The following is a 144,179-nucleotide window of genomic DNA, read 5'->3' as shown; positions in this document are numbered from 1 at the left end:
ACAATCGTTGCATGACTGTACCTAACCATAAACACCAACGCCTTTCTTAAAATCAATACACAGAAGTATATATTTTTAAACCTGCATATTTAGCTAAAAGAAATACAGGTTAGTAGGCAATATTAACCAGGTGAAATTGTGTCACTTCTCTTGCGTTCATTGCACGCAGAGTCAGGGTATATGCAACAGTTTGGGCCGCCTGGCTCGTTGCGAACTAATTTGCCTGAATTTTACGGAATTATGACATAACATTGAAGGTTGTACAATGTAATAGCAATATTTAGACTTATGGATGCCACCCGTTAGATAAAATATGTAACGGTTCGTAATTTCACTGAAATAATAAACGTTTTGTTTTCGAAATGATAGTTTACGGATTCGACCATATTAATGACCAAAGGCTTGTATTTCTGTGTTATTATGTTATAATCAAGTCTATGATTTGATAGAGCAGTCTGACTGAGCGATGGTAGGCAGCAGCAGGCTCGTAAGCATTCATTCAAACAGCACGTTAAGGTTTTCTTCCGGTGAAGGAAAGGAGGAACAAAATGCAGCGTGGTTATTATTAAACATCTTTAATAAATATAACGAACAATACAAAAACACTAAACGTAACGTGAAAAACCAAAACAGCCCTATCTGGTGCAAACAAACACAGAGACCGGAACAATCACCCACAAAACACTCAAAGAATATGGCTGCCTAAATATGGTTCCCAATCAGAGACAACGATAAACACCTGCCTCTGATTGAGAACCACTCCAGGCAACCATAGACTTTCCTAGACTACTATACTATACCACAATCCCATAACCTACAAAAAAACCCAAGACAAAACACACCACATAAATAACCCATGTCACACCCTGGCCTGACCAAAATAATAAAGAAAACACAAAATACTAAGACCAGGGCGTGACACAGCAGCTCTTCGCTGTGCTTCAAGCATTGAACTACTTATGACTTCAAGCCTATCAACTCCCGAGATTACGCTGGTGTAACCGATGTGAAATGGCTAGCTAGTTAGCGGGGTGCGCGCTAATAGCATTTCAGACGTCACTCGCTCTGAGACTTGGAGTAGTTGTTCCCCTTGCTCTGCAAGGGCCGCGGCTTTTGTGGAGTGATGGGTAACAATGCTTCGAGGGTGGCTGTTGTCGATGTGTTCCTGGTTCGAGCCCAGGTAGGGGCGAGGAGAGGGACGGAAGCTATACTGTTACACTGGCAATACTAAAGTGCCTATGAAATACAAATCGTATAGAGATAAATAGTCATATAAATACTATATTAACCTCAACCTAAAACCTCTTACCTTGGTATATTGAAGTCTCATGTTAAAAGGAACCACCAGCTTTCTTATGTTCTGAGCAAGGAACTTAAACGTTAGCTTTTTTACATGGCACATTATTGCACTTTTACTTTCTTCTCCAACACTTTGTTTTTGCATTATTTAAACCAAATTGAACATGTTTCATTATTAATTTATTTGAGGCTAAATTTGAGGCTACATTTTTATTGATGTATTATATTAAGTTAAAATAAGGGTTCATTCAGTATTGTTGTAATTGTCATTATTACAAATAAATTAACAAAATCGTCCGATTAATCGGTATCGGCTTTTTTTGGTCCTCCAATAATCGGTATCGGCGTCGAAAAATTATAATCGGTCGACCTCTAGTTCAAAGGGAGGGGTCAGTTGGGGAGAGGCTTGTGTTGTGCTGTCCGTCAGAAAAGTTGGAAAGACTCTCGTTCAGCCAATTAATAACGTAGAACAGCGTTTTCCCCGACCAAACAGCTGCATTGGACATGCGTTTTAGTTTGAAGGCAGCCTTACTCTGTGGTTCAAGTTGTATCTCATTTCCCCCTAAGTCCTCAGCCTCTCACCCTTGACCTTCCATTGACCCAGGGCCTCCTGCCAAACCCTCTGAGTCTCTTTGATAGGGAGTTCCTCCATGAGTAGACATGTTTATGGTGCATAGGGCTTCTCCACTCCTCATATTAGTGGCATATCTTGTATACTGAAGGAAAATGTAAATGCAACAATTTAAGATTTTACTGAGTTACAGTTCGTATAAGGAAATCAGTCAATTCATTAGGGCCTAATCTATGGATTTCACATGACTGGGAATACAGCTATGCCTCTTTTGGTCATATATAGAATACCTTAAAAAAAAAGCTAGAGGCGTGGATCAGAAAACCAGTCAGTATCTTGTGTGACCCCCATTTGCCTCATGCAGCATGATCCATCTCCTGGAAGAACTGGGACATTTTCAACTTCCAGGAATTGTGCACAGATCCTTGTGTATTATCATGCTGAAACATTAGGTGTTGGAGGCAGGTGAATGGCACGACAATGGGCCTCAGGATCTCATCACGGTATCTCTGTGCATTAAAATGGCCATCGATAAATTGCAATTGTTTGTTGTCCGTAGCTTATGCCTCCCCATACCATAACCCCACCACCACCATGGGGAACTCTGTTCACAACGTTGACATCAGCAAACCGCTCGCCCACACAATGCCATCCACGCGGTCTGCCATCTTCCCGATACTGTTGAAACCGGGATTCATCTATGAAGAGCACACTTATCCAGTGACGTTCGAAGGTGACGTTCATTTTTCTACTGAAGTCAGTTATGACGCCGAACTGCAATCAGGTCATGACTCAAGGTTTGATTTTTCAAGAGGCTTTATTACTGCCACTTTAAATTAGTTTGGTACACATCCGGTGGATAGGGAGCCATTTATTATATTCAACATAGGAGGGCCAAGCACAGGAAGCAGCTCTTTCAGTAGTTTAGTTGGAATAGGGTCCAGTATGCAGCTTGAAGGTGTAGAGGCCAAGACTATTTTCATGAATGTGTCGAGATATAGTATTAAAAAACTTGAGTGTCTCCCTTGATCCTAGGTCCTGGCAGTGTTGTGCAGACTCAGGACAACCGAGTTTTGGAGAAATACGCAGATTTAAAGAGGAGTCCGTAATTTGATTTCTAATGATCATGATATTTTCGTCAAAGAATTTCATGAATTTATCACTGCTGAAGTGAAAGTTTGGGGATTGCTGCTTTTTAGTTATAGTATCAAATTTTTATGTGATAGTATCAAAAATACATTTAGGATTGTTCTTATTCTCCTCAATTAAGGATTAGGGTTAGGGCTCTAAGTACCATGCAGTATCGGTCTTTCCAAGCTAGTCGGAAGACTTCCAGTTTGGTGTAGCGCCATTTCTGTTCCATTTTTCTGGAAGCTTGCTTCAGGGCTTGGGTATTCTGTATACCAGTTTCTTATGACAAATGTTTTTTGTTTTAAGGGGTGCGACTGCATCTATGGTATTACGCAAGGTTAAATTGAGTTCCTCAGTTAGGTGGTTAACAGATTGGACTACAACAATGTCATTGGGTAGGCAGAGGGAGTCTGGAAGAGCATCAAGGAATCTTTGGGTTGTCTGAGAATTTATAGCATGACTTTTGATGATCCTTGGTTGGGGTCTGAGCAGATTATTTGTTGCGATTGCAGACGTAATAAAATGGTGGTCCGATAGACCAGGATTATGAGGATAAACATTAAGATACACAATATTTATTCCACGGGACAAAACTAGGTCCAGAGTATGACTGTGACAGTGAGTAGGTCCGGAGACATGTTGGACAAAGCCCACTGAGTCGATGATGGCTCCGAAAGCCTTTTGGAGTGGGTCTGTGGACTTTTCCATGTGAATATTAAAGTCACCAAAATATATATTTTTTATATTTGAATATGCCATGACTACAAGGTCCGATAGGAATTAAGGGAACTCAGTGAGGAACGCTGTATACGGCCCAGTAGGCCTGTAAACAGTAGCTATAAAAAGTGATTGAGTAGGCTGTATAGATTTCATGACTAGAAGCTCAAAAGATGAAAACAGACTTTTTTTTTTCTTAATTGAAATTTGCTATCGTAAATGTTAGCAACACCTCCGCATTGTGAAGGATGTGCGGGGGATATGGTCACTAGTGTAACCAGGAGGAGAGGCCTCATTTAACACTAAATTCATCAGGCTTAAGCCATGTTTCAGTCAGGCCAATCACATCAAGATTATGATCAGTGATTAGTTAATTGACTATAACTGCCTTGGTAGTGAGGGATCTAACATTTAAGTAGCCCTATTTTGAGATGTGAGATTTCACAATCTTTTTCAATAATGACAGAAATGGAGGAGGTCTTTATTCCAGTGAGATTGCTAAGGCGAACACTGCGATGTTTAGTTTTGCCCATCCTAGATCGAGGCATAGACACAGTCTCAAAGAGGATAGCTGAGCTGACTATGCTAGTGGCAGACTCTACTAGATGGCAGGGTGGCTAACAGCCTGCTGCCTGGCCTGTACCCTATCTTATTGTGGAGCTAGTTGAGTTAGACAGGGCACTACATTCATAGATAAGATGAGAGCACCCCTCCAGCTAGGATGGAGTCTGTCACTCCTCATCAAGCCAGGCTTGGTCCTGTTTGTTGGTGAAGAGTGCCAATTATCTACAAATTCTATATTGTGGGAGGGGCAGAAAAGTTTTCAACCAGCGATTGAGTTGAGACTGCTGTAGAGCTCATCACTCCCCCTAACTGGGAGGAGGCCAAAGACAATTACTCGATGCTGATCTTTCCATCTGATTTACACGCTGAAGTTATGTTGCGCTTGGTGACCTCTGACTCTTTCATCCTAACGTCATTGGTGCCAACGTGGATAACAATATCCCTATACTCTCTACACTCACCAGTTTTAGCCTTAGCCAGCACCATCTTCAGATTACCCTTAACGTCGGTAGCCCTAACCCCTGGTAAAGAGTGTATGATCGCTTGATTATTATTTTTTAAGTCTAATACTATGGGTAATGAACTAGGGTGTTCTCGGGTAATGACTAGGGTGTTCAATTTGTCAGAGCTAATGGTGGGAGGCTTCGGCGTCTCAGACCCGGTAATGGGTGGAGGAGAGACCAGAGAAGACTCGGACTCTGACTCCGACTCGTTGCTTAATGGGTTGAATGTTTCTGTCGGCTGAATGAGTGACACCGGTTGAGCATTCCTACAGTATTTCCTTCCAGAAGCCATGAGAAAATTGTCCAGCAGCGGGGACCGTGCGAGAGGATTTATGCTACCATCTGTACTTATTGGTGGCACAGACGCTGTTTCATTCCTTCCTACACTTAAATGTCCCTTTCCTACACTTAAATTACCCTTGCCTAAACGATTGCGTCTGAAGCTGGGCTTCCTCGCCATAAGGCGATCGCTCTCCTGTATATTATGAGTACAGCGACTGCATTTAGAAAGCATAATGTTAATGTTACTAGTTAGCTTCGGGTGGTGGCGGTCGTGTAGAACCATGTCCAGATAAAGTGTCCGGGGTGAAAAAGTTGAATGAAAAAAAGTTGAGCGAGGGAGAAAAATAAAAAATATTAAACGGTAATTAAAAAGTAAAAATCTTAAAGTTGGCAGGTAGCAAAGAAATGTTAGCAACAAACCGCACAGCAGCACGTAAACAAGTTTACAAGTTGTGACCGGAAATGACGATAAGGAAAATGATGTTTAAGATGGTTAAACTAGCAAATATTTTATTTGTTTTCTCCTCTCATTTAAAGCTTCCTGATTTTAAGCTAGCCAGTTGATAGTAATGCTAGGATGAATGTCATTACACTTCTTTGGACACTGTGTTATCAAACCTCCAAACAAGCTTCAATGCCATACAACACTCCTTCCGTGGCCTCCAAATGCTAGTAAAACAAAATGCATGCTCTTCAACCGATCGCTGCCCAAACCCTCCCGCCCGACTAGCATCACTACTCTGGATGGTTCTGACTTAGAATATGTGGACAACTATAAATACCTACAGTTGAAGTCGGAAGTTTACATACACCTTAGTCAAATACATTTAAACTCAGTTTTTCACAATTCCTGACATTTAATCCTTGTAAAAATTCCCTGTCTTAGGTCAGTTAGGATCACCACTTTATTTAAAAAAAATTGAAATGTCAGAATAATAGTAGAGTTATTTATTTCAGCTTTTATTACTTTCATCACATTCCCAGTTGGTCAGAAGTTGCCATACACTCAATTAGTATTTGGGTAGCCTTCCACAAACTTCCAACAATAAGTTGGGTGAATTTTGGCCCGTTCCTCCTGACAGAGCTGGTGTAACTGAGTCCGGTTTGTAGGCCTCCTTGAGTGGCACACGCTTTTTGATGGCCACTCCAATACCTTGACTTGGTTGTCCATAAGCCATTTTGCCACAACTTTGTATGCTTGGGGTCACTGTCCATTTGCGACCAAGCTTTAACCTGACGGATGTCTTGAGATGTTGCTTCAATATATCCACATAATTGTCCTTCCTCATGATGCACCAGTCCCTCCTGCAGCAAAGCACCCCCACAAAATGATGCTGCCACCCCTGTGCTTCATGGTTGGGATGGTGTTCTTCAGCTTGCAAGCATCCCCCTTTTCCCTCCAAACATAACGATGGTCATTATGGCCAAACAGTTCTATTTTTGTTTCCTCAAACCAGAGGAAATTTCTCCAAAAAGTATGATCTTTGTCCCCATGTGCAGTTGCAAACTGTAGTCTGGCTTTTTTGTGGCTGTTTTGGAGCACTCGTTTCTTCCTTGCTGAGCGGCCTTTCAGGTTATGTCGATAAAGGACTCGTTGTACTGTGGATATAGATACTTTAGTACCTGTTTCCTCTAGCATCTTCACAAGGTCCTTTGCTGTTGTTCTGGGATTCATTTGCACAGTACGTTCATCTCTAGGAGATAGAATGTGTCTCCTTCCTGATAGGTATGACGGCTGCGTGGTCCCACTGTGTTTATACTTGTGTACTATTGTTTGTACAGAAGAATGTGGTACCTTCAGGCATTTGAAAACTGCTCCCAAGGATGAACCAGACTTGTGGAGGTCTACAATATTTTTTTGGCTGATTTCTTTTGATTTTCCCATGATGTGAAGCAAAGAGGCACTGAGTTTGAAGGTAGGCCTTGAAATGCATTCACAGGTACACCTCCAATTGACTCAAACGATGTCAATCAGAACCTTCTAAAGCTGTGACATAATTTTCTGGAACCTTCCAAGCTGTTGAAAAGGCACAATCATCTTAGTGTATGTAAACTTCTGACCCACTGGTATTGTGATAGTGAATTATAAATGAATTAATCTGTCTGTAAACAATTGTTGTAAAAATGACTTGTGTCACGCACTAAGTAGATGGCCTAACCGACTTGCCAAAACTATAGTTTGTTAACAAGAAATTTGTGGAGTGGTTGAAAAACTAGTTTTAATGACTCCGACCTAAGTGTATGTAAACTTCCGACTAACTATAGGTGTCTCGCTAGACTGTAAACTTTCCTTCCAGACTCATATTAAGCATCTCCAATCCAAAATTACATCTGGAATTGGCTTCCTATTTCGCAACAAAACCTCCTTCACTCATGCTGCCAAACATACCCTCGTAAAACTGACTATCCTACTGATCCTTGACTTCGGCGATGTTATTTACAAAATTGTCTCCAACACTCTACTCAGCCAATTGGATTCATTCTATCACAGTGCCATCCGTTTTGTCACCAAAGCCCCATATACTACCCACCACTGCGACCTGTATGCTCTCGTTGGCTGGTGCTCGCTTCATATTCGTCACCAAACCCACTGGCTCCAGGTCATCTATAAGTCTTTGCTAGATAAAGCTCCGCCTTATCTCAGCTCACTGGTCACCATAGCAACACCCACCCGTAGCGCGCACTCCAGCAGGTATATTTCACTGGTCATCCCCAAAGCCAACACCTCCTTTGGCAGCCTTTCCTTCCAGTTCTCTGCTGCCAATGACTGGATTGAATTGCAAAAATCACTGAAGTTGGAGACTTATATCTCCCTCACTAACTTTAAGCATCAGCTGTCAGAGCAGCTTACCGATCACTGCAGCTGTACACAGCCCATCTGTAAATAGCCCATCCAACCAACTACCTATCTCGTCCCATATTTGTTTTTGTGCTTTTTTACACACCAGTATTTCTACTTGCACATCCTCATCTGCACATCTATCACTTCAGTGTTAATTGCTAAATTGTAATTACTTTGCCACTATGGCCTATTTATTGACTTACCTTCTTACTTCATTTGCACACACTGTATACAGATTTTTTCTATTGTGTTCTTTACTATACGTTTGTTTATCCCATGTTTAACTCTGTTGTTTTTGTTGCACTGCTTTGCTTTATCTTGGCCAGGTCGCAGTTGTAAACTGCCTAACTGGTTAATCGGGATAGCCCCCCTTTTTTTAAATTTTCGCCTAAAATTACATATTAAATCTAACTGCCTGTAGCTCAGGCCCTGTAGCAAAATATATGCATAGTCTTGGTACCATTTGAAAGGAAACACTTTGAAGTTTGTGGATTTGTGAATTGAATGTGGGAGAATATAACACAATAGATATTGTAGAATAATATACAATGAAAAAAACAACTTTTTTTTTCTTCCTACAACCATCTTTGAAACGCAACAGAAAGGTCCCAAATCTAGCCATCACTCTGGTTGTAATTCCAATGGTGTCCACAAGAGGGCAGCAGTGTATGTGCAAAGTTTCAAACTGATAACTTGAAGTAGGAGCAAGCTACTTGACATTTAGAGTGAAGTCACCCAGGTACATTTGGGCTAATCGTGAAGGCCACATTTACATTTGCATTACATTTATCTGTAAGAATGTTGTCAAATCTGTATACTTAGACTTTGATTTAGCTCTTCCATACCTTACAGTATTAATAGCCATATTGTAAGTTCAACATTAGCAAAACACCCCATTTTCAAAACTTCATAACTCTCCATATTCTTGCAATTTTTGTCTAAAAGGAAAAGGCTTGCTGTCAAAAGTCAGCAGCAACATTTTGCGACAGATACGGGGTTTCCGCATAATACCGCAAAGCCCAGCTCATTGGCTATCTAGCTAGCTTTGTTTGACCCTGATTGGTGCTTATTTGACAAAGTTAGTCAATCAAGTGAAGACCGCCTGTGTCATTAGGCGTCGCTCTCTGACCAAATTTGGTGTCCTATAGGATATACTACTCTCCTCATGATATAGTGAAGTCTGGTTACGTTCTAGGATCTCTGAGGAAAAAATAAATATGTAATTTGACTGGTTGAAACAACGTTTAGGGTAAAATTTTCAGATTCCCTTCTTTGCAAATTGAATGAGTGGAAATACAAAATCGATCGTGCATGCCATATGGACCTTTTTATGGATCTGAAAAAGGATTTTATCTAACAACTAAACTTCATGTTATTTCTGGGACCCTTGGGATGATAAATCAGAGAAAGATTTCAGAATGGAAGTACACATTTCAACTTCAGAGGTGAATTTATCAAACCTGTCGCCGTGTTGTTAGGAGCTCTCCTCAAACAATAGCATGGAATTTTTTCGCAGTAATAGCTACTCTAAATTGGATAGTGCAGTTATATTAACAAGAATTTAAGTTTTTAGCCGATATAAGACACGGACGGTCATGACAAACGGCGCTCCATGATTTACATTTGGCGGAACTCTTATCTCTAAGATGTAATAAAGGTGAAATAAAAATAAATATATATAAAAATGAGCTGCTGTCAATTTAATCTGAAATGTACCATTGTTAAACAAATTACCATTACTTTGTAGACATGACTTCTCCTCTTCAAGCTACTTCCTTAGATTTGATTGATGGAACAATCCAGCCAATGGTTGCAGCAATACTGCAAATCTTTTTATACCAACGTACAAAACTTTCTATAAGCTTATGAATCTCTTGGTAACGTGACAAGTGTGTGCAGATAAATCTGCAAGTGTGTTTTTGATTCACAGCAGAATATTAATAGTTGTAAATGGACTTCTGCAAATCTTATTGAATGTCATGTTTCAAGTTTGTGACTAGGGATGCACCGATATGATATTTTTGGCTGATACCGATATCCTCCTTGCCAAAAAAGGATAGAGATATTTTAACATTTTAGCGGCCTTTTAAGCATTCTAGTAGACTTAAATAGTTTAAACACACACGCACTCTGACCCAAAAAGTTATACGTAAATGCCAACAATTTTTGGTTACTACAAGTTTTGGTTATTACATGATTCCATATGTGTTATTTCATAGATTTGATGACTTCACTATTATTCTACAATGTAGAAAATAGTAAAAAAATAAAGAAAAACCCTGGAATAAGTAGGTGCCCAAACTTTTTACTGGTACTGTTGTTGGAAAAGTTATGATTAAATGACTGAACAAATCATTTTAAATGGAACTGTAACTAAGTAAAACTTATACTCTGTTTTATTATATCTGATTAACAATATGAGTTCATAAGAAGGGATTGTGAGACACGGACAAGGAGTAATTCAAGTTAATGAACACCATTCCAACTAGGAAGAAACGAATGGGTTGTGGACTGTGTAAACACATAAGGTCGTTAGCCTATGGTTGAACCTACGGAACTGAGCTCTGGGGTTTTTAGATAAGACAGTGAGTGCGTTTTCTGTTAATTAGAACTGTCAGCTCAGTGTTGATCGATAATGTTGAGGGGTCAAAAGTTACCTGGGAGTGTGTTAGTAAGTTAGAATGAACTTTTCACCTCACTTTGTCCCGGTCGAGAGGAGGGGATTCTGTTTAGCAATGAAATGACGTCATGATTTGTATATAAACTGTTGCTCGTGGTAAAGTGGCAGCGCGCTCCGAGAATAAATTCTGTTACCTATTATTGAAAAGACTGGTCTCCATCTATTTTATGCAAACAAGAATCTTACAAATTCTCATAAAATAGATTAAGGGTTTTCAATTAATGAAAGCACATTGGCATAATTAAATTACACTAGCAACTGTATGTAAATTTGCTTTCTGTATTACATTTTCAATAAATGGGTGAGAAAAAGATTATATTAATTCATTTGAATTCAAGCTGTAACCCGACAAAATCTAGGGGTATGAAGTCAAGAGGTATGAAACATTTCTGAATGCACTATTAAGTGTTGAGTCTAGCTTAGTCTAGTTTCACAGCATCTGTAGTCCCTGTCCAATTGATAATTGTAATCTGACTGGACACTGCTACTTTGTTGCAAAAAGCAATATAAGGCTACTGATCAAAAAGTTACTAAGAATTTAATATCATTTGGCATTAAGGTGACCCACACCATTCAATTAGCTTTAATTATATACATACCAATCATGGAGCCCATGTCTGTCTTTGCTGTAGAGCCCATGATGTATGCGCTTAGGGGTGTACTGTTGAATGAAACTGCAGGCCTTTGTCTGTCTGCAGCCTAACCCATTATGTATAAATAGAGGCAGCTTATGATCTGATGGACATGATGAGAGTGTTAATTACTGTCAGACTGACACTAATCTGTCAGGACGAGGAGATTTGAAGGCTGCAATGGGAGGAGGTAGGGAGGTAAGAGTTGGAGAGGTGTTTTGCTAAAGTGTGATGCAAGTACTTGAGATATAATATGTGTAGGATCTGTACAATAGGTTAGTCCAGTTGTATTTAAGATTGTTTGCTCTTTGATATTTTTTAAGGAATTTTTTTTCTCATTTACAACTGAGACCTGGCCAAGATAAAGCAAACCAGTGTGACACAAACATCAACACAGAGTTACGCATGGAATAAACAAACATACAGTCAAAAACACAATAGAAAAAAAGTCTATATACTGTGTGTTCAAACGGCGTGATGAGGTAAGGCAATAAATAGGCCATAGTGGCGAAGTAATTACAATTTAGTAAACTAACACTGGAGTGATAGATGTGCAGATGATGATGTGCAATTAGAAATACTGTTGTGCAAAAGAGCAAAAAAGTAAATGAGAAAAGATTGGGGATGAGGTAGGTAGATTGGATGGGCTATTTACACACCTATCAGTGTGTGGGCTTTTTATAAACATTAGCTAAAATGATTCATTCTTAAATTAAAAGTTTCTCTGTATTTCATTGCATTTTACTGCATATTGTTACATGCAAAATAAGTTAAAAAAATGTATGGTAGAACATGGTAGTACAGCCTACCATGTTCTACCATAATTTTTTTAAATTGGTGAAATGTAGACTACACATTTCCTAGCATCTAGCTTACATATCTGCCTGTGCTAAAGCCTTATTGAGAGTGTTGAGGATTCTGACTGAAAGCTGTGATCACTTTCAAATGCAAGTTACACCGATTCTTAACCGAAAGAGCTCTTTGGATTTTAAGAGTAAATTACATGTTTCCTTTACATGCACGAACTGTGCATTTTAATGGTGCCAACCCACCAAGTGGATTGAGTTTAGCTTTAGAGTGTGCTGTTAGTGCCACATCTTTGTATTTCCTGAGGTCTTCTAGACACACTTTCTCAGTGTGACTGCCAGTGTCTGTTAGCGTGCCATTCCTACCACTATCTAACTATGGAGCATAGACCCAGTGATGTCAGACTTGGGACACCCTCTTCACAGATGATTGTGGCGGCCTCTTTGCTGAACTGGTCCTGCAGATCACCGGGCCTCTGAAAGTGAAACCTTTGACCCAACGGTTGTGGAGATTGGAGCAAGATTTTCTCATTGTCTGCTCCACTAGGGCCTATGCTAAGGCAAGTGCTTACTACCGGTGTGAATCGCAGTGCAGGGGTATAAATCCTATAGCACTAACTGCTGCCGTCTGGGTTGTGTTCATTAAAGCATGCAACAGAAAGCGTTTGAAAAAGTTTTGCAATGGAAACCGAAAATTAGTTTTTCTTATTTAATTTTGTTCCTACTGAACATGGCCCTTGTGAAACAGGCATGACCCAGACAGTGAGTCAGATCCTCAGTGAGTAGTCCTAACTCTTCTGCTATCCTTCTGGGCCTGTTAGTTTCCATTCAAACTGATGGCGGTGATGATTAAATGTATTTTCGTGAGCAGTGTATTGATCTCTGCCTAGTGCTTACACAGCCTATTGACTTTTCCAGAGGCCCATGTTGGAACTTATTGAGAAATGTCTCAAGATGTTTACTTGAGTCTTTGCACGTCCGTGTGTGTGTGTGTGTGTGTGTGTGTGTGTGTGTGTGTGTGTGTGTGTGTGTGTGTGTGTGTGTGTGTGTGTGTGTGTGTGTGTGTGCTTTGGTTGAATAATGTTGGCAAGGAGGAGGCAGGTGGTCTGGCACCAAAGTCAGCAAATGTTCCACAAGGGAAAGGCATGTCTGTCCTGTATGGGCAAGGAGTGCCTTTGGACATAACCAATTACATTTATATTACTTCAGAAATGTATTTTTTGTAATTGAACATAAAAATGAAAAGCGTTTGAGCGTATGTCTAATACATACTCTGTCTCCTTTACCCAGGTGGTGCGGGCGCGGCTGGAGGAGAGGGGCGTGTCAGTACGAGACGTGCGGCTGAACGGCTCTGCAGCCAGCCACGTGCTCTACCAGGACACTGGCATGGGCTACAAGGACCTGGACCTGATCTTCGGTGTGTCTCTGAAGGACGACCAGGCTTTCCGGCTAGTCAAGGACGTGGTAATGGACTGCCTATTGGACTTCCTACCAGCGGGGGTCAGAAAGGAGCGCATCTCGCCGCTGACCCTTAAAGAGGCCTACGTGCAGAAACTGGTGAAAGTATGCAACGACACAGACCGCTGGAGCCTCATCTCACTGTCCAACAACACGGGCAAGAATGTGGAGCTCAAGTTCGTGGACTCTCTCAGGCGGCAGTTTGAATTCAGCGTGGACTCCTTCCAGATTGGCTTGGACTCGCTGCTGCTGTTTGACCACTGCTCAGAGACGGCCATGTCCGAGAGCTTCCACCCCACCGTGATTGGGGAGAGTGTGTATGGGGACTTTGAGGGTGCCATGGGTCATCTGTGTCAGCGGATCATTGCCACGCGCAGCCCCGAGGAGATCCGAGGCGGGGGGCTACTTAAGTACTGCCACTTGCTGGCGCAGGGGTTCAGGCCCATCTGTGAAACAGAGATGAAGGCTCTGCAGCGCTACATGTGCTCGCGCTTCTTCATCGACTTCTCTGACATCTGCGAGCAGCAGCGTAAGCTGGAGGCCTACCTGCAGAACCACTTTGCCGGCATGGAGCACAAGCGCTATGAGTGCCTGATGACTCTGCACCAGGTGGTGAATGAAAGCACTGTGTGTCTGATGGGCCATGAGCGGCGCCAGACGCTCAGCCTCATCTCTATGTTGGCGCTACAGGTGCTGGCTGAGCAGAACGCCATCCCCACGGTGACCAACGTCACCTGCTTCTACCAGCCCGCACCCTACGTGCGTGACATCAACTTCAGCAATTACTACATAGCACATGTGCAGCCACAGCCACCGCTAGTTCACTACAGTAACTCTCACCATACTTGGCTGCACTGTAACTGAGCTAACAAGCATGTGCAGGGCAGAGGTGGATGTGGATGTGGCATCCAATGTTTCTCTCCATTGGGTTGGAGCTGCGGAATGGCAGCATTGCTCTTTGTCTTTCAAAATAAATAAATAAACTAAGCAAATGGAAATGTGACTTGACTGAAACGATCCTTTACTGCTGTATGATTTTAGCCAATCTTCTCTCAACAATTGTATTTCTCCTCACACAACGTTTGTTAAGTTGACGGTCCTTTTCACATGTAACAAGAATGTTGAAGTAGTTCCTTAAGTGAGAAAGAAATCTTAGATTTTTTTAAAATAAGAAAATAAAAACATTTATTTTGGAAGAAACAAACTATGAAGCTTTATTTTCAGACTGCTGCTTCAGTTATTTTTTAAACAACAGTTACAGGACCAAAGATGTATTTTGTTCAGAACAGAAGGGATTATTGTGATTCCAAGTGCCTAAAATGATCTGAGCAATTTACGAAAATGCCTCTAAAGTGAGAGCTGTGTTTTTTTTTTTTAGGGGTTTGTGTTGCCTAGATTACTCCAAATCTCTTTTCAGGAACAGACATTCATCTTCATGCGATTTTAAATAAATAAAAAAATAAAAAAATCCCTATCCTCGTGTTTTTTAAATTCTGAAATATGTGTATTATAAGCATAGCCTGTGTAAATGGGAAAGAAAGGCCTTGATATTGTTGGGTTCTGAGAATATGAAATATACTTATTCATGTCACTGAGGGAGTGCTGAGGTTTAGAGTGTACACCAGAAGGGAATGGTTATAGGAGGAACGTATATAGTGTGCAATTAAGCTTGGAATGTGGCAGGCATTGGGGAGAGAGCCATGGATTAGTGATGGAGGGGGGTTCAGGTCAGGTCACATTAAGGGAGAAATAAAAGTTTACAGGATCCATAAACTAGTATCACTAGTGTCCTGCCTAGCAGTAAAGAACAATGTTTGTACCGATGTGTAGGAGTGCTTGTGTAAATATCAGTGCTTGTGTGAAAATGTTTTTGTCTAATGCAGCTGCATTGATCCTCTGGGAAGAATAAACTTGGATAAGCTTTCATAGTGTCTGAGTTTTTTAGTCTGAGAATTAGAACCTAACAATACCAAAATAGCTCCTAGTTTATGGATCCTGTCATCTGTTGTACATGCATCTTTAACTACCCATAAAGGGATAGGATTTCTACACCATAAAAACTGTGGGGACTGTAAGTTGCTCTAGATAACAACAAAAATGCAGCTGTCCACCCTTTTAAGAGGGTAATGTAGCTATGATTATCTTGATGACATACTGACAACTAAGACAACCCAGACCAGTTCCAGGAATTAGCCTGTGGAAAAACATAGTGTCTGTTGAGTGAGTGCCACTTCTTAAACTGGGCTTGTAAGATCCATTACAATCTGAGGACATGAACCATAAGAAGGCCTTTCTGAAGCACAATGGCCTCTCTCTGGTGTGATACTAAAGCTTTGACAAAGGCTGGTTTGTTCTCCCACCCATGTTGCCAGTGGAAACTGAATCCTATTTGCTTGAATAACGCCATATCCATGTTATTTTGCTTGTGTATATATCGGAATATGATTGCGTCACTGGTTGAGTGGCCAGCGTGGATTAATACATGGTAAAATGTGGCGGAGGGAGTGGATGCCCATCTGGAATTGTAATTTCCTTTCACTTGCTTGATTGATACTTGGGAGCATACATTAATGGTAACATTAAAAACTTACCGAACATTACAAATTGCAATCATAATGTGCAATCATTTAGCTTAAATGATCCAAATCCAGACATTCCCGAGAAGATGTATTCAGTTTAGCATGCATACACACATAATGGTACTCAAAATGTCAGTGCATGGAACGTGATGTAGCTTCTCTCTTGCTATGTCGCTGCCATTTTATTTTCTCTCCAACAAATCCAAAAACAACACATTGAGCTACAGTATACATGAGTAGTTTATATTGGTCTTAATGTGTACCAGTCTGCTTATACAGTGGCAAGAAAAAGTATGTGAACCCTTTGGAATTATATGGATTTCTGCATAAATTGGTCATACAATTAGATCTGATCTTCATCTAAGTCACAACAACAGACAGTCTGCTTAAAACTAAAAACACCAAAATTATTGCATTTTTCTTGTCTTTATTTAATACATAATTTAAACATTCACTGTGTAGGTTGGGAAATGTATGTGAACCCCTAGGCTAATGACTTCTCCAAAAGCTAATTGGAGTCAGGAGTCCGCTAACCTGGAGTACAATCATTGAGACGAGATTGGAGATGTTGGTTAGAGCTGCCCTGCCCTATAAAAAACACTCACAAAATTTGAGTTTGCTATTCACAAGAAGCATTGCCTGATGTGAACCATGCCTTGAACAAAAGAGATCTCAGAAGACCCAAGATGAAGAATTGTTGACTTGCATAAAGCTGGAAAGGGTTACAAAAGTATCTCTAAAAACCATGATGCTCATCAGTCCACGGTAAGACAAATTGTCTATAAATGGAGAAAGTTCAGCACTGTTTCTACTCTCATGAGGAGAGTTCTGCAAAGATGACTGCAAGAGCACAGCGCAGAATGCGCAATGAGGTCAAGAAGAATCCTAAATTGTCAGCTGAAGACTTACAGAAATCTCTGTAACATGCTAGCATCTCTGACGAGTCTACGATACGTAAAACACTAAACAAGAATGGTGTTCATGGGAGGATCTGGATGTTCCACAGCGCTACTGGCAAATATTCTGTGGAGTTGAGTTGTTTGGAAGGAACACACAACACTACAGTAGCTTGCAAAAGTATTCACCCCCTTGGCATTTTTCCTATTTTGTTGCCTTACAACCTGGAATTATAATAGATTTTTGGGGGGTTTGTATCATTTGATTTACAATACATGCCAACCACTTTGAATATTCTAAATATTTTTTTATTGTGAAACAAACAAGAAATAAGACAAAAAAACAGAACTTGAGCAATTCACGTCTGATTCTGAAATCCTTCCCTTACTCCCCCTCACATTCTCTCTCTCTGTCTGTCTGCAAGCCGTCCTCTCTCTGTCAGGGATGTTGGCTTCCAGAACATTGTCTAGATTAATGAGATCTATTTGCAATGATTCCACTTCTTTGGTTGACATTAATCTCTGATATGCAAAGATATGACCTGATTCTGGATGTTGTGCCATGGTAAAGTACTCTTGAATTTATGATAGTTATTCACCCCCAAAGTCAATACTTTGTAGAGACAACTTTTGCAGCAATTACAGCTGCAAGTCTCTTGGGATATGTCTCGATTTGTATTTATTATGGATCCCTATTAGCTGCTGCCAAAGCAGCAGCTACTCTTCTTGGGGTCCAGCAAAATTAAGGCAGTTTATACAATTTTAAAACATTACAATACATTCACAGATTTCCCTCAGGCCCCTACTCCCACCACTACCACATATCTACAATATTAAATCTCTGTCTGTCTGTGTGTGTGTGTGTGTGTGTGTGTGTGTGTGTGTGTGTGTGTGTGTGTGTGTGTGTGTGTGTGTGTGTGTGTGTGTGTGTGTGTGTGTGTGTGTGTGTGTGTGTAACTGATTTTTATACTACAAAGGGTGAGTCTAATCCTGGATGCTGGATTGGATTAGTTAAAACCGCATTCCAGCCAGTGTCTATTCCACAAGTTACCACCGGCTAAATGTATGATGTTGAAAAGCTTATTTACTCTGTTACGTCTGACTGCGCAATCCACTGTCTCATAAGCTCAGCCAGGCAATTTATATACTAGATCTACACTGTAGACATCATCTCCCATGTCTTTTAGACTAGCATTTGGTTTTCAACACTAGAGAATTGTAATAACCTTGCTGTCTCTCTCCCACATTTACAACATTGTTTCAATATTGAAATTTGACCTCTAGCTGTTCCATGGTATTTGTATTTGAATTTATTATGGATCCCCATTAGCTGCTGCCAAAGCAGCTAATATATCTACATTACTAAATCCGTGTGTGTGTGTGTGTGTGTGTGTGTGTGTGTGTGTGTATGTATGCATGTGTCTGTGCCAATGTTTGTGTTGCTTCACAGTCCCCGCTGTTCCATAAGGTGTTTTATTATCTGTTTATCTGCCACTCCTGAATACTTGTGATAAATGTGATATTCAGTTTTTAAAAAAAAGTATATACATTTGCAACATTCCACATAACAAAATGTGGAAAAAGTCCAGGGGTCTGAATAGTTTTACGAATACACCGTATGTGTGTGGTGTGTGGAGAAGAGATGACAAGGCAGAGACATGCTAATGACAGCTTGCTTTTCACACTTCCACAATTTATTATGGTCTGTAGTGTAGAAGGGTTGGTCCTGGTCGGTCCCTGGATGGGAGACCAGATGCTGCTGGAAGTGGTGTTGGGGGACCAGTAGGAGGCACTCTTTCCCCTGACCGCAAAAAAATATCCCAATGCCCCAGGGCATTGATTGGGGACATTGCCCTGTGTAGGGTGCCGTCTTTCAGATGGGACGTTGTTAAACGGGTACCCTGACTCTCTGTGGGCACTAAAGATCCCATGGCACTCATTGTAAGTGTGTCCTGGCTAAATTCATAATCTGCCCCTCATACCCTCATGGCTACCTAATCATCCCCAGCTTCCAATTGGCTCATTCATCCCCCCTCCTCTCCCCTGTAACTATTTCTCATGTCGGTGCTGTAAATGAGAATGTGTTCTCAGTCAACTTACCTGGTAAAATAAGGGTCCAATAAATACAATCTATAGTACTCATCTCCAGTAATGAAAAAGGGAATGTTCGCCAAAGGGAGGGTTCACAACCTCTTGATCCCCGTCATCTATGGGATTTGCTCCCAGGAATCTGCCCAGATTTCGTCTTCAAATTGTACGTTGTAGAACAGATTTCATTGTCTGTCAGATTGAACAGGGAATTGTGTCAGCTCTGTTGTCTATCTATGCAAAAATCGCTGAAGTTGGAGACTTTTATTTCCCTCACCAACTTTAAACATCAACTATCGGAGCAGCTAACCGATCGCTGCAGCTGTACATAGTCCATCTGTAAATAGCCCACCCAATCTACCTACCTCATCCCCATACTGTTTTTATTTTATTTACTTTTCTGCTCTTTTGCACACCAGTAGCTCTACTTGCACATCATCATCTGCTCATTTATCACTCCAGTGTTAATCTGCTAAATTGTAACTATTTGTTCCTATGGCCTATTTCATGCCTTTTGCACACACTGTATATAGACTTTCTTTTTTCTACTGTGTCATTGATTTGTTTATTATGTTATTGGCTTGTTTATTGTTTACTCCATGTGTAACTCTGTTGTTGTTGTCTGTGTCACACTGCTTTGCTTTATCTTGGCCAGGTCGCAGTTGCAAATGAGAACTTGTTCTCAACTTGCCTACCTGGTTAAATAAAGGTGAAATAAATCAAATAAATCTGCAGGGTTCAGAATGTTTCACATCACTGAATACACTGCAAGTCCATTGAGCATTGGGAGACTGGCAGGATATAGGTGTTTTTCATGAAGCTTTATAATGGTGATCACATGGCCTTTAGTGGAGTTACGTCATGCTGTAGGAGTTGAAGGGAAACACCGATGTCACCGCTGAACGGGATGATGGGCCAGAACTGATGGGCCAACTCCAGCTCAGAGACGTCTAACGATTAGCTTTGCCATGGCACCACTTTCTGTCCCCCACCATTTGGGATTTTCACTCTATCCTCAGAATAGATTGAAAGATTGAGACAGTGAGGAATATGCATCTTAATTTTGTTTATCTCTGTCTCTTCAATATAAACTCTCCTATCTCTGTAATAAACCAACAGATGCTACCGCTTTCACACAGTAACCAGACGGTTGTGCACACGTGGGTGTATGAATGCCTGTGAGTGTCTGTGCGTGTCTATCTGCATGTGTCTGTGTGTGCATGTGTGCCTGTTTGTCTTTTCTGGTTCGCTCCATTGTCTTTGCCCTCTTTCAATGTCCAAAAAGTTATTGTTCATCTTGATGTCTTGAGTTCATCATGTGAAGTCTTTGTCAGAACAAAAAATCTAACTGTCTGGTAATAATGGTCATAGAAGTTTTCACTTATTTTAGCTGTAAGCGTATATTGTTGAAGACATCAGAATGTTGATGTAAGTTCTCCAGTTGCCTCCATATGAAACTGAAAAACAGTCTACAGTCGGATCAGGTGATGGGTTAGGACCTCACTTTTCCATGGGCCCACCTACACAGCCTGGCGTCATGTGGAGCTCGTCTAAGGCCCCTCTTTGTCTCCACAGCCTGCATTCCTGGAAGCAGACGGGATGTTTGATGGAGAAGGGGTCGTCTTGCTCTTCATCATTGGTGGAGAGGTGCTTCGCAGGCCTCTCAGTGGCTGTATCAGGAGACATGGTTCGTCCCCTGGGGTTGGTGGGTTAGATGTTTAGATTATTATCCAATCAGATGTCGGTTTGTTTTAAAGTTTTCCACGTCTGATTCTGAAATCCTTCCCTCACTCCCCCTCATATTCTCTCTCTCTCTGTCAGTCTGCAAGCCGTCCTCTCTCTGTCAGGGATATTGGCTTCCAGGACATTGTCTAGATTAATGAGATCTATTTGCAATGATTCCATTTCATTGGTTGACATTAATCTCTGATATGCAAAGATATGACCTGATTCTGGATGTTGTGCCATGGTAGAGTACTCTTGAATTTATGATAGTTATTGTCCCGAAATGACATGTTCTTTAAACTGCTCCTCAGGAGTCTCAATAATCCAGACTGCAGTGTTCAATAATCCAGGCACTGGTTCACAATGCGTATGCTTTGGCCAGAGTTCTAGTTTCATCCGCAGTCTCTGGTTTTACCCAGAGCAGGTGCAGGCCTGTGTGGGATCAACAACCTATCTGTTTCGTCCAGTCATGTCAACTGGCATCACATTTACAAGCCTCCACTTGTCCAATTTTCCCTCTGAGGCCTGGTGGACCCACCCTACACACCACTTTCTCCAGATGTGTAGTCCAAATGTATTGATATTTCTCCCCTGTCTTTGGACAATGGTTCATCCTGTTCACATTGCTTTCCTCTCACTGAAGTAAGGGGTTCCAGTCAGGGATGTGATTTGTAGCAGCTATCTCACTCTTGGCTCACAGGGAGGGGAAGGGGATTAAATCAAATGTTATTTGTTACATGCTTCATAAACAACAGGTGTAGACTATCAGGTGTAGAGGTCCTAGATAGCAGGGAGCTTGGCCCAAGTGATGTACTGAGCCGTACATTTTACCATCTGTAGCCCCTTGTGGTCGGATGCCAAGCAGTTGCCATACTAAGTGGTGATGCAGCCAATCAAGATACTCTCAATGGTTCAGCTATATAACTTTTTGAGGATATGAGGGCCCATGCTGAATCTTTTTAGCCTCCTGAGGGGGAAGAGGCATTGTTGTGCCCTCTTAAAGAATGTGTTGATGTATGTGGCCAAGGATAATCCTTAGTGATGTGGACACCGAGGAACCTCTCGACCTGCTCCACTACAGCCCTGTCCATGTGGATGGGGGCTTGCTCAGCCCTCCGTTTCCTGTAGTCCACTATTAGCTGTTGGAGTCATGCGTGGCCACGCAGTCATGGCTGAACAAGGAGTACAGGAGGGGACTAAGCACACACCCCTGAGGGGCCCCCGTGTTGAGGCTCAGCGTGGTGGATGTGTTGTTGACTACCCTCCTCACCTATGGGCGGCCCCTCATGAAGTCCAGGATCCAGTTGGAGGAGGAGGTGTTTAATCCCAGGGTCCTTAGTTTAGTGATGAGTTCGGAGGGCACGAGGGTGTTGAACACGGAGTCAATGAACAGCAATGAACAGCATTCTCACATACAGTGCCTTGCGAAAGTATTCGGCCCCCTTGAACTTTGCGACCTTTTGCCACATTTCAGGCTTCAAACATAAAGATATAAAACTGTATTTTTTTGTGAAGAATCAACAACAAGTGGGACACAATCATGAAGTGGAACGACATTTATTGGATATTTCAAACTTTTTTAACAAATCAAAAACTGAAAAATTGGGCGTGCAAAATTATTCAGCCCCTTTACTTTCAGTGCAGCAAACTCTCTCCAGAATTTCAGTGAGGATCTCTGAATGATCCAATGTTGACCTAAATGACTAATGATGATAAATACAATCCACCTGTGTGTAATCAAGTCTCCGTATAAATGCACCTGCACTGTGATAGTCTCAGAGGTCCGTTAAAAAGGCAGAGAGCATCATGAAGAACAAGGAACACACCAGGCAGGTCCGAGATACTGTTGTGAATAAGTTTAAAGCCGGATTTGGATACAAAAAGATTTCCCAAGCTTTAAACATCCCAAGGAGCACTGTGCAAGCGATAATATTGAAATGGAAGGAGTATCAGACCACTGCAAATCTACCAAGACCTGGCCGTCCCGCTAAACTTTCTGCTCATACAAGGAGAAGACTGATCAGAGATGCAGCCAAGAGGCCCATGATCACTCTGGATGAACTGCAGAGATCTACAGCTGAGGTGGGAGACTCTGTCCATAGGACAACAATCAGTCGTATTTTGCACAAATCTGGCCTTTATAGAAGAGTGGCAAGAAGAAAGCCATTTCTTAAAGATATCCATAAAAAGTGTTGTTTAAAGTTTGTCACAAGCCACCTGGGAGACACACCAAACATGTGTGCTCTGGTCAGATGAAACCAAAATTGAACTTTTATGTTTTACGTTATGTTTTACGTTATGTTTGGCGTAAAAGCAACACAGCTGAACACACCATCCCCACTGTCAAACATGGTGGTGGCAGCATCATGGTTTGGGCCTGCTTTTCTTCAGCAGGGACAGGGAAGATGGTTAAAATTGATGGGAAGATGGATGGAGCCAAATACAGGACCATTCTGGAAGAAAACCTGATGGAGTCTGCAAAAGACCTGAGACGGGGACAGAGATTTGTCTTCCAACAAGACAATGATCCAAAACATAAAGCAAAATCTACAATGGAATGGTTCAAAAATAAACATATCCAGGTGTTAGAATGGCCAAGTCAAAGTCCAGACCTGAATCCAATCGAGAATCTGTGGAAAGAACTGAAAACTGCTGTTCACAAATGCTCTCCATCCAACCTCACTGAGCTCGAGCTGTTTTGCAAGGAGGAATGGGAAAAAATTCCAGTCTCACGATGTGCAAAACTGATAGAGACATACCCCAAGCGACTTACAGCTGTAATCGCAGCAAAAGGTGGCGCTACAAAGTATTAACTTAAGGGGGCTGAATAATTTTGCACACCCAATTTTTCAGTTTTTGAGTTGTTAAAAAAGTTTGAAATATCCAATAAATGTCGTTCCACTTCATGATTGTGTCCCACTTGTTGTTGATTCTTCACAAAAAAATACAGTTTTATATCTTTATGTTTGAAGCCTGAAATGTGGCAAAAGGTCGCAAAGTTCAAGGGGGCCGAATACTTTCGCAAGGCACTGTAGGTGTTCCTTTCTTGATGGTGGGAGTGTGGAGTGCAAAATGCATGGAGTGCATCATCTGTGGATTTGTTGAGGCAGTATACAAATTGGAGTGGGCCCAGGGTGTCTGGGATGATCGAGTTGATGTGAGCTATGACCAGCCTTTCAAAGCATTTTATGACTACAGATGTGAGCGCTACAAGGTGATAGTCATTTAGATAGGTTAACTTGGCATTTTTGGGCACAGAGACTATGGTGGTCAGCTTGAAACATGTAGGTATTACAGACCTGGTCAGATAGTGGTTGAAAATGTCAGTGAAGACACTTGCCACCTGGTCAGCGTATGCTCTGAGTATGCGCCCTGGTAAACTGTCTGGCCTAGGGTGGTTGCTGTGACCATATTACCGCCACACCGGCAGTTATGAGTCATGAACGCAGTAAAATTCTATGTGATGGTAATCTCCTCTTATGTACTCTGGACATGTGTTGGTACTCAATTTGCTAAAGACCATCAGGTTAATAATGGCCTGGTACTCAGGGCTCTATTGTCCCTGTAACCACACTGATATCAATGCAATCAAAAATCACATCAAACACTTACAGTTGAAGTCGGAAGTTTACATATACTTAGGTTGGAGACATTAAAACTCGTTTTTCAACCACTCCACAAATTTCATGTTAACAAACTGTAGTTTTGGCAAGTCGGTTAGGACATCTACTTTGTGCATGACAAGTCATTTTTCCAACAATCGTTTACAGACAGATTATTTCACTTATAATTCACTGTATCACAATTCAAGTGAGTCAGAAGTTTACATTCACTAAGATGACTGTGCCTTTAAACAGCTTGGAAAATTCCAGAAAATGATTTCATGGCTTTGGAAGCTTCTGATAAGCTAATAGACATCATGTGAGTCAACCTTCAAACTCAGTGCATGACATCATGGGAAAATCAAAAGAAATCAGCCAAGACCTCAGAAAAATATATTGTAGCCCTCCACAAGTCTGGTTCATCCTTGGGAGCAATTTCCAAATGCCTGAAGATTCCACGTTCAACTGTACAAGCAATAGTACGCAAGTATAAACACCATGGGACCACGCAGCCGTCATACCTATCAGGAAGGAGACGCGTTCTGTCTCCTAGAGATTAACGTACTTTGGTGCGAAAAGTGCAAATCAATCTCAGAACAACAGCAAAGGACCGTGTGAAGATGCTGGAAGAAACAGGTACAAAAGTATCTATATCCACAGTAAAACTAATCCTATATCGACATAACCTGAAAGGCCGCTCAGCAGGGAAGAAGCCACTTCTCCAAAACCGCCATAAAAAAGCCAGACTACGGTTTGCAACTGCACATGGGGACGAAGATTGTACTTTTTGGAGAAATGTCCTCTTGTCTGATGAAATGAAAATAGAACTGTTTAGCCATAGTGACCATCATTATGTTTGGAGGAAAAAGGGGGAGGCTTGCAAGCCGAAGAACACCATCCCAACCGTGAAGCACAGGGGTGGCAGCATCATGTTGTGGGGTTGCTTTGCTGCAGGAGGGACTGGTGCACTTCACAAATAGATGACATCATGAGGTAGGACAATTATCTGGATATATTGAAGCAACATCTCAAGACCTCAGTCAGGAAGTTAAAGCTTGGTCACAAATGGGTCTTCTAAATGGACAATGACCCCAAGCATACTTCCAAAGTTATGGCAAAATGGCTTAAGGGCAACAATGTCAAGGTATTGGAGTGGCCATCACAAAGCCCTGACCTCAATACTATAGAAAATTTGTGGGAAGAACTGAAAAAGCGTGTGCGAGCAAGGTGGCCTGCAAACCTTACTCAGTTACACCAGTTCTGTCAGGAGGAATGGGCCAAAATTCACCCAACTTATTGTGGGAAGCTTGTGGAAGGCTACCCAAAATGTTTGATCCAAGTTAAACAATTTAAAGTCAATGCTACCAAATACTAATTGAGTGTATGTGAACTTCTGATCCACTGGGAATGTGATGAAAGAAATAAAAGCTGAAATAAATCATTCTCTCTACTATACTTTTATACTATACTATTATACTGTATTATACTATACTACTATACTATTATACCTAAGCGGTATGACAAATGCGTGGTCTCATGGTGTTTATACTTGCGTACTATTGTTTGTACAGATGAACATGGCGCTTGGCGCTTGGAAATTGCTCCCAAGGATGAACCAGACTTGAGGAGGTCTACAATTTATTTTCTGAGGTCTTGGCTGATTTCTTTTGATTTTCCCATGATGTGAAGCAAAGAGGCATTGAGTTTGAAGGTAGGCCTTGAAATACATCCACAGGTACACCTCCAATTGACTCAAATGATGTCAATTAGCCTATCAGAAGCTTCTAAAGCCATGACATAATTTTCTGGAAATGTACAAGCTCTTTAAAGGCACAGTCAACTTAGTGTATGTAAACGTCTGACCCAGTGGAATTGTGATACAGTGAATTATACATTAAATAAACTGTCTGTAAACAATTTTTGGAAAAATGACTTGTCATGCACAAAGTAGATGTCCTAACCGACTTGCCAAAACTATAGTTTGTTAACAAGAAATGTGTGGAGTGGTTGAAAAACGAGTTTTAATGACTCCAACCTGCTTGAATGATGCCTGTGAGTATAACAGAACTCATATGGCAGGCAAAAACCTGAGAAAAATCCAACAAGGAAGTGGGACATCTGAGGTTTGTAGTTTTTCAAAGCTTGGCCTACTGAATAAACATTGAGATATGGATGAGGTTGCACTTCCTTGGGCTTCCACTAGATGTCAACCGTCTTTTGAAACTTGAAAGAGGATTCTACTATAAAGGAGGGGCTCATGAGAAATGTTTGAGTCAGTGGTCTGTCAGAGAGCCTTGGTCTCATGACGCGCGCTCCTGACAGAGTCACCTCTCGTTCAAGTGCTTTTCTTCAGGAAAACAAATTCTCCTGTTAGAACATTATTGATGTTTTATATTTAAAACATCCTAACGATTGATTCCATACATCGTTTGACATGTTTCTAAAGGACTGTAACGGAACTTTTCGAGTTTTTGTCTGGATGAAATGCTCGCGCCTCATGAAAATGGATTACTGGGCTGAACACGCTAACAACAAGTGGCTATTTGGACATAAATTATGGAATTTTATGGAACATCAGTCTGGGATTCCTGGGAGTGCCTTCTGATGAAGATCATCAAAGGTAAGTGAATATTTATGGTGTTGTTTCTAACTTTGTTGATTCCAAAATGGCTCTGAGTGCCGTTCTCAGATTATGCTTTTTCCTTAAAGTTTTTTTGAAATCTGACACAGCGGTTGCATTAAGGAGAAGTCTATCTTTAATTCTGTGAATAAGACTAGTATCTTTTATGAATGTTTATTATGAGTATTTCTGCAAAATCCCCGGATGTTTTGGAATCAAAACATTACTGCAAGTAACGCCCCAATGTAAACTGAGATTTTTGGATATAAATATGCACATTATCGAACAAAAACATACATGTATTGTGTAACATGATGTCCTATCTGATGAAGATCATCAAAGGTTAGTGATTAATTTAATTTATATTTCTGCTTTTTGTGACTCCGATCTTGACTGGAAAAATGGCTGTGTTTTTTCAACTTGGTGGTGATCTAACATAGTAATATGTTGTGCTTTAGCTGTAAAGCATTTTTGAAATCGGACACGATGGGTAGATTAACAAGATGTTTATCTTTCATTTGCTGTATTGGACTTGGTCATGGCTGTGATCCCTGTACAGGGATCAACATCAGCAGACTCAGGCCTCTGGGTGAAAACCCTGTAATAACAAATTACATTTTTTACATTATCACAAAAATGTGGATCCCCAGAATAGACCCAACACCTTAACATGCTGATGACACTACCATGGTACACCTGATCACCAGTGATCATGAGTACATGAAGGAGCTGTGGGACCTGGCATAATGGTGATAGGACAACAGCCTCAGCGTAAGCAGAACAAAGTAGATAGACTTAATGACCATTCTCCCATCTACTGTACATTGCCATGGAGATGATCAGCAGTTTCAAGTTCCTAGGCACCCTGATATCCTTTACTGCCCTTAGACACTCAACTCAAAAAGTCCCACCGGCGCTTCTCCCTAACCCTCATCAACTTGCTGCAACTACAGTGTCTGTTTTTATTGCCATAGCACATGTAAATGAAATGTCCATATTTACTTAAAGATGTATTTATGGTAACATTGCACATATTGTAACATTGTATAGTCCCTTGACATACATTACTTAACCATATTGCATAATGCTCAGTTTACCCACTCTAAGAAATCATACGTTTATTTAAATATTACTGCTGCATTATGTATTCATGTGTCCAATTGATTCTGGTTGGTTGTAATGTTTTTGAAAACTTTCACTAAACAACTTTTTTTTGCTGATGGCCGATCCTGTTGGAAACTTAATATATCAATAATTTTGGGACACATCACTGGCTGCAGTATTCCGAACTTTACTAGGTAGTCATGCAATAAACATTTAGGATTGTCACGACTTCTGCCGAAGTTGGTTCCGCTCCTTGTTCGGACGCCGGTCTTCTAGCCATCATCGATCCACTTTTCATTTTCCATTTGTTTTGTATTGTCTTCCCACACACCTGGTTTCAATCCCATCATTACATGTTGTGTATTTAACCCTCTGTTCCTCCACATGTCCTTGTCCGGAATTGTTTATTGTAAGTGCATATGCACATTTATCTGGTGTGCGACGGGTTTTGTACCCATTGATTGTTTGTTCTGTTTCCGGTGGTTTTTATTATTAAACTGCTCCGTTGTAGTAAACACAGTTTTTGCTCTCCTGTGCCTGACTTCTCTGCCGCCAGTACACAAACTTTACAGAATTCCGGAGCAGCTATATGGAGTCAGCAGGAGCAGGTACGTCCGGGAGCACGCAGCAATGCTCCACCATCTTGGCACCGCCATGGATCGCGTTGTCCAGACAATGGACTGCTGGGAGAGACAGGGAGTTCTACCAGTGCCTCCACCAGCACAACCGGGGTCTCCACAACTCCCCCTTCCTAGGATAAGGCGCTTGTTGATTCAGGCGAGGCTGGGAATTTTATAGATAGATTGTTTGCCCATAGTTTAGGGACCGCCATTGTTCCCGTGGCTGTGCCCTTCCCCGTTCACGCCTTAGATGGTGGACCATTAGGGTCAGGGTTGATTAGGGAGGCCACCGCTCCTCTGGGTATGGTGATTGCAGGGGGTTCACAAGGAGAGAATTAGTCTCTTCCTCATTGACTCTCCTGCGTTTCCCGTGGAGCTAGGCTTACCCTGGTTAGCTTGTCATGACCCCACTGTTTCTTGGCAACGGGGGGCTCTCACGGGGTGGACACGAGAGTACACAGGGAGGTGTTTAGGGGTTTCCGTTAGAGCTACCGCAGTGGAAAGTCTCTACCGTGCGCATTCCCCCTGAATATGCCGATTTGGCTCTCGCCTTCTCTAAGAAGAATGTGACTCAATTACCACCTCATCGACAGGGGGATTGTGCGATAAATCTCCTAGTAGACGCCGCACTTCCTTGGAGTCACGTGCATCCTCTGTCACAAGCGGAGACGGTGGCTATGGAAACATATGTCTCCGAATCCCTGCATCAGGGGTACATTCGGTCCTCCACATCACCCGCCTCCTCGAGTTTCTTTTTTTTTTATTCAGCCCCTTTACTTTCAGTGCAGCAAACTCTCTCCAGAATTTCAGTGAGGATCTCTGAATGATCCAATGTTGACCTAAATGACTAATGATGATAAATACAATCCACCTGTGTGTAATCAAGTCTCCGTATAAATGCACCTGCACTGTGATAGTCTCAGAGGTCCGTTAAAAAGGCAGAGAGCATCATGAAGAACAAGGAACACACCAGGCAGGTCCGAGATACTGTTGTGAATAAGTTTAAAGCCGGATTTGGATACAAAAAGATTTCCCAAGCTTTAAACATCCCAAGGAGCACTGTGCAAGCGATAATATTGAAATGGAAGGAGTATCAGACCACTGCAAATCTACCAAGACCTGGCCGTCCCGCTAAACTTTCTGCTCATACAAGGAGAAGACTGATCAGAGATGCAGCCAAGAGGCCCATGATCACTCTGGATGAACTGCAGAGATCTACAGCTGAGGTGGGAGACTCTGTCCATAGGACAACAATCAGTCGTATTTTGCACAAATCTGGCCTTTATAGAAGAGTGGCAAGAAGAAAGCCATTTCTTAAAGATATCCATAAAAAGTGTTGTTTAAAGTTTGTCACAAGCCACCTGGGAGACACACCAAACATGTGTGCTCTGGTCAGATGAAACCAAAATTGAACTTTTATGTTTTACGTTATGTTTTACGTTATGTTTGGCGTAAAAGCAACACAGCTGAACACACCATCCCCACTGTCAAACATGGTGGTGGCAGCATCATGGTTTGGGCCTGCTTTTCTTCAGCAGGGACAGGGAAGATGGTTAAAATTGATGGGAAGATGGATGGAGCCAAATACAGGACCATTCTGGAAGAAAACCTGATGGAGTCTGCAAAAGACCTGAGACGGGGACAGAGATTTGTCTTCCAACAAGACAATGATCCAAAACATAAATGGAATGGCCAAGTCAAAGTCCAGACCTGAATCCAATCGAGAATCTGTGGAAAGAACTGAAAACTGCTGTTCACAAATGCTCTCCATCCAACCTCACTGAGCTCGAGCTGTTTTGCAAGGAGGAATGGGAAAAAATTCCAGTCTCACGATGTGCAAAACTGATAGAGACATACCCCAAGCGACTTACAGCTGTAATCGCAGCAAAAGGTGGCGCTACAAAGTATTAACTTAAGGGGGCTGAATAATTTTGCACACCCAATTTTTCAGTTTTTGAGTTGTTAAAAAAGTTTGAAATATCCAATAAATGTCGTTCCACTTCATGATTGTGTCCCACTTGTTGTTGATTCTTCACAAAAAAATACAGTTTTATATCTTTATGTTTGAAGCCTGAAATGTGGCAAAAGGTTGCAAAGTTCAAGGGGGCCGAATACTTTCGCAAGGCACTGTAGGTGTTCCTTTCTTGATGGTGGGAGTGTGGAGTGCAAAATGCATGGAGTGCATCATCTGTGGATTTGTTGAGGCAGTATACAAATTGGAGTGGGCCCAGGGTGTCTGGGATGATCGAGTTGATGTGAGCTATGACCAGCCTTTCAAAGCATTTTATGACTACAGATGTGAGCGCTACAAGGTGATAGTCATTTAGATAGGTTAACTTGGCATTTTTGGGCACAGAGACTATGGTGGTCAGCTTGAAACATGTAGGTATTACAGACCTGGTCAGATAGTGGTTGAAAATGTCAGTGAAGACACTTGCCACCTGGTCAGCGTATGCTCTGAGTATGCGCCCTGGTAAACTGTCTGGCCTAGGGTGGTTGCTGTGACCATATTACCGCCACACCGGCAGTTATGAGTCATGAACGCAGTAAAATTCTATGTGATGGTAATCTCCTCTTATGTACTCTGGACATGTGTTGGTACTCAATTTGCTAAAGACCATCAGGTTAATAATGGCCTGGTACTCAGGGCTCTATTGTCCCTGTAACCACACTGATATCAATGCAATCAAAAATCACATCAAACACTTACAGTTGAAGTCGGAAGTTTACATATACTTAGGTTGGAGACATTAAAACTCGTTTTTCAACCACTCCACAAATTTCATGTTAACAAACTGTAGTTTTGGCAAGTCGGTTAGGACATCTACTTTGTGCATGACAAGTCATTTTTCCAACAATCGTTTACAGACAGATTATTTCACTTATAATTCACTGTATCACAATTCAAGTGAGTCAGAAGTTTACATTCACTAAGATGACTGTGCCTTTAAACAGCTTGGAAAATTCCAGAAAATGATTTCATGGCTTTGGAAGCTTCTGATAAGCTAATAGACATCATGTGAGTCAACCTTCAAACTCAGTGCATGACATCATGGGAAAATCAAAAGAAATCAGCCAAGACCTCAGAAAAATATATTGTAGCCCTCCACAAGTCTGGTTCATCCTTGGGAGCAATTTCCAAATGCCTGAAGATTCCACGTTCAACTGTACAAGCAATAGTACGCAAGTATAAACACCATGGGACCACGCAGCCGTCATACCTATCAGGAAGGAGACGCGTTCTGTCTCCTAGAGATTAACGTACTTTGGTGCGAAAAGTGCAAATCAATCTCAGAACAACAGCAAAGGACCGTGTGAAGATGCTGGAAGAAACAGGTACAAAAGTATCTATATCCACAGTAAAACTAATCCTATATCGACATAACCTGAAAGGCCGCTCAGCAGGGAAGAAGCCACTTCTCCAAAACCGCCATAAAAAAGCCAGACTACGGTTTGCAACTGCACATGGGGACGAAGATTGTACTTTTTGGAGAAATGTCCTCTTGTCTGATGAAATGAAAATAGAACTGTTTAGCCATAGTGACCATCATTATGTTTGGAGGAAAAAGGGGGAGGCTTGCAAGCCGAAGAACACCATCCCAACCGTGAAGCACAGGGGTGGCAGCATCATGTTGTGGGGTTGCTTTGCTGCAGGAGGGACTGGTGCACTTCACAAATAGATGACATCATGAGGTAGGACAATTATCTGGATATATTGAAGCAACATCTCAAGACCTCAGTCAGGAAGTTAAAGCTTGGTCACAAATGGGTCTTCTAAATGGACAATGACCCCAAGCATACTTCCAAAGTTATGGCAAAATGGCTTAAGGGCAACAATGTCAAGGTATTGGAGTGGCCATCACAAAGCCCTGACCTCAATACTATAGAAAATTTGTGGGAAGAACTGAAAAAGCGTGTGCGAGCAAGGTGGCCTGCAAACCTTACTCAGTTACACCAGTTCTGTCAGGAGGAATGGGCCAAAATTCACCCAACTTATTGTGGGAAGCTTGTGGAAGGCTACCCAAAATGTTTGATCCAAGTTAAACAATTTAAAGTCAATGCTACCAAATACTAATTGAGTGTATGTGAACTTCTGATCCACTGGGAATGTGATGAAAGAAATAAAAGCTGAAATAAATCATTCTCTCTACTATACTTTTATACTATACTATTATACTGTATTATACTATACTACTATACTATTATACCTAAGCGGTATGACAAATGCGTGGTCTCATGGTGTTTATACTTGCGTACTATTGTTTGTACAGATGAACATGGCGCTTGGCGCTTGGAAATTGCTCCCAAGGATGAACCAGACTTGAGGAGGTCTACAATTTATTTTCTGAGGTCTTGGCTGATTTCTTTTGATTTTCCCATGATGTGAAGCAAAGAGGCATTGAGTTTGAAGGTAGGCCTTGAAATACATCCACAGGTACACCTCCAATTGACTCAAATGATGTCAATTAGCCTATCAGAAGCTTCTAAAGCCATGACATAATTTTCTGGAAATGTACAAGCTCTTTAAAGGCACAGTCAACTTAGTGTATGTAAACGTCTGACCCAGTGGAATTGTGATACAGTGAATTATACATTAAATAAACTGTCTGTAAACAATTTTTGGAAAAATGACTTGTCATGCACAAAGTAGATGTCCTAACCGACTTGCCAAAACTATAGTTTGTTAACAAGAAATGTGTGGAGTGGTTGAAAAACGAGTTTTAATGACTCCAACCTGCTTGAATGATGCCTGTGAGTATAACAGAACTCATATGGCAGGCAAAAACCTGAGAAAAATCCAACAAGGAAGTGGGACATCTGAGGTTTGTAGTTTTTCAAAGCTTGGCCTACTGAATAAACATTGAGATATGGATGAGGTTGCACTTCCTTGGGCTTCCACTAGATGTCAACCGTCTTTTGAAACTTGAAAGAGGATTCTACTATAAAGGAGGGGCTCATGAGAAATGTTTGAGTCAGTGGTCTGTCAGAGAGCCTTGGTCTCATGACGCGCGCTCCTGACAGAGTCACCTCTCGTTCAAGTGCTTTTCTTCAGGAAAACAAATTCTCCTGTTAGAACATTATTGATGTTTTATATTTAAAACATCCTAACGATTGATTCCATACATCGTTTGACATGTTTCTAAAGGACTGTAACGGAACTTTTCGAGTTTTTGTCTGGATGAAATGCTCGCGCCTCATGAAAATGGATTACTGGGCTGAACACGCTAACAACAAGTGGCTATTTGGACATAAATTATGGAATTTTATGGAACATCAGTCTGGGATTCCTGGGAGTGCCTTCTGATGAAGATCATCAAAGGTAAGTGAATATTTATGGTGTTGTTTCTAACTTTGTTGATTCCAAAATGGCTCTGAGTGCCGTTCTCAGATTATGCTTTTTCCTTAAAGTTTTTTTGAAATCTGACACAGCGGTTGCATTAAGGAGAAGTCTATCTTTAATTCTGTGAATAAGACTAGTATCTTTTATGAATGTTTATTATGAGTATTTCTGCAAAATCCCCGGATGTTTTGGAATCAAAACATTACTGCAAGTAACGCCCCAATGTAAACTGAGATTTTTGGATATAAATATGCACATTATCGAACAAAAACATACATGTATTGTGTAACATGATGTCCTATCTGATGAAGATCATCAAAGGTTAGTGATTAATTTAATTTATATTTCTGCTTTTTGTGACTCCGATCTTGACTGGAAAAATGGCTGTGTTTTTTCAACTTGGTGGTGATCTAACATAGTAATATGTTGTGCTTTAGCTGTAAAGCATTTTTGAAATCGGACACGATGGGTAGATTAACAAGATGTTTATCTTTCATTTGCTGTATTGGACTTGGTCATGGCTGTGATCCCTGTACAGGGATCAACATCAGCAGACTCAGGCCTCTGGGTGAAAACCCTGTAATAACAAATTACATTTTTTACATTATCACAAAAATGTGGATCCCCAGAATAGACCCAACACCTTAACATGCTGATGACACTACCATGGTACACCTGATCACCAGTGATCATGAGTACATGAAGGAGCTGTGGGACCTGGCATAATGGTGATAGGACAACAGCCTCAGCGTAAGCAGAACAAAGTAGATAGACTTAATGACCATTCTCCCATCTACTGTACATTGCCATGGAGATGATCAGCAGTTTCAAGTTCCTAGGCACCCTGATATCCTTTACTGCCCTTAGACACTCAACTCAAAAAGTCCCACCGGCGCTTCTCCCTAACCCTCATCAACTTGCTGCAACTACAGTGTCTGTTTTTATTGCCATAGCACATGTAAATGAAATGTCCATATTTACTTAAAGATGTATTTATGGTAACATTGCACATATTGTAACATTGTATAGTCCCTTGACATACATTACTTAACCATATTGCATAATGCTCAGTTTACCCACTCTAAGAAATCATACGTTTATTTAAATATTACTGCTGCATTATGTATTCATGTGTCCAATTGATTCTGGTTGGTTGTAATGTTTTTGAAAACTTTCACTAAACAACTTTTTTTTGCTGATGGCCGATCCTGTTGGAAACTTAATATATCAATAATTTTGGGACACATCACTGGCTGCAGTATTCCGAACTTTACTAGGTAGTCATGCAATAAACATTTAGGATTGTCACGACTTCTGCCGAAGTTGGTTCCGCTCCTTGTTCGGACGCCGGTCTTCTAGCCATCATCGATCCACTTTTCATTTTCCATTTGTTTTGTATTGTCTTCCCACACACCTGGTTTCAATCCCATCATTACATGTTGTGTATTTAACCCTCTGTTCCTCCACATGTCCTTGTCCGGAATTGTTTATTGTAAGTGCATATGCACATTTATCTGGTGTGCGACGGGTTTTGTACCCATTGATTGTTTGTTCTGTTTCCGGTGGTTTTTATTATTAAACTGCTCCGTTGTAGTAAACACAGTTTTTGCTCTCCTGTGCCTGACTTCTCTGCCGCCAGTACACAAACTTTACAGAATTCCGGAGCAGCTATATGGAGTCAGCAGGAGCAGGTACGTCCGGGAGCACGCAGCAATGCTCCACCATCTTGGCACCGCCATGGATCGCGTTGTCCAGACAATGGACTGCTGGGAGAGACAGGGAGTTCTACCAGTGCCTCCACCAGCACAACCGGGGTCTCCACAACTCCCCCTTCCTAGGATAAGGCGCTTGTTGATTCAGGCGAGGCTGGGAATTTTATAGATAGATTGTTTGCCCATAGTTTAGGGACCGCCATTGTTCCCGTGGCTGTGCCCTTCCCCGTTCACGCCTTAGATGGTGGACCATTAGGGTCAGGGTTGATTAGGGAGGCCACCGCTCCTCTGGGTATGGTGATTGCAGGGGGTTCACAAGGAGAGAATTAGTCTCTTCCTCATTGACTCTCCTGCGTTTCCCGTGGAGCTAGGCTTACCCTGGTTAGCTTGTCATGACCCCACTGTTTCTTGGCAACGGGGGGCTCTCACGGGGTGGACACGAGAGTACACAGGGAGATGTTTAGGGGTTTCCGTTAGAGCTACCGCAGTGGAAAGTCTCTACCGTGCGCATTCCCCCTGAATATGCCGATTTGGCTCTCGCCTTCTCTAAGAAGAATGTGACTCAATTACCACCTCATCGACAGGGGGATTGTGCGATAAATCTCCTAGTAGACGCCGCACTTCCTTGGAGTCACGTGCATCCTCTGTCACAAGCGGAGACGGTGGCTATGGAAACATATGTCTCCGAATCCCTGCATCAGGGGTACATTCGGTCCTCCACATCACCCGCCTCCTCGAGTTTCTTTTTTTTTTATTCAGCCCCTTTACTTTCAGTGCAGCAAACTCTCTCCAGAATTTCAGTGAGGATCTCTGAATGATCCAATGTTGACCTAAATGACTAATGATGATAAATACAATCCACCTGTGTGTAATCAAGTCTCCGTATAAATGCACCTGCACTGTGATAGTCTCAGAGGTCCGTTAAAAAGGCAGAGAGCATCATGAAGAACAAGGAACACACCAGGCAGGTCCGAGATACTGTTGTGAATAAGTTTAAAGCCGGATTTGGATACAAAAAGATTTCCCAAGCTTTAAACATCCCAAGGAGCACTGTGCAAGCGATAATATTGAAATGGAAGGAGTATCAGACCACTGCAAATCTACCAAGACCTGGCCGTCCCGCTAAACTTTCTGCTCATACAAGGAGAAGACTGATCAGAGATGCAGCCAAGAGGCCCATGATCACTCTGGATGAACTGCAGAGATCTACAGCTGAGGTGGGAGACTCTGTCCATAGGACAACAATCAGTCGTATTTTGCACAAATCTGGCCTTTATAGAAGAGTGGCAAGAAGAAAGCCATTTCTTAAAGATATCCATAAAAAGTGTTGTTTAAAGTTTGTCACAAGCCACCTGGGAGACACACCAAACATGTGTGCTCTGGTCAGATGAAACCAAAATTGAACTTTTATGTTTTACGTTATGTTTTACGTTATGTTTGGCGTAAAAGCAACACAGCTGAACACACCATCCCCACTGTCAAACATGGTGGTGGCAGCATCATGGTTTGGGCCTGCTTTTCTTCAGCAGGGACAGGGAAGATGGTTAAAATTGATGGGAAGATGGATGGAGCCAAATACAGGACCATTCTGGAAGAAAACCTGATGGAGTCTGCAAAAGACCTGAGACGGGGACAGAGATTTGTCTTCCAACAAGACAATGATCCAAAACATAAATGGAATGGCCAAGTCAAAGTCCAGACCTGAATCCAATCGAGAATCTGTGGAAAGAACTGAAAACTGCTGTTCACAAATGCTCTCCATCCAACCTCACTGAGCTCGAGCTGTTTTGCAAGGAGGAATGGGAAAAAATTCCAGTCTCACGATGTGCAAAACTGATAGAGACATACCCCAAGCGACTTACAGCTGTAATCGCAGCAAAAGGTGGCGCTACAAAGTATTAACTTAAGGGGGCTGAATAATTTTGCACACCCAATTTTTCAGTTTTTGAGTTGTTAAAAAAGTTTGAAATATCCAATAAATGTCGTTCCACTTCATGATTGTGTCCCACTTGTTGTTGATTCTTCACAAAAAAATACAGTTTTATATCTTTATGTTTGAAGCCTGAAATGTGGCAAAAGGTTGCAAAGTTCAAGGGGGCCGAATACTTTCGCAAGGCACTGTAGGTGTTCCTTTCTTGATGGTGGGAGTGTGGAGTGCAAAATGCATGGAGTGCATCATCTGTGGATTTGTTGAGGCAGTATACAAATTGGAGTGGGCCCAGGGTGTCTGGGATGATCGAGTTGATGTGAGCTATGACCAGCCTTTCAAAGCATTTTATGACTACAGATGTGAGCGCTACAAGGTGATAGTCATTTAGATAGGTTAACTTGGCATTTTTGGGCACAGAGACTATGGTGGTCAGCTTGAAACATGTAGGTATTACAGACCTGGTCAGATAGTGGTTGAAAATGTCAGTGAAGACACTTGCCACCTGGTCAGCGTATGCTCTGAGTATGCGCCCTGGTAAACTGTCTGGCCTAGGGTGGTTGCTGTGACCATATTACCGCCACACCGGCAGTTATGAGTCATGAACGCAGTAAAATTCTATGTGATGGTAATCTCCTCTTATGTACTCTGGACATGTGTTGGTACTCAATTTGCTAAAGACCATCAGGTTAATAATGGCCTGGTACTCAGGGCTCTATTGTCCCTGTAACCACACTGATATCAATGCAATCAAAAATCACATCAAACACTTACAGTTGAAGTCGGAAGTTTACATATACTTAGGTTGGAGACATTAAAACTCGTTTTTCAACCACTCCACAAATTTCATGTTAACAAACTGTAGTTTTGGCAAGTCGGTTAGGACATCTACTTTGTGCATGACAAGTCATTTTTCCAACAATCGTTTACAGACAGATTATTTCACTTATAATTCACTGTATCACAATTCAAGTGAGTCAGAAGTTTACATTCACTAAGATGACTGTGCCTTTAAACAGCTTGGAAAATTCCAGAAAATGATTTCATGGCTTTGGAAGCTTCTGATAAGCTAATAGACATCATGTGAGTCAACCTTCAAACTCAGTGCATGACATCATGGGAAAATCAAAAGAAATCAGCCAAGACCTCAGAAAAATATATTGTAGCCCTCCACAAGTCTGGTTCATCCTTGGGAGCAATTTCCAAATGCCTGAAGATTCCACGTTCAACTGTACAAGCAATAGTACGCAAGTATAAACACCATGGGACCACGCAGCCGTCATACCTATCAGGAAGGAGACGCGTTCTGTCTCCTAGAGATTAACGTACTTTGGTGCGAAAAGTGCAAATCAATCTCAGAACAACAGCAAAGGACCGTGTGAAGATGCTGGAAGAAACAGGTACAAAAGTATCTATATCCACAGTAAAACTAATCCTATATCGACATAACCTGAAAGGCCGCTCAGCAGGGAAGAAGCCACTTCTCCAAAACCGCCATAAAAAAGCCAGACTACGGTTTGCAACTGCACATGGGGACGAAGATTGTACTTTTTGGAGAAATGTCCTCTTGTCTGATGAAATGAAAATAGAACTGTTTAGCCATAGTGACCATCATTATGTTTGGAGGAAAAAGGGGGAGGCTTGCAAGCCGAAGAACACCATCCCAACCGTGAAGCACAGGGGTGGCAGCATCATGTTGTGGGGTTGCTTTGCTGCAGGAGGGACTGGTGCACTTCACAAATAGATGACATCATGAGGTAGGACAATTATCTGGATATATTGAAGCAACATCTCAAGACCTCAGTCAGGAAGTTAAAGCTTGGTCACAAATGGGTCTTCTAAATGGACAATGACCCCAAGCATACTTCCAAAGTTATGGCAAAATGGCTTAAGGGCAACAATGTCAAGGTATTGGAGTGGCCATCACAAAGCCCTGACCTCAATACTATAGAAAATTTGTGGGAAGAACTGAAAAAGCGTGTGCGAGCAAGGTGGCCTGCAAACCTTACTCAGTTACACCAGTTCTGTCAGGAGGAATGGGCCAAAATTCACCCAACTTATTGTGGGAAGCTTGTGGAAGGCTACCCAAAATGTTTGATCCAAGTTAAACAATTTATAGTCAATGCTACCAAATACTAATTGAGTGTATGTGAACTTCTGATCCACTGGGAATGTGATGAAAGAAATAAAAGCTGAAATAAATCATTCTCTCTACTATACTTTTATACTATACTATTATACTGTATTATACTATACTACTATACTATTATACCTAAGCGGTATGACAAATGCGTGGTCTCATGGTGTTTATACTTGCGTACTATTGTTTGTACAGATGAACATGGCGCTTGGCGCTTGGAAATTGCTCCCAAGGATGAACCAGACTTGAGGAGGTCTACAATTTATTTTCTGAGGTCTTGGCTGATTTCTTTTGATTTTCCCATGATGTGAAGCAAAGAGGCATTGAGTTTGAAGGTAGGCCTTGAAATACATCCACAGGTACACCTCCAATTGACTCAAATGATGTCAATTAGCCTATCAGAAGCTTCTAAAGCCATGACATAATTTTCTGGAAATGTACAAGCTCTTTAAAGGCACAGTCAACTTAGTGTATGTAAACGTCTGACCCAGTGGAATTGTGATACAGTGAATTATACATTAAATAAACTGTCTGTAAACAATTTTTGGAAAAATGACTTGTCATGCACAAAGTAGATGTCCTAACCGACTTGCCAAAACTATAGTTTGTTAACAAGAAATGTGTGGAGTGGTTGAAAAACGAGTTTTAATGACTCCAACCTGCTTGAATGATGCCTGTGAGTATAACAGAACTCATATGGCAGGCAAAAACCTGAGAAAAATCCAACAAGGAAGTGGGACATCTGAGGTTTGTAGTTTTTCAAAGCTTGGCCTACTGAATAAACATTGAGATATGGATGAGGTTGCACTTCCTTGGGCTTCCACTAGATGTCAACCGTCTTTTGAAACTTGAAAGAGGATTCTACTATAAAGGAGGGGCTCATGAGAAATGTTTGAGTCAGTGGTCTGTCAGAGAGCCTTGGTCTCATGACGCGCGCTCCTGACAGAGTCACCTCTCGTTCAAGTGCTTTTCTTCAGGAAAACAAATTCTCCTGTTAGAACATTATTGATGTTTTATATTTAAAACATCCTAACGATTGATTCCATACATCGTTTGACATGTTTCTAAAGGACTGTAACGGAACTTTTCGAGTTTTTGTCTGGATGAAATGCTCGCGCCTCATGAAAATGGATTACTGGGCTGAACACGCTAACAACAAGTGGCTATTTGGACATAAATTATGGAATTTTATGGAACATCAGTCTGGGATTCCTGGGAGTGCCTTCTGATGAAGATCATCAAAGGTAAGTGAATATTTATGGTGTTGTTTCTAACTTTGTTGATTCCAAAATGGCTCTGAGTGCCGTTCTCAGATTATGCTTTTTCCTTAAAGTTTTTTTGAAATCTGACACAGCGGTTGCATTAAGGAGAAGTCTATCTTTAATTCTGTGAATAAGACTAGTATCTTTTATGAATGTTTATTATGAGTATTTCTGCAAAATCCCCGGATGTTTTGGAATCAAAACATTACTGCAAGTAACGCCCCAATGTAAACTGAGATTTTTGGATATAAATATGCACATTATCGAACAAAAACATACATGTATTGTGTAACATGATGTCCTATCTGATGAAGATCATCAAAGGTTAGTGATTAATTTAATTTATATTTCTGCTTTTTGTGACTCCGATCTTGACTGGAAAAATGGCTGTGTTTTTTCAACTTGGTGGTGATCTAACATAGTAATATGTTGTGCTTTAGCTGTAAAGCATTTTTGAAATCGGACACGATGGGTAGATTAACAAGATGTTTATCTTTCATTTGCTGTATTGGACTTGGTCATGGCTGTGATCCCTGTACAGGGATCAACATCAGCAGACTCAGGCCTCTGGGTGAAAACCCTGTAATAACAAATTACATTTTTTACATTATCACAAAAATGTGGATCCCCAGAATAGACCCAACACCTTAACATGCTGATGACACTACCATGGTACACCTGATCACCAGTGATCATGAGTACATGAAGGAGCTGTGGGACCTGGCATAATGGTGATAGGACAACAGCCTCAGCGTAAGCAGAACAAAGTAGATAGACTTAATGACCATTCTCCCATCTACTGTACATTGCCATGGAGATGATCAGCAGTTTCAAGTTCCTAGGCACCCTGATATCCTTTACTGCCCTTAGACACTCAACTCAAAAAGTCCCACCGGCGCTTCTCCCTAACCCTCATCAACTTGCTGCAACTACAGTGTCTGTTTTTATTGCCATAGCACATGTAAATGAAATGTCCATATTTACTTAAAGATGTATTTATGGTAACATTGCACATATTGTAACATTGTATAGTCCCTTGACATACATTACTTAACCATATTGCATAATGCTCAGTTTACCCACTCTAAGAAATCATACGTTTATTTAAATATTACTGCTGCATTATGTATTCATGTGTCCAATTGATTCTGGTTGGTTGTAATGTTTTTGAAAACTTTCACTAAACAACTTTTTTTTGCTGATGGCCGATCCTGTTGGAAACTTAATATATCAATAATTTTGGGACACATCACTGGCTGCAGTATTCCGAACTTTACTAGGTAGTCATGCAATAAACATTTAGGATTGTCACGACTTCTGCCGAAGTTGGTTCCGCTCCTTGTTCGGACGCCGGTCTTCTAGCCATCATCGATCCACTTTTCATTTTCCATTTGTTTTGTATTGTCTTCCCACACACCTGGTTTCAATCCCATCATTACATGTTGTGTATTTAACCCTCTGTTCCTCCACATGTCCTTGTCCGGAATTGTTTATTGTAAGTGCATATGCACATTTATCTGGTGTGCGACGGGTTTTGTACCCATTGATTGTTTGTTCTGTTTCCGGTGGTTTTTATTATTAAACTGCTCCGTTGTAGTAAACACAGTTTTTGCTCTCCTGTGCCTGACTTCTCTGCCGCCAGTACACAAACTTTACAGAATTCCGGAGCAGCTATATGGAGTCAGCAGGAGCAGGTACGTCCGGGAGCACGCAGCAATGCTCCACCATCTTGGCACCGCCATGGATCGCGTTGTCCAGACAATGGACTGCTGGGAGAGACAGGGAGTTCTACCAGTGCCTCCACCAGCACAACCGGGGTCTCCACAACTCCCCCTTCCTAGGATAAGGCGCTTGTTGATTCAGGCGAGGCTGGGAATTTTATAGATAGATTGTTTGCCCATAGTTTAGGGACCGCCATTGTTCCCGTGGCTGTGCCCTTCCCCGTTCACGCCTTAGATGGTGGACCATTAGGGTCAGGGTTGATTAGGGAGGCCACCGCTCCTCTGGGTATGGTGATTGCAGGGGGTTCACAAGGAGAGAATTAGTCTCTTCCTCATTGACTCTCCTGCGTTTCCCGTGGAGCTAGGCTTACCCTGGTTAGCTTGTCATGACCCCACTGTTTCTTGGCAACGGGGGGCTCTCACGGGGTGGACACGAGAGTACACAGGGAGGTGTTTAGGGGTTTCCGTTAGAGCTACCGCAGTGGAAAGTCTCTACCGTGCGCATTCCCCCTGAATATGCCGATTTGGCTCTCGCCTTCTCTAAGAAGAATGTGACTCAATTACCACCTCATCGACAGGGGGATTGTGCGATAAATCTCCTAGTAGACGCCGCACTTCCTTGGAGTCACGTGCATCCTCTGTCACAAGCGGAGACGGTGGCTATGGAAACATATGTCTCCGAATCCCTGCATCAGGGGTACATTCGGTCCTCCACATCACCCGCCTCCTCGAGTTTCTTTTTTTTTTGAAGAAGGATGGAGGTCTGCGCTCGTGTATTGACTATCGAGGTCTAAATCAGATCACTGTGAGGTACAGTTACCCGCTCCTCTCATCGCCACACGCTTCTTCACCAAACTAGATCTCAGGAGTGCTTACAACCTGGTGCGTATCCGGGAGGGAGACGAGTGGAAGGCGACATTCAGTACCACCTCAGGGCATTATGAGTACCTCGTCATGCCGTACGGGTTAATGAATGCTCCATCAGTCGTCCCAGCCTTTGTAGACAAGATTTCCAGGGATCTGCACGGGCAGGGTGTAGTGGTGTATATGGATGACATTCTGATATACTCCGCTACACATGTGGAGCATGTGTCCCTAGTGCGCAGGGTGCTTGGACAATTGTTGGAACTTGACCTGAATGTCAAGGCTGAGAAGTGCCTGTTCTTCCAACAGACTGTCTCCTTCCTAGGGTACCGCATTTCCACCTCAGTGGTGGAGATGGAGAATGACCACATTGTACCCGTGCGTAATTGGCCGACTCCCACCACGGTAAAGGAGGTTCAGCGGTTTCTTGGGTCTGCCAATTACCTCCGGGGTTTTGGTCAGGTAGAGGCTGAAGGGGGCCTGGTGAGTTTGCAGTGGTCAGCTGAGGCGGACAGGGCTTTTGGTCACCTAAGGGCTCTGTTTACCTCTGCTCCCGTGCTGGCCCATCCGGATCCCTCTTTGGCATTCATAGTGGAGGTGGATGCGTCCGAGGCTGGGATAGGAGCTGTGCTCTCTTAGCGCTCGGGTACACCACCGAAGCTCCACCCTTGTGCCTTCTTCTCGAAGAAGCTCAGCCTGGTGGAGCGAAAATATGACCTGGGGGACCGGGAGCTGTCGGCTGTCGTAAAGGCTCTGAAGGCGTGGAGACATTGGCTTGAGGGGCTAAACACCCTTTTCACATCTGGACTGACCACCGCAATCTGTACATCCGGGCAGCGAGGAGACTGAACCCTCGCCAGGCAAGGTGGGCCATGTTTTTCACCCGATTTGTGTTCACCCTTTCCTACAGACCAGGCTCCCAGAACGTGAAGGCAGATACATTGCCCTGGCTGTATGACACAGAGGAGCGGCCCATGGATCCAACACCCATATTCCCAGCCTCCTGCCTGGTGGTGCCGGTAGTGTGGGAGCTGGACGCGGATATTGAGCAGGCGTAAGTGCAGAGCCAGCTCCCGTCCAGTGTCCCACTGGGCGTCTGTGCATACCGACTGCTGTCCGTGACCGGTTGATCTATTGGGCCCACACGTCACCCTCCTCCAAAAAAATAATGCAGACCGTCATCACAGTGAAGCCCCGGTGTTCGCACCGGGGGACCGGGTCTGGCTCTCAACCTGAAACCTTCCCCTCCGCCTGCCCTGCCGGAAGCTGGGTCCTCGGTTTGTGGGGCCATTCAAAGTCCTGTAGAGAGTGAACAAGGTTTGTTATAGGTTACAGCTTTCCCCCGATTACCGTATTAACCCCTCGTTCCATGTGCCTCTCCTCAGGTGGCTGGACCGCTCCAGGAGTCTGAGGTGCGGGAGGTTCCTCCGCCCCCTCTGGACATCGAGGGGGCCCCAGCGTACTCCGTTCGCTCCATACTGGATTAGAGGCATCGGGCGAGGGGCCTTCAGTATCTCGTGGAGTGGGAGTGGTACGGAGGAGAAGTGCTGGGTTCCGTTCGAGGACGTGTTGGACCCTTCAATGCTGTTCCACTGTCTCCGTCCAGATCGCCCTGCACCTTGCCCTCCGGGTAGTCCGAGGCCGGTGTCAGTGCGCTGCTGGAGCCGCGCGTCAAGTCGGGGGTACTGTTACGACTTCCGCCAAAGTTGGTTCCTCTCCTTGTTCAGGCAGCGTTCGGTGTCGCCGGTCTTCTAGCCATCATCAATCCACTTTTCATTTTCCATTTGTTTTGTCTTGTCTTCCCACACACCTGATTTCAATTCCATCATTACATGATGTGTATTTAACCCTTGGTTAAATCTGGTGTGCAACGGGTTTTGTACCCATTGATTGTTTGTTCTGTTTCCGGTGTTTTTTATTATTAAACTGCTCCGTTGTACACAGTTTTTGCTCTCCCTCACCTGACTTCTCTGCCGCCAGTACGCACCCCTTACAAGGATAATTCCCCTTAAATGAATTCCCTTTAACCTTTCTAGCGCAGAGGTTCCGCTAGCGGAAAAGGCAGCGCCCCCCTGAAAAGGCAGCGCGCGAAATTCAAAAATGTTTTTCCGAAATATGTAACACATTAATTTATGTCATTTCCAAGTTTAAGTAAGTTGAACAGCAGGGGGGACTGTTGGGTTCTGAGAATATGAAATATACTTATTCATGTCAGGATATGTTATTGTTAGCCATCAGGGATCCTATGGGAGGGATGCTCTGGGAGGAGAAGAGGCACAATCTCGTACCAGACACCATGACAGCCATGAGTTGGGGTGTGTCAGTCTCAGGGGTTCGGCGGAGGTCAAGACACACATCCGACTCATATGATTCGTGATGACACACCCCGCTTGGCCATCATTGGCAGCAGGTGATCACGCTACATAGCTTGGCCTATCTGTGCTGCAGGGAATTTGGTGCCCTCAGTAGTCGACTTGTGACTGTCGTGATGTCTTGTGATTTCTTTCTTAATATTTTAATCCCTTCATACTTACTTCAAGCAAAAAAAGAAAGTGGTCGGACGAATATGTACAATATGGATTCACGTGTATAACGGAACGTGATGGGAGTCAGCGTCCTACCTGCATGATTTGCAATGCCAAGTTGAGCAATTCTAGTCTAGCACCGGCAAAACTAAGAGAACACTTCCTTAAGCTGCATGGAGATGGAAAATACAAGAACACAACGCTCGCTGAATTCAAGGTGAAGAGAGACAGATTCGATGAAAAGGCTACTCTGCCTGTACTCGGCTTTGTACCCATCAACAAACCGATCCTCACAGCATCGTACGAAGTTGCTTACCTGATCGCAAAGCAGGGGCAAACCACACACCATTGGTGAAACACTCATAAAACCAGCTGTGTTGAAGATGGCGAATATCATGCTGGGAAAAGAGGCTGAAGTTAAGTTATCCCAAATTCCTCTTTCAAATGACACCATCAGCGACAGAATAGAGGACATGAGCAAAGACATCTTGGCTCAAGTAGTTGCAGATCTGATTTCAAGCCCGGCAAAATTCAGCCTTCAACTCGACGAGACCACAGACGTTTCCAATCTAAGCCAGCTTGCTGTATTCGTGCCCTATGTGAAAGACGACGTGATAAAGGAAGATTTTTTATTTTGTAAGCCTCTTACAACAACAACTAAGGCAGCCGATGTAAAGAAACTTGTGGATGACTTCTTCAAAGACAACAATCTTTCGTGGGATATGGTTTCTGCAGTTTGTTCGGACTGAGCTCCAGTCATGCTGGGAAGAAAGTCTAGTTTTGGTGTGCTAGTGAAAGCCGATGCACCACACATCATTGTTACGCATTGTATTCTGCACAGGCATGCGTTGGCAACAAAAACCTTGCCTCCAAAACTGGCAGAAGTATTAAAAATTGTAGTGGAATGCATGAACTATCTGCAAACTAGTGCTCTGAGGCACCGCATCTTCAGTGAGCTGTGTAAAGAAATGGGCTCTGAATTCGAGGTACTTCTGTACCATTCTAACGTTCAGTGGTTATCCCGGGGACAGGTGCTGAATCGTATTTTTGCCGTGCGTATGGAATTAGCCCTGTTTTTGCAAGAGCACCAACATGCAGATTGCTTCAAAAATTCTGAGTTCATTCTCATTTTAGCATACATGGCTGATATCTTTGCAGCTCTCAATTATCTCAATCAAAAGATGCAGGACGGTGGAGTCAACATCATCGAAGCGGAGGAAAACCTGAAGGCTTTTCAAAAAGAGCTACCGTTATGGAAACGACAAACAGAGAACGATAACTTCGCAAACTTTCCCCTGCTGGACGACTGTGTAAGTAAGATCGAAGATGTATCTGGAATCGGAGACATTTCTGTACCCGCGGAACTGAAGCAAGCAATTGCCACGCACTTAGATGAGCTTGCAAAGTCTCTCGACGGATACTTCCCTACAAGAGAGTCATATGCAGCATGGGTGAGGCAGCCATTCACATTTAGTGTTGAGACAACAGATGTCAATGATGAATACCTCGATGAAATCATTGAAATTCAGCAGAGCCAGGTTAAACAGCAACTCTTCAGAACAACAACGCTTTCAACGTTTTGGTGTCAACAAATAATTGCTAAGAAAGCTCTGGAGATTTTCATACCGTTTGTTACAACATATCTTTGCGAGCAATCCTTTTCGAGGATGCTGGACATAAAAACGAAGAAAAGGAACAGACTTTGTTATGAAAATGACATGAGAGTGGCACTTGCCAAGGTGAAGCCGCGCATTTCTGAACTGGTCTCTGAAAGGCAACAGCAGAAGTCACACTGATTTGCAGTAAATATTCATTATTATGTTTTTGTGTGAAAATCATGTTTTGATGATTTTGTTCTTTGAACACAGTGATGTTGATGCACGGTTCATTTTGTGCACCAGTAAAATATATACCTATGTTTTGAATTTGAAAAAAATCAAATTTTATTTTTCCAATTAAGAAGGGTTCGGTGAATGCGCATATGAAACTGGTGGGGTTCAGTATCTCCAACAAGGTTAAGAACCACTGGCCTAGGAGGAAGTGTTAAACGTGTTTATGTATTTGTTAAAGGTATATTTGACATGTTATCAGTTTAGAGTCAGTTTAGAAGTTATATATGATAAGAGATTAAGTAATGTGACATAAACGGTCATATTTATGGAAAGTACATTTTTATCTTTAACGACCATTTTCTCAAAATGGCATGTTCCCCGTGCGCCAAAACATTTTTCTCAGTTTTCAAAGGACGTATATTCACATTATTCCACACACAGGTTCTTAGGTCTTACAGTCAGACTAATGCAGAGGCTTTTTTGATATCTTCTGTTGTTTTGATTTTGTGTCATTTTATCAGTAAATACAGTGCCTTCAGAAAGTATTCAGACCCCTTGACCTTTTCCACATTTTGTTACGTTACAGCCTTATTCTAAAATTGATTGAATAAAAAAAAACATCCTCAGCAATCTACACACAATACCCCATAATGACAAAGCAAAAACAAGTTTTTTTTAAATGTTTAATAATTAAAAAACAGAAATACATTATTTGCATAAGTATTTAGACCCTTTGCTATGACATTGGAAATGGAGCTCAGGTGCATCTTGTTTCCATTGATCATCCTTGAGATGTTTCTACAACGTGATTGGAGTCCACCTGTGGAACATTTAATTGTTTGGCCATGATTTGGAAAGGCACACACCTCTGAGAGAGCATTGTGTCTAGGCACAGATCTGGGGAAGGGTACCAAAAATGTATGCAGCATTGAAGGTCCCCAAGAACACAGTGGCCTCCATCATTCTTAAATGGAATTACTTGGACCAACCAAGACTTATCCTAGAGCTGGCCGCCCGGCCAAACTGAGAAATCGAGGCAAAAGGGCCTTGGTCAGGGAGTTGGCCAAGCTCCCAATGGTCACTCTGACAGAGCTCTAGAGTTCCTCTGTGGAGATGGGAGAACGTTCCAGAGGGACAACCATCTGTGCAGCACTCCACCAATCAGGCCTTTATGGTAGAGTGGCCAGACGGAAGCCACTGCTCAGTAAAAGGCACATGACAGCTCGCTTGGAGTTTGCCAAAAGGCACCTAAAGACTCTCAGACCATGAGAAACAAGATTATCTGGTCTGGTTAAACCAAGATTGATCTCTTTGGCCTGAATGCCAAGTGTCACGTCTGTATGGAGCTAAGACGCGGGACAGGGTAAGTTAAGCACATAGAAATTTCTGTACTGAATGAAATATTACCACTGCATTTTTACTTGCCATCACCTCAACTTACCCCAAGGCAAACATTTAGACTATATTAGCCCATACTTTCATGCTAGGTTTAGGACCTCATATTGAAGCTTATAGAGACCCCAACTTTTTATTTAACTAGGCAAGTCAGTTAAGAAAACAGTCATATTTACAATGAAAGCTTAACCAAGTTTATTCTCCCAGAGGGTCAATACAGCTGCATCAGACAACGACATTTCACACAGGCACTGATATTTAAATAAGGGACAGGCATAGCTGATTAATGTTCTGCGCATTTCAACAGCCATACAAAAAGCCTTGTATGGATGTGACAAATTGGGCAAAGTGATATGCGAATTTGCTCCAAACTGCATATTTATTCAACAAAGCATATGCTCTATTGCTTGAAACAAATGTATTAAGGCCCTCTTTGAGTTGTTTCTGGTGCCGATTTACTTTATTGACTGTGTCATGGGACCTGCGCCTACGCTTGGCACACTTCATTGAAGCAGCATCAGCTCTCACAACACGCCTCGCATCCACCTCTCTGATTGCTTCCAGTGTCACTAAAGTGCTGTCAATCCACAATTTGTCTATCACATTTGAAATAGCAGTGATCGTTGAACCCATACTAGCTGCTGCGTCAATGCGGCTTTTGCCCACAAAAGACCGTTTTGGGGCATTGCAGCGAGACATTCATTTGCATTCTGGGTTCCTCTGTGCTACATTCTTTTGAGGTTATCATTTGACATCATATGATATACAGGTACCATTTTCTTTGCAACCTCTCTATTCAAAAATGTATGGCCTTCGAGGTTTTTGTGACTGGGTGGATCTTCATCATTTTCTAGGGCTCGCTAGTACCAGAACCAATGCACACACCTATCCCGTAGTTGGAAGTGAATCCTCTCTTGTGCCATTTGCCATCAAAGGATATATGAATGTCTATCATGGCATCCTCATCCTCCTTCAGCATCTCTGCTATGTCTGGGTCTATATATGCGTATGCTCTTCTAATTAGCTTTGCAGCACTCTCCATTGACTGTAGCCCTCTCTGAATCTCTGCAACATAGTGCTCATGTCTGTTGTCTTTTGACATGTCAGTCATAACTGCAGGACTAAATATCAGCATGTTACCTTATGTAAATATTAGCAATTTCTCAGTAATCACAGTAGGCTACAGCCCTATGACACTACACTCTTGGCCTATGTGTGTCACGTCTACTCCCGCTTCTCTCTGGCGCTTGTTGTTGCCAGTTGTCTAATCATTGCGCACACCTGCCACCATCGTTACGCGCACCTGCGCCTCATGACACTCACCTGGACTCCATCACTCTCTTTATTACCTCCCCTATATCTGTCACTCCCCTTGGTTCTTTCCTCAGGTGTTGTCATGTCTGTACAAGTTTTCCTGGTTTGTACCATGGTCTGGTTCTTTATTCAATGATTCACTCCCTGTACTTGCTTTCCGACTCCCAGCGTACAGGTTACAGTGTGACAGTCTCATTGTACAATTATGCTTTCCAATCACTGTTTATTCACTTTGAATACATTTGCTGGAACAAGGAAATAATTATTTATACACAGCAAGTCACCTGACAATGGGCTACTCTCCTTTTTATTTACCTGTCACTCTCCTGTCATGTCTCTGATATGAGCTGAGACGCAAGGAAAGAATCCCTAGGACTTTCTGTGGAGCTGCATAATTAGCCAAGTCCAAGTTTGTGGGCTAGAAGAACCATCCTCACATTTATAGCAAATGCCACCACTCCTGGACCACTCCTGCAGCCTGGAGGAAGAGTAAACACTCCTCCTAAATGTATCACGATCACCTTCACAGTGTGCACATTCTATCATCACAGAATTACGGAGTCCCTGGTTGGTGGGGTCTTTGGTGATTTTCTGTCCAGTTTTTAGACACAAGTCATATCATGTACAAGTTGGTTTATATGTGACATATGGAATAAAAGCCACTGTTGGCTGGCTGGCTGTCTGGCTGCTGTATGGTTGATCGCTGCTAGCTGTCATCTTCATCTCGACTAATGTGCATCTCGACGCGTTGCTGCCGGCTACCTCCTTATCCTCCTCTACCTGTACCTCCACTGCCTCAATCGGCTGATCAGGCTAATTTTTTCATTCATTCACTGCTTTCCTCGCATTGGCTAACTGAGATTGCTTATTTTTATTCACATACTGTAGGTATATTCTTTGTGATTTTCTCATATTTCAGCACAAAGCACTATGTAGCCATGTATGGACTAGCTAACGATATGCTCTAGAAAACAAGATTTTGAATTATATGATTTTTTTAAAAATCTGAAAATGGACAGAAATCCCATTTTTTTTTGTTGATGGGCAATACAGATTGCCATTATGGTTGTCAAGCATGCTATAGTGCCTGTTGCTATCTTAAGCAAATACACATATCTTGTTTTACCCTGGCGTGAAAACTTGCAGACACTCACCGTAAACCACAATGACCCCGTTGTGGCATTGTTAATTCTCAAATTTGACCTGACATAAAAACAAGATATATGCTCTGAAAATAATTCCAAAAAGGTTTTCCCAGGGGATTCATGCGTGAAATGTTTGCTATTAGAAAGCGTCTCTTCACTTAATATGACAGGTTTAATTTAAGGCCTTGTTTTCCTGACTGTCTCAAGTCTGAAGGGCTCAGAGCTTTGTGTTTGTCAGCAGAGCGCAGGGGCATGAGCACAGATGAAGGGAGCTCCGAGATCAAATTGCTGCCTTGTGAAAAGGGATATTTTTTCAGATATGCTATAGAAATTACTCCATGTCTGTCAAGCATGCCAGTGTGTGGTTGTGGAAAGGTTGTAATGCAACTTTACATATGCCTTTTCAGCTTTCCTGCCTTTTTTGGTATCTATGATGTATGGAGCTCCACTCAGTGGAATTTACTAAGAGCTTCTCTGATTCTTGTCTTTGCTCTTCTCTCCGAAGCTGTGTTCGAATACTCATACTAACTTTACTATTTGTGACGTGAATTGAGTTTATAGTATCCTTACTGGTCATAGTATGGATATAGTTAGTATGCCAAAAGTTCCGGGATGTTGTAATAAATTCACCAGAGGACACTATTTTTGTACTTTTATGGCTCATAATGCAATTATTCAGAAAATGGGCGTGGCTTCACAACGTTTTCAGATTTGAAAAACATTTTGGAAAATATGCCCCCGAAGTCCGATGAGAGCGAATACAAATCCATTGAACTAACTAATGACAAATGTTAAGAAAATGTTGAGCAATGTAATAAAGTAATGACTTTCAAATAAATTACGTTACATGTTATGTTTGCTGACAATTTGTTACTCTATCCTAGCATTACAGCAGTATGTACCGTATGTATGTATGTTAGCTAGTTACCTAACGTCAGTTGGATACTAATACATCAAACTTGCCAAGCAGTATATTAACACACTGCTATCTAACTAACTGACCAAATGTATTGATTGACTTGATTATTTACATCATTCTTAGCTAATTGCTATGCATTTCAATGGACATTGTTAATTCTGACAATCTACTCTGATTTCAGAGCACTCTCATGCACCTTTGAATATGCCGGTGTCAGTAAACATTGGCAAAAAAAAAGCGGAAAAAATTTAAGCCAGCAGCACAGTTACAGTCACCAACACTCTGGATAACATGACACCATGAAAACCAGCTCTGCTATGGCGAGTAAAATGGTCAGAGTGATGTGTTCTCTCATTTGTGTCTCGAAGTAGCTAGCCAACGTTAGCCAGTTTAGCTTGGGTGTTTGACTGCAGTTGAAAGCTCAGATCAACCCTACTCCTCGGCCAGAGTGTCCAGTGCGCGCTCTGAACGCTCCAAGAGTGAAACGCTCTGAATTTACAATCTGACAACACTCTGGATTTACGAACCCCCAGAGCGCACTGCAGATTGCAGATTGAATTTATTAACACACCCTAAATCGTAAAATGTTTAGATACTCATTTGTTATGTTAACAAGCTAGCAAGAGGTTCATAGCAACAGCATCAACTTCTGGTAGACAGGCGAAGTGCTAGTATGCTCAACTGAAATGATACCGTTTGTTTACATTATACTAAGATGCACTAATAGTAGTATATACTCATTAAGTATGTAGTATACAGTATGATAGTATGGGTAATCAAACACAGCCCATGTATTGTGGTTAAGATCCAATATCTTAAGTGGTGTAAAAAGTACCCAATTGTCATACTTGAGTAAAAGTAAAGATACCTTGATAGAAAATGACTCAAGTAAAAGTGAAAGTCACCCAGTAAAATACTACTTGAGTAAAAGTCAAAGTATTTGGTTTTAAATATACTTAAGTATCAAGGTAAAAGTAATTCAAAATCCAAAAGGCACTCTGTCATCAAAGTAAAAGTATAAATAATTTCCCATTTCTTATATTAAGCAAACCAGACAGAACAATTTTTTTTTTTTTTATGGATTGCCAGGGGAACTTTCCAAAACAGACATAATTGACAAACGAAGCATTCGTGTTCAATGAGTCCGCCAGATCAGAGGCAGTTGAGATAACCAGGGATGTTCTCTTGATAAGTGTGTGAATTGGACCATTTTCCTGTCCTGCTAAGCATTCAACATGTAACGAGTACTTTTGGGTGTCAGGGGAAATGTTTGGAGTAAAAAGTACATTATTTTCTTTAGGAATGTAGTGAAGTAAACATTGTCAAAAATTTATAGTAAAGTAAACTACAGATGACCCAAAAAACTAGTACTTTAAATAATTTTTTCTTAAGTACTTTACACCACTGAATGCATGTATGTAGATGTAGTAGTGACCAACCATAGAGATGTGAGAGCCAGAGGATATTCAGGGTAGGGCTGTGGTGGTCATGACATTTTGTTAGCAGATTATTGTAGTACAAATGACTGCCGGTCTCATGGTAATTGACTGTTAATCACATAAACACGTTTAGCCTACACGCATACAATCTGAATATGCATGTCTTTGGAACATCTACATTTAAAAAAAGTCTAATAAACCAATTGAAACGTACACTATTACAATACACCCATTATTTATTTTAGTTTAGGTCTAAAGAAACATTATGATATGAAGAAAATGCATTTCAGGTGCAGAATGAGTGGGCCTACTGAATGAAGGCCTATGTTATCTGGCTATGCGCCATGATCCTTCCGCAGGTTCACCTACGGAAACCTTGTTAAGACTTTTACTTCATCTAGATAGTCAAGTTTGATCGTCAAGTCAGGCTGTAGGCTTGTTCATTTAGCGGACAAGATATGCTTATAAGTCCTGTGCCATTATTTTATATGATTTTATAGTGAGAAGAATATAATTGAACTGCACTTTTCTTGGATTTTTTTCCACTAGATGTTGGAACATTGCTGAAGGGACTTGCTTCCATTCAGCCACAAGAGCATTAGTGAGGTTGGGCACTGATGTTGGGTGATTAGGCCTGGCTCGCTGTCGGCGGTAGTATTAACATTACTTTAAATTATAGGTATGTACAATCCTGTTACTCTGGTTGTGTAAGATGCTGTTGTGACCTAACTATCTTTCTAAATCCACCACGGCTGTGCACATCTCTTGTTCTTACCCCCACCCCCTGTAAGTCTGAAACTTGCATGTTCGGAACGAGGTCTCTCTATTCCGAACAAGTCTTTCGTTATCCTCTATTCTAAGAACAAACAGTTCTTAGTATGAGAACACAGAAGTCTATGGTTGGTTTGACACATTGAGACAGTTGTGGTGGATTTAGAAAATGTAACAAGGTTGTACTATATAAGGCAAGCCCAACTCAGAAACATTGAGCTCTCACTATATCCACTCGGTGTGCATGTTGTGATGACTCCCTTATTAATAAGTACAATACATATTTTTGATTAAGTATAACCTAATTGGTGATTGAGTTTGTCTCTCCTCATTTGGTAACTTAGAATATCCACGTGTGCAACAGCCCTATTTCAGTAGATGTTGGGGTTGGGAGGTAGGTTTGAGTTGAAGCAGAGCGGTGAAGCTGAGCATGTGAGTTATATTTTTTGAATTTATTTAACTAGGTGTAACAGTACTCTTCTTGCGTTGTCTACAATCAGTCATCGACACGGAACTCCAACGTGTAGCACCAGTCATCTAGATTTATTCTGATAGGAACAGCACAAAATTGCACGTCATGCAATGTACAGCTCACCATCCAACTCTGCACTCACGCATGCTGGTTTGGTGCTTGTTCACTGGGCTAGTTACCAAAATAATACAATTACAATATACAATATAATATCTTTAACAATGTACCTGATAGGAACAGCTCAAAATTGCACGTCATGCAATGTACAGCTCACCATCCAACTCTGCACTCACGCACTGTACAAAATATATGAACCCCCCCAACCAGACACAGTAAGTTGCTAGCTAGTACTGGCGGGAATTCTTTACAACAAAATGCACAACAAATATTCTCCAAAAACCGCTGCATCTTATGTGTGATTTTCGAATAACATTTACAAACAATTTGATATAAATTGTACATTTAAATCATCACTTGAGAGTATAAAAATCACATTTGATGTACAGTGCTTTGCAACCAACAACTTACCGCTGGTTTGGTGCTTGTTCACTGGGACGATTCTAACTGGAACATCCCCCCTCGTAAGCAAGCTACGCAAACCAGCCAATAAGATGCCATGTTGAGTAGGTGAAGGCAAGACAAAACTCAAACCAAAAACCCATTGGCTTAACAATAAAGTGGCAAGGGGAATCACCAATATAACCCTGTTACATAGGCAAGTCATTAAGAATAAATTCTTATTTTCAATGACGGCCTAGGAACAGTGGGTTAACTGCCTTGTTCTGGGGCAGAACGACATATTATTACCTTGTCAGCTTGGGGATTCAATCTTGCAACCTTCCAGTTACTAGTCCAATGCTCTAACCACTAGGCTACCTGCTGCCCCAGTTGGGGGCATTACGAAGTTAACCCATACTGCAGTGCAGTAAAAATAAATTACATGGGATTATTGTTAGATGATTTCTAATGACCTTCGCACCTGATGTCACCCTATGAAACAGTTTGAAAATGTTACTGTGTTGCAGCAAAGGCACTTGAAAAAGTAACTTCTTATTAATGCCCTCAACAGTAAATATTAACTATGTATTTAGGCTTGGCCCCTGAGAATGGTGCCAGTTAGTGATGCAGGGGGGAGGGTTTCATACCCCATGAAATGAAATGAATGAAAGTCCTAAATCTGGAGAGATTTAACTACATCTGGTTCCTGATTCACTGAATTTATACTCTCTACTCCCTGTGGTGTATGTTATCATCTGTAAGAAGAGTTGGATGGCAGTCCACTGTAGTAGTTTACATGTTTGTCTATTATAGTTTAGCATGACTGCCCAGCAGCAATCTCAAAGAGTAAGGAGTGACATTCTGTACTGCCCTGGTATGGCCGAGACCAGAAACACAAATGTTTACAAACAATGGTTTTCTGGCAGCAGGATACCTCATTGGAAAATAATGTGATATAATAGTCATCTCATCATGGGGTGTGTGGAAAGTATGAAATCCATTACATTAATAATCAAACTTTTTCAAAATCGCAGTTTTCGCACATGCACACACAGTAATATCCAGCGGCAGTCAGTCATGGAAGACCAAAAAGTGCAAAAAAGATATATACATGTATATACACTGAGTGTACAAAACATTAGGAAGACCTTCTCTTTCCATGACATAGACTGACTAGATGAATCCAGGTGAAAGCTATGATCCCTTATTGATGTCACTTGTTAAATCCACTTCAATCAGTGTAGATGAAGGGGAGGAGACAGGTTAAATAAGGATTTAAAAGCCTTGAGACAATTGAGACATGGATTGTGTATGTGTGCCATTCAGAGGGTGAGTGGGCAAGACAAAATATTTAAGTGCCTTTGACTGGGGTATGGTAGTAGGTGCCAGGTGCACCGGTTTCCTGTATGTATCAAGAATGGTCCAACACCCAAAGCACATCCAGCCAACTTGACACAACTGTGAGAAGCATCCCTGTGGAACACTTTTGACACCGTGTAGAGTCCATGACCTGACAAATTGATGCTGTTCTGAGAGATACTCAATATTATGTTTTGTGCACTCAGTGTATATAGATTTTTAAAATGAATTTTCAGGATAGAACATTTATTTTTGTGTAAACTTAATCGACTAAAACCAGATATAAAGTATGTAGAAAAGATAATGGACCTTTATATTTTTGAGAAATAACAATTAGAGCCCTGAGCATGAAATTTAAGCACAAGCCCTACCCATGCCTGTAACATTCAGCCCTACCCAGGCCCGATTGCTTCCGCCAAATTTAAAGCCCTGCCCGAAACCCAAAATAACTTACTTCATTGGTAAATCCATTAGCTGCTCCTCTCTATCTGTAACTCACTCAATTCCATGGTTCTTCCATGGAATTGCTCAGCTTTGTTACTGTTTGTAATAAAGTCTAATTGAATTTACAAGTTCCGGTATCTGTGAAATATTTTGATTCAATATTCCACAACATAAATGGCGAGCTTGCCAGGAGTGGCTACAGGGACCAGTGGATGATGACGCTTTTTGTAGCTGACAATGGCAGTCTCAGAAACGGGTGGCACCCAACAATTACAGGTAAGCTTGTTCTGTTGAATGTTTGTGTGATTTGCTTCGGAAGTCCTGTCTCGGCGATAGGATCACCACGTCGGTCTCTCCAAATTTCTAAACGAACCAAGTAATACAGAGCTTTTGAATTCAATAACTGCATGCATGCTTAAGCTTTGGGGGGTTTAAAAGTAGTTATTTATGTGCATTTGTGTGGATTTGGTGAATGGGGAGTTGTGTGCTTTGCTGGTGTTGGGTGGTCGGTAGGATGGGGCTTTCACTTGCTCTGGTCGGACTGCCTAACGGACCCGCATGGGTGGCCTGTTTGTGTAGGGATTGTCCTGTCTTCTACTCGGCCGGGCACATCTGTTTCAGGACCTGATTTGGGCTTGTGCGCAAACACAACCCAATCAGCTTGATCAGGTGGTTCGTGTTGGGTGTGTGATTCAGGTTGTCCCTCTCACAGGACCGTTCATCTGGGGAACTTGTCTGGTCTCGTTGGTGCGTTTGTTTGCCCTAACCGGCTGACCCGCTTGGCTCGGTGTGGGACCACAGCTGCCTAGGTCCGGTCCACACATACGGTACTCCTTACAGCATCTGCAATGGTAAAGATCGTCATGTCTCTCTTCGGTGGGTGCATAATTCTCACAAAAAATAAGGTCCAGCTGCATAATGGGTGAGCTTGAAAGCACCATGACAGAGGAAGTGGAGCTAAAGAGAGAGAGAGACTCTTTAGCTCTGCTTCCTATAGCTTATCACATTGCATACATGCAGATGGATTAAGTCTAGGAGCTACTTGTTCTATTGGTCAATGCATCACACGAAGAGGATAGATGTTGGGGTAATTGTACTCTAAACAACATGTTGAAGGCATCAATGTTAAAGCATATACAGTGCTGAGTTACCTCAAGAGGATGTAATGATAATTAGGGAAACACACTTGCATATCAGGTGACTTGCCTATAAGTTGAAATGGAGGATATGGGGAACAAAGTGAAAATGACATGACTTGGGAACACCTCTCGGAACCTGGGGCCGAAAGGGGAAGACTGGGCGAAAGCATGAGGAAGCTTCTTTAGGGCTTTTATTTTTGTGGAACCCAACAGAAAAGTATCCTGGAGGCAGAGTCAGGTGAAGAGAGAGTGGGAATTGTCATGGTCTCAAACTTTGGTATTCAGGCATATATAATTATGCATAGCTTATCACATTGTTAATAATGATATGTTTTATGTTTCTCGTTGCTTTGCAAGTCTTATGCTATCACTCTCTTAGGAACCAGAAGGAGAGGAAGTTGCCAGCTTCAGCTGGAATGTCATTTTGTTATGTGATGAGAGATGGAAATAAGATGGTGTATGGTGTAATCATAGAGCAGAGGCCATAAGTCTCTGAGTTTGAAAACCTCACGGAAAGAAGGAAAAAGAAGGAGGCGACCACTGAGCCATGAAGATGCAGAGGATGCTGATAAACCAGGCGGGTGTCCGTACGGAACGGGAGCAGAGGTCAGTGTGCCAGGCAGGAGCCAAGATGTTAATGTGCCAGGAAGAAGCCGAAGGAGAGGCGGATCAAGAAGCATCTTCTAACAGCCATCAGATGCTCTCGCCTGAATATCCAGAGAATCCAGGGATGGGGAGGAGTGACATGCCTGTTGCTTCTGATGACACACCTGTTCTGCAGATACCCCTGACAGAGGCGCTGTCTAAGGGGAAGGAGAAACAACGACAGGAGAATGGAAAGGAGACTTTCTTACCATCAACTTCTCTGCCCTCATATGGTCTTCATACCAGACAGTGGTAACCAAGACAGATGAAGAACGGTAGAATGACCTTGAAAGTAACAGCGGCAAACCTAGAAGAAATTGTAAAATCACCTCCTACTAGCACTAGTACACAAATCAAATCAAATGTATTTATATAGCCCTTCGTACATCAGCTGATATCTCAAAGTGCTGTACAGAAACCCAGCCTAAAACCCCAAACAGCAAGCAATGCAGGTGTAGAGGCACGGTGGCTAGGAAAAACTCCCTAGAAAGGCCAAAACCTAGGAAGAAACCTAGAGAGGAACCAGGCAATGTGGGGTGGCCAGTCCTCTTCTGGCTGTGCCGGGTGGAGATTATAACAGAACATGGCCAAGATGTTCAAATCTTCATAAATGACCAGCATGGTCAAATAATAATAATCACAGGCAGAACAGCTGAAACTGGAGCAGCAGCACGGCCAGGTGGACTGGGGACAGCAAGGAGTCATCATGTCAGGTAGTCCTGAGGCATGGTCCTAGGGCTCAGGTCCTCCGAGAGAGAGAAAGAAAGAGAGAAAGAGAGAATTAGAGAGAGCATTCTTAAATTCACACAGGACACCGGATAGGAGAGCTACTCCAGATATAACAAACTGACCCTAGCCCCCCGACACATAAACTACTGCAGCATAAATACTGAAGGCTGAGACAGGAGGGGTCAGGAGACACTGTGGCCCCATCCGATGACACCCCCGGACAGGGCCAAACAGGAAGGATATAACCCCACCCACTTTGCCAAAGCACAGCCCCCACCAGTGACTCAGCCCCTGTAATAGGGTTATAGGCAGATAATCCCAGTGGAAAGAGGGGAACCGGCCAGGCTGAAGAGATGAGTCTTCAGTAAAGACATAAAGGTTGAGACCGAGTTTGCGTCTCTCACATGGGTAGGCAGACAATTCCATAAAAATGGAGCTGTATAGGAGAAAGCCCTGCTTCCAGCTGTTTGCTTAGAAATTCTAGGGACAATTAGGAGGCCTGCGTCTTGTGACCGTAGCGTACGTGTAGGTATGTACGGCAGGACCAAATCAGAGAGATAGGTAGGAGCAAGCCCACGTAATGCTTTGTAGGTTAGCAGTAAAACCTTGAAATTAGCCCTTGCCTTGACAGGAAGCCAGTGTAGGGAGGCTAGCACTGGAGTAATATGATCAAATTCTTTGGTTCTAGTCAGGATTCTAGCAGCCGTATTTAGCACTAACTGAAGTTTACTCAGTGCTCTATCCGGGTAGCCGGAAAGCAGAGCATTGCAGTAGTCAACCTAGAAGTGACAAAAGCATGGATTAATTTATTTTTCTGCATCATTTTTGGACAGAAAGTTTCAGATTTTTGTAATGTTACGTAGATGGAAAAAATCTGTCCTTGAAACAGTCTTGATATGTTCTTCAAAAGGCAGATCAGGGTCCAGAGTAACGCCGAGGTCCTTCACAGTTTTATTTGAGACCACTGTACAACCATTAAGATTAATTGTCAGATTCAACAGAAGATCTCTTTGTTTCTTGGGACCTAGAACAAGCATCTCTGTTTTGTCCGAGTTTAAAAGTAGGACGTTTGCAGCCATCCACTTCCTTATGTCTGAAACACATGCTTCTAGCGAGGGCAATTTTGGGGCTTCACCATGTTTCATTGAAATGTACATCTGTGTGTCATCCGCATAGCAGTGAAAGTTAACATTATGTTTTCGAATGACATCCCCAAGAGGTAAAATATATAGTGAAAACAATAGTGGTCCTAAAACGGAACCTTGTGGAACACCGAAATTTACAGTTGATTTGTCAGAGGACAAACCATTCAGAGACAAACTGATATCTTTCCGACAGATAAGATCTAAACCAGGCCAGAACTTGTCTGTGTAGACCAATTTGGGTTTCCAATCTCTCCAAAAGAATGTGGTGATCGATGGTATCAAAAGCAGCACTAAGGCCTAGGAGCACGAGGACAGATGCAGGTTAAAAGGTAATTTACCATCTTCACAAGTGCAGTCTCACTGCTATGATGGGGCCTAAAACCAGACTGAAGCATTTCGTATACATTGTTTGTCTTCAGGAAGGCAGTGAGTTGCTGCGCAACAGCCTTTTCTAAAATGTTTGAGAGGAATGGAAGATTCGATATAGGCCGAGAGTTTTTTATATTTTCTGGGTCAAGGTTTGGCTTTTTCAAGAGAGGCTTTATTACTGCCACTTTTAGTGAGTTTGGTACACATCTGGTGGATAGAGAGACGTTTATTATGTTCAACATAGGAGGTTCAAGCACAGGAAGCAGCTCTTTCAGTAGTTTAGTTGGAATAGGGTCCAGTATGCAGCTTGAAGGTTTAGAGGCCATGATTATTTTCATCATTGTGTCAAGAGATATAGTACTAAAACACTTGAGTGTCTCTCTTGATCCTAGGTACTGGCAGAGTTGTGCAGACTCAGGACAACTGAGCTTTGAAGGAATATGCAGATTTAAAGAGGAGTCCGTAATTTGCTTTCTAATAATCATGATATTTTCCTCAAAGAAGTTCATGAATTTATTACTGCTGAAGTGAAAGCCATCCTCTCTTGGGGAATGCTGCTTTTTAGTTAGCTTTGCGACAGTATCAAAAAGGAATTTCGGATTGTTCTTATTTTCCTCAATTAAGCTAGAAACATAGGATGATCGAGCAGCAGTAAGGGCTATTCGATACTGCATGGTACTGTCTTTCCAAGCTAGCCGGAAGACTTCCAGTTTGGTGTGGCGCCATTTCCGTTCCAATTTTCTGGAAGCTTGCTTCAGAGCTCGGGTATTTTCTGTATACCAGGGAGCTAGTTTCTTATGAGAAATGTTTTTAGTTTTTAGGGGTGCAACTGCATCTAAGGTATTGCTCAAGGTTAAATTGAGTTCCTCAGTTAGGTGGTTAACTGATTTTTGTCCTCTGGCGTCCTTTGGTAGACAGAGGGAGTCTGGAGGGACATCAAGGAATCTTTGTGTTGTCTGTGAATTTATAGCACGACTTTTGATGTTCCTTGGTTGGGGTCTGAGCAGATTATTTGTTGCAATTGCAAACGTAATAAAATGGTGGTCCGATAGTCCAGGATTATGAGGAAAAACATTAAGATCCACAACATTTATTCCATGGGACAAAACTAGGTCCAGAGTATGACTGTGACAGTGAGTAGGTCCAGAGACATGTTGGACAATACCCACTGAGTCGATGATGGCCCCGAAAGCCTTTTGGAGTGGGTCTGTGGACTTTTCCATGTGAATATTAAAGTCACCAAAGATTAGAATATTATCTGCTATGACTACAAGGTCCGATAGGAATTCAGGGAACTCAATGAGAAACGCTGTATATGGCCCAGGAGGCCTGTAAACAGTAGCTATAAAAAGTGATTGAGTAGGCTGCATAGATTTCATGACTAGAAGCTCAAAAGATGAAAATGTATTTTTTTTTTTGTAAATTGAATTTTGCTATTGTTAATGTTAGCAACACCTCTGCCTTTGTGGGATGCACAGGGGATATGGTCACTAGTGTAGCCAGGAGGTGAGGCCTCATTTAACACAGTAAATTCATCAGGCTTATGCCATGTTTCAGTCAGGCCAATCACATCAAGATTATGATCAGTGATTAGTTCATTGACTATAATTGCCTTTGAAGTAAGGGATCTAACATTAAGTAGCCCTATTTTGAGATGTGAGGTATCATGATCTCTTTCAATAATGACAGGAATGGAGGAGGTCTTTATCCTAGTGAGATTGCTAAGGCGAACACCGCCATGTTAAGTTTTGCCCAACATAGGTCGAGGCACAGACACGGTCTCAATGGGGATAGCTGAGCTGACTACACTGACTGTGCTAGTGGCAGACTCCACTATGCTGGCAGGCTGGCTAACAGCCTGCTGCCTGACCTGCACCCTATTTCATTGTGGAGCTAGAGGAGTTAGAGTCCTGTCTATGTTGGTAGATAAGATGAGAGCACCCCTCCAGCTAGGATGGAGTCCGTCACTCCTCAGCTAGTCAGGCTTGGTCCTGTTTGTGGGTGAGTCCCAGAAAGAGGGCCAATTATCTACAAATTCTATCTTTTGGGAGGGGCAGAAAACAGTTTTCAACCAGCGATTGAGTTGTGATTCAGTTTTCAACCTAAATGACAGTGATCAACACTTTGTGTGAAGCGGTTTAGAGAGTGGCATCTCTTTAACAAAGCAACTTGGAGGTTAAAGTGAAGACAAATATTCTTAAAATGGTCTGAGGCCGGGGTAATCCAATCTAAGTTAAAATCCTCTAAAACTAATAATTTGGATGACAGAAAAGGTTTGTAAAGAACACTAAAGTTGTAAAGGATACTGTAAAGACACAACCCCATCTCACACAACTTTGTCAAAATAGTCCTCATGATAAGAAGCCCAACACCAAAGTGACATCTTCTGCACAATAACGGGACTCCAACTTTCCTCCATAGTAAATTCATGGGAACACGAGAAAACACTCCAACTTGTGTGTACACTTGTGTACTACCTACAAGTTATTTTTTTGCAGCTGTCAGAGCTGTGTAGATTGTTAAAGTGGAGGTGTGTCACCACATGACCAGCACCCTGTTCAATGATGTGTATAAACACTGGATTGCTATTGACCAATAAGAGGCTTTGAAGCCATTAGTTGGCTATATTGACACTCCCCAGAAACAATCCTCTATAGGAATTAATGTAATTTTACAGTATTTCAATTAAATGTTTTAAGGACAAAATTACCGGAATTTAAGTATTTTTCTTGTTGTAGTGGGGACAGTAACAGTAAAACTTTCTATCTAAAAATTACACTTTAAGGAAAATGTTTGATTTATATATTTTGTATTTGTATGTTAGCTCACGTAATATAATTAAAAATAATGCATTAAGGTGTATAATAGAATAAACGTGGCGAAAACAAATGTAGACATTAATAAATGCATTTCTAAAGCTTCCAAAATATTTTTTACAATGTTGGGGATTGCCAAGATGGAGGAGCGGTGGCTTTAAAACAGCGCCCCCCTTTTTTGTCATCAAGTGCATATATAAATGATTGGCCATATTTCACTGTATTAATCAAACATTAACTTCTGACCTTGTATTAGGCTACATGGTTTACTACTAAGGTATATCATATAACAATTATTCATTATATCTTCAAACTAAAGTGTAGACCCAAAGAGTGGGATATTTTAGTGTGTGGTTGGATACGCAACTATAGAGAGCAATAGTAATGGGAAAATTAATATTTGTTTTGGGATAAACGCCAGAAAAAGGTATTTGATTAACACAGGCTTAATGTTTTGTTCTATGGGATAAAGCACATAAAGGCTTCGCTTCAAAATTCACAAGAACAAAACGTATATGATCACTTCTTGTGAATTTTGAAGCGAAGCCTTTATGTGCTTTATCCCACAGAACAAAACATATAAAATGTGTTAACCTCAAACATTATTTATGTTGTTTATCCCAAAACGTCATTCTTTCCCCATTAATCTCCCCTATAAGAATTGCTTAACGAACCAGAGTAACTCATTTCCAGTTTTTAGGACTACGAACTAGCAGGCTCTATTGAGCAAGGCTCATTGGCATTGGGGTTCTCTCCAAAGTCCTCTGAAAAAGTTTGCATGGCCCACTGTATTAAAGTAAGTTTTGAAGTTATTCAATATTTTTCATATAAAGACGTTATTAGTGTCAGACCCATAGCAACGTCTATATTTAGTTGTTGCCATGTGTCTCATGGGCATTTTGACCAATTGGTCAGACGATCCGACAACTGTCCTTCTGCCTGTAATTTAAGGACACGCCCCTTCGCCGAATGGAATGGACCGCGCCATGACGTAAAGTCATATCTACGTAGGATGAACATTTACATTTTTAATTATATATAATTTTACATAACATATATTATTGTACGTTTAATCCATGCCATAAACTATGACGCGAGAAAAGGAGTTAATTCGGATTGCAAAAAAACTGGACAAGATGGTGTCTAGAAATAACACGGTGAGAGTGTATTTTGACACCTTGTTTTATGTCGTATGTTTTTCTGTCACCTCGTGCAGTCAAATGTATGAAATCATGTGTAGATAATGCTTTATTTTGAATTTGCAATGAGTTATTCCATTGTATAGTTATCTACATTAATACAAAGTTTTACATTTTGAGGTTGTGCTTTAAAAAGTTGTGCAGGTGTTTGGCACAGAATTGTCCAGCTTTTGCCTATTAATAAGCAAGACCGTGCGATATATACACACACACACTAAATAAAACTACTAATGCAAAAGTGTGAGACTTAAAGCATGCTGGTATTCTACAACAACTCCGTGAATGGAACCCAAAGTAAACAACGCAAGTTCGTGACAGTGGCGTGCTATGGGGCTGTATTTTGTTAGTATGGGCCAATTGTCCAGTGCTGTTTTGGTGGATTGTAGAATGCAAGTCGTTCACTGATACATTTAATGAATTTCCTTATTAACATAGCGCCTGCTGTAGACTACATAAACACAACTATTTTGACTATTAGGCTACATTAATATTACAAGATTTGTACATAGTTATTATAATATTACAGTTTGTTATTGATTGTAATTTTGATTAATACCATTGATTAATGACGAGTTTGGAGGGTACTATGGTGTTAAATGCTGAGTTGTAGTCAATGAACAGCATTTTTACATAGGTATTCCTCTTGTCCAGATGGGATAAGGCAGTGTGCGTGCAGTGTGATGGCGATTTGCATCGTCAGTGGACCTATTGGGGTGGTAAGAAAATTGGAGTGGGTCTGGAAGTGATATGATCCTTGACTAGCATCTCAAAGCACTTCATGATGACAGAAGTGAGTGCAACGGGCGATAGTCATTTAGTTCAGTTACCTTAGCTTTCTTGGGAACAGGAACAATGGTGGCCATCTTGAAGCATGTGGGGACAACATACTGGGATAGGGATTGATTGAATATGTCCGTAAACACACCAGCCAGCTGGTCTGCGCATGCTCTGAGGACGCGGCTAGTGATGCCGTCTGGGCCGGCAGCCTTGCGAAGGTTAACACGTTCAAATGTTTTACTCATGTTGGCCACGGAGTAGGAGAGCCCACAGGCTTTGGTAGCAGGCTGTGTCAGTGGCACTGTACTGTCCTCAAAGTGAGCAAAGAATTTGTTGAATTTGTCTGGGAGCAAGACGTTGCTGGGCTGGTTTTCTTTTTGTAATCCGTGATTGACTGTAGACCCTGCCACATACGTCTCGTGTTTGAGCCGTTGAATTGCGACTCTACTTTGTCTCTATACTGACGCTTTGCTTGTTTGATTGCCTTGCGGAAGGAATAGCTGTACTGTTTGCATTCAGTCACATTTCCAGTCGCCTTGCCATGATTAAAAGAAGTGGTTCACACTTTCAGTTTTGTGCATCAATCCACAGTTTCTGGTTTTAATAGTCACAGTGGATACGACATCTCCGATGCACTTGCTAATAAACTCGCTCACCGAGTCAACGTATACATCAATGTTATTGTCTGAGGCTATTCGGAACACATCCCAGTCCATGTGATCAAAAAAAATCTTGAAGCATGGAATCTGATTGGTGAGACCAGCATTGTATAGACCTGAGCATGGGCGTTTCCTGTTTTAGTTTCTGTCTATAGGCTGAGAGCAACAAAATGGATTTGTGGTCAGATTTGCCGCAGGCTGGGCGGGGGAGGCCTTTGTATGCATTGCGGAAGTTAGAGTAGCAATGATCCAGAATGCTACCAGCTTGTGTCGCGCATTTGATATGCTGATAGAATTTAGGAAGTCTTGTTCTCAGGTTAGCTTTGTTAAAATCCCCATATGCAATAAATGAAGCATCAGGACGTATGGTTTCCAGTTTACATAGAGTCCAGTGAAGTTTTTTCAGGGCCGAAGAGGTATCTGCTTGGGGGGATATACATGGCTGTTACTATAATCGAAGAGAATAATCTTGGAAGATAATGCGGTCGGCATTTGTTTGTAAGGAATTCTAGGTCAGGTGAACAAAAGGACTTGAGTTCCTGTATTACCAGAGAGATGTTTGTTTCTGTCGGCGCGAAGCATGAAGAAACCGGGTGGCTGTACCGACTCTGACAACATATCCCGAGTGAGCCATGTTTCCGTGAAACAGAGAATGTTACAATCTCTGATGTCTCTCTGGAAGGCAACTCATGCCCTAATTTCGTCCACCTTGTTATCTAGAGATTAGACATTGGCGAGTAATATACTCGGAAGCGGTGGATGGTGTGCTCGCCTTCTGAGTCTGACCGGTAGGCCACTCCATCTGCCTCTCAATAACAAAAGTTTATCTCAATACTTTGTTATATACCCTTTGTTGGCAATGACAGAGGTCAAACGTTTTCTGTAAGTATTCACCAGGTTTTCACACACTGTTGCTGGTATTTTGGCCCATTCCTCCATGCAGATCTCCTCTAGAGCAGTGATGTTTTGGGGCTGTTGTTGGGCAACACGGACTTTCAACTCCCTCCAAAGATTTTCTATGGGGTTGAGATCTGGAGACTGGCTAGGCCACTCCAGGACCTTGAAATGCTTCTTATGAAGCCACTCCTTCGTTGCCCGGGCGGTGTATTTGGGATCATTGTCATGCTGAAAGACCCAGCCACGTTTCATCTTCAATGCCCTTGCTGATGGAAGGAGGTTTTCACTCAAAATCTCATGATACATGGCTCCATTCATTCTTTCCTTTACACGGATCAGTCGTCCTGGTCCCTTTGCAGAAAAACAGCCCCAAAGCATGATGTTTTCACCCCCATGCTTCACAGTAGGTATGGTGTTCTTTGGATGCAACTCAGCATTCGGTGTCCTCCAAACACGACGAGTTGAGTTTTTACCAAAAAGTTCTATTTTGGTTTCATCTGACCATATGACATTCTCCCAATCTTCTTCTGGATCATCCAAATGCTCTCTAGCAAACTTCAGACGGGCCTGGACATGTACTGGCTTAAGCAGGGGGACACATCTGGCACTGCAGGATTTGAGTCCCTGGCGGCATAGTCTGTTACTGATGGTAGGCTTTGTTACTTTGGTCCCAGCTCTCTGCAGGCCATTCACTAGGTCCCCCCGTGTGGTTCTGGGATTTTTGCTCACCGTTCTTGTGATCATTTTGACCCCACGGTGTGAGATCTTGCGTGGAGCCCCAGATCGAGGGAGATTATCAGTGGTCTTGTATGTCTTCCATTTCCAAATAATTGCTCCCACAGTTGATTTCTTCAAACCAATTGCAGATTCAGTCTTCACAGCCTGGTGCAAGTCTACAATTTTGTTTCTGGTGTCCTTTGACAGCTCTTTGGTCTTGGCCATAGTGGAGTTTGGAGTGTGACTGTTTGAGGTTGTGGACAGGTGTCTTTTATACTGATAACAAGTTCAAACAGGTGCCATTAATACAGGTAACGAGTGGAGGACAGAGGAGCCTCTTAAAGAAGAAGTTACAGGTCTGTGAGAGCCAGAAATCTTGCTTGTTTGTAGGTGACCAAATACTTATTTTCCACCATAATTTGCAAATAAATTCATTAAAAATCCTACAATGTGATTTTCTGTATTTTTTTTCTCATTTTGTCAGTCATAGTTGAAGTGTACCTATGATGAAAATTTACAGGCCTCTCTCATCTTTTGAAGTAGGAGAACTTGCACAATTGGTGGCTGACTAAATAATTTTTTGCCCCACTGTATATATATATTTTTTTGGGGGGGGGGGGGGGGGGGTGTCCAAAGTAGGTCAATTTGTTCCTTTTGTAATTATTACATATTTTTTTCATCTGAAAAAGTTCACTTCAGCGCCTAGTCTTCCCTGGTTGTCTGACTGTGCTGAGATCCCTCTCACCATTTGATTACCTTGGTGTACATTTATACATTATATTATCCAAGAATAGAATCAACGATTCAATCATTTAAATTACCCTTATTCCCAGATCCCAGACTGTAGACTACCCATGAACTCAAGATGGAACTTTGTATCCATTCACTGATTGTTATAATATACTGCAAAATACACCTGACCTCAGTAGACTGGTCTTCCCTGGCTGTCTGACCCTGCTGGGACCCCTGTCACCATCTGATCCTGCTAAGTCATGATGAGAATAGTGTTGTGTACTGACTGTGCTTCAACTTCTGTTGAAACAAGACAAAACATTTTCATACACACACCAGCTGTTAGATACAGATACCTGACAGATTGCTGGCTGAACTGGCTGTGGTAGCTACTAGCTAGCTAGATAGCTAGCTAAGTTAGTTCATTCATTTCAGACAGAACTTCAGTCGAGAGGGGATGAAACATTAGCTAACGTTACATGTCAGTTACACTACTAGCTCAGCTCTGGGAATATATATTTTTTCTTTCTGTTAAGTCAAACAGCAGTTACCATACCAGCTACATCAGTCAAATAAAGAGTAGCCAGTTTCTGCCCTACTTGCTTTTACAACTTAGAAAAAAGCACAACACACACATATAACAGCTGCCTCTGTTCGCATGCTCTGTCGTCTCCGGACGTCCTATATCCAGCCGGTTGAAACCACCAAACAGCCAACCCGACCACTCTGAGTTGTCCGCATGGTCCTAAAGCACACGCCTCTTTTTTTTATAATCACAATGCAATGATAAAACTGGGGGGTGACAAAAATGCAATTCCAGAATGTGTGTGTGTGTGTGTGTGTGGGGGGGGGGGGGGGGGGGGTCATGAGGGATGGGCCGTCCGTCCCCAGTGAAAGTTGCACCCGTGGTACTACATATGTAATTAAAATAAATAATTCTGCTGCTCTCCCTGTTGGCTACAACTTCCAATACCATCATCTCCATCTTTGTGTACATAGGAGGGTGCCCTGGACCTGCTGCATGAACTGAAGAGCTTCAACATGACGCTGAAACTTCTGCAGGTAGAGGACCTTCAACAGGAAAATCCCACTCACCTGTTATGTATTATTTAGGTGTACAGAAGTTAGACTACTTCTGCGTTCAACATTAAAAATGATCAAATGCATGGGGAATACAGTGCAGTCAATTTCCCCACAAACAGGGAATGGATTATATAGTTATGCCTACTCCAAACAAAACATTCATTCCTCTGGATAGGAAACGAGGATCGGCATGTCTGTGAATGGAATCAGGAAGCACTGCGCAGACGACGTGGTTGTTTCCCTGTCCAAGATCCTCATCAAGGACTGGAAGAGACTGCTGGGTAGGATTGTTGGAGACTGTCTTTTAGAACGTGGAGCTGTCTGGAGTTGCGTTTTACAGTTTACACAGTACGTAGGGACAACATTTTACGCTCTTTGCCCCTTAGATGCTGCACGTACTCAGTGTACTGAGAGGCCCAATGAGATGAAGAATGGGGTTGACTCCAACAAATCCACAGGGTCCCCAGTCCCACAGGGTCCCCCTTAGAGAAAGACACCAGGTAGGTGCATACACACATACTCAAACCATTGCCTGCGTGTGAAGGCAAAAATGTAAACATAGAAAAGGGGAAGATACGGTATCTGGTGTGGCCTGTGTTTTTTTGCTGCTATAGTCACAAGAGGCTGGATGTTTCTGATTCAGATCCTGAATCTGAAAAGGAAGAATACTCTGACAAACAGCGAAAAGAGAAGCACAATGTTGAACACAAAAAAGACGAGAGAGTTGTTGACCTTAAAAAAAGAGTGATATACAGAGGCATTCAAAAACGAACAGCATGCAGAACAATCCAAAAATGTAAAATGTATAGAAGATGCCAGAAAAGAAAGAACTGTAGAACACTCCAAAAAAGAACAACACTTAGAAGAACCCAAGAACCGAAGAATCCAGAAAAGAAAGGCATGTACCTGTACATGACACAAAAAATGAAAGATGTGCAAGAAACAAAGAAGGAAAGATATTTTGAAGAACCCAAGAAAGACATTACTGAATGAGTGGTTTGTATGGATATAAGGCTACAAAAAAGATGTTTGAGATGTTTATATTGGAAGCCCTTGAGATGGATTGCACACCAACCTTGTTGTTTCACTGACTTGTTCATACAGCATACCACTGGGCACAACATGCCATTTCAACGTAGAAATTTGGGTAATATTTGGTTGACATGTTGATCAATGAGATTTCAACCTTTATTCACACACTCAAAAAGCCAGCCGGAAGTTTGGTGAATTATAAATGTGTTATCACTGTGCTTGCAACCATCTAAAAGCATATCTAAATTCCAATGGGAAAACAATGTCAGATTATTGGTTTAGTTCTCATCTAAATGTGTTAGCAGTGTACTGTCAACCATTTTAAAAGCACAACAAAGTTGAAAAGGGAATACAATGTCAGATATTTAGTATTTATACCTAAACATAATGTTTTATCAATATGCTTCTTCTAATTGCGCTACCAAATTACCTGGATTGCAGTTGAGATTACATTAAAAGTACATAGTGCAAGTGTTCAATGCTGTAGATATTCATCACAGATTATTATAGCAATTGTGAAGATCTCCATAGAACGGCAAACTTTGCACTCTATCTTGAACATGCACACTTTCTATGATTACATAAGAAGACATTTATAGTTACAGTAGGCTAACTTCAATGTGGCCGTAGATGTGTTACTCATTGTAGCCCTTTCCTGCAGTCAAATGACCTAGTGGCCACATGGGTGGAATATTATTCATAATTTCATAATTAATAAACAAATAAAATAATGTATCCGGTGTTTCAATGTCAAACGGGTTTGTTATAGTTCAGTTGTCTGTGATATATAAAGTGTAATATTGGGATGCAAACTAAACATTTTATACATCTCTATATATCTGATATGGTACATGTCTTCTTCTTTTAAGCCCATAACCATCCAAGTAGATTTGAAACACTCTGTGTGACCCTGTTTAGCCCACTGCAGTAAAAAGTTAAGGTTGAAGAAATACTGTTACTTTAGTTTGTAAAATAGCCTTAACTTTATGCGATTTACTGTATTCCAAAAGTCATATTCAATTGTGTTTGGTTGTCAACACAATCAAATATCAACATTTAAAGGATACATAATGTTTGGATAATTTCATCTGTGTCACGTTCTGACCTTAGTTCCTTTGTTTTGTCTTTTTGTTTTAGTATGGTCAGGGCGTGAGTTGGGTGGGTTGTCTACGTTAGTTTTCTATGATTTGCCATTTCTGTGTTTGGCCTGGTATGGTTCTCAATCAGAGGCAGCTGTCAATCGTTGTCCATGATTGAGAACCATATTTAGGGAGCATGGTTTCTATTGTGTTTTGTGGGTGGTTATTTTCTGTCTAGTGTGTTTTGTCACCTTACAGAACTGTTTCGGTTTTGTTTCTTTCTCTTTGTTATTTTGTTAAGTGTTCTGAGTTTAAATAAATATCATCATGAACATATACCACGCTGAGCTTTGGTCCTCACCTCATTCCAACGATGATCGTTACAATCTGAGCCACTGGCCTAATCCTATTCTTTAATGTTTTTTATTTAGTTGGAGATGTGAATACAACATCATTTCTTAACTTGACGACACGTTATTATGCAAGTTATTGTATTGCAAAAGTGATATTGAATTGTGTTTGTCAACTCAACCAAATATCAATATTTGAACATCAACATGTGTCTTTTGTGCCATTGACTTAGTCTGGCTTTAATTCCAGTTTGTTTACAAATTAATAATGTATATGTTGGATTCATTTCTCCATTTCAAAGTTAAAGATTGCGACTAAATCCGTTTGTGCCCAGTGGGTAGTGACCTTGTGATCATGATCAATGCATGCTTTCCTTAATCATTCGATTTGTGCTAGTTGTATTAGTTCTGGAAAGCATGGTTTTACTCAGATTCCATTTGGAATTTTTCAATTTCCATTCAGGAGAGATTCTTCAGACACTCTGTCTCCTTTTCATCCTCGTCCCACCCCTCTGTCCAGATGTCTCTCAGTGAAGGTGAAGAAGGAGAGGTCAGAGGGCATGCTGTTTGTGAATAGACTGAGTTGTCTATTATGGTCCATAGTTTGTTATAGATCATCATCTACCTCTGTTTTATCAGACACAGTGAAATGTGCCCTGACATCACTGTTTTACCATTTGTTTTGTTGTCATAGGTAGTACTTTATACAGCACAGCAAAGTCAAAATCATTGCATCAATGAACATGTTCCTCCTTTTTTGATGATAAACTGTCAGCGATACACAGAAAATGACAAAAGTGCCTCCCGCCACCAGAGACTCTGGGTTCGCGCCCAGGCTCTGTCATAACCGGCCGCGTCCATGGGGCGACGCACAATTGGCCTAGCATCATTAGGGAGGGTTTGGCCGGTAGGGAAATCCTTGTCTCATCGCGCACCAGCGACTCCTGTGGTGGCCCGGGTGCAGTGCACGCTAACCAAGGTTTCCAGGTGCACGGTGTTTCCTCCGACACATTGGTGCGGCTGGCTTCCGGTTTGGATGGCGCTGTGTTAAGAAGCAGTGCGGCTTGGTTGGGTTGTGTATCGGAGGACGCATGACTTTCAACCTTCGTCTCTCCCGAGCCCGTACGGGAGTTGTAGCGATGCGACAAGATAGTAGCTACTAAACATTTGGATACCACGAAATTGGGGAGAAAAAGGGGTACAATTTAAAAAATAATCATTTTTAAATGACAAACGTTTTCAGGCGTTCTCTTCTGTCAAACTATATTTATTTCACAAGACATATTGGACAACAGTATAAATTGTCCTTCCTGTATTATACTTATGCAAAAATGTGTATTCTATTCTACTGAGCCATTTACTTTATGTTCGTTCGTATTCTTATCTTTTATTACTTCTTATAGTTGTTGCATTGTCGAGGAGCAACCTGCAAGCAGTGATGGCAAAAGTCCGGAATTGTCATACTTGTGTAAAAGTAAAGATACCGTAATAGAAAATGACTCAAGTGAAAGTCACCCAGTAAAATACTACTTGAGTAAACGTCAAAGTATTTGGTTTTAAATATACTTAAGTATCAAAAGTAAATGTAATTGCTAAAATATACTTAATTATATTTTCTTGAGGCGGCAGGTAGCCTAGTGGTTAGAGCATTGGGCCAGTAACCGAAAGGTTACAGAAAATGGGTGTCAAGGAAAATGTATGGAGTAAAAATATATCATTTTCTTTAGGAATGTAGTAAAGTAAAAGTTGTCAAAAATATAAATTGTAAAGTACAGATACCGCAATAAACTACTTAAATAGTGTATTTTTACTTAAGTACACCACTGCCTGCAAGTAAGCTTTTCGTTGGATGGTGCATGTGTATCCCCTATACACGACTATTAAAACTTTAAACATGAGTGTGCTACTATACTATCGATAGCAATGATGAATAGTAGTGATGATTGAAAATAATATTTTACATTTAGAAAAGAGCCTTCGTGGATTTCTGTGGTTAGAAAAGAGACTCCAGACCCCAATGCTCCTTTTGCACCTCTCCATCTCCATCCTCCCCCTCCTATGAAGCGCCCGTCAGTGGAAGTCAAAAAGGAGAGGTCACTGTGATGTTGCATGGTTGTTTTTTTGTGTGGTTACTTTTGAGTGTTAGCAATGTTTGTTCTCTGTGACATTGTTGAACTGCTCCTATTGATAGATATGCTAAATGGATTATATTAATTCCGACACAACGCATTTTTGTTGCTTTTACTTGTGAAGTTTCAAACATCACTTTCTTTGCTGTTTGCTACCCAGAGAGGAGTTGTCAGATTACAAACCCGTTTCTCTGAAGGTTATGTCATCTGACCATGTGAAAAAGGATGGGTCTGGGATCTGTAAATCATACTACCTCATTCATGTTAAGTTTGCTCAATTGTGTTTAGCCTTTTCAGTACATGTTCCTAATGTCATGATAAATATAGTATCCAACAGTAATTTAATAGTTCCTGTTATATAGTGCCTTCGGAAAGTACCTTGACCTTTTCCACATTTTGTTAGGTTCTCTGGGTTGTACATTACCCCATAATGACTAAGAAAAAACTAGTTTAGAAATTATCGCTAATTTATTAAGAATAAAAACAAAAAAATATCAGTATTCAGACCCTTTGTTGAAGCACCTTTGGCAGTGATTACAGCCTCGAGTCTTCTTGGGTATGACACTACAAGCTTAGCACACCTGTATTTGGGGAGTTTCTCCAAGTCTTCTCTGCAGAGCCTCTCAAACTCTGTCAGGTTCGATGGGGAGCGTCGCTGCACAGCTATTTTCATGTCTCTAGAGATTTTTGATTGGGTTCAAGTCCGGGCTCTAGCTGGGCCAGCCAATCAAGGACATTCAGAGACTTGTCTCGAAGCCACTCCTGCGTTGTCTTGGCTGTGTGCTTTGGGTCGTTGTCCTGTTGGAAGGTGAACCCCAGTCTGAGGGCCTGACTAGTCTCCCTGTCCCTGCGCTGAAAAACAACCCCACAGAATGATGCTGCCACTACCATGCTTCAACGTAGGGATGGTGCCAGATTTCCTCCAGACGTGACGCTTGGCATTCAGGCCAAAGAGTTCAATTTTGGTTTCATCAGACCAGAGAATCTTGTTTTCCCATGGTCTGAGAATCTTTAGGTGCCTTTTGGCAAACTCCAAGTGGGCTGTCATGTGCCTTTTTTGTTACTGAGGAGTGGCTTCCGTCTGGCCTCTCTACCATAAAAACCTTATGGTGGAGTGCTGCAGAGATGGTTGTCTTTCTGGAAGGTTCTCCCATCTCCACAGAGGAACTCTAGAGCTCTGTCAGAGTGACCATTGAGTTCTTGGTCACCTCCCTTGACCAAGGCCCTTCTCTCCCGATTGCTGAGTTTGGCCGGGTGGACAGCTCTAGGAATAGTCTTGGTGGTTCCAAACTTCTTCCATTTAACAATGATGGAAGCCACTGTGTTCTTAGGGACCTTCAATGCTGCAGAAATGTTTTGGTAGCCTGTCCCAGATCTGTGCCTCGACACAATCCTGTCTCGGAGCTGTACGGACAATTCCTTCGACCTCATGGCTTGGTTTTTGTTCTGACATGCACTGTCCACTGTGGGACATTATATAGACAGGTGTGTGCCTTTCCAAATCATGTCCAATCAATTGAATTTACCACAGGTGGACTCCAAGTTGTAGAAACATCTTAAGGATGATCAATAGAAACAGGATGTACCTGAGCTCAATTTAGAGTCTCATAAGCAAAGAGTCTGAATACTTATGTAAATAAGGTATTTTTTGTTTTGCAAACATTTCTAAAAACCTGTTTTCGCTTTGCCATTATGGGGTGTTCTGTGTAGATGGTTGAGGAAATTGTTTTATTTGATCCATTTTAGAATAGGGCTGTAACAAAACACAATTTGGAAAAAGTCGAAGGGTCTGAATACTTTCATGACATTCTCTAAATGTGGATGATGATATAATTTTGTTAAATTAGATGAAGATTATTATGACAACAGTTGCAAAGCACTGCTAACCGTTCTCCTTTTGCAGAAAATACTCCGATAGCAAAGTGCCCAAAGGACCATCTGTTGATGCCAAGGAAGAAAGGTTGGCAGGCCATAGTGCACAGATGCATGCATAATTATACACTGCATGTGGGCCTATGTGCTTGTTTAAGTTGAATCCCACTGACATGAGTTGTGGTTGTATTATTTGGTGCTATTAGAGAGTTGTGTTAACCCCTTCATTGGTGCAGAGGTCTTCATAGGGAAATACTGTATGTGTGCATATTTATCTGTGCTTCGCCACCTTGTCATGTTGTCTGCCCTCTGCTGGTGAAGCTGTTTGATCAAGCATGCCTGCTCCCTGAATGCTGTGTGCTTTTTTCCAATCAGCAATGGCTGCAATACATGCAAATGTTACGTACAAATGTTTCCTGTTTCAGAAACGATTTGTCAGATTCCAAACCAAAACCTGCTAAAAGTCCTAGTCTGGATGGCAAGAAAGACAGGTCTGCATAAGCAGGATCATATTATTTTTATTTATTTAACCTTTATTTAACTAGGCAAGTCAGTTAAGAACAAATTCTTATTTTCAGTGACGGCCTAGGAACAGTGGGTTAACTGCCTGTTCAGGGACATAACGACAGATTTGTACCTTGTCAGCTCAGGGGTTTGAACTTGCAACCTTCCGGTTACTAGTCCAACGCTCTAACCACTAGGCTACCAATTATTGGTGGATGTACAGTCATGGCCAAAAGTTTTGAGAATGACACAAATACTAATTTCCACAAAGTTTGCTGCTTCATTGTCTTTAGATACTTTTGTCAGATGTTACTATGGAATATAGTATAATTACAAGTATTTCATAAGTGTCAAAGGATTTTATTGACAATTACATGAAGTTAATGCAAAGAGTCAATATTTGCAGTGTTGACCCTTCTTTTTCAAGACCTCTGCAATCCGCTCTGACATGCTGTCAATTAACTTCTGGGCCGCATCCTGACTGATGGCAGCCCATTCTTGCATAATCAATGCTTGGAGTTTGTCAGAATTTGTGGGGTTTTGTTTGTCTACCCGCCTCTTGAGGATTGACCATAAATCAATGGGATTAAGATCTGGGGAGTTTCCTGGCCATGGACCCAAAATATCGATGTTTTGTTCCCCGAGCCACTTAGTTATCACTTTTGCCTTATGGCAAGGTGCTCCATCATCCTGGAAAAAGCATTGTTCGTCACCAAACTGTACTTGGATGGTTGGGAGGAGTTGCTCTCGGAGGCTGTGTTCTTAGACAAAATTGTGAGTGAGCCCACTCCCTTGGCTGAGAAGCAACCCCACACATGAATGGTCTCAGAATGCTTTACTGTTGGCATGACACCGGACTGATGGTAGCGCATTCTTGTCTTCTCCGGACAAGCTTTTTTTCCGGATGCCCCAAACAATCGGAAAGGGGATTCATCAGAGAAAATGATTTTACCCCAGTCCTCAGCAGTCCAATCCCTGTACCTTTTGCAGAATATCAGTCTGTCCCTGATGTTTTTCCTGGAGAGAAGTGTCTTCTTTGCTGACGTTTTTGACACCAGACCATCCTCCAAAAGTCTTCGCATCACTGTGCGTGCAGATGCACTCACACCTGCCTGCTGCCATTCCTGAGCAAGCTCTGTACTGGTGGTGCCCCGATCCCGCAGCTGAATCAACTTTAGGAGATGGTCCTGGCTCTTGCTGAACTTTCTTGGGCAGCCTGAAGTCTTCTTCACAACAATTGAACCGCTTTCCTTGAAGTTCTTGATGATCAGATAAATGGTATATTTAGGTGCCTGTGAAGCCCTTTTTGTGCAACGCAATGATGACGGCACGTGTTTCCTTGCAGGTAACCATGGTTGACAGAGGAAGAATAATGATTCCCAGCACCACCTTCCTTTTGAAGCTTCCAGTCTGTTATTTGAACTCAATCAGCATGACAGAGTGATCTCCAGCCTTGTCCTCGTCAACACTCACACCTGTGTTAACAAGAGAATCACTAACATTATGTCAGCTGGTCCTTTTGTGGCAGGGTTGAAATGCAGTGGAAATGTTTTGGGGGATTCAGTTCATTTCCATGGTAAAGAGGGACTTTGCAATAAATTGCAATTCATCTGATCACTCTTCATAATATTCTGGAGAAAATGCAAATTGCCATCATACAAACTGAGGCAGCAGACTTTGTGAAAATTAATATTTGTGTCATTCTCAAAACTTTTGGCCACGACTGTACTAAACTTCACTCTAAAAACACTTATTGACCTCACTTTTAAAACTATATGAAGTGAACTTTGAAGGAAAATAATTAAATCAAGAAATATTGTAATTTGTAAAGCTCTTTTCTCACACCCAAGGCACTGATTTGTTTTATATAATAATAAAAGCAGACAACAATCAATGCTATATACAGGTGTTGTCCAATCCGTTGAATATAATTAACATTGGTCATTGAAAGCTTTTCTGAACAGCTCAGTCATTTAGCTTTGCCTTAAGTAAGGCCAGAGACTCTACAGCCCTGACAGTGACTTTAAGTGCGTTCCACAGCCTAGGAGCTGCACAACTGAAAGCCCTGTCACCCATAGTTTTTTGTCTGCTCTGGGACTGCTGAAGGGAGATGGACTTGTAGGAGTGAACGGAGTGTACGACGAAGTCAGACAGATACTTGGGTCCAGAGTTGTGGATAGCTTGGTAGGTGTGAAGTCAATGTGTGAGCATGTGGGGAGCCAGTGGAGGTTGAACAGAGTTGGAGTGATGTACTCATTGGGGAAGTGTGGTTGAGGACACATGCAGCACAGTTCTGGACATATTGTAGCCTTCTTAGGCACTTGTCATATTTGTCAACCAACACGGTATTACAATAGTCCAAACGGGATAAGATAAACATGTGGATGAGTTGCTCAGCTGAAGGCTGTAAAAGTGTAGGTTACATAGGTCGTAACCTGGCAATGCTCCATAGATAGAAACATTTAACTTTGGTAACACTTCTGATGTGGGCCTCAAACGAGAGCTGACTGTCAAATATCACACCCAGATTGCGGACCTCACTGGAGGGGAGGACCTTGACACCATCAATATTGAGGCTGTAGCTGCTGATTTAGTCCATGATGCGAGTGCCAATCAGGAAGACCTCTGTCTTTTTGCAGTTTAACTGCAGGAAACTCAGCTGTATCCACGCTTTGCTGTCCTGCAGGCAACTGACCAGGAATGCAGTGGCATTGGCAGTGTTTGTGGAGATATACAGCTGAGTGTCTTCAGCATAAAAGTTAAAGCCCAGTCCATGTTTCCCAGTGGCAGCATGTAGATCCAAAACAGTAGCTGCCCGAGCCTTGAGGGACCCCCTGGCGGATCAGTGAGATAGGACCTGAACCAGTCCTGGACAGTGTCTGACAGGCCCGGTAGCTTCACCTTGCGGTCCAGCAGAATGGCATCGCTGAATGCTGCATTGAGGTCCAGCAGTATGAGGATGCTGGCAGCCCCAGAGTCTGCATTCATGAGGAGGTCATTGGTGACCCTTACCAAAGCAGTCTCTGTGTCTGAAACCAGACGGGAAGGGCTCAAGTAGGTTGTGAGTGGCAAGATGTTGTTGGACTTGGCTAGACATATCATGTTTGAGGAGCTTACTCAGCAAGGTCAGGTTGGAGATAGGCCTGTAGTTCTGGAGGTTGTCAGGGTCAGATCCAGGCTTTTTAAGTACTGGTGTGACTGCGGCGAGTTTGAGCTGTGGAGGGACACATCCAGTGGTTCATGATTTCTGTGAAGAAAAGGCTCCAGAACAGATAACTAGGACTTGACAAGTGAGGTGGGGATAGGGTCAAGTGAGCAAGTTGTGGGCCTCAATGTTCTAACCAGCTTGGTTACATCAGCTGCAGTGACTGTGGTGAACATGGAGAACCTTGACCCAGGGAGCATAGGACTGTGTAGATCAACTACAGGGTCTGGAGAGGACAGGAAGATGTTATTGAGATTTTCAATTTTGCTTTGGAAGAAACAAAGGTATTGATTGCACCGTTCTGGGGAGGCTGAGGTAGCAGAGTTGTTCACAGGCTGAAGGAGCTTGCTCACAGTAGAGAACAGCACCTGGGAGTAACCACTGCTGTTGCTGATCAGTTGGGAGTAGTAGTAGTAACATGGTCAAATGAAAGTAAAAAAAACAGAATCTAGCACTCACTAAGATGAACAGCAGTGTCACAAGGTGACAGGTTTTCCTCTCTCTCTCTCGTTGTTGTAGAAAGGACTCCACTGACTCCAAGCACAGCCTTTCTGTGAAACGTCATTCGACTGACTCCAAATCCGACAGGTAGGTAGGTACTGGCTCTCATTCAGATTCATTACTATGACTGACACTTCTCTGGTCATTACTGCTAATATCCTTAATAAGGCAGAACAGTTGAAACTGGAGCAGCAGCACGGCCAGGTGGACTGGGGACAGCAAGGAGTCATCATGTCAGGTAGTCCTGAGGCATAGTCCTAGGGCTCAGGTTCTCCGAGAGAGAGAAAGAAAGAGAGAAAGAGAGAATTAGAGAGAGCACACTTACATTCACACAGGACACCGAATAGGACAGGAGAAGTACTCCAGATATAACAAACTGACCCCAGCCCCCCGACACATAAACTATTTCAGCATTAATACTGGAGGCTGAGACATGAGGGGTCAGGAGACACTGTGGCCCCATCCGAGGACACCCCAGGTGCCAAACAGGAAGGATATAACCCCACCCAGTTTGCCAAAGCACAGCCCCCACACCACTAGAGGGATATCTTCAACCACCAACTTACCATCCTGGGACAAGGCCGAGTATAGCCCACAAAGATCTCCGCCACGGCACAACCCGGGGGGGGGGGGGCGAACCCAGGCAGGAAGATCACATCAGTGACTCAACCCACTCAAGTGACGCACCCCCCCAGGGACGGTATGAAAGAGCCCCAGTAAGCCAGTGACTCAGCCCCTGTAATAGGGTTAGAGGCAGAGAATCCCAGTGGAAAGAGGGGAGAACCGGCCAGGCAGAGACAGCAAGGGCGGTTCGTTGCTCCAGAGCCTTTCCGTTCACCTTCCCACTCCTGGGCCAGACTACACTCAATCATATGACCCACTGAAGAGATGAGTCTTCAGTAAAGACTTAAAGGTTGAGACCGAGTTTGCCTACATGGGTAGGCAGACCATTCCATAAAAATGGAGCTCTATAGGAGAAAGCCCTGCCTCCAGCTGTTTGCTTAGAAATTCTAGGGACAAGTAGTAGGCCTGCGTCTTGTGACCGTAGCGTACGTGTAGGTATGTACGGCAGGACCAAATCAGAGAGATAGGTAGGAGAAAGCCCATGTAATGCTTTGTAGGTTAGCAGTAAAACCCATGACCCACCCCTGCCTCTAACATATTCCTAAGATGTTGTATTAATGAGAGAGAGAGTCAAGAAAGTCAAGCACCTACCAAAACATTTGAGTAGACACATTTCCCTCAGAGATTTCATCCATCTATCTATCTATCTATCTATCTATCTATCTGATGACTAGTGATGAGCTGAAGCAGCTGAGGAACAATCTGACTAAGGAGGCCATTAGGGAACACCAGCTGTCCAAAACCAGCGGTACCATTTCTGATCTGTTTCAGTGCAGCAAAAATAACTGCATCTACAACCAGGTAAACATACCATATTCTGCATATTACAAGGTATATACTATATTTTACTTAAACAGATACACACTGCTCACTGCACTGTAAACATACATATGCTCTACATACTGACCCAATATCAGTTTTATATTGTACGCTCTACCAGTTCCAGTTACATTTTACACAGTGAGATACAGTGGAGACAGCTTGTGCTGTTGAATGAAAGCTGCCTTCGTATTAACTGTGTGTGTTTGTGTGTGTGTGTGTGTGTGTGTGTGTGTGTGTGTGTGTGTGTGTGTGTGTGTGTGTGTGTGTGTGTGTGTGTGTGTGTGTGTGTGTGTGTGTGTGTGTGTGTGTGTGTGTGTGTGTGTGTGTGTGTAGATGCAGACCCGCAGCGCTGACGAGCCTATGACCACTTTTGTTCTTTGTAACGAGTGTGGGAACCGCTGGAAGGTGAGACATTTCCCTCACCAGTTCAGATAAAGCCCATTAAAATACATAAAGCTAGCCCAGCACATACAGTGGTGTCTGAGGCATAACAATCAAATCAAATCAAATTTATTTATATAGCCCTTCGTACATCAGCTGATATCTCAAAGTGCTGTACAGAAACCCAGCCTAAAACCCCAAACAGCAAGCAATGCAGGTGTAGAAGCACGGTGGCTAGGAAAAACTCCCTAGAATGGCCAAAACCTAGGAAGAAACCTAGAGAGGAACCAGGCTATGTGGGGTGGCCAGTCCTTTTCTGGCTGTGCCGGTGGAGATTATAACAGAACATGGTCAAGATGTTCAAATGTTCATAAATGACCAGCATGGTCGAATAATAATAAGGCAGGACAGTTGAAACTGGAGCAGCAGCACAGTCAGGTGGACTGGGGACAGCAAGGAGTCATCATGTCAGGTATTCCTGGGGCATGGTCCTAGGGCTCAGGTCCTCCGAGAGAGAGAAAGAAAGAGAGAATTAGAGAGAGCATATGTGGGATGGCCAGTCCTCTTCTGGCTGTGCCGGGTGGAGATTATAACAGAACAATGGTCCACAGACATAAATAATCTATTAATTTACTAATATTAATTTGTTTTCTATTCCAGTTCTGCTGATGTGGCCCACCTCCAATGATGATGTTGCAGACCACATTTTTCTATGAGGGGTTATAATGTTTAGCAATGAGTAATTTTACAAAAACAAAAATGAATACTTACAATTTATAATTGACTTTTTAAGATGGGCTCCCGAGTGGCGCAGCGGTCTAAGGCACTGCATCTCAGTGCAAGAGGCATCACTACAGTCTCTGGTTCAATTCCAGGCTGTATCATCTGGCCGTGATTGGGAGTCCCATAGGGCAGGGCACAATTGGCCCAGCGTCGTCCGGGTTTGGCCGGGGTAGGCCGTCATTGTAAATAAGAATTTGTTCTTAATTAACTGACTTATTTTAAATGTAACCTTTATTTAACTATGGTGATTTTAATGGGGTTTGAAACATTTTTGTAAGATGCAGGGGTTGAGACAGTCTCCAGATTGATGGCAGTGTCATTTAATCTGTCCTGGTTGGACACAGGTAATTCAATGGTGCTGAGGAGATGCAGCAGCCTTTTATGAATTTCACTGACATCAAAATTGTTTTTTTCCATCGTTAAAAAAAGTAATTATAGTCTTTAAATCCGCAAAGACCACAGATCAAATCAGAAATCAAGTATGAAAGCTTATCATGCAACCCGTTTCAATTAAAACATCTTTATTGTTAAAATCTCAAGCCCAAACTTCTGAGGTTTTATTGTCACTGTTTGGGCTTCAGTTAGGGAATAATATGATTCATTTTTCTAGATATAGTAAAGACCAAAAAACGGTATTTATGTAATTTGTGGGTTTCGCTCTGTGAAATTTTAAAAGAGCAGCTAAAATGTATATACATATTTATGAATAAGTGGAGTTGATTATTTTCATATGTACTGTATAATATATGAAATAGTAATAAGTCTCCTACATATTGCTTTGCATCATAATTGAATGAGTAAACAGTATTGAAATTATGCTAATTAATACAAAATAATGTCATTGTCAAATTGTGTTTGAACTACCGGTGAAATGGAAAAGTCAATATACAGTACCACTAAGGGCAGCCACAAGATGGCGAGGAAGAGTAATTTATACTGTAAGAGCTCCCACTTGCAAATGACGTATCATTTAGGGACTGAATGTTATTTACAGTACCAGTCAAAAGTTTGTACACACCTACTCATTCAAGGGTTTTTCTTTATGTTTACTGTTTTCTACATTGTATAATAATAGTGAAGACATCAAAACTATGAAATAACATATATGGAATCATGCAGTAACCAGCATTTATTTTTAAACAAATCAAAATATATTTGAGGTTCTTCAAAGTAGCCACCCTTTGCCTTGATGAAAGCTTTGTACACTCTTAGCATTCTCTAAACCAGCTTCATGAGGTAGTCAGTCACCTGGAATGCATTTAAATTAACAGGTGTGCCTTGTTAAAAGTTAATTTGTGGAATTTCTTTCCTTAATGAGTTTGAGCCAATCAGTTATGTTGTGACAAGATAGGGGTGGTATACAGAAGATAGACCTATTTGGTAAAAGACCAAGTCCATATTATGGCAAGAGCAGCTCAAATAAGTTCATTAGAGTTAACTGCACCTCAGATTGCAGCCCAAATAAATGCTTCAGAGTTTATGTAACAAACACATCTCAACATCAACTGTTCAGAGGAGACTGACTGCATTAATCAGGCCTTCATGGTCGATTTGCTGTGAAGAAACAACTACTAAAGGACACCAATAAGAAGAAGAGACTTGCTTGGGCCAAGAAACATGAGCAATGGACATTAGACTGGTGGAAATCTGTCCTTTGGTCTGATGAGTCAATTTTTAGATTTTTGGTTCCAAACGCAGAGTAGGTGAACAGATGATCTCTGCATGTGTGGTTCCCACCATGAAGCATGGAGGAGGAGGTGTGAGGGTGCTTTGCTGGTGACACTGTCTGATTTATTTAGAATTCAAGGCACACTTAACCAGCATGGCTACCACAGCATTCTGCAGCGATGCGCCATCCCACCTGGTTTTCCCTTCCCCTGGGTTTCCCTTCCCCTATCATTTGTTTTTCAACAGGACAATGACCCAACACACCTTCAGGCTGTTTGACAAAAAAGGAGAGTGATGACCTGCTGCATCAGATGATGACCTGGCAATCACCCGACCTCAACCCAATTGAGATGGTTTGGAATGAGTTGGACCGCAGAGTTAAGGAAAAGCATCCAATAAGTGCTCAGCATATGTGGGAACTCCTTCAAGACTGTTGGAAAAGCATTATAGGTGAAGCTGGTTGAGAGAATGTCTAGAGTGAGCGAAGCTGTCCTCAAGGCAAAGGGTGGCTATTTTAACGATTGTAAAATATGAAATATATTTTGATTTGTTAACACTTTTTTCTGGTTGCTACATGATTCCATATGTGTTATTTTATAGTTTTGATGTCTTCACTGTTATTCTACATTGTAGAAAATTAAGAAAAACCCTTCAATGAGTAGGTGTGTCAAAACTATTGACTGGTACTGTATAATGAGGGTTACATGGAGAAAAATGTACCTCTGAAATGAAAATGGATAGCCCTTCAGCAAAATATATTTTACCTAACGCATTTTACCTACCGCTGAAAAAAACAAGTGACGCTTCGCTATACCCAAAATAATAATTGCGCTGGCATGTGTTGTGAAATATGTTATGAATGTATTGTAATGTTTTTAAAATGGTATAACTGCCTTTATTTTGCTGGATCCCAGGAAGAGGAGCTGCTGCCTTGGATCCATAATAAATACAAATACCGTGTCATATTCCATTGCTCCATCAGTTGGCCAAGTCTTTTCACATTTGAAGTCTGATATTCAAGCACTGCAGGTGTCACTATTGGATCTAAAGTTGGTGGTAAATCCAAACAAAACGCATACTTCTTTGTAGGTCCCATAACCCATATTTAAATGAATTTGTAATGATTAGTTTGCATGGTACACAAATTGAGTGAGTTCCTTCCTGCAAACATCTTAGTATCTGGCTTGATGACAAACATGTCACTGAGCTGGTGAAAAAGTTTAAGTTTAAGGTTGGTTTCTTTTACAGAAACAAAGCATGTCTCACTTGTAATTAGAAAGGAAATTGTCCAGGACATTTTTATGTAATTTTTTGTTTACGGGGATATCAGAAAGTATTTAAACCCCTTGACCTTTTCCACATTTTGTTGTATTACAGCCTGAATTTAAAATGGATTAAATTGAGAAAAAAATTGTGACTGGCCAACACACAATACACCATAATATGTTGTTCAAAATACTGCAAAATATGTGACAAAGCAATTCACTTTTTGTTCTGAATACAAAGTATTATGTTTGGGGAAAATCCAATGCAACACATTACGTTACTGAGTACCAATCTCCATATTTTCAAGCATAGTAGTGGCTGCATCATGTTATGGGTTTGCTTGTAATTTTTAAGGACTGGGGAGTTTTTCAGGATAGAAAAAATAGACGGAATAGAGCTAAGAACAGGCAAAATCCTAGAGGAAGCCCTGGTTTAGTCTGCTTTCCACCAGACAGTAGGAGATGAATTCACCTTTCAGCAGGACAATACCCTATAATACATGGCCAAATCTACACTGGAGGTGCTTACCAAGAAGACAGTGAATGTTTCTGAGTGGCCAAGTTACAGTTGACATAATCTATGGCAAGACCTGAAAATGGTTGTCTAGCAATGATCAACAACCAATTTGAGCTTGAAATATTGTGAAACGAAAAATGGGCAAATGTACAATCCAGGTGTGAAAAGCTCAGACTTACCCAGAAAGACTGTAATCACAGCTGTAATTGCTGTCAAAGGTGCCTCTACATAGTATTGACTCAATACATCAATAAGCTGATCCCAAACAATTTAAACCAGCATCAGGAAATTGAGTCTATCATAGTTCACGTGGGATTCAATGACATTATGAAGGGCAGCTCAGAACAGCTGAAGATGGATTTTAAAGAACTGATTGGGTCACTATTTGACACCAACCAACGCCAATAATATATGTCCTCCTGCCCTCCCTAAATCGTGACATTTAACAGTTCAGCAGACTTTAAACCCTCTATACCTGGCTACGTTACTATTGCAGCTCTGTGGGTGTAACATTTATTCAACATTTTGATATCTTCTGGAAACAAAGCTCCTATTATAAAAAGATGGGATACATCCAAGTCATTTGGGTTCCTGGATCCTTTCACAGCATTTTGTGCCTAAACTTGGTGTAAGGACAAGCCTGTGGTAAAAAGGGTCACATCGAGCGAGCCTGCAGAAACAAAGAGAGCTCAGAGAAAACGTCAAAGACTGAAAACAAAGAAAAAGACAGTACCAATGAAGGATAAAGAGATGCTCACGCATTTGAGCAAGAAAACAGAGATGAGTGACTCATCAGAAGAGGAAGTCACACTGGTTATACTGACTGTTGCTGGATGGCTACACGGCTACTATATGTCTCTCCCTTACTAGAGGGGCAGTCGTTGCGCAGGGAGAGTGACACGGGCAGCTGTCCCTGGTGTCAGACACAGTCTACAAAAAGACACTAAAACACCTTCCACTTCAGCCAGCACACATGGTGTTAAAGACGTACACAGGTGAATCTCTCGCTGTGAGAGGCATTACTGATGTCGCAGTTCAGTTAAACAGACAAACTGAAAAGCTGCCACTCTATGTCGTGAAAGGAGACTTATCCAGCACTACTGGGACCATCGTGGCTGGAGAAAATAAAACTGGACTGGCCATCAGTGCATACAATGACACATGGAGAGACAGGCCTACCTGCCACCTACCTGCCAAACATTACAGAGGAGTATTTCATGGAGATCATGAAATACATTACAATGAAACTTAGCATTAAACCAGAGAGTAAATCAAAGTTTCTGAAAGCACCTTATGATACCTTATGCTATCAGACCAAAAGTCAAGGCTGACTTGGACTCTTTAGTCAAGAACAAAGTACTGGAGCCGGTCAGTGTGGTTGAATGGCCAACACCCATCATACCAGTCCTTAAGAAGGATGGTGGAATCATGAGTGTATAGACATGTCATGTGTATAGACTTTAAAGTTACAGTTAACCTTGTGTTGTCCGCTGTGCAGTATCCACTACCACACATCTGCAACTTTTTTGCCGGCTTAGCTGGCGGTCAAAAGTTCAGCTAAATCTACCTTTTTGAAGCCTACCTGCAGCTGCACATGGAAGAATAGTCACTGTGACACTGTGTTAACAACCCTCCAGGCAAGCTTCAATGCCATACAACTCTCCTTCCGTGGCCTCCAATTGCTCTTAAATACAAGTAAAACTAAATGCATGCTCTTCAACCGATCGCTACCTGCACCTACCCGCCTGTCCAACATCACTACTCTGGACGGCTCTGACTTAGAATACATGGACAACTACAAATACTTAGGTGTCTGGTTAGACTGTGAACTCTCCTTCCAGACCCATATCAAACATCTCCAATCCAAAGTTAAATCTAGAATTGGCGTCCTATTTCGCAACAAAGCATCCTTCACTCATGCTGCCAAACATACCCTTGTAAAACTGACCATCCTACCAATCCTCGACTTTGGCGATGTCATTTACAAAATAGCCTCCAATACCCTACTCAACCAATTGGATGCAGTCTATCACAGTGCAATCCGTTTTGTCACCAAAGCCCCATATACTACCCACCATTGCGACCTGTACGCTCTCGTTGGCTGGCCCTCGCTTCATACTCGTCGCCAAACCCACTGGCTCCATGTCATCTACAAGACCCTGCTAGGTAAAGTCCCCCCTTATCTCAGCTCGCTGGTCACCATAGCATCTCCCATCTGTAGCACACGCTCCCGCAGGTATATCTCTCTAGTCACCCCAAAACCAATTCTTTCTTTGGCCTGGAACGAACTACAAAAATCTCTGAAACTGGAAACACTTATCTCCCTCACTAGCTTTAAGCACCAACTGTCAGAGCAGCTCACAGATTACTGCACCTGTACATAGCCCACCTATAATTTAGCCCAAACAACTACCTCTTTCCCTACTGTATTTAATTAATTTATTTATTTTGCTCCTTTGCACCCCATTCTTTTTATTTATACCTTGCACATTCTTCCATTGCAAATCTACCATTCCAGTGTTTTACTTGCTATATTGTATTTACTTTGCCACCATGGCCTTTTTTTGCCTTTACCTCCCTTATCTCACCTCATTTGCTCACATCGTATATAGACTTGTTTATACTGTATTATTGACTATGTTTGTTTTACTCCATGTGTAACTCTGTGTCGTTGTATGTGTCGAACTGCTTTGTTTTATCTTGGCCAGATCACAATTGTAAATGAGAACTTTTTCTCAACTTGCCTACCTGGTTAAATAAAGGTGAAATAAAAAATAAATAAAAAATAGTCAAAGGTGCTTCTGACCACACAAGGGACTCTTCAGGTACTGTCGTCTACCGTTTGGAATCACAAGTGCGCCAGTACCTTTCTAGAAGGCAATGGACTAGATTTTGAGTATTGCCAGGAGTACAATGCTAAATGGATGACATCCTCGTTACTGGGAAGGACGAAGTGGACTTTTCCAGAATTTGAATCCAACCTTAGAGACTGAAGGACTACAAGTTTGTAAGGACAAATGTGCATTCTTCCAATCTTCGGTTGAATACCTCAGACATGTCATTGATGCTACAGGCCTTCACAGGGCTCCGTCCAACGTCAAGGCAATCATGGCTGCCCCAGCTTCTCAGAACGTGAGCCATTTACGTTCTTTCCTAGGGTTACTGAATTACTACGGACACTTTATCCCGAGCTTAACAATTAAGCTGAAGCCGCTGCCTCGAATGCTTTGTCAAAACAAAACATGAAAATGTACTGAGAAACCATTCGTGAACTACTGAAATCTGAGGTACTGACACACTTTGAACCATTATTGCCCATCGAACTAACTTGTGATTCTAGTCCATATGTTGTGGGAGCAGTCGTGTCCTATATCATGCCTTCCGGTGCATCGAGGACATTGAACAAAGTAGAAAGTAACTAAGCACAGATAGAACGAAAAGCCCTAGGCATCTTTTTTGGAGTGCATAAATGTCAACATTATCTGTACGGGAGGAAGTGCACGGTGATCTTACAGATCATCGTTTGTGGCGAGCATCTTTGGACCGCATACTGGAAATCCGTCACTTGCTGCAAGCAGAATGCAAAGGTGGGCATTGTTGTTGTCAGCACACACCTACAACATCAAATACCGCAAGACAGAACTGCACTGCAATGCAGCTGGACTTTCCCAGTTAACACTATAATAATACCTGTGGTCAAGCCAGATTCACGGCAAGTTGACATCTACTTCAGACAAGTGGAAAATGAAAACACACCAGTCACTTCAACAAAAGTGAGAGTCAACCCGGTGGTATCAAGTGATGGACATTATCATCAAAGGTAAAGCCTCTAGAGATCCTTCAGAACTGAAACCTTTTGGAGAACTGAGTTGTCAGCACAGTGCGGTTGTCTGCTGTGGGGGAAGAGAGTTGTCATTCCGCCTTCGCTGAGGAAAGAAGTGTTGCAATAGCTACACTCAGGTCATTGTGGGAGGGTTTGTGTTAAGGAAATTGCACAAACCTACTTCTGGTGGCCTGGATTGGATGGAAGCATTGAGGAGAAAGCGTCTCGGAGTTAAGGGACACTGCACCAATGCTTGAACAGCTTCCTGCTATCCTATAGGAACACACCACACAAAACCACCAAGGCTTTACCTGTATCCCTAATCATGAAGAGAGCACTACAAACAAGTTTAGACCTACTCAAACTGCAGAATGCAAAGGAGATGTCAACAGGAGAATCAAGTCAAACATTGTGAACTGAGAGCAAAGGACAGAACTTTCAGTCCTGGTGAAACTATTTTAGCTAGGAAGTACTCAAAGGACCAAAGTGGGTTGTTGCCACAGTCATTGCTCAGGCTGATCTTGTCCTACACTGTCCACACGGCAGAGGACGTCATCTGGAAAAGGCACATAGATCAGTTACTGTTGAGTAAAGTCACATCAAAAGAACTGTTACTAGGTGACACACTGACCCAGCAGTCAACACCTAGGGCCTCACAGTCACCTTCACTTTCTCAGGACACAGACTCAGCCGCACCCGCACAAATGTGTTACAAGACTGTGACACAGGCAACTCACATGCTTACACCTGTGTCATCTCCAAAGTCTGGCCAATGTTAGTAGAAAGAGGAGGAAGGGAAGCACTACTAAGGTACACAATAGTAAATTATGGTAGATAGAAGGTGCTCTTTGGTAAAAGGGGTAAATTGGTCATCAAAAAGAAAGGAGGACCAAGGCGCTCTTCATATAATTGATTAAAATGCCTTTATTAGTATGGCATGTTCAATAGAAACATATATATATATATATATATTATTTTTATTTTTTTTAAACCGACACGTTTCGGCTGCATGGCCTTCGCCAGGGAGTACAAAAAAAAGGAATACAAAGTCCTCTTTTTAACAGCTTTTCAATTAGCCCTAATTGGAAGAGGGAGTGGTTACACAATTGATTGGACACACTTAGTAAGCAACACTATACACATTAAAAGGTGAAATACTGTAGCTATGTTATCATAAAAATACAACTCCAAACTAGAAGTATCAGAACACTAAAAGGTAGTTCTAACCTTAAATATGACTGGGAGAAGTGTCAAGAATAAAAAAGCTATATATTCCATAGTACACTAGAACACAGCAAAACATGAACAACAACAGTCTAACCATAGCTGAGGGCAGTTGAGCAAAATGTCCACTAGATGACAGAAAATGGACCCATCACGACCCTACAGGAAGGGTGAGAAATCCATATCTTCATTTATACCAGGGTATTTAGTGGTCCGTAGTTTGTAAATCCAAAAACTTTCCCTTTGGTTTAACTGTTTAAGATGGTACCCTTTTCTAATAGAGGCCGGAATATGATCAATACCCATAGCTTGTAGGGAGGCAGGGTTGACATGGTGGACTTGTAGTGCCTTGCCATGGGGTAGTCTTCATTGCCTACCCGTATGGCATACTTGTGTTCCGCTAAGCGGTCTTGAAGGTGTCTCTTTGTCCGTCCAATGTAGAACACCTTGTACTGTGGACATTCCAATCTATAGATGACATGAGTGGTTTTGCAGTTAATGAAATGCTTGACGTAATACTCCATTTTGGAAGCTTTGTCAACAAAATACTTATTCTTACTGCAATGGTTGCAATGGTTACATTTAAAAGAGCCCTTGGGTTTGTGGTCAAGCCAAGTTCTTTTGAGAGTCACCCGGAAGATAACTGTGGACTAAATTGTCATTTATAGGGTAGGACATCTCTTAATGCTTATGAGTGGTGGCTCAGGAAAGACTTGGCGTAGTAGCGTATCACTTTGGATGATTCTCCAATTATTTTTAATGATTATTTTAATGCTCTCTGCTTCAGTGCTGTATTTTGTAACAAAATACACTCTCTCCGATGTATCACGAGGCACTCCCCTTAGCAACAAGTTCTCTCTGCCAAGTAAATCCAGCCCTTATACCAGCATCTTTCAGGACCTGAACGCTGTAGCCCCGATTCAAGAAGCGATTCTCCAATCCGATTCTCCATGGAGAATAAGAGCACCTCCTCCCAGCTGCCCACTGCACTGAGGCTAGGAAACACTGTCACCACCGATAAATCCACTATAATTTATAATTTCAATAAGCATTTCTCTTCGGCTGGCCATGCTTTCCACCTGCCACCCCCCACAGAAACTTGCCCAAACCTCCCCCATTTCTCCTTCACCCAAATTCAGATTGTTGATGTTCTGAAAGAGTTGCAAAATCTGGACCCCTACAAATCAGCTGGGCTAGACAATCTGGACCCTCTCTTTCTAAAATGATCTGCCGCAATTGTTGCAACCCCTATTACTAGCCTGTTCAATCTCTCTTTCGTAATCATCTGAGATCTCTAAAGATTGGAAAGCTGCCACGGTCATCCCCCTCTTCAAAGGGGGAGACACTCGAGACCCAAACTATTATAGACCTATAGCCATCCTGCCCTGCCTTTCTAAAGACTTCGAAAGCCAAGTTAACAAACAGATCACCGACCATTTCGAATCCCACCGTACTTTCTCCCCTATGCAATATGGTTTCTGAGCTGGTCATGGGTGCACCTCAGCCACGCTTAAGGTCCTAAACGATATCATAACCGCCATCGATAAAAGACAATACTGTACAGCCGTATTCATCGACCTGACCAATGCTTTCGACCCTGTCAATCACCACATTCTTATCGGCAAACTCAACAACTTTGGTTTCTCAAATGACTGCCTCGCCTGGTTCACCAACTACTTCTCAGACAGAGTTCAGTGTGCAAATTGGATGTAGTCTATCACAGTGCCACCCGTTTTGTCACCAAAACCCCATATACTACCCACCCCTGCGACCTGTATGCTCTCGTTGGCTGGCCCTCGCTTCATATTCGTCCCCAAACCCATTGGCTCCAGGTCATCTATAAGTATTTGCTAGGTAAAGCCCCGCCTTAACTCAGCTCACTGGTCACCATAGCAGCATCCACCTGTAGCATGCACTCCAGCAGGCATATTTCACTGGTCACCCCCAAAGCCTATTCCTCTTTGGCCGCCTTTCCTTCCAGTTCTCTGCTGCCAATGACTGGAATTAATTGCAAAATTCACTGAAGCTGGAGACTCATATCTCCCTCACTAACTTTAAACATCAGCTCTCAGAGCAGCTCACAGATCATTGCACCTGTACATAGCCCATCTGTAAATAGCCCATCCAACTATATCAACCCCATATTGTTATTTGTTTTTTTGCTCCTTTGCACCCCAGTATCTCTACTTGCACATTCATTTTCTGCACATCTATCACTCCAGTGTTTAATTGCTAATTGTAATTACTTCGCCACTACAGCATATTTATTGCCTTACCTCCCTAATCTTACCTCATTTGCACACATTGTATATAGATTTTTTTCTATTGTGTTATTGACTGTACGTTTGTTTATTCCATGTGTAACTCTGTGTTGTTATTTGTGTCGCACTGCTTTGCTTTATCTTGGCCAGGTCGCAGTTGTAAATGAGAACTTGTTCTCAACTGGCCTACCTGGTTAAATAAAGGTGAAATAATATATATTTTTTAATTGTAAATTAGAATGTGTTCTTAAATGACTCGACTAGTTAAATAATGGTTAAATAAAACTAAATAAATACAAATTCAATGTGATCATGCTTTGTCAAGTTTGCTTTTTGTTGCTTCCCGCATCAGGTTCCAAAGAAATGTCCAGACGAATACTGCAAGAAACATGATCCTAACACTATCCAATAAGTAGTTTAATCATAAGCAGGTGGGCTTCTTTCCCTTTCCCTTTCAATGACTTCAAATTGGCCTCAATGCGTGTAGAAATGTCTCCTCCTCTCCCATTATACAAACAGGGCGTCATACTCGATGAAAGGCGGCCTACTGTCTGCTCTCCATCCTCCGTCACATCATAACCAACCGCTCATTAGTGAGCGCCATTAAAAATACATCATCCATCTGGGAGGTTCCTGTGTGCCCACACTGCCCTGGTCTCCTGGTGTGTCTATTCACAGCATGCCAAGAGGAAGGCTAACTCTCTCTTTAATGTGGAAGTGATGACTCAAAATTAAGTGCCATCACAGTATGGGGGTGTCACAACCATCCCTAAATGAGATGGCTTGCAGTGGTAACTATGGCGTGGTGACAATACTGCTACTGCTGCTACTTCCTCCTCCACATCCTCTCTCAACAATAGAGATCAGAGATCAGATGACGTTAGTGGGGTGCTGTTTCCAGACAAAGAGGGAGGCAGATATGTTTGAAGGTGGATTACAGCTACAGTACTGTGACATCAGTGAAACATGGCTGCTTCCTCTTTCCTTTCTCTATTGCGAATAAACCTTGGCAGGAGAAAAGGGAGTTTGACTAAGTGAAGGCTGCTGTGCCCCTAGGGTTGGGTTGCTTCCCCCAGGGGTATTAATGCTTTGACGTCATCCCAGCCATGGCTAATGGTACCCTTTCTCCCCATAAGGGCTTATTAAGGGTACTGGTCCATAGCCCGCCCGCCCTCCTACTCTATTTGTGTTTAATGAAAAATAGGAAGCCTGGGCTGCAATTGGTAATTTTTCTCCAATGTACAATGCTCTTCTTCATGCTAATCTTGCTATTAATGTCTCACATAGCCACCAATGACGTCTATTAAGCTCTAATATTGACATTGAGGCTTCTTGGAACCTGCTATGGGCTGTCCATTAGGTGTTAATACCCATCCTATAAGCCACTTTGCTCCTCCATAGCTTCCTGTCACCAAGGTCCTCGGCACAGTAGCTCCTCCGTAATGGCATTCATTAGGCCTGTACACTCACTCCATCCTAACCTGCGTATAGGGCAGCTTTGGAGACGTTGTAATTGGCATACTGATGTTGTCTGGACCAGATCCCATATTCTCAAGTCAGAAGTGTTCATAATAACTGGTTGAAGTATTGAAGACAGCTAATGCTCGATCAGGGACAAAGGCAGTGTTTGAGAACTTAGCCTACTGGAAGACAGAGAGCAAGCTGCAGACAGAGGCTATTCCATGGGAGAACAATTTGATCTGAGTATCAGTACTAGAGAATTACATTTGGGATCAGAGGGTGGCCATTGAGCTAAGAGATTGACCTTTCTAAATTGGCATTAGCAGGCCTGGCGATACTCTCTAAAGTCTCAGAAAACTGACCTTTCCTCTTTGTGCACCTTGGTCCGAGTGGGACTTAGTGGGGTACCTTCTCCATGGCTGTGCAGTTAATTGTCTGGGCTACAGTAATAGAGAGCCCATTGTTCCACTTGAAAGGTGCTGTGGCCTTTGGGTAAGTGGGCTCAAATGTCAGCATGGGTGCTTTCAGAACCACAACTAACACTGGCGCTGTCATCAAAGGACATAATAAAAAGTCAGGGACGGAGGCTCCAAACATGAGCAGAATCAGACCCTCCTGGCATTTTGCACTCAATGAAAAGTCATTAAATAGATGTTCTCTTTCTCTCCCCACGGCTTACAACCACCTCCTACAGAGCTCTTTCTCTCCATCTAGCTCTCTCCCTCATGTTTCTACTCCAGCACCTTCTTGGTGTCCTTCCATGCTGCTAGCACTGTCTGCTTGGTTTCTCGCGCCCAGTCAGCCCAGGCAGTGCCTTGCTCCAGCTCCTTCTCTCATTACTTTGGTTTCACTCAGTGATGGGAGTGAGAAGAGAGACGTGGTACTCTTTCCCACACCCCGGGGGCCCAATCCTTCTCTTTATTCACACCTAGGGCCAGCTCAATCAGCCACACACGTGTGGGCACCTGTCTTCCCAGGAACAGACTCTGAAGAAGGGCTAGATAGTTTATTTGGTCATTGTCATTAGACTTTGCTATTTAATTTATTTTTAGACCGAAGTTATTAAAATCTTTAGTGCAGAACATTTTAATATTTTTTTAAATAATTTTCTGCACTAAGGATTTGATTAAGTATATTATACTTATTCACATTGGCTCTTTTGCGGAGCTAGGAAAAGGAGAGGAGTTTGAATGGGTTTACTTTTACAGAAACACAAAGAGGACACAATTAATTAAATGTGAACACTGTGCTGGTATCTCTATAATGCATTTGGGTGATGCTGTGTGTTTGACAGTGCAGGACCCATCGCAATGAAGATAATTAATTACACACTGGAGGAGCTTTAACTGTGTTTGTTCCTGTAGTAATTGGATTGGTGACAGAGTAAAGTTAATAGCAACATACCTGTACCTCTTTATTCACAATCGATGTGAACCATTGTCTCACAAGAGGTCACACTCTCACAAGATGTAGCCAATTAATTAATCATACAGGGAATCAGGTTTTGTAAGTGTGCTGTGATGCTGTTGGTTGGTGGTGTTGGGGAAGTGTTGGGTTCTATGATACTGATCTAGCAAGTTTAGTGTGGTACTGATTAATAACATCTTTGCAAAGCATTTTGGTTGTGTCTATGGTATAATGTATGATGACAATGTTGTTGGCTAATTGTCTTGCAATCAAAAAACAAATTCTACCAAGCTTTTTGCTGTCTGACCTCATAAGTTTAATGGCCAAGCAAACTTTTCTATAAGGTTCATTATATTTCTTAAGAACTCATGGAGTGGTTAATAACCTATTTCAAGCACTGATTTCCTCTATCACCCCCACTACCCCCCTACTTCCAAACCCACCACCTCCAGTTTGATGAGCCACCATATGTCCGGTGCCAATGTGTGGTCTCTCTTTCTCTCCCTCGCAACCTCCTAATCTTTCTTTCTCCTTCCCCATCTCTCTTTCTCCCTCTCAATCTCTGTCTTTCTCCTCGCCATCTTTCTTTCTCCCTCCCCCTTTCCATCCTCCCCATCTCGCACTCTTCCTCTCCCAGTTGCCTCTCCAGCAGAGCTCTGGGTCGATGGGTTCAGTGAGGTGTTGGCACCTTGTGCACTCTCCTCATTACAGACTTGCTCTGCTCACTCTCCTGTCAGACCATGGAGACACTGACACCACACCTCCATCCTTCTCTAGTGCTTAGCAGTATCAATGTCTGATGTCTCTCACCAACCTTATCCAACCAGATTTAAAGCTTAATTCAATCCGTATGGCTGTAAGTTCTGTTCTAATAGTGCGATTTACATTTAAAGTTAATTTTCAATTGTGCCTACATATGCAGCGTTTACCATGAATGCAGTCTCCGCGAATGTGGCAACATTGCCTTTATATTTCAATCGTGCTATAGCGCTGACGTTTTTAATCGAGACCCAAGTCTGGCTGGATGAGGGTGGTAATAGGCGTCGGAAGCTTACATTTACAGACCTACATATGCTGAACGTCAGCCATATTGATTGAATAGGGCCCTTACAGCACTGTGTCTACTTAAAGACACCATACTCTTGGAAAGGATCTTTGGACAGGATCTCTGGACATGTTCCAATCCTTGGAGAGAGGAAATAGTTAACGAATCGCTTGGGGATTTTTCAGTGGACAGAGCAGAGTCCATTTGTACACTTTTCAGCAGGTTTCTCTTTCACAGCAGGGTAAAGCATGTGTTGGCGATCCACTGCCACTCTAAACAGCATGGCCCTTTTCTACTTTCTCAGAGTCAGATGTACACGTCGATACCATTTGTATGTCTCTGTGTCCAATAATAAGGCAGTTAGAGGTAGTTTTGTGAGCTAATGCTAACTACTGGAGCGTTGGCACAATGACTGGAAGTCTATAGTATTTGATCATTGCGCAAATGCTAGTTAGAAAATTCCTTCAAACTGCATGCAGACACATAAAAATGGTATCCACAAGTTCATCTGACCCGAAGTATGCCTTTAACTCTGGTTTGTGCATCTCTGCAGTGTTATAATAAGCACATATTTTGTGTCCTCTTATGCATGTAACAGTGCCTAACTGTCTGTTTAGTTGCATGTGTGTCTGTGTGTGTGTGTGCTTGTTTGTGTGCTTGTGTGTGTTTGTGTACGTGTACTGTATGAGTCAGTGGGCAAGGCTGCTCCTTTTTAGTACGCTCTAGTCCAGTTTCCAATCTTTCTCCTTTTACACCTTTGTGACACCTACCAAAATCCAGCGGTGTCAACACACATTACCACAGACACCCAGCTACCCCACAGAAGCCTCATCTGGGATGATGATTAACACCAATGAGGAGAGTTACGTCAGTAGGATAGTTAGTGAGCCAGAGAGTGTGGGGGAGTGGGGCAGAGAGAACTGTGTAAAAGCCATGTACCATTCTAATCTCTGAACAAATATGACTGGTCGTGAAGTCCTTGGATGATGAAGAAAAGACTGGCTAGTCTGTATTGTGTTTGTGTGTGTGTGTGTGTGTGTGTGTGTGTGTGTGTGTGTGTGTGTGTGTGTGTGTGTGTGTGTGTGTGTGTGTGTGTGTGTGTGTGTGTGTGTGTGAGGATAATCAAGTTACCCTAATCCTTTAAAATCATAGGCAATGAATCATTGCCTTCAGGCCGCCAGGAGAGGGATGGGTTGGATACAGAGTCGTCCTCTCAGTATCTTCAAACTTGGATACTTGAAGAAGGACTTCAGATGCACTACTGGCCTTTCCAGTCAAAAAAGACTTTCAGCCACACTATACCTCCAGCAAAATATAGGCTTCAATATTTATGTGTACTTAGATTGTAGGAAGAGTGTGTCCAGAGACAAACATGTTTAACAAGATACCCAGATGAGAGTTTATTCATATCACAGCATATTCATATGTGCTCATAAACATTGATGAAACAGTATTTGTAAGAATACAAATCTCCATGGTAAATGAATAATGTACACTTCTCGCATTCTATCGTTCTTCTTTTTCCCATTCCCTCTCTCTCTTTGTCTGTCAAACAGAAACACACACACCACCACTGTTCTTTTGTAGCTAGTTATGACTCACTGTTAGTGTCCTTGACGGTAAGCTACGTAAACAATAGAGCTCTCTCGCTCTGCGCAGGTCAAGGTCTATGGCTCTGCCATCATACAGAACCACCAGTGGATGACAACAATGACTAACAGCCCCTAGTCAACAAAACAGGAAAACCTTGAGTTTTAGTTTTAGACAGGGCCTTGTTGTGCATCCATTCTGAAGGCCAGCCTCACTCCTCCTCATCCACTCTTCAAATGTGGTCTATGGAAAGAGCAGAAAGGAACTAGGCGTTCACTCCATTTGCTGTTTTGTCTGGTCCATGGCATTAGTGATGATCTCTCCATTATTGGTCCTTCTTCATGATCTGCCTTCCATAATAATGCCCACAGAGCCGGACATGACACAGTGCTCACATCTTACAGCTCTCCTGTCTCTGGCGGGAGTGAGCAGGCAACCAAAGCCACATATTGCCGTTGTGCCCTTGAGTAAGGCACTTAACCCCTAACCTGCTCCAGCACAGTTGACCCTTTCATCCTCTCGGGTGAGTGTGTGGTGTATGGAAGTATCCTTTTCTATTATGTCTTACCACTATTTCAATAATACTCTGCTTTGCTGTGTCAGTAAAACTGCTGTAATCACTTTAGGCTCATTGAGTAACTAACTTTCATTACACTGTCCCCGTATCACTGAATCTTAGCAGCCTACTCTGCCTGTTAGAACAAAACTGTGTAGAAGGAAAAAACTCAGCCATATGGAAATCAGGAAACTAATCAGGTGCTAGACTGAGATAACTCACTGTTGCAAAACTAATTGTCACTATTTAAAGGAGCAAAACCTTTTGCCATTGCGATGTGGGAGAATGTGGGCTCTATTTTGGCCTGACGCTAGGAGGCGCAAGTATCAAACACACGTTAGTTTGCAATTTTGTCAGGTAAAACCTGTCAACCAGGCAATTTCTGGCCTTAACGCCAGGTTCGACAGCCACCAATATATCATGAGTTAGAATATTATGAATATTATTATATGAAGTTAAGAGCATTATAAATCACAATCAGTAAAACAATGATCAAGCTATCTAACTACCAGATTTACATTAGTCATAAACATCAATGATCAGCTGATAGCCTACCCTCTTTTCCTGATCCCTCAAAACACACAACCTGTTTATTCATCGAAACCCAGCCCTTTTGCGCCACCGCCAGCTACTGCGCCCATAATTCCGGCTGTGAAAATAACAAAAATATTTCAGAAACCCCCCCCAACCTAGAACCTGTAATGCTCCTGCCAACGCCAAGGTTTGTTCAAATAAAGCCCTGTGTGTAGTACTCATTAACAGGATAAATTATACATGTAAATATGAGACAATGTCTAAGAATTTAGAACTATTGGTAAAACAATTAAGGTATTACAAGATTTACTTGGATTTCAAGCACCTTTCAATGGAACTGACAAACAATCTTCTAAATAACCTAAGATGTCTGAAATAAAACAAAGATGGATACAGATGAATATTTTCTTGCAGGCCAAAGGCAGTGAAAATTAACCAATATATAATTGTTTAATGCCAGTTGATTCTACTGGAGCTAGACATGTTACAGGTGCTTGTTTCAGAATGGCATTATTTTCTTAATTATTCTGTTGTCAGAGCTCCCATCCTACAGTCATTGGTTGTAAAGGGCAGACTGTAGCAGAACACAAATTAGAGGTCCATTTCTTATTGCTGGCTGCACTCTTCTTTGGGGACACTGTCAGTTAACTCCACACAAATAATGTCCCCACTCGGCTCCCTCTGTGTGACTGGGCTGTTGTGACAGGCCCGTCTGTAATATACTGAGTAATAACGACCTACAGCCCTAATCCTGCTAGTCCCCACTGTAACAACTGACAACTGTTGGCTAATCAAAAAACAATGAAGTGTGGGAGAGCAAACAAAACAAATAGCATTGAGACGCTGGAATGTAATTGAAATGTCCTTTGAGATCTTCTCCAAATGGGTTCTTCTGCTGTAATGAGGAGATAAGGGGGGGAATACCATCTGTTCTCTCTCTGCTGTGTGAATCCCCCCGCATCAACATTATTTGACCAATCAGCTAGTCCGAAACACCCTAACACAGGCTGGAGGCATGAAATTAACAGACCGGAGAAAGTGGTTGTGGTTCCTTTTCTTTTGCATTGTCCCTAAACGTGTTTTCTTTCGCCCGACAAAATAAGTCCTGTACAAGGTAGGGTCCAAAGCTGAAACAGCGTAAAAAAACAAAGAAACATACACTTAGTAGCTGACCAAAAGGCCGTGGTCAAAAAGGGAACACAAAACAACAAACGGCTTCCCTTGTCTTTAGACTATCATCTACATATCAATATTTACAGGGAGAACGCTTCCCTCTATCTATAGACTGCCTTGTTTAACATAGAGTCACGGTGCATCAGATGAAGAAGTGTTTTCTGAGGTAGGACAGTCCAACGTCCTCACAGGTCCCAATCCCCCCGAGCTCTTTTCCTGGCACACCTATATAGAGGGCGACACCAAGCCAATTAGTGGGCCCTGGTGTGTACTAATTGGCTTTACACTAAGGAGGGTGCTGTCGTGCCATCTTCCTTCGGCTGGTCACGAACCCTCACAATTATTACTATCAATAATTGCAATCAGTCATATATAAATGCCTGTACTTGAAGTCATATAAACATTGTTTCAGAATGAACATTTGAATCTTATTATAATGTGTCAAATTTTAGATGATTAACATGTGCCTCAAGAAGAATTCCTCATGTACAGTATATTCAAGGTATGGAGAGAAATTAAGATGCCATGAATGTACTATGCAGTACTGGTCCTGTGTAAGAAGCAGAGAAATTAGATACCTTTAGGTTGAGAGTTAGGATGAAAATATGCATGAATGTGTTTCTGTACAAAGTAGCATAACAAATGAAGGTGTGAGGGAGGAACCTAATGGTATGAGTGGGTGAGCATGGTATGGTGTCAAAAATTTGACCTGTCACATACAATATTACATTTCCGATCAAAACAGGGGGAAATAAAATGGTCTCCTGTAACAACCTGTGCTGGGAGGCAGATAACAGTGTAACATGATCAAAATAATGAGTTATTAGCTGTTATGTATGTAAGAAACATCCAGAGGAAATAGAAACTATAGCCTTGTGTTTAAAAGCACTCCTCGCTCTTGTTTGTCGGTAATGTTCCCCACCCACAGTCTGCAGATAAATAATTGTTTGCGGAGAGAGTGAGATTGCTTCTCTCTTATTTCATAAAGACCAAACAGACGAGATTCTGTATTACTCTTAAATAGGATTTGAATTTATTGCATGGACGTCCAAAATTAATCAGGCTGCTTGCTGCATGATGCATAAAAACAGGCTTTAACAAGGAATGGATGTCACGTTCTGACCTTTATTTCCTTTGTTTTGTCTTTATTTAGTATGATCAGGGCGTGAGTTGGGGTGGGCAGTCTATGTGTGTTTTTCTATGTTGGGGTTTTGAGTTCAGCCTAGTATGGTTCAGAGGCAGGTGTCGTTAGTTGTCTCTGATTGAGAATCATACTTAGGTAGCCTGGGTTTCACTTTTGAGTTGTGGGTGTTTGTTTTCCGTGTGTGTGTTTGTTGCCACACGATACTGTTTCGGTTTCGTTCATTGCACGTTTATTGTTTTGTAGTGTTCAGTTTATGTTCTAAGATTTTACTCAGTTACAGTTCATATAAGGAAACCAGTCAATTGATATAAATTCAAATCTATGGATCTATGGATTTCACATGACTGGGAATACAGATATGCATCTGTTGGTCACAGATACCTTTAAAAAAAAAGGTAGGCATGTGGATGAGAAAACCAGTCAGTATCTGGTGTGACCACCATTTGCCCCATGCAGCGCGACACGTCTCCTTTGCATAGAGTTGATCAGGCTGTTGATTGTGGCCTGTGGAATGTTGTCCCGCTGCTCTTCAATGACTGTCCGAAGTTGCTGGATATTGGCGGGAACTGGAACACACTGTTGTACACATCGAGCCAGAGCATCATTTTCTGGGACATTTTCAGCTTCTAGGAATTGTGTACAAATCGTTGCGACATGGGTCCGTACATTATCATGCTGAAACATGAGGTGATAGCGGCAGATGAATGGCACGACAATGGGCCTCAAGCTAATATTTTCCGTCTCAAGCTAATATTTTTTTATGTTCAGAGCTTTCTCTGTGCACTACTGTATCAGTTCTGCCCCACATTTTGATGTAATTAAGATCTCGTCACGCTATCTCTCTGCATTGAAATTGCCATAAATAAAATGCAACTGTATTCGTTGTCTGTAACGTATGCCTGCCCATACTATAACCCCACTGGCCATCATGGGGCACTCTGTTCACAACGTTGACATCAGCAAACCGCAAGCCCACACGATGCCATCTGCCCGGCACAGTTGAAAACGGGCTTAATCTGTGAATAGCACACTTTCCAGCATGCCAGTGACCATCGAAGGTGAATATTTGCCCACTGAAGTCAATTACAATACCGAACTGCAGTCAGGTCAAGACCCTGGTGAGGACAACGAGTGCGCAGAAGGTTTCTGATAGTTTGTGCAAACCAACAGTTTCATCAGCTGTCTGGGTGACTGGTCTCAGACGATCCCGCAGGTGAAGAAGCCAGATGTGGAAGTCCTGGGCTGGCGTGGTTACATGTGGTCTGCGGTTGTGAGGATGGTTGGACTTACTGCCAAATTCTCTAAAACAACATTGGAGGTGGCTTATGGTAGAGAAATTAGCATTCAATTGTCTGGCTACAGCTCTGGTGGGCATTCTTGCAGTCAGTATGCCAATTGCACGCTCCCTCAACTTGAGAAATGTGAAATTGTGTTTGGTGACAAAACTGCACATTCTAGAGTGGCCTTTTATTGTCCCCAGCACAAGATGCACCTGTGTAATAATCATGCTGTTTAATCAGCTTCTTGATATGCCACACCTGTCAGGTGGATGAATTATCTTGGCAAAGAAGAAATGCTCACTGACAGGGATGTAACAAATTTGTGCACAACGTTTTAGAGAAATAAGCTTTTTGGAAAATTTCTGGGATCTTTTATATTTTCTCAGACGACCCCGCAGGTGAAGAAGTCAGATGTGGAAGTCCTGGGCTGGTGTGGTTACATGTGGTCTGCGGTTGTGAGGAAAATTTCATGAAACGTAGGAGCAACACTTTACATGTTGCATTTATATTTTTCATCAGTATACAATTAGTCCCCTATCTGTGACTGAGATGTAAAAAAAAAACAAGACGTTAAAATGCAAAATCCAATTAACCCAATGAAAACAATGTAACAATGAGGTGATGAGCGAGATTTGGTTCATTTCAAGCAACATAAACTATTTTTTAATAAATTGACACCCTCATTCTCCCTTGGAAGCCCAATGTGTAGATTTAACATGGTTCTTTATGGGAAAGGATATAAAGCAGTTATCTAAAATGTATAAAGACAATATATTGAAGCCATTCTAAAACAACTATAATAAATATGACTGTTTTATGCTGATGAGTTAGATTGGTTAGAGTAATGACCAGAGTAATCACAAGTCTCTAGTAATGACCCTATAACACTTCAGACCTTGTTCTCTGTGGATCTTCATTATCCTGCATCAAGCTGTCAACATCAGCTCAATATACCTTTTGAATTAACATAATGTATAGCATCAATCAATGCCTATGATTTATGGGGTGGATTGAAATGCATAGTGCATATTTTAGTATCCACAAGCTTGACAAACTTAAATGGACAGTTTGTAAAGGTTTCAGTCACTGTATAGAGAGAAATCAACTATTCTTGTTTCTCTGCTGCAACAGCTAAAAGCTGTTGACTGGCCAGTAGGGTTGAAAAGGGTAGTAGTGCATATGTGGCATTGCATGTCCAGCTATTGCTGGACATGGATCTGTTGTGACAACCAACAGAGGGCTAATTCTCCAGAGACACCTCAAACTGGCAGCCATGCAGCCAACACCTAGCTGTTTGAACCTCAGCATTTGTTTACTAAGCCACCACAGTCCTCCTCAAATTAAGCACAATCTGCAAACACAGATGTTGGCTTTGCACAATGCAAGTAATGGAAAATGTCCCCAAAATAATCTGGATTTCTTTGACCTTTGAAAGGTATTAAACATAGCAACACTTCTTAGAAACCAATATACAGGTAGGCAAAGAAAGCTGAATGTACTGTGCATAATGTACTGTTATTTCATATACAATGCAGTTCCTAACAGAACAGATGTTCATAATACCACCTAACTTATATAAAGTATGGCCGTCTACTTCAAGACAAGGTAAGGAGGACATTAAAACCAATTGGAATGCAGGCATTCTATTAGCATCCCATTGTATCTAGAGGGTGCAGTGCTTCATTTCTTATTACATCATCCTAAACTCGCATTTGCCTCAGATAGATGGCTATACTGTATGAAGGTAATTGAGACAATACCAACATGAACGTCATCCCCACCCTACCCCTCCACCTCAAACAAAACCAATAAACAAACCAAAACCATCCCTGTCTGTTGCTACGTGTATGATATGTTTAGGGGTGGTTAATGCATCCCAAGGTTTCCATTGGGTAGATGAGTGATGACTGCAATCAGACTGGCTGTAGCGACTAATCATGACGGATTCTCCTCTGGGGTGTGCACAGCGAACAATACTCAGCTCACTGTTTAGGCCAACCAGACAACGGTAAGTTCCCTTTTCCTAAAAGAGTGACATATTACAGTTTTCAGATGACAAAAAAGGGACAAAAACCGCCCAATCTTGTGGCAGAGGGATAAAATGACAGCGGATTAGAGAAAAGCATCTTATTCTCCTGAAGGCACTCAGCTCACACAGTTACAATTATTTCACTCATGCAAAACATTTTCACAAGCTGTCTGTAGCTGCTTTCGAGCTACTTTCTTCTACCTAGCTTCCAAAAATAGTATTCTCTGACCTTTATTTTTGATTGACTCTGCCCTAGCTTAGCCTTTTGCTCTTTGCTTTCCTGCTTCATCCAACCCAGACAGGAAGATCACGTCAGTGACTCAACACACTCAAGTGACACACCCCTCCTAGGGACAGCATGGAAGAGCACCAGTAAGCCAGTGACTCAGCCCCTGGAATAGGCAGAGAATCCCAGTGGAGAGAGGCTTTATTACTGCCACTTTTAGTGAGTTTGGTACACATCCGGTGGATAGAGAGCCATTTATTATGTTCAACATAGGAGGTTCAAGCACAGGAAGCAGCTCTTTCAGTAGTTTAGTTGGAATAGGGTCCAGTATGCAGCTTGAAGGTTTAGAGGCCATGATTATTTTCATCATTGTGTCAAGAGATATAGTACTAAAACACTTGAGTGTCTCTCTTGATCCTAGGTCCTGGCAGAGTTGTGCAGACTCAGGAATACGTAGATTTAAGAGGAGTCCGTAATTTGCTTTCTAATGATCATGATCTTTTCCTCAAAGAAGTTCATGAATTTATTACTGCTGAAGTGAAAGCCATCCTCTCTTGGGGAATGCTGCTTTTTAGTTAGCTTTGCGACAGTATCAAAAATAAATTTCTTATTTATCTTATATTCCTCAATTAAATTGGAAAAATAGGATGATCGAGCAGCAGTCAGGGTTCTTCGATACTGTCTTTCCAAGCTAGTCGGAAGACTTCCAGTTTGGTGTGGTGCCATTTCCGTTCCAATTTTCTGGAAGCTTGCTTCAGAGCTCGGGTATTTTCTGTATACCAGGGAGCTAATTTCTTGTGACAAATGTTTTTAGTTTTTAGGGGTGCAACTGCATCTAGGGTATTGCGCAAGGTTAAATAGATGTTTGTCTTCTGACATCATAGGGTAGGCAGAGGGAGTCTGGAAGGGCATCAAGGAATCTTTGGGTTGTCTGAGAATTTCTAGCACAACTTTTGATGAACCTTGTTTGGGGTCTGAGCAGATTATTTGTTGCGATAGCAAACGTATTAAAATGGTGGTCCGATAGTCCAGGATTATGAGGAAAAACATTAAGATCCACAACATTTATTCCATGGGACAAAACTAGGTCCAGAGTATGACTGTCGCAGTGAGTAGAACCAGAGACAAGTTGGACAAAACCCACTGAGTCGATGATGGCCCCGAAAGACTTTTGGAGTGGGTCTGTGGACTTATCCATGTGAATATTAAAATCACCAAAATTAGAATATTATCTGCTATGACTACAAGGTCCGATAGGAATTCAGGCAACACAGTGAGGAACGCTGTATATGGCCCAGGAGGCCTGTAAACAGTAGCTATAAAAAGTGATTGAGTAGGCTGCATAGATTTCATGACTAGAAGCTCAAAATACGAAAACGTCATTTTTTTGGGGGAAATTGAATTTTGCTATCGTTAATGTTAGCAACACCTCCGCCTTTGCAGGATGCACGGGGGATATGGTCACTAGTGTATTCAGGAGGCAAGGCCTCATTTAAAACAGTAAATTCATCAGGCTTAAGCCATGATTCAGTCAGGACAATCACATCAAGAATATGATCAGTGATTAGTTCATTGACTATAACTGCCTTGGAAGTGAGGGATCTAACATTAAGTAGCTCTATTTTGAGATGTGAGGTATCACGATCTCTTTCAATAATGGCAGGAATGGAGGAGGTCATTATTCTAGTGAGATTGCTAAGGCAAACACCGCCATGTTTAGTTTTGCCCAACCTAGGTCACAGACATGGTCTCAATGAGGAGAGTGGGGACATTGGCTGATGTCACAGCCAATGTCAATATGGGGAACTGAGTATCCAATGATGGAATGTTATAAACTGACTTACATGGGCTTTGGTTGCTATCATGCATCAGCTCAAGCCCTCTACATGATTTTAAAACCGAGGGGCTATTCAAGTTTATGGCATTCACATTTGAAATTAAAGTACAGGCGGAGATACAGCCCGGCAGGATTTCTTTAGCCTCCTGAGGTTGAAGAGGTGCTGTTGCGCCTTCTACACCACACTGGCTGTGTGAAGGGACAATTTAAGGTTGACACACCTGACTCGTATCTAGAGTCTTTGATGAGATATATGGTTAGAATTTAAATCTTGTAAACTAAGCAGTGCTACAGATCCTCAATAGGTGTGTTATGTGGGAGTGATGGAGACTCCAGAAAGGTTAAGCAAGAACAGTTAGTGACAGTGTTACAGATACATTCTGAAAGTTCTCTCTGATACTTCACTTCAGAGTGAGCTTAAAGGCTAATGCAACCGAATGCAACTTGGTTTCTTGGGTTTCAATCAATTGTTCCTTGACAGTCAATTATTTTACATTCAGCAGCCCTACACCTCTGAGGTTAGAACCTAGGTGGAAGACAAGAGGCTGTCTGAACTAATGCATTCAGTTGGGTGACCCTTTGGTTCAGGAAAGGAAAAGTCGAGAGAGGGGTTTAGTTTTCAATTGATTAACTTTGCAGCTATACATCTGGCTGTTATATAGTATGTTATCATACCCACCTTAAATATTTGATTAGACCTCTGCTACCCCCAGCCTTCATTAACTGCATTACCGCTATGGCCCGGTGAGGTAATTTCATTGTGGTGAAGGCCTAGGGAGTTCACTGATGGAAGGCTAAAGGCCACAGGGAGAAGGGGATATATTGGGCTCCCGAGTGGCGCAGCGGTCTAAGGCATTGCATCTCAGTGCTAGAGGTGACACTACAGACCCTGGTTCGATCCTGGGCTGTATCAGAACCAGATGTGATAGGGCGGTGCACAATTGGCCCAGCATCACCCAGGTTAGGGGAGGGATTGGTCTGAGTAGCCCGTCATTGCTGTGGAATGTAGCATTTACTGTAAGGGTCAAGGACAAACTTAGTTATACAAATAAAAATAGAAAACTTAGAAATTAATATGTCTTATTCTGATAAAATGAGTAACAGGGTTGTGTTGGTTAGAGTGATACACTCAATCAAGACTGAAAATATTGGAAAAATATGAAAAATAGAAGAGAGGACTTACCTTTGGTCTACCCATGGTGTTAGCAAATGGTTTGAGGATGTCATTTCATGTGTCATGTGTCTCATTGTTTTTTCTCTTGCTCTGCCAGGCTAAATAGGTTTAGGGACACAACTTCAGTGCATAATTGATATCATTAAACAAATTCTTTGAACAACTACAAGAGACATAAATCAACAAAATCATACCAACATTTTTTGGATTTGAACTGTTATATTTGATGTGCAAGTTGGTCATCAAGAAGGTGGGACAATAGAAAAATGCCATTTTAGGGGAACCATTTTTTGTCTACAACTATATTTACATTTTGTCACAGGACAAGTATAATATACACAACAAGTGCATGTTTTAGTATTTTGGGCATGGATTATTTGAAATTTCATGGGTGGGACAGAAAATGTCCTCCAATTCTGGAATGACCAATGGGAGTAAAAAGTACATATTTCCTTTATGAATGTAGTGGAGTATAAGTTTAAAAAAATATATATATATCAATATTAAATGTTATTGCTGTCATAAGTGCCTCGAAGAAATTGTTGTAGAAACCAAGCCATTAATTTTTTTGAAAACTGGGTGGACCTGAAAAGAATATGTAATGTTTTACTGCATTATTTTCATTTTAGCAACCAGCCTAATAGACATTAGCCATTAGGGTAGGCTATCATGCAGGATGTCGTCTCGATGCCCATTAACTTGCGCATTAGGCTAATGTCAATTACAAAATTAGAGAGCAATTTAAGAGCAAAGCACGCACACCTACCCTTGTCTTGCTTCGCACCAGTGTGTCCTCGCCAAGGGAAGTAGATTGCACTTGCCCCCGCCGTCACCACCCCGTTGCATTGCGCGTACCTCGTACAGGGATAGGATCGGATACCTGTCTTTCAGAACATCTTTCCATACCTTCGCCAGAGCCTGAGATGTCAGTGATCACAATTGAATGAGGTCTGATCAGTGCTTTCACACGTCCCTCGTCTGCTCTCGTGCGCTCAACAAAATCTGTATTTGGGGAGTCTGCAAGCATCTGCACTACAGGAAAGGAAAAGGCATCACTGACCTTGAATATAACAAAGTTTTATCTACTAGGCTAATATTGCACCTGAATATGATGGAGTTTCCTACCCTGTCTGCGGCTGATTTAGCCAACCTGTATTCTGTGATCCCTTTCAATGCCACATTGCCTGAGGATTCTACAGGGCTGCCATCAAGAGGCAATGACACCGAGAAGGGTTCTTCGAAGGACACCACAAGTATTATAATCGCAGTATCTATAACTGCTCTCTACTCTATTATATGCATTGTTGGACTGCTTGGAAACATCCTCGTTATGTATGGAGTGGTGAGGTAAGAAAGCCTATCTACTGTAGCTCTTTTGGTGACCCTAATGGAAATAACTAATACAAGCACTCTTATGTCCATTTTCTACTGTGAAGTGATTGCATTTTAATGTTGAATATCACCACAAGTGAACTGATATAGTTTATTATATAATCAGAGGCATTTGCATCCTCCAGCTAACTCACATTATTTCGGATAGGCTATGTAGTGCCACAGGTGCATAGTGAGAAAAGGAGACAACAAACCCACCCCACTCATGCCCTACCATCCACCAAGCTCTAGCATGAAGCAGTTAAATTGCAGTAGTGGAAAAAGTACTCAATTGTCATATTTGAATAAAGTAAAGATACCTTAATTGAAAATGACTTAAGTGAAAGTGAAAGTACCCAGTAATACTACTTAAGTAAAAGTCTAAAAGTATCATTTTTTTATTTACTTAAAGTACAGTGGTGGAAAAAGTACTGAATTGTCATACTGGTTAATAAGTAGCAAGTACAAATAAATGTGGTACATCAAATTCCTTATATTAAGCAAACCAGATGCAACAATTCACTTATTTACATTTATGGACAGCCAGGGGCACACTCAGACATAATTTACAGCGCCCCTCTGTCTCAGTATGTGTAGCTTATACACTGCTCAAAATAATAAAGGGAACACTTAAACAACACAATGTAAATCCAAGTCAATCACACTTCTGTGAAATCAAACTGTCCACTTAGGAAGCAACACTGATTGACAATAAATTGCACATGCTGTTGTGCAAATGGAATAGACAACAGGTGGAAATTATAGGCAATTAGCAAGACACCCCCAATAAAGGAGTGGTTCTGCAGGTGGTGACCACAGACCACTTCTCAGTTCCTATGCTTCCTGGCTGATGTTTTGGTCACTTTTGAATGCTGGCGGTGCTTTCACTCTAGTGGTAGCATGAGACGGAGTCTACAACCCACACAAGTGGCTCAGGTAGTGCAGCTCATCCAGGATTGCACATCAATGCGAGCTGTGGCAAGAAGGTTTGCTGTGTCTGTCAGCGTAGTGTCCAGAGCATGGAGGCGCTACCAGGAGACGGGCCAGTACATCAGGAGATGTGGCGGAGGCCGTAGGAGGCCAACAACCCAGCAGCAGGACCGCTACCTCCGCCTTTGTGCAAGGATGAGCAGGAGGAGCACTGCCAGAGCCCTGCAAAAGACCTCCAGCAGGTCACAAATGTGCATGTGTCTGCTCAAACGGTCAGAAACAGACTCCATGAGGGTGGTATGAGGGTCCGACGTCCACAGGTGGGGGTTGTGCTTACAGCCCAACACCGTGTAGGACGTTTTTCATTTGCCAGAGAACACCAAGATTGGCAAATTCGCCACTGGCGCCCTGTGCTCTTCACAGATGAAAGCGGGTTCACACTGAGCACATGTGACAGACATGACAGTCTGGAGACGCCGTGGAGAACGTTCTGCTGCCTGCAACATCCTCCAGCATAACCGGTTTGGCAGTGGGTCAGACATGGTCTGGGGTGGCATTTCTTTGGGGGCCGCATACCTCCATGTGCTCGCCAGAGGTAGCCTGACTGCCATTAGGTACCGAGATGAGATCCTCAGACCTCTTGTGAGACCATATGCTGGTGCGGTTGGCCCTGGGTTCCTCCTAATGCAAGACAATGCTAGACCTCATGTGGCTGGAGTGTGTCAGCAGGTCTTGCAAGAGGAAGGCATTGATGCTATGGACTGGCCCTCCCGTTCCCCAGACCTGAATCCAATTGAGCACATCTGGGACATCATGTCTCGCTCCATCCACCAACGCCACGTTGCACCACAGACTGTCCAGTAGTTGGTGGATGCTTTAGTCCAGGTTTGGGAGGAGATCCCTCAGGAGATCATCCACCACCTCATCAGGAGCATGCCCAGGCGTTGTAGGGAGGTCATACAGGCACGTGGAGGCCACACACACACTACTGAGCCTCATTTTGACTTGTTTTAAGGACATTACATCAAGTTGGATCAGCCTGTAGTGTGGTTTTCTACTTTAATTTTGAGTGTGACTCCAAATCCAGACCTCAATGGGTTGATAAATTTGATTTCCATTGATAATTTTTGTGATTTTGTTGTTAGCACATTCAACTATGCAAAGAAAAAAGTATTTAATAAGAATATTTAATTCATTCAGATCTAGGATGTGTTATTTTAGTGTTCCCTTTATTTTTTTGAGCAGTGTATATCAGATGCTGTCTGGTCAGAAAGCATCTGACATTGTTGCTGCCCGTAATATTGACTGCAATGGAAGGCAGCAAGCATTTGGCCTAACTTGATAAAAAAAATATATATAAAAAAATAGCAACTCAGCATTGAGCTAAACAGAGTAACCTCAGTTGTGAATTGTCCTGGCGCACCAAATAAAAGTGTAAGGGGAGCCAGTTTGGATTTGGCTTCAGACCAATCATCAGAGTACGCAGCTGAACACTGTATGCTGGCAACACTCAGTTTGTTATTTTAACTAAAACATAACCTGTAATGAACACGATGGGAGACAGAGAGCTGGTTTCAATCGCAGGTCGCAGTAGGTGTTTATTTGTCAGGGACCACAGGAGGAGGCAGGTAGTTGGGTCCAGGGGCAGGCAAAAGGTCATACACATGTGGTCCAAAAAGGCAACAGTACAGGCAGGGAAAAGGCTAGTAACGTAGGTAAATGCTTGAGCTTATCGGTAGGTAGTTGGTGAGGGCTCTTTGCCAATGCACAGACGGGACAGGAATCCAGACACAGGAGGCAGGTGGTTAGTCCAAGATGTTTATTAACTTCTTGACGCTACCAATCCCTGTAGCGGGATAATTTCCGTCTGCAACCGCTGAATAGCATAGCGCAACAGTCAAATAATATTACTAGAAAATATTCATATTCATGAAATCACAAGTGCAATATTTTGAAACACAGCTTAGCCTTTTGTTAACCACCCTGTTGTCTCAGATTTTGAAATTATGCTTTACAGCGAAAGCAGTCCAAGCGTTTGTGTAAGTTTATCAATAGCCTAAGCATAGCATTATGTACACTTAGCATCAGGAAGCTTGGTCACGAAAATCAGAAAAGCAATCAAATTAACCGTTTACCTTTGATGACCTTAGGATGTTTTCACCCACGAGACTCCCAGTTACACAGCAAATGTTCCTTTTGTTCCATAAAGATTATTTTATACCCAAAATACCGACGTTTGTTGTGTTATGTTCAGAAATCCACAGGAAAGAGCGGTCACGACAACGCAGACGGAAATTCCAAATAGTCTTCATAATGTCCACAGAAACATGTCAAACGTTTTTTATAATCATTCCTCAGGTAGTTTTTAAAATATATATTTGATAATATATCAACCGAGTGTGTAGCTTTTTCCATAACAGCGGGAGGAACAATGGCCGGTTTACTCAATTGCGCACCAACTCACTCTGAGAGCCCCCACCTCTCCACTTACGCAATGTGATCCTTCACACTCATTTTTCAAAATAAAAGCCTGAAACTATGTCTAAAGACTGTTGACACCTTAGGGAAGCCACAGAAAAAGGAATCTGGTTGATATCCCTTTAAATGGAGGACAGGCACGCATAGGAACACAGACATTTCAAAAGAATAATCCTGATTGGATTATCCTCAGGCTTTCGCCTGCAATATCAGTTCTGTTATACCCACAGACAATATTTTTACAGTTTTGGAAACTTTAGAGTGTTATCATAATCTGTCAATTATATGCATATTCTAGCAACTGGTCATGAGAAACATAACATAAAAATAGTGCCCCCTTGCTTCAAGAGGTTAACAATCCAAAAGGGATAGGTAAGAAGATGGGAGTCCAGAAAAACAGGCAAAGGTCAAAACTGGGAGGACCAGTAAAGAGAATAGAACAGCAGGAGCACAGGAAAAACATGCTGGTTGACTTGAACATACAAGATGAATTGGCACAGAGAGACGAATAAATACACTGTGGAAAATAAGTGACACCTGGAGGGGGTGGAGACAATCAAAAGGACAGGTGAAACAGATCAGGGTGTGATGGAACTTGCGTGTCAGTAGCTCTGTAGTCTGGGTGATCCCAGGATGGCTAGAACTCAGCGAGGTATGGCACTATTGCATTTAGTTGGGGTCTGACGGACGCCGGAATGTAGGTCTTGCCTGCAGGGGTGTCGGGAGGTGCTGGGTCGTGGCGTAGGGCCTCTTGGACGGCTGATTGGATTTCCCACTGTATGGGTCCCACAAGACCGAGGCAGGATGGGCTTGGGAGCTGGGTTAGAGGAAGGGGAGTCAAATAGACGGGATAAGGAATCAGCCTTCACATTGTTTTTTGCCAGGCAGATTGGTGAAGTTGAAATTGGGTGAAGAAGACTGCCCAGCGTGCCTGTCTGGGGTTGAGCCTCTTAGCACTTAAGTACTCCAAATTGCATTGGTCGGTAAGGACAAGGAATGGGTGATGAGCTCCCTCTAACTAGTGGTGACACTCTTCAATAGCCAGCTTAATGGCAAGGAACTCTCGGTTCCCGACATCATAGTTCCTCTCAGTGGGTGACAGTTTCTTGGAAAAGAGCCACATCGGTGTAATTTGGGAGGTGTACCTACCCGCTGAGAGAGAAGCGCTCCGAGGCCGACTTCAGATGCATCAACCTCCAGAACAAAATGAAGGGTAGGATCTGGCTGCCTAAGGATGGGTGCAGAGGTGAAGAGGCGTTTCAAGGTCTCAAATGCCGTAAGGGCGGTGTCGGTCCATTGGAGGTTATGGGTGAGAGCTGAGAGAGGAGCGGTTGTGCTGCTGCAGTTTCGGATGAACCGGCAGTAGTTGGAAAATCATAGGAAACGTTGTAGTTCCTTTACGGTGGTGGGTTTGGGCCAGTTAAGCACGGCCGTGACTTTGCCTTCGTCCATGTTGACCCCTCCTAGGAAGGTTACCGTAGTAACGTGAAATGCGCTCTTCTTAGCATTGACATAAAGATGATGGTCCTGTAGCCGTTGGAGGACCTGTTGCACATGCTGTATGTGTTCTGCAATCGAGTGAGAGTAGATCAAGATGTCGCCAATGTACACGATGAGGAACTGGTTGATCAAGTCCTGGAAAACTTAATTCATGAAGGACTGGAAGACTGCGGGATCATTGGTGAGACCGTAGGCCATAACCAGGTATTCGTAGTGACCCCTAGAGGTGATGAATGTCATCTTCCACTCATCCCCACTTCTGATATGGACCAGGTTGTAAGCACTACGTAGGTCCAGTTTGGAGTAGATGGTAGCCTGTCCAACTTGTTTTAGTGGGGCTGAAATCAGAGGGAAGCGATTCTTGATGGTAATTTCATTGAGGGGTTGGTAATCTGTGCAGGGACTGGATGCAGTGGATGGACGGATGAATCCCATGTTGAGGGCCTCTTCTATATAGGTGTCCATTGCCTCATTCTCTGGGATGGACAAGGGGTTGATCTGACCCTTAGGGAGCGATGCCCCAGGAAGGAGGTTGATTGTGCAGTCCTCCGGGCAAGGAGGGGGCAGAATGGATGACTTTCTTGCTGAAGACACTCAGGAACTGGGCATATACAGGTGGGATGTGGGTTGGAATGGCAGACTCCAATCCTTCTATAGAGATGGCTCGACAGGTTAGATTGAAGCAGTTCTTAAACAGGTGGGAGACCATGACAGCAGTTCCACTTGCCACCAGGAGATGACAGGGTTGTGAAGGCTTAGCAAGGGGTGACCGAGGATGAGGGGGTTCTTTAGGTGAAGACAACACCACTAACTGAATGACCTCAGAGTGAAGGAGGCCAATCTGAAGTGTGATAGTGTCGGTCATGCGAGTCACAAGACCAGTTCTGAGAGGTTGTCCGTCCAGCGCATTAATCCTAAAGGGAGGATTAACAGGGATTAGTTTGACTCTTAACTGTTGTGCCAATTGTTTGTCAATAAAATGACCTGCAGCCCCCCCGAGTCCACTAGTCCCTCCACAAACTGAGTGACCCCATTAGCAGAAAGAAGAGCAGGGATAGCAAACTGCCTTTTGGTAATATTCAAAAACGTAGAGGTGCTTACCTGTGCGGAAGTGGAGTGGTTGTGGGCGAACCGGACAGCTATTGAGTACATGGTTATTCTCTCCACAATAGAGACACAGGTATTCACATAACCTCCAATGTCTTGCATGGGTTTGGGGCTTTTAGACCATGGTGGACGAGAGAAGGGAGTAGAAGACTCGCAGGCCATGGATGACTGTATATGTCTGCGGTCCACCAGTAGGTTGCCAATGGATTTGGACATCCGGATGTATTGGTTTAGGTCCATTAAATCTCCTCTGCAGGCCAGTTCGGTCTGTGACTACCGATTAAGAGTTCTCCGGTAGACTGTAAGGAGAGCTGGTTCATTCCATCCAGTGCTGGCAGCCATGGTGCGGAACGCAAGGGCATACTCAGTGATGGAGCGACGGCCCTGTCGCAGCTCACATAACAGGTCCCCGATGTGACGACCTGAAACTGAATGGTCGAACACCAAGAGAGCGTGGAAACGTGATTCAGACAGATCAGAACTTTGAGCGGCCCACAGGGCTGCGACCCAATCCAGAGCTTTGCCTGTGAGTAGGGAGATGACGAAGTCCACCCTGTCTTTGTCAGAGGTGGAGTCAGCGGGGTGATGGCGGATGTACAGGTTACATTGCATGAGAAATCCTTGACATTTCCTTAGGGAGCTGACGTATTTATAAGGCATGGATATGGGGAGATGAACGAGAGGAGGCTGTGGCACCTGATATTGATGAGGCAGGAATGGACTGGCGAAGGAGGTTGCAGAGTTCATCGATTCGTTCCTCCTGTCAGCTGCAGCGCCGCTGAATCCATCTGTCGTTTTTGGGTGAGGTATTCTGTAATGAACAATATGGGAGATAGAGAGCTGGTTTCAAGCCCAGGGCGCAGCAGGGGTTTATTTGTCAAGGACCACGGGAGGAGGCAGGTAGCTGGGTCCAGGGGCAGGCAGAAGGTCATACACAGGGAGTCCAAAAAGGCAACAGTACAGGCAGGGAAAAGGCTAGTAACGTCGTCCGGGAAATCAGGCAATAGGTTGATAACAGGAAATCCGATAGGCTAAAGAACAGACAGGGAATAGGCGTCATTAGTGAGGCATGCAAAAAAAAAAAAAATAAATAAATAAATAAATAAATAAAAACATACACGGGAGGGGGAACCCAGCACTCCGAATAGTAGTTTGTCACAAAACAAACAATACCTCACAATGATGGGGTGCAAAGAACTGAAATAAGTAGTGTGTGATAATGACATACAGGTGTTTGAACAGGTGATCAGAATTCAGGTGATTGGAATCTGGAGAGGGGGATCTATGTGTTTGAGAGTGTGAGCTGGAAAGTGGGCTGGAAAGTGAGCTGCGTTCGGGGGATCTACGTGTTTGAGAGTGTGAGTTGGAAGCAGAAGTTACATAACCAATCTTTGTTAAACATAAATACCAAACTTGTTTTTGCATGGATTCTGTGAAGCGTTTAGATTTTAACAGCTAGGACTGTTATTTCTTGTCTCAGAATCCTGCTTAACTGACAGGTTAAAGTCTGCTTGAAAGAGCTAACCTAACTAATTGCTTGAAATGTGAGAGTGGGAGGATATCCTTGTCTTTCTCACTAGCCGTGAGAAATGTGACTGTTCCTGTTGCAAAAACAATGTCCTATCCCGGAGCTGGAGTAAATGACATTACTAAGCTGCTCCTGAATGTACTACGCCAGGACATGGACATCGATTCTATCGAAGTCCATGTGGGTTCTAACGTATAAAAGGCAGCTCTGAACAGTTGAATTTGGATTTCAAAGAGCTGATTGACTTTCTGCTAGACACTAATAAAAGATCCATCATATCTGGCCCTGTGCCCTCTGAATTGTGGTATTGAAGGGTTTAGCAGGATTCTTTCTCTTCACAACTGGCTATGTGATTATTGCAGCTCATCAATGGGTGTAACTTTTGTTGACAATTTCGATACCTTTTGGAAACAAAACATGTTTTACAAGGAGGATGGGATCCACCCAAATAATTTGGGTTCCTGGGTCCGTTCACAGCATTATAAGCCTGTGTTGAGACAATGACTTGATAGCTCAGTTAATCCATACCATTGTGTTGCTGAGTCATCATAATGCTTTAGCAAATGTACATTATACCAGGGGCATTGATAGACACAATCAAAGTAACCTAATTTATGTCCCTCTAACTGCCCTGAATGCCTTTGCTGATCCTATATCTATTGTATGCAGCAATCATGTGCATATGAACCAGATTTATGCTATTAGCACTGAGGCAGTGTGCCCTAGTAGGAAGTCCACTGTGTGCAGCTCACCCTCCACTAACATAAATAACATGAGAATAACTACTTCTGCTAAGCTTCCCTGTGCTCTAAATGGCCCACGCTAACATATGTAGCTTAAGAAACCAGGTTCATGAAATTAATAACTTGCTAGTAACAGATGACATTCATATTCTGACTTATCTCTGAAACTCACTTCGACAATACCTTGATAAAATGGTAGCAATTCAAGTTTCTAACATTTACAGAAAAGACAAATGCCAGGTGTTGCTGTTTATATTCAGAACCACATTCCTGTAAAGATTAGAGGGGATCTCATGTTAAATACTGTTGAAGTAATATGGCTACAGGTTCATCTGCCTCACCTAAAGCACATTCTGGTGGGAAGCTGCTATAGATCACCAAGTGTTAGTATCTGGATAGCATGTGTGAAATGCTTGATAATGTATGTAATATCTGTCACGCCTGCTCCCTCTCCCCTCGAGCGCCAGGCTCCCAAGCAATGCGCACTCCTGACACCATCATTACCACACCAGCCACCCCCCCCCCCCCCCCATCACGCGCATCAGCGATTATTGGACTCACCTGGACTCAATCATCTCTGTCATTACCTTCGCTATATCTCTGTGGTTCCCTGCTCTGTTTCCTGTTTCTGCATTAATGTTCTTATGTCTTTGTATACCTGTGTACTGACGCTGGTCCTGTTACCTGTATGTTCCCCATTACATTTTAAACTCCCGGACCTGCTTCTCATCTCCAGCATCGGTCCTTACATTATCAACAGAGAGGTATACTTTCTGGGTGATTTAAATATTAAAAGACTTTCATCAAACGGCCTCTCAAGAAAAAGCTGAAAACTGTAAGTAGTGCCTGCAATCTGGTTCAGGCTATCAGTCAATCTACCAGGGTCGTTAAAAATAGCACAGGAATGAAATCATCAACATGTATTGATCACATCTTTACTAATTCTGTAGAAATGTGCTTGAAAGCAGTATCCAGATCCATTGGATGTAGTGATCACAATATAATAGACATATTTAGGAAAACCAAAGTTCAAAAGGTTGGGTCTAATATAGTGTATAATAAAAAAAATCTAAATTCAACCTTTATTTAACTAGACAAGTCAGTTAAGAATAAATTCTTATTTACAATGATGGCCTACTCCTGCCAAACCCAGACAACGCTGGGACAATTTATGCCACCCAATCACTGCTGGATGTGACGCAGCCTGGATTTGAACCAGGGACTGCAGGGACTCGAGACCCCAAAAAGTTGTTGATGTAAAGCATATTTGTTGGTCCATGGTGTGAGATGAGGACCAAACCGAAGTGGCACTTGACACATTTATGAAATTGCTTATCCCAGTTACTAATAAGCATGCACCCATTTAAGAAAATGACTGTAAAACTGTTACATCCCCATGGATTGATGAGGAATTTAGAAATGGTGAGGGATGAGGCAAAAGGAATGGCAAATAAGTCTGGCTGCACAACTGGTTGGCAAACGTACTGCAAATTGAGAAATCATGTGACTAAACTGAATAAAAAGAAGAAACTACACCATGAAACAAAGACAAATGACATAAAGCATGATAGTAAAAAGCTTTGGAGCACCTTCAATGACATTTTGGGGAAAAAGGTACACTCCATCATTCATTGAATCAGATGGCTCATTCGTCACAAAAGCCACTGCCAACTACTGTAATGATTTTTTTCATTTGCAAGATTAGCAAACTTAGGCGTGACATGCCAGCATGTCAATACACATCCAAGTATATCTGACCAAATTATGAAAGACAAGCATTGTCATTTTGAATTCCGTAAAAGTGCGTGTGGTAAAGGTAGAAAAATTATGGTTGTCTATCAACCATGACAAGCCACTGACAACTTGGATGGAAAATTACTGAGGATAATAGAGGACAATATTGCCACTCCTATTTGCCATATCTTCAATTTAAGCCTACCAGAAAGAAAGTGTGTGCCCTCAGGCCTGGAGGGAAGCAAAAGTTATTCTGCTACGTAAGAATAGTAAAGCCCCCTTTCCTGGCCCAAATAGCTGACCAATCAGCCTTTTACCAACCCTTAGTAAACTTTTGGGAAAAAATGTGTTTGACCAGATACACTGACATTTAAAAGTACAGCACGTACGGCAGTTTTATTGTTCTTTGAACTCACAACGAAACAAGAGAGTGCTCTATTATCCAATATCTGGATCAATTGTGCTATTTTGTTCGTTTTTTTGTTTTGTGTAACTTATTTCTTAACATACTGTGTACATAATGTTGCTGCTACCGCCTCTTATGATTGAAAATAACTTCTGGACATCAGAACAGCAATTACTCACCGCGGACAGGAAGACACTTTTTCCTTTAACGAGTCCGACAAGAAGAATATCCTGCTTTCACGGGAACAGGCCCAGAGCCTCGCCTTTTGAATTAAGAAAAGGCACAGGAAAAGGTGCTGCAGATCAGGCAGCCTTCTGAGAATCCGTAGGCGAACGAGAACTCCCACTGCCATCCGTTCTTCTTGCTAACGTGCAATCATTGGAAAATAAAATTGATGATCTATGATTAAGATTATCCTACAAACGGGACATTAAGACATAGCTGAATGACAATACGGACAATATAGAGCTAGCGGGATTTTCCATGCACTGGCAGAACAGAGACGCTACCTCTGGTAAGACGATATTTGTCTATTTGTCAATAACAGCTGGTGCTCAATGTCTAATATTAAAGAAGTCTTGAGGTATTGCTCACCTGAGGTAGAGTACCTTAAGATAAGCTGTAGACCACACTATCTACCAAGAGAGTTCTCATCTATATTATTCATAGCAGTCTATTTACCACCACAGAGCGAAGCTGGCACTAAGACTGCTCTCAACCAACTCTATAAGGCCATAAGCACAGAAGAAAATGCTCACCCAGAAGTGGCGCTCCTAGCGGCCGGGGACTTTAATGCAGTCAAACATAAATCAGTTTTACCTCATTTTACCAGCATGTCACTTGCAACCAGAGAAAAAAATCCTAGATGACCTTTACTTCACACACAGAGATGCATACAAAGCTCTCCCCGGCTCTCCATTTGTCAAATATGACCATAATTCTGTCCTCCTGATTCCTGCTTACAAGCAAGAACTAAAGCAGGAGGTACCCGTGACTCGCTCAATACGGAAGTGGTAAGATGACGCAGATGCTACACTACAGGACTGTTTTGCTAGCACAGACTGGAATGTGTTCCGGGATTCATCCAAGGGCATTGAGGAGTACACCACCTCAGTCATCGGCTTCATCAATAAGTGCATCGACAACGTCGTCCCCACAGTGACTGTACGTACAGTTGTGTCATACTGCAGCACACCTTGTGTGCTGCCGTAGCATTCTGTGGAACGTCATTTAATTGTCAGCCATTTTTTCTGTTACTGCAAGTTATTGCTAGTTTGACCACCAGACGGCATCTTTGAGAAGCATTTGATAGTATTCCGTATTGGCATTACCTGAGAATTGAAAACCTTTTTTGTAATAACATTAATATATGGGATTGATTTTAAGAAATTTGGCTTAATTAATTTGATTAATATTATGGTGTTTCTATTCAGAGAAAAATGAAAAAATTTAACTCTCAGGGTTTCCGTTAGGATGAAATTACTGTACAACATGACTGTTGGGAGTAGGCTACAGGATTGGAGGATTCTAAATTGTTTGCCTTATCTAGACAACTTTGTTCCAATATTTCTGTAAATCAGTGATATTTATTTCCATAGTAATTCATTATGGATCCATAACTAAATCAACATCTGCATTTTGAAATAGTATTTTTTTTATCATTATTTTATTAACAAAATGTGTTTATTTGTTTATTAGGCTACTGTGCAGTCTACAATACATACTGTAGTAACATGGGAAAGTCCCTAATTCCTTACATAAGGGAGAGCAGGCCATGTTTGTACTACAGAATGTAGAGCACGCGGGAGACTGGTTTCAAAACCCCGTTGGGGAGGAAGGAGTGGGCTAACCTTGTAAATAAGAATTTGTTCTTAACTGATTCCATATGTGTTATTTCATAGTTGTGATGTCTTCACTATTATTCTACAATGTAAAAAATACTAAAAATATTGAAAAATCCTGGAATGAGTAGGTGTGTCCAAACTTTTGACTGGTACTTGCTGGAACGGAAAATTTGTCGCTGTACAACGTGGCAGTCGGCAGTACAGTACTGGGCTATTTAGCTAAAGAATCCCTGTGTCATGCGAATGAGAGACCATAGTTCAAATTCCCATATGGGGGGGAAAGAGTAGGCTTGTCTCAGAGTACCCATGCTTGTCTCAGAGCAGTGCAAAATGGTGCTAAAATAGTTGTAGGCTTTTGCTTCTAAATACAATATGCTCTTTACATAAATAAGACCTACACCATTTTTAACAGTATATCTACAAATATTTTTTTCAATGACATGACTCTCCGCAAATAATTACATTAGAGGATTGGGGGACTGTATTAATATCTAAGGGGCATTTATATAATTCTAAATGAATCAAAAAAAATTTAAAGTAATGATATTTTGGAGATTTCATTTTCATTTAACCTAGAGTGAGTGAGAAAAAGGCAATTCTTGAACATGGGGTGAGACATTCTCACTAATTTGTAAATAGTCAGTTTGATATTTTAGAATTATTTATTTCAGGAGAAAACTAACTTAATTATTTAGCAGACATCACTTGCTTATATTCAGTCAACACATATCTTAAGAATACCATGGAACATTTGAACATTTTCATTTCTCCATGCTTGTCTTGCTTGCTTGCTGAAATAGACGTCCGCAGTGGGAAAGCTATGTATTCTGTGCCAACTTCGTGGTATCTCTTCGGTTACACATCCTTGGAATAGCAGAACAGCATAACGGTCTGAGCGGCACTTGCTGTGCCTGGTGAGCAGTTGGTCATGTTCTGTTGTCAGAAGAGGAATGGAAATGTCAGGGTGAACCTGCCACGTATGTTGACTCTGCCTGTCAGAGATGGAGTTCCAGAGCTCACAGGTGTGCCTGGCATGGACTGTGACTCCATCTCATTCCTCGCCCTTTTCAACGAGTGAGTGAGTCAATGATTCTAATGATTAGTCTGACAAACAAAGAACTTTGCATCCTGCAGGCCCAGGCATGGATTAAAGCTGGCGAGACATTCAATAACGTCATCTTCACAGATGAATCAACCATGGCCCTTGAGCAATTTGCTCAAAATTGCTACAGAAAAAAAGTTAGAAGATTAACGAAAGCATAAAGATGTTGATGAAGAAATGCTGTTTTGAGTTAGACATGTAACACTTTAGACTACTTAAGCATCGAATAAATTGAAAGTTGCGCCGCAGTTGCCGCCGGTTGTTGTTTTTTTACATGTTAAATAAAGGTTCAAAGGCAAGTCAGGTAAGAACAAATTCATATTTATAATGAATGCCTATCCCGGATGACGTTGGGCCAATTGTGTGCCGCCCTATGTGCCATAGGGCGGCACACAATTGGCCCAATTGGGAGTTATGGCTCCCGAGTGCCTCCCAATCACGGTCAGATTTGATACAGCCTGAATTCGAACCAGGGACTGTAGACCGCTGCACCACTCGGGAGCCATAACTTACACACATATATATATACATATAAAAAACATTTTCAGAACATTAACCGTGTGTAGGTAGATAGAGACAAATTGTTTGTTGCAAGTTGCGGGGGGGGGGGTAAAGGTTGAATAGTCTATTGTTCAGCTAATAGCCCATCCTGCTACACTTGTGAAAAACAAATAATAATACTTTTCAATATGTTAAAGATTCCAATTAATAAAGTGTTTTTAGTCACAATCGGCCCAAACCCAATTGATACATTTGGGCACAGTCGATAGCGTGCTGGACTTCGGGCTAGAATGTTGAGGGTTTGAAACCTGCTCCCTGCTTGTTTCATTACATTATTACGCTGGTCTCTGAGCAAATAGCCTGGATTGTTACTCCCATCTCGTTCCTCGCTCTCTTCCACACGTCATTCAGCACGCTTGTTGGCGTGCTGACAGGATGTACTGTTTTTTATTTTGTATATATGAATTACAAATCAACCTTTAAACAGGTCAACAAAGCCGCTGGGACAGACAGATTACCAGGACATGTACTCAAAGCATCCGCTGACCAACTGTCAAGTGTTTTCACTAACATTTTCAAACTCTCCCTGACCGAGTCTGTCTTACCTACATGTTTCAAGCAGACCACCACACTAAGGTCACCTGCCTTAATGACTACTGACCCATAGCACTCACATCTGTAGCCATGAAGTGCTTTGAAAGGCTGGTCATGGCTCACATCAACAGCATCCTCCCAGACACACTAGACCCACTCCAATTTGCATACCGCCCCAACAGATCCACAGATGACGCAATCTCAATCACACTCCACACTGCCCTTTCTCAGACAAAAGGAACACCTATGTGAGAATGCTGTTCATTGACTACAGCTCAGCGTTCAACACCATAGTGCCCACAAAGCTCATCACTAAGCTAAGGACTCTGAGACTAAACACCTCCCTCTATATAACTGGATCCGGGACTTCCTGACGGGCTGCCCCCAGGTGGTAAGAGTAGGCAACAGCAAGTCTGCCACGCTGATCCTTAACACTGGGGCCCCTCAGGCATGTGTACGACTGCGTGGCCAAACACGACTCCAACACCATCATTAAGTTTGCTGATGACACAACAGTGGTAGGCCTGATCACCGACAACGATGAGACGCCCTAAAGAGAGGTCAGAGACCTGGCAGTGTGGTGCCAGGACAACAACCTCTTCCTCGATGTGAGCAAGACAAAGGAGCTGATCGTGGACTACAGGAAAAGCTCGGCCGAACACACCCCCATTAACAGCGACGGTGCTGTAGCGGAGCAGGTCGAGTTTCCTTGGTTTCCACATCACCAACGAACTATCATGGTCCAAACATACAAGGACAGTCGTGAAGAGGGCACGACAAAACCTTCCTCAGGAGACTGAGGGAGAAATGGGTGCCCAGATCCTCAAAAGGTTATACAGCTGCACCATCGAGAGCATCCTGACCGGTTGCATCACCACCTGGTATGGAAGCTGCTGAACATCTGACCGTAAGGCACAACAGAGGATAGTGCGAATGGCCCAGTTCATCACTGGGACCAAGCTTTCCGCCATCCACGACCTATATAATAGGAGGTGTCAGAGGAAAGCCCATAAAATTGTCAGACTCCAGTCACCCAAGTAATTTTCTCTACAGCACAGCAAGCGGTACCGTAGCGTACCAAAAGGCTAGGACCAAAAGGCTCCTCAACAGCTACTACCCCCAATCCATAAGACTGCTGAACAATTAATAAAATCGCCACCAGACAATTTACATTGAGCCCCCCCCTCCCTGTTGTACACTGCTGCAACTCGCTGTTTATTATCAATGCATAGTCACTTCACCCCCACGTACATGTACAAATTTACCTCAACTAAACTGTACCCTCGCACACTGACTCAGTACCGGTGCCCCCTGTGTATAGCCTCGTTATTCTTATTGTGTTACTTTTATTATTACTTTTTATTTTAGTCTACTTGGTAAATATTTTCTTAACTCTTCTTGAGTTAACTCCCTTGGTTAAGGGTTTGTAAGTAAGCATTTCACTGTAAAGTCTACACTTGTTGCATTCGGCGCATGTGACAAATAAAATTTGATTTTAATTACACCTCCGTGCAATACAGATACCTTGCCTTCTGAGATCTGTAGTATTTGACAAGCTAATAAACAGCATTGACCTCTCTCTGTCCAGATACACCAAAATGAAGACAGCCACTAACATCTACATCTTCAACTTGGCCCTGGCCGATGCTTTGGCTACCAGCACTCTGCCCTTCCAGAGTGCCAAGTACCTGATGAACACCTGGCCCTTCGGTGAGTTCCTGTGTAAAGTGATCCTCGCCATTGACTACTACAACATGTTCACCAGTATCTTCACCCTGACCATGATGAGCGTGGACCGCTACATCGCTGTGTGCCACCCGGTCAGGGCCCTGGACTTTAGAACACCTGCCAAGGCCAAGATGATCAACGTGTGCATCTGGATCCTCTCCTCTGCCATCGGAGTGCCCATCATGGTCATGGCGGTTACCAAGGTGACAGACAAAGGTGAACAGTCCATATGAGCTGTACCGTATGTGCTCCAGACACCAACATCCACATATCCATATGCTAACCATTTGATTGTTTATCCCTCAGGCAATACAGGCTGCATGCTACAGTTTCCTCAGCCAGACTGGTGCTGGGACACGGTGACTAAGATTTGTGTGTTCATATTTGCCTTCGTGGTGCCAACCCTAGTCATCACCATCGGTGGCGGTTTTCATAATTTGCTGGACGCCCATCCACATCTTTATCATCCTCAGGACCATGGTGCAGATCAACAGCACGAACCCCTATGTGATCGCCAGCTGGCACCTGTGCATCGCGCTGGGCTACATGAACAGCAGCCTCAACCCCCTGCTCTATGCCTTCCTGGACGAGAACTTCAAGAGGTGCTTTAGTGATTTCTGCCTGCCTTTCCGCTCCAAAAAAGGACCAGAGCAGCTTCTCCAGAGCCCGCAACTCCACGCGAGAGCCTACCACCGTGTGTCCGCCTAGAGTGTTGGTGAGGAAGCCTGTATGACTAGGCATGGAGCAGTGTCCTGGAGACTCCCGCTCACGGACAGTCCAGGCAGACTTACAGACTGATGTCACACAGTTCTCCACAGATTCCTGACAGTAGCTCTGGCTTTAGGCCTACAGCACAAAACCAACTGCAACATTTGCATAGAGTGTGATGTTAAATTTTTTGGCCTATCCAGACAAACTAGATTTACTCTTCCTCTAGCCTAACATAGCAAGCATAAATTCCCCCATCCGGGTTTCAGTGGAAAGGAATCTACAGTGGCTTGCGAAAGTATTCATCCCCCTTGGCATTTTTCCTGTTTTTTTGCCTTACAAACTGGAATTTAAATAGATTTTTGGAGGGTTTGTATCATTTGATTTACACAACATGCCTACCACTTTGAAGATGCAAAATATTTGTTATTGTGAAACAAACTAGAAGTAAGACAAAAAAACAGAACTTGAGCGTGCATAACTATTCACCCTCCCAAAGTCGATACTTTGTAGAGCGACCTTTTGCAGCAATTACAGCTGCAAGTCTCTTGGGGTATGTCTCTATAAGCTTGGCACATCTAGCCACTGGGATTTTTCCCCATTCTTCAAGGCAAAACTGCTACAGCTCCTTCAAGTTGGATAGTTTCTGCTGGTGTACAGCAATCTTTAAGTCATACCACAGATTCTAAATTAGATTGAGGTCTGGGCTTTGACTAGGCCATTCTAAGACATTTAAATGTTTCCCCTTAAACCACTCGAGTGTTGCTTTAGCAGTATGCTTAGGGTCATTGTCCTGCTGGGAGGTGAACCTCCGTCCCAGTCACAAAAAAACAGAAACAGGTTTCCCTCAAGAATTTCCCTGTATTTAGCGCCATCCGTCATTCCTTCAATTCTGACCAGTTTCCCAGTCCCTGCCGATGAAAAACATCCTACCGCATGAGGCTGCTACCACCATGCTGGAGTTCTCGAGGTGATGAGAGGTGTTGGGTTTGCGCCAGACATAGTGTTTTCCTTGATGGCCAAAAAGCTCAATTTATGTTTGGGGAGTCTCCCACATGCCTTTTGGCGAACACCAAATGTGCTTGCTTATTTTTTTCTTCAAGCAATGGCTTTTTTCTGGCCACTCTTCCATAAGCCCAGCTCTGTGGAGTGAACGGCTTAAAGTGGTCCTATGGCCAGATACTCCAATCTCCGCTATGGAGCTTTGCAGCTCCTTCAGGATTATCTTTGGTCTCTTTGTTGCCTCTGATAAATGCCCTCCTTGCCTGGACTGTGAGTTTTGGTGGGCGGCCCTCTCTTGGCAGGTTTTTGTGGTGCCATAATCTTTCCATTTATTAAGAATGTATTTAATGGTGCTCCATGGGATGTTCAAAGTTTCATGTATTTTTTTATAACCCAGCCCTGATCTGTACTTCTCCACAATGTTATCCCAGACCTGTTTGGAGAGCTCCTTGGTCTTTATGGTGCCGCTTGCTTGGTGGTGCCGCTTGCTTAGTAGCGTTGCAGACCCTGGGGCCTTTCAGAACAGGTCTGTGTATATAAATACTGAGATCATGTAACACTTAGATTGCACACAGGTGGACTTTATTTAACTAATTATGTGACTTCTCAAGGTAATTGGTTGCACCAGATCTTATTTAGGGGCTTCATAGTAAAGGGGGCGAATACATATGCATGCACCATTTTTCGGTTTAACATTTTTTTTAAAATTTTTAAACAAGTAATTTTTTTCATTTCACTTTACCAATTTGGACTATTTTGTGTATGTCCATTGCCAGAAATCCAAATAGAATTCCATTTAAATTACAGGTTGTAATGCAACAAAATAGGAAAAATGCCAAGGGGGATGAATACTTTTGCAAGGCACTGTAAGTTGAAATAGCTGTATCCCTGAAAACCAGATACATCCGGTTGTTGCATCGGCCAGGGCCAAAAATCTGGCATTCTGCCCCTGAGCAAGGCAGTTAACCCACTGTTTCCCGGGTGTCGAAGACATGGATGTTAATTAATGGTGATTCAGAGGGGTTGGGTTGAATGCGGAAGACACATTTCAGTTGAAGGCCTTCAGTTGTACAACTGACTAGATATCTCCCTTTCCCTGGTGTTGTTGCATAATGACCAATACGCTACCACTCACTGGGCACAGACATCAGTTCAATCCCTGGTGTAGCATACCTCCTGAGGTCGGGCCCCCCAGATAGCATTTGAACACTTCATAAGCCATGATTTTATTCATTTTTTATTACAGGAAATTAGCTTAAAACTGCAAAGTGTTCTCTGCCGATAATGGCCCTCTGTGACTTTAAAGAATATTTATCTCAAAACTTTGCTTTCTAAATGATGTGTCCAGAGATTTGGTTAACTTCGTAAGATTTGTGAAAATCCTAAATTAATCAGGAATGAGCATGGTCAGCTATAACATATTCATGTCCTCATTACTAGTGCAACAAAACCACTCATGGTCTGTAAAGTTCTCTACTTTTTATAGATTTAACAAACAATATTGGAATCACCATGGTCACAATCATAAACTGTCAACTCCATCTGCCTGATAGATTAAAATATAACATGAATTTTAGTTTAAATATGTTACATGTAATTGGGTTTTAGAGACAAAACAACTGAGGAAAAACTAAATTGCTGCTGTGTATACCACTTGAATGAAGAAGAAAAATGTAATCTTTGTAAAACATCAACTCTGTCAGATTGCTGAAAGATCTGATAGAATGAGTATGTTTGTATTGGGGATTTTCAAATGAATCATTTTCCATATCTTACAAATGTTTGTATTTTACTTTTAGAGTCAAAAATATGTCTGTTTTTGAGAATCTGTTGTCAACTCCGTCATTGGCTTGCCACCTCTGTCACTGATGGCTAAGCCCCTTAAGATCAATATTTTTGTCAATATTCTGAACAAATATTGTAGTCACTGTTATGCAACATATGGCTAAAAATATTGAAGTATTTGCTCTGCTATGTTTGCTTTCTAATCCTAGAAAAACCTAGCTCTGGAGCATTTAATAGTGCTATAAAGCAAAACAAAAAGACCTTTTGGAAATTTGTATTAAATATTTGAATAATCTAATATTAGAATTAAATAATTAAGGTCTTTAAACACTTGTTACTATCATTGTAAAAAGTAAATACCTTTTATGGTGTCAGACAGAGTTGAAATTAATCCAGTTAGTTGCATTATATGAAATATTTTTTTTAAATCAGGTTGTTCCATTAGATGGTGTGATAGCTGATACTTTGGTCTATAAAAAATACAGTGCCTTCGGAAAGAATTCAGACCCCTTGACTTTTTCCACATTTTGTTATGTTACAGCCTTATTCTAAAATGTATTAAATATAAGTTTATATCGCAGTGATCTACACACAATACCCCATAATGACAAAGTGAAAACAGGTTTTCAGAAATTCTAGCAAATGTATTTACATAAGTATTCAAAACGTTTGCTAAGAGACTCGACATTAAACTCAGGTGCATCCTGTTTCCATTGATCATCCTTGAGATGTTTCAACAACTTGATTGGAGTCCACTTGTGGTAAATTCAATTGATTGGACATGATTTGGAAAGGCACCTGTCTATATAAGGTCTCACAGTTGACATTGCATGTCAGAGGAAAAACCAAGCCATGAGGTCAAAGGAATTGTCCGAAGAGCACAGATCTGGGGAAGGGTACCAAAAAATGTCTGCAGCATTGAAGGTCCCCAAGAACACAGTGGCCGGTGTCATTCATCATTCCTAAATGGAAGAAGTTTGGAACCACCAAGACTCTTCCTAGAGCTGGCCGTCCTGCGAAACTGATCAATCGGGGGAGAAGGGCCTTGGTCAGGGAGGTGACCAAGAACCTGATGGTCACTCTGACAGAGCTCGATAGTTCCTCTGTGGAGATGGGAGAACCTTCCAGAAGGACAACCATCTCTGCAGTACTCCATCAATCAGGCCTTTATGGTAGAGTGGTCAGACGGAAGCCACTCCTCAGTAAAAGGCACAAGACAGCCCGCTTGGAGTTTGCCAAAAGGCACCTAAACAACAAGATTCTCTGCTCTGATGAAACAAAGATTCAACTCTGGCACCATCCCTACAGTGAAGCATGGTGGGGTCAGCATCATACTGTGTGGGTGTTTTTCAGGGGCAGGGACTAGGAGGCTAGTCAGGATTGAGGCAAAGATGAATGGAGGAAAGCACAGAGAGATCCTTGATGAAAACCTGCTCCAGAGTGCTCAGGAACTCAGACTTCCCACAGGACAACGACCCTAAGCACACAGCCAAGACAGTGCAGGAGTGGCTTCTGGACAAGACTCTGAATGTCCTTGAGTGGCCCAGCCAGAGCCCTGACCTGAACCCGTTCTAATATCTCTGGAGAGACCTAAAAATAGCTCTGCAGCAACGCTCCCCATCTAACCTGACAGCGCTTGAGATGATCTGCAGAGAAGAATGGGAGAAACTCTCCAAGTACAGGTGTGCCAAGCCTGTAGCGTCATACCCAAGAAGACTCGAGGCTATAATTGCTGCCAAAGGTGCTTCAACAAAGTACTGAGTAAAAGGCCTGAATACTTATGTAAATGTGATATTTGTATGTAAATTAGCAACAATTCTAAAAACCTGTTTTTGCTTTGTCATTATGGGGTATTGTGTGTAGATCCACTAGGGAAAAAAACGATTTATTCAATGTAAGAATAAGGCTGTAACCTAACAACATTTGGAAAAATCAAGGTGTCTGAATAGTTTCCAACGGCACTGTATATATATTTCAAATATTGCTAATATTAAAACAAATAGTTGTGGATTGTCCCGTATTTCAAGAATCCCTGACCTCTAAAACAGCAACAACAACAAAAACATCTCTGCCACATGGAAAAATCCTAAAAGAAAATATTTTGGGGGGTTATTTTTTGCGGTTGTTGGGCCTTGCTCGAACCTTGTGGGACGCCCAGCGATATGTGTCCTACGCCACTTAGTTAAATGTAGTTTTCAAATAAAGTGAATTCAACAAAAAATCATATGTAATTAGATGACTTCTTGCAAATCCAGTTTTCCATGTTGATTCAACGTCATCACATAGATCTTTGGGGGTTGAAATGATGTGGAAACAATATTGATTCAACCAGTTTTTTTCCAGTGGGCAGTCTGTAGCAAGTCTTGCTGTTTAATTAAATATTGTAACATTATTGCCTTACTATGTATAAATCTTGTCAGTTGCTTTTGGCAGCAAATGAGGCAGCAAACAAAAAAAAACAATTTATTTTACCTAATTTAAAATTACACATTTCTTTGTTGTGTTTTAAGGAATACATCTGGATTTATATTTCTTTGCTGTAGTAGATGCTCAGCTAATTTAACAATGGGAAGCATTAACATAAATACATATCTGCATTGTGTTTTAGAAGTACTGAATGTGTGTGATGCATACAGTATACGTTATGTGCCTTTATTTATTGGTTTCTTCCATTTATGAGTTTCTTGAAGCATGCATGTGAGGATTTTGTGATGGTGTATTGTACAATTTCACTGAAGTGAGAGGTTGGAGTATATATAAAAAATGTCAGCACACAAGACATTTTATAAAACTTTGTTTTGCAGGAGTTGGCAGGGCTGAATCCTAACATTTATATAATTTCTGTGGAAATAACCAACTAACATGCAAATCAATCATTAAATTATATGTATTTATAAAGCCCTTTTTACATCAGAAACCCAGACTAAAACCCCAATGTAGATGTAAAAGCACAGTGGCTAGGAAAAACTACTAGAGAGGAACCGGCTCTGAGGGGTGGCCAGTACTCTTTTGGCTGTGCCTGGTGGAGAATATAAGATTATTTGTATTCTGATATACTATGGATCCTGATTAGCTGCTGCATTGGGGTCCAGCAAAATGAAGGCAGTTATATAATTTTTTTAAAAGCATTATACCCTCAGGCCCTGACTCGACTACCACATATCTACAACACAAAATCCATGTATACATGTGTGTATAGTGCATATTTTATCGTGTGTGTGTATGCATGTGTCTGTGCCTATGTGTGTTGTTTCACAGTTCCCGGTGTTCCATAAGGTGTATTTGTATCTGGGTTTTTTTATCTAATTTTACTGCTTGCATGAATTCATTGATGTGGAATAGTACTGTATCTAACACTGTATGCTTCCCATAGTCTGTTCTGGACTTGGGGCCTGAAAAGAGACCTCTGGTGGCATGTCTTGTGGCGTATGCATGGGTGTCCGCGCTGTGTGCAAGTAGTTCAAAAAGACAGCTTGGTGCATTCAAGATGTCAATACCTCTCACAAATTTAAGTAGTGATGAAGTCAATCTCTCCTCCGCTTTGAGCCAAGAGAGATTGACAGTAATATTATTAATGTTAGCTCTCTGTGTACATCCAAGGGCCAGCCGTGCTGCCCTGTTCTGAGCCAATTGCAACTGACCATATGACTGAACAGTAGTCCAGCTGCGACAAAACCTAGGGCCTGTAGGACCTGCCTGGTTGATAGTGATGTTAAGGCAGAGTGACGCTTTATTGTGGACAGACTTTATTAGGACTAACTCATTCCTTGCCACCCATTCTGAAACTAACTGCAGCTCTTTGTTAAGTGTTGCAGTCATTTCAGTTGCTGTAGTAGCTGACATGCATAGTGTTGAGTTATCCGCAAACATAGACACACTGGCTTTACTTAAAGCATTTACTTAAGGCATGTCGTTAATAAAACATTTTAAAAGTAAGGGACCTAGACAGCTGCCCTGTGGGATTCCTGATTCTACCTGGACTACGTTGGAAAGACTTATATTGAAGAACACCCTCTGTGTTCTGTTAGACAGGTAGCTCTTTATCTAAAATGTAGCAGGGGGAGTAAACTCTTAAAACCTGTTAAAGATAGGGCTGACTACTGCCCCCTTTGGAGGAATTGCGTGCCCATAGTAAACAGAAAAAAAATCTGTCAAATTTCTAATATATGCATATAATAATTATTATTGAATAGAAAACACTCTAAAGCTTCTAAAACCGTTCAAATTATGTCTGTATGTAAAGCAGAACTCTCAGGGCAGCCATTCTCCCAAACTCTCTCTTGTCATCATGAAAGTTGGGCCAACTTTGACGTCATCGCCCACACCCTTCCCAACCAGCTACAGATCTGGGAACAGTTTCTATCTGTTCAGCGCGGTGTCTCCTTTCAGTGGGGCCTGTCTTTGTGAGAATTGCGCGCTCCCTCGACTTTTGGCGGGCTGAAACCTTCGGGTCGCGCGAAAATACATGTACTTTCATGCGCGCGTCGGGTCCGGCTCTCTCTTTCTTTTCTTCCAGGACTGACCAAACGATGTCGGGTTGTCTGTTCGAGCCAAGGATTGTTTTGCACGTTTAGAATATGCTAAAGCTTGATTCTGCACTTAGTTTGACCAGTTTAGTCGACATATAATATGTAAAGTTTTGATGCGCGTCCACTAGAATTTTGGCTGCGTTTCAACCGGAATTTGTCGCGTTTGATAACCTAAAGACACAGACTTGAAAACCAAACACATTTTTTGGTAAGTATAACTCCTTCCACGTCTTCTGATCGAAGAACATCAAAGGTAAGGGAATATTTCTGTGGTTATTTTGGGTTTCTGTGGACTCCAAGATAGAGGAGACATAATGCTAATTTCTGAGCGCCGTCTCATATTATAGCCTAGTGAACGAATTCTGTAACGTTAAAAATAAATGTAACACAGCGGTTGCATTAAGAAGAAGTGTATCTTTCTATCTATATGTAGAACATGTATATTTAGTCAAAGTTTATGATGTGTATTGCTTGTTATCTGACGTTATCTGCCGGAGCTATCATAATTTCTCCGGACATTCGAGTAGCATTTTGTGAACATGGCGTCATTGTAAACAGAGATTTATGGATATAAATAGCATATTATTGAAAAAAACATAAATGTAACATGTCCTATTACTGTCATCTGATGAAGATTTTCAAAAGGTTAGTGAATTATTTTTCTTTTAATCCTGCGTTTGTTGATAGCATGTTTTGGCTATTCAAATGAGCTGTGTCTTTGGTGGTGGTTTGACATAAATATGTGCTATGTTTTCGCCGTAAAACATCTTAGAAATCTGACTTGCTGGCTAGATGAACAAGGTGTTTATCTTTCATTTGAGCTATTGGACTTGTTAATGTGTGGAGGTTAAATATTTCTAAGAATATTTTTGCGTTCCGTGCGCCACCGTTCAAGCAGAACGTGGGAGGGGTTGTTCCCAAAAGGGAACCCTACCCGTCAACAGGTTTTAACAAAACCTAACAAAACAGTCCCCACAATCTTGTTGTTATCTATTTCTCAGCCAATCATCAGTAATTGTGTAAGTGCAGTGCTTGTTGAATGTCTATTGTCATTTTGTGTACTGTAAAATAGCATTTCATCAGGTCAAACACACATTTTTCCAAAAGTTTATTAAGGGTTGGTAACAGGCTGATTGGTCGGCTTTTTGAGCTAATAATGGGAGCTTTACTATTCTTAGGTAGCGGAATGACTTTTCCTTCCCTCCAGGCCCAAGGGAAGACATTTTCTAGTATACTTAAATTGAAGATATCAAATTTATTTATAAAGCCCTTTGTACATCAGCTGATATCTCAAAGTGCTGTACAGAAACCCAGCCTAAAACCCCACTCAGCAAGCAATGCAGGTGTAGAAGCACGGTGGCTAGGAAAAACTCCATAGAAAGGCCAAAACCTAGGAAGAAACCTAGAGAGGAACCAGGCTATGACGGGTGGCCAGTCCTCTTCTGGCTGTGCCGGGTGGATATTATAACAGAACATGGCCAAGATGTTCAAATGTTCATAAATGACCAGCATGATCAAATCATAATAATCACAGTAGTTGTCGAGGGTGCAGCAAGTCACCACCTCAGGAGTAAATGTAAGTTGGCTTTTCATAGCCGATCATTAAGAGTATCTGAGAGATACTCCTGCTGTCTCTAGAGAGTTGAAAACAGCAGGTCTGGGACAGGTAGCACGTCCGGTACACACTTACTGTGCACTGTTTTCACCGATTTTAACACAGTTGCAGCCGACAGTATATTTCAGTGACAACAGGTTTGTGGCTTCCTTTTTGTTTCAGAGATTGCAGAACAGTTGAAACTGGAGCAGCAGCACGGCCAGGTGGCCTGGGGACAGCAAGGAGGTAGTCAGGTAGTCCTGAGGCATGGTCCTCGGGCTCAGGTCCTCCGAGAGAAAGACAGAAAGAGAGAATTAGAGAGAGCATACTTAAATTCACACCGGACACCGGATAAGACAGGAGAAGTACTCCAAATATAACAAACTGACCCTAGCCCCCCGACACAAACTACTGCAGCATAAATAAAGAAAGCTGAGACAGGAGGGGTCAGGAGACACTGGCCCCATCCGATGATACCCCCGGGACAGGACCAAACAGGAAGGATATAACCCCACCGACTTTGCCAAAGCACAGTCACCACACCACTAGAGGGATAACTTCAACCACCAACTTACCATCCTGAGACAAGGCCGGGGAATAGCCCACAAAGATCTCTGCCACGGCACAAACCAAGGGGGGCGCCAACCCAGACAGGAAGATCACGTCAGTGACTTAACCCACTCAAGTGACGCACCCCTCCTAGGGATGGCATGAAAGAGCACCAGTAAGCCAGTGCCTCAGCCCCTGCAATAGGGTTAGAGGCAGAGAATCCCAGTGGAGAGAGGGGAACCGGCCAGGCAGAGACAGCAAGGGCGGTTCGTTGCTCCAGAGCCTTTCCGTTCACCTTCACACTCCTGGGCCAGACTACACTCAATCATATGACCCACTGAAGAGATGAGTCTTCAGTAAAGACTTAAAAGTTGAGACCGTGTCTGCGTCTCTTACATGGGTAGGCAGAACATTCCATAAAAATTGAGCTCTATAGGAGAAAGCCCTGCCTCCAGCTGTTTGCTTAATAAATTCTAGGGACAATTAGGAGGGCTGCGTCTTGTGACCGTCTTGTGACCATAGCGTACGTGTAGGTATGTACGGCAGGACCAAATCGGAAAGGTAGGTAGGAGCAAGCCCATGTAATGCTTTGTAAGTTAGCAGTAAAACCTTGAAATCAGCCCTTGCCTTAACAGGAAGCCAGTGTAGGGAGGCTAGCACTGGAGTAATATGATCATTTTTGGTTCTAGTCAGGATTCTAGCAGCCGTATTTAGCACTAACTGAAGTTTATTTAGTGCTTTATCCGGGTAGTGTTGGGGAATAATCAGAATTGGTTGGTAACATAGGTAATGTTAGTGTTCAAATACTGGAGAGTTGAGACCAAATCACGGACGCTGGACAGAGTGGATTTCAGTTGTAACAAAAGACAGTTTTAATGAGTCAGAGATATCTTGTCCCGCAGTTTTACGTGCACGGACCTAGTTCACATAACTCGGCAAGGAGCCAGGTGAAAAAGAGACCTTATACTACGGTTACATTCATTTTTATACATAGAATAAAGTAGGTGGAGTCTTGTCGTTTCGGTCTTCTTGACTGGTCGGAGGGTTGGAGGCGGGCCTTGCTCTAGCCAGAGCGGGCCCCATTGGTGCACAGCAAAAGTCCTTTGCTCTTGGGACCGGCCAGTAGAGGGAGATGAGATGTGTGTTTCTACAAGGAAGAGGGGGTCAGTCTTATGGCTGGGTGTATGTGTTCTTACGACGGAATGTCTTTGTTTATATGAGCTATGTGTATGAATATTTATATAACAAATCCCCCTCTTCACATCTATTAGACGTGAAAACTATAGTGCAATGGTGGTGGTTGCATTCGTGGTGCTTCTAACCTTGTCTGGTGTGTATGGTGGGTCTGTAGGTGAATTGCTACGTTTGGGACGGGAGTGATTGGAGGGAGTGATATCCGGAAAAGAGTTAGGGACATGTGTAGGGGTTGGTGTACGTGATGTGGCAGGGTGAAATAGTTGTTCAATTAACCATGTGAAAGTCCTAGGGTTACTCCAAATATCAGTAGGAATATCACAAATAAGGGACCAGATATCCCCAGCCTCACCCAGAGAGGGAGAAATGTCCCTCTAACTGGGCGAGGTTCCCTTCTCAGGGGAGGCGGAGTTTGATGCCGCATCACCTGAGGAAGGAGTGTCTTCATTTGGAATCGAATTTAGGCCGCTCAAATCAGCTCTGACTTCAGTCAGTGTTCTAGAAGGAATTGGGGCTGGGGTGCAATGTGTAAGGCGGTGCCAAGGTGTGCCTGATTTACCTTTGACCTGGACTGAGTGTGAAGTAACCTCCTTCACTTCGTACGGTCCAGTCCACCTGGGTTCCAGCCACTTTCTCTTGTGGACTTTAACCCTCACCCAGTCACCAACCTTTACCTTCAGTAGTGGCGTGTCCCCCGGCAGCTCCCCCTCCTGGACCTTGTGAACCTGGGTAGAGAGTGCTGCAGAGAGAACCGTCAGTTTTTTCACATAATTAGACATTACAATTTGTTGTACATCAAGGGCGGGCATATGACCTCCCTCCCTTGGTGGACCATGCATGACTCTACCAGTCATTATCCCATGAGGCACATACTTTAGCTATCTTAGCTTTTGCTTTTGGTTTGACGTTCCACCAGATTTTGGGATTGGGGCCTGTACACAGATCCAAATCTGTGGGTTATGCCAAATCTTTCTTCCACCTGTCTCAGGTGTTTGTTAAATGTGAGCCATTTGTCAAATTTGATTTGTCTTGGGATGCCATACCTGGGTATTAGTTTGGTTTGTAGCCACTCAAAGACTGACCTAATACCCTCCCCTTTTGTTAGTATTGCCTCTACCCATTTGGAGAACCTATCTACTATGACTAGGAGATAGAGTTTGCCTTTAGATAAATTTTCGGGGCCCATGTCGGTGTAGTCTATACTAATATCCTGAAAACATGCATTAAGTATTAAGTATGAGCCCATTGGTGTTCGATATGGTTTCTTTGGGTTGTGTCTGTCACAAACATTGCATTCGTCACAAAATAAATCATCGTCATAAAATAAGTCAGTCATATTTTTTATGTGAGGGTGCCACCAGATGTGCGAGGCCTTTTTGGAGGGTCTTTAGTTTGCCTTTGTGTGTGGGGCCATGTGTTTCTCATAAAAGTTCTGGGTCCATCAGTGTGGCCTGCTTCATGGGCATGGGCTGAGTCTGTATAGATATTCAGTCTTTCCTTTTCCTCTGATGAGGACCTGCGTCAATCCGATGATTTCAGCTAATTTGGCCGATGCTGGTTGAGGGATGATGGCTGATGGAAGGGTGACATCACGAGGTGAGCTGTTTTTTCAATAGCTTTTGCTACTGCAGCAACGTATCTGGAGCATGTTGACTGTCCTACCTCAATGTGGTCAAGTTTGAAGAGTAGTACATCAAGACCCTTCTCTCCCCCTCTTGTTTCTGGAATAGGACGGATGAGGTGAATCCTTCCCTTTCAGAAACATCCAAATGGAACTTGTTCTTGTAGTCAGGTGCAGTCAGAGCTGCTGCCGCTGATAGATCTGTTTTCAGGAGTGCTATGGCTGTTGATGCTTCAGCCGTCCAGGCCAGGGGTGCATGGAGGTTCCTTGATCGTAGGATGACCGGTGCTGCCACCCCCTCTGGGCCACACCCAATGGTACAACACCTGATAGGTGGGGTCAGGTGCATCATGTCTTCGTCCCAGTCTGCAGTGTAGAGACAGTCATCAGTTTCTGTTGCATTGAGTGTGCAATGGATCTCAGCTTGGGGAGTCTTATATGGGTGCAGAGTGTAGATTTGAGCTTTCAGTTGGTTGAACTTAAACTGGATGTGAGGGGTGGCAGGCCCTGTGGGTAGGCATTTTAGCCAGTACACTTCTTGGGCTTCAGACAGTGTGGTCATCGGCAGGAGTGGCATCCTCATCATTCTTACTGGGCGATCAGGTGTTGAAGTGGGAGGGTTGGTTGTAATCTTGCTGCTCCTGCTGCATGTGTCTAGGAGAGGGTCCTCTTCCTCTTCCTCTTCCTGGTGCCCCTCCACGCCCTCTTTCTCTTTCTCTCCATTGCTGTTGCTGCGGGGAGAGTGGTTTCATGCAATATCTGGCATAGTGACCGGGAATTCCGTAGTTATACCACTGGTAGTTTCCCCCTCTGTATGGTCCAGTGTAGGGGCCTCGTTGAGCCCGTTGCCGTTGCAGGATATACCGCTGTGGGGGAGGGTAATGGGGTGGTGGGGCTGCCTGCTGTTGGATCATCTGAGAGACAGTCTGTGCCACGATCTGAGTGTTATCTGGCTGCTCCCCTTGGTCTTGAGTTTCTACTGCAACCATTTGTTTGGGCGTGATGGCTGCAGACATTTTATCTAAGTCGTCTGATAATGTGTATAATGCGTTATTTAGGTATATTCAATCCTTACTATGTGGTGTTTATTTCTATCGTTGTATGCTTAGCCCGTCCCTGGTCGAGACCAGGAATGTACTGCTGTACTGGCTATGGCTTATCTCTTCCACCCCCACCCTCGCATACAAAGGGGTTATCAGTATGTGACGCCCGCCACGTGTCTGTTTCTCCGGTATTTTATTTGAATTTGTTCAGCGATTCGTTTAGGTATTTTCTAGAAATGATTCGGCGATTTCCTTTTGGAACAATATATCAGTGAATATATGCGGTTCTATAACAATTTTCAGAGTAATTCTAGCTCTTTAGGAAATATAGATAGAATTTCTAGACAACTAAGAGTTGTTCAGTGAATTATTTAAATACTTTCTGTAAACAATTCAGTAAATTCCTTTATGAACTTATATCAGTAAATTTGAGCGATTCTATAGCAATTGTCAGAATAATTCTATATCTTTTGGAAATAGAATAGAAAAACCCAAAAATCAGTGTGTAGCTTTTAGCGTCTGTCAAACAAAGTCTGTACTAAGCTCGGTGGCTTATTTAAATACTTTCTAGAAACAATTCAGTAAGTTCCTTTATGAACTTATATCAGTAAATTCCAGCGATTCTATAGCAATTGTCAGAATAATTTTAAACTTTAGGCAATATCAACAGGAATGAAAAAAAGCGAAAATCAGTATTCCAGCCCGGCTGCTGTCAATCAAAGTTGCACGGCCATTCGATACTAAGGTGGCTTTGTCTATCAGCACGTGTGCCTAATAGCCCAGTTACGTATCCCAACCTACTCCGCGACAAACGTTTCTTTCAATTTAATTTCCCCCATCTCCAAATCATGGAATGTCAACTCTGGTTCATATTATGTTTATTGTTTGATGTGCAATAGCCACCTCATTCCCGATCTCTGTCTTGTGGAAGGCCAAACTTACATATCCTATATCTATTCGACTACACCTCTAACATAACCAATTAAACAGTTTACAACTTATTCAATAGGATCTTTTACATGCAGATTCAGTCGATCTATCAATTAACTACATCTCTAAACACAACCAATTAAACAGTTTAGAACTTATTTAATAGGATCTTTTACATGCATACTACACTTCTAAAACACAACCAATTAAACAGTAAGCACTTATTTAATAGGATCTTTTACATGCATACTACACTTCTAAAACACAACCAATTAAACAGTAAGCACTTATTTAATAGGATCTTTTACATGCATACTACACTTCTAATAATAGGCCAATTGATAAAAAATAAAAATACAAATAAAAAATAAAAACGAGCAAAACAAGATCTCCCCGATCAATGTCTTAGGTTCTTATGTAAAAATTTGGCACCGATTCATACTCACGCCCAGTACTTTCTGATCAAAATTTGGTTTAGGCTATAATACAATATGCAGATTTCGATATAACAGGCTCTGCTCACCTCATATAGAGCGCTCCGATCAGATTTCCTGAGGCAAGATGAATGGCTGGGGAAGTCACTCTTCCATCTGATTTTTTTAGCCGTGATCAGTCTCGTCCTCTTATAATAGATCGAATTCAAGAATAACCAAACTCTGCTACCAAGTTCTGTTAGTGTTTAAATACTGGAGAGTTGAGACCAAATCACGGACGCTGGACAGAGTGGATTTCAGTTGTAACAAAAGACAGTTTTAATGAGTCAGAGATATCTTGTCCCGCAGTTTTACGTGCACGGACCTAGTTCACATAACTCGGCAAGGAGCCAGGTGAAAAAGAGACCTTATACTACGGTTACATTCATTTTTATACATAGAATAAAGTAGGTGGAGTCTTGTCGTTTCGGTCTTCTTGACTGGTCGGAGGGTTGGAGGCGGGCCTTGCTCTAGCCAGAGCGGGCCCCATTGGTGCACAGCAAAAGTCCTTTGCTCTTGGGACCGGCCAGTAGAGGGAGATGAGATGTGTGTTTCTACAAGGAAGAGGGGGTCAGTCTTATGGCTGGGTGTATGTGTTCTTACGACGGAATGTCTTTGTTTATATGAGCTATGTGTATGAATATTTATATAACAGTAAGATGTTTTATATTCATCTTATGTTTGTAAGTTACTTCTCATCAGAATGTTATTTTTGTATAATACTGTGGCGGGGTTGCAGTATCTGTTCTATGTCAAGACTAAGTTGCTTGGGTCGGAGAGAGGGGAGAGGTCAAGCGTGTATCTCTTGGCTCCACAATGTCTGTGTGCCAGTCAGTGTGTCTCTGTGATCTTGTCAAGATGGGATGGATTTGATATATGCCTGTTGATATGGAGGATTGTTTATGGTTCTGAGTTTGAGAAAAGAACATAGTTTAGGAGACAAAGCTGAACGATGAATTATGCCGATGCTGTCTTATCCTGTG

General features: G+C 42.2%; 1 protein-coding gene and 2 pseudogenes across 2 annotated transcripts in view; all 3 read left to right on the top strand.

Moving 5' to 3' along the window:
* The window catches only part of LOC139395430 (terminal nucleotidyltransferase 5A-like), a 21,855-nt gene extending 6,107 nt beyond the window's left edge, over nucleotides 1-15,748 (top strand). For both annotated transcript variants that reach the window (XM_071142967.1, XM_071142968.1), the window contains exon 2: nucleotides 13,318-15,748. In XM_071142967.1, coding sequence (XP_070999068.1) covers nucleotides 13,318-14,349 — 1,032 coding nt within the window. In that variant the 3' untranslated portion in view covers nucleotides 14,350-15,748. The remainder of the gene's footprint in view (nucleotides 1-13,317) is intronic.
* A 49,970-nt stretch (nucleotides 15,749-65,718) lies between these two features.
* Nucleotides 65,719-105,409, top strand: LOC139385559 (transcription elongation factor A protein 3-like; annotated as a pseudogene).
* Nucleotides 105,410-111,313: 5,904 nt separating this feature from the next.
* On the top strand, nucleotides 111,314-128,501 carry LOC139405975 (delta-type opioid receptor-like; annotated as a pseudogene).
* Nucleotides 128,502-144,179: the final 15,678 nt, after the last annotated feature.

This window comes from Oncorhynchus clarkii, chromosome 3 (genome assembly GCF_045791955.1).
Source record: "Oncorhynchus clarkii lewisi isolate Uvic-CL-2024 chromosome 3, UVic_Ocla_1.0, whole genome shotgun sequence".
NCBI classification, from domain to species: domain Eukaryota; kingdom Metazoa; phylum Chordata; class Actinopteri; order Salmoniformes; family Salmonidae; genus Oncorhynchus; species Oncorhynchus clarkii.
The sequence above is the reverse complement of the archived record's forward strand: the minus strand, read 5'-3'. Positions and strand labels throughout refer to the sequence as shown.